Source organism: Medicago sativa, chromosome 2 (assembly GCF_051527215.1).
Source record: "Medicago sativa cultivar Bolivia chromosome 2, Bolivia_mono, whole genome shotgun sequence".
NCBI classification, from domain to species: Eukaryota; Viridiplantae; Streptophyta; class Magnoliopsida; order Fabales; family Fabaceae; genus Medicago; species Medicago sativa.
The window spans coordinates 8595671-8736625 of NC_140750.1; the positions used below are offsets into that span (position 1 = coordinate 8595671).

The 140955-nt window shown below is 34.6% G+C and overlaps 10 protein-coding genes, 2 long non-coding RNA genes and 3 pseudogenes across 15 annotated transcripts; 7 read left to right on the top strand and 8 right to left on the bottom strand.

Annotated features, from left to right (window-relative positions):
- Positions 1-14819: 14819 nt before the first annotated feature.
- Positions 14820-19013, bottom strand: LOC146944231 (eukaryotic translation initiation factor 4E-1-like). The gene is made up of 5 exons (XM_085742636.1): positions 18700-19013; positions 17622-17787; positions 17391-17516; positions 15312-15377; positions 14820-15208 (listed from the first exon to the last, which is right to left on the bottom strand). The coding sequence occupies exons 1-5, from the start codon at positions 18969-18971 to the stop codon at positions 15158-15160; spliced, it is 681 nt and encodes a 226-aa protein (XP_085598762.1). The 5' UTR covers positions 18972-19013; the 3' UTR covers positions 14820-15157.
- Positions 19014-27017: 8004 nt separating this feature from the next.
- Positions 27018-29798, bottom strand: LOC146944232 (uncharacterized; annotated as a pseudogene).
- Positions 29799-34307: 4509 nt separating this feature from the next.
- On the bottom strand, positions 34308-38620 carry SHM3 (serine hydroxymethyltransferase 3). The gene is made up of 11 exons (XM_085742637.1): positions 38287-38620; positions 37195-37390; positions 36914-37088; positions 36709-36826; positions 36495-36607; positions 36257-36379; positions 35985-36089; positions 35753-35839; positions 35558-35665; positions 35262-35334; positions 34308-34904 (listed from the first exon to the last, which is right to left on the bottom strand). Exons 1-11 carry the CDS (start codon positions 38513-38515, stop codon positions 34630-34632), a joined length of 1602 nt encoding a protein of 533 aa, XP_085598763.1. The 5' UTR covers positions 38516-38620; the 3' UTR covers positions 34308-34629.
- A 1916-nt stretch (positions 38621-40536) lies between these two features.
- LOC146944234 (PITH domain protein (DUF1000)) lies at positions 40537-47122 on the bottom strand. Its single transcript, XM_085742638.1, has 9 exons — positions 46980-47122; positions 46827-46907; positions 46685-46734; positions 45394-45471; positions 44622-44679; positions 44483-44532; positions 41584-41692; positions 41446-41507; positions 40537-40855 (listed from the first exon to the last, which is right to left on the bottom strand). Exons 1-9 carry the CDS (start codon positions 47061-47063, stop codon positions 40813-40815), a joined length of 615 nt encoding a protein of 204 aa, XP_085598764.1. The 5' UTR covers positions 47064-47122; the 3' UTR covers positions 40537-40812.
- Positions 47123-51373: 4251 nt separating this feature from the next.
- On the top strand, positions 51374-57589 carry LOC146944235 (ABC transporter B family member 9-like). Its single transcript, XM_085742641.1, has 12 exons — positions 51374-51757; positions 51886-51940; positions 52327-52502; positions 52604-52825; positions 52919-53157; positions 53268-53793; positions 54287-54560; positions 54879-55518; positions 55608-55836; positions 55930-56196; positions 56279-56542; positions 56639-57589. The coding sequence occupies exons 1-12, from the start codon at positions 51521-51523 to the stop codon at positions 57281-57283; spliced, it is 3774 nt and encodes a 1257-aa protein (XP_085598767.1). The 5' UTR covers positions 51374-51520; the 3' UTR covers positions 57284-57589.
- A 6081-nt stretch (positions 57590-63670) lies between these two features.
- LOC146944236 (ABC transporter B family member 11 pseudogene) lies at positions 63671-65352 on the bottom strand (annotated as a pseudogene). Its single transcript, XR_015028032.1, has 4 exons — positions 64931-65352; positions 64597-64825; positions 63896-64508; positions 63671-63820 (listed from the first exon to the last, which is right to left on the bottom strand). The product of XR_015028032.1 is annotated as an ABC transporter B family member 11 pseudogene (transcript).
- Positions 65353-67262: 1910 nt separating this feature from the next.
- LOC146944237 (uncharacterized) lies at positions 67263-67843 on the top strand. The gene is made up of 2 exons (XR_015025883.1): positions 67263-67453; positions 67614-67843. It is a non-coding gene; the product is annotated as an uncharacterized LOC146944237 (long non-coding RNA).
- Positions 67844-68746: 903 nt separating this feature from the next.
- Positions 68747-71189, top strand: LOC146944238 (uncharacterized). The gene is made up of 2 exons (XR_015025884.1): positions 68747-70040; positions 70891-71189. It is a non-coding gene; the product is annotated as an uncharacterized LOC146944238 (long non-coding RNA).
- Positions 71190-71399: 210 nt separating this feature from the next.
- LOC146944239 (ABC transporter B family member 9-like) lies at positions 71400-78924 on the top strand. Of its 2 annotated transcripts, XM_085742643.1 has the most exons (12): positions 71400-71984; positions 72134-72188; positions 72366-72541; positions 72995-73216; positions 73290-73528; positions 73928-74453; positions 74673-74946; positions 75513-76152; positions 76529-76757; positions 77038-77304; positions 77615-77878; positions 78083-78924. In XM_085742643.1, the coding sequence occupies exons 1-12, from the start codon at positions 71748-71750 to the stop codon at positions 78725-78727; spliced, it is 3774 nt and encodes a 1257-aa protein (XP_085598769.1). In that variant the 5' UTR covers positions 71400-71747; the 3' UTR covers positions 78728-78924. The 2 variants fall into 2 exon arrangements, with proteins under 2 accessions (XP_085598769.1, XP_085598770.1); XM_085742644.1 differs by lacking the exon at positions 72134-72188 and having other exon boundaries at positions 71844-71984.
- Positions 78925-81022: 2098 nt separating this feature from the next.
- On the bottom strand, positions 81023-91773 carry LOC146944240 (ABC transporter B family member 9-like). Its single transcript, XM_085742642.1, has 13 exons — positions 91634-91773; positions 86949-87217; positions 85710-85764; positions 85434-85609; positions 85105-85326; positions 84773-85011; positions 84154-84679; positions 83780-84053; positions 83032-83674; positions 82698-82926; positions 82343-82609; positions 81996-82259; positions 81023-81920 (listed from the first exon to the last, which is right to left on the bottom strand). Exons 2-13 carry the CDS (start codon positions 87213-87215, stop codon positions 81276-81278), a joined length of 3807 nt encoding a protein of 1268 aa, XP_085598768.1. The 5' UTR covers positions 87216-87217; positions 91634-91773; the 3' UTR covers positions 81023-81275.
- On the bottom strand, positions 90584-93574 carry LOC146944241 (putative ubiquitin-conjugating enzyme E2 38; annotated as a pseudogene). The gene is made up of 7 exons (XR_015028033.1): positions 93464-93574; positions 93249-93377; positions 92931-93101; positions 92773-92836; positions 92058-92197; positions 91634-91968; positions 90584-91018 (listed from the first exon to the last, which is right to left on the bottom strand). The product of XR_015028033.1 is annotated as a putative ubiquitin-conjugating enzyme E2 38 (transcript).
- Positions 93575-96764: 3190 nt separating this feature from the next.
- On the bottom strand, positions 96765-99549 carry LOC146944242 (Tetratricopeptide repeat (TPR)-like superfamily protein). Its single transcript, XM_085742640.1, has one exon. It carries the CDS (start codon positions 99325-99327, stop codon positions 96952-96954), a length of 2376 nt encoding a protein of 791 aa, XP_085598766.1. The 5' UTR covers positions 99328-99549; the 3' UTR covers positions 96765-96951.
- Positions 99550-103762: 4213 nt separating this feature from the next.
- On the top strand, positions 103763-107688 carry LOC146944243 (serine carboxypeptidase-like 13). The gene is made up of 14 exons (XM_085742646.1): positions 103763-103984; positions 104062-104207; positions 104864-104940; positions 105064-105186; positions 105342-105444; positions 105552-105589; positions 105879-105977; positions 106063-106149; positions 106231-106380; positions 106487-106558; positions 106710-106828; positions 106917-107030; positions 107138-107183; positions 107269-107688. The coding sequence occupies exons 1-14, from the start codon at positions 103836-103838 to the stop codon at positions 107350-107352; spliced, it is 1407 nt and encodes a 468-aa protein (XP_085598772.1). The 5' UTR covers positions 103763-103835; the 3' UTR covers positions 107353-107688.
- A 2771-nt stretch (positions 107689-110459) lies between these two features.
- LOC146944244 (serine carboxypeptidase-like 12) lies at positions 110460-114911 on the top strand. Its single transcript, XM_085742645.1, has 14 exons — positions 110460-110733; positions 110831-110976; positions 112037-112113; positions 112240-112362; positions 112471-112573; positions 112678-112715; positions 112970-113068; positions 113156-113242; positions 113334-113483; positions 113587-113658; positions 113854-113972; positions 114066-114179; positions 114293-114338; positions 114711-114911. The coding sequence occupies exons 1-14, from the start codon at positions 110585-110587 to the stop codon at positions 114792-114794; spliced, it is 1407 nt and encodes a 468-aa protein (XP_085598771.1). The 5' UTR covers positions 110460-110584; the 3' UTR covers positions 114795-114911.
- Positions 114912-118376: 3465 nt separating this feature from the next.
- On the top strand, positions 118377-121702 carry LOC146944245 (serine carboxypeptidase-like 11). The gene is made up of 11 exons (XM_085747926.1): positions 118377-118538; positions 118635-118780; positions 119321-119397; positions 119526-119662; positions 119782-119885; positions 119977-120014; positions 120253-120351; positions 120485-120571; positions 120660-120926; positions 121247-121365; positions 121462-121702. The coding sequence occupies exons 1-11, from the start codon at positions 118390-118392 to the stop codon at positions 121625-121627; spliced, it is 1389 nt and encodes a 462-aa protein (XP_085604052.1). The 5' UTR covers positions 118377-118389; the 3' UTR covers positions 121628-121702.
- Positions 121703-140955: the final 19253 nt, after the last annotated feature.

The window sequence follows — 140955 nt, forward strand, 5'->3', positions numbered from 1 at the left end:
CACAAGTACCAAACCTCTGCTGAAATTGTTCTGCATTCACTTAGAATTTCTGTGTCTCAAAGTCATATCTTAGAAATTCTTAAGTCCATTGAGTCTGTATCTGATTTGTATTGTGAGCACCTCTGATTGTATATCAAGTGTTCAACCTTAAACAATTTTCTGTGTAATTTTGTTTAGTTAGGAAGTCTCTTGCAGTTGTGCTTGAGCAGGAAGTCTCTTGATTGTGTTCTTGAGCAAAGGAAGTCTCTTGCTTGTGTGCTTGAGCATTGGAAGTCTCTTGCTTGTGTGCTTGAGCATTTGTAATCAGATATTACTCATAGTGAAATCTCCTTGGAAGTGCAAGGGGGACTGGACTACTTCCGGATTGTGGAAGGAACCAGTATAATTGCTTTGTGTCGTTCTTCTTCTCTCTCTCTCTGTTTTATTCCGCTGCATTTAGATTCTGATTATCACTTCAGAAGCTGTCTCGCTTAGCTTCTGATCAGTGTGTTCAGTTTTTAGGAGAAACGAAGAATTTTTCTAAAACACAATTCAACCCCCCTTCTTGTGTTTTTCTCACCTTCAATTGGTATCTAGAGCCTTGGTCTGTTGTGTAACACTTAACCGTGCAACAGTCAAAGATCTGAGAAAAACATGTCTACTCCTACTCCTACTGGTCCTGGTGATACTAGCTATAAACATGTCTCACATGATTATAGTGATAGTAAGAAAACCAGTATTGGAAAAGTTCCAAAGTTCAATGGAGATGCTGAAGAGTTCTCTTGGTGGAAGACCAACTTTTACAGTTACATCATGAGCCTAGATGAAGAATTATGGGATATTCTGGAAGATGGTGTTGGTGATTTAGTCCTTGATGAAGAAGGAGCTGCTGTGGATAGAAAGAAACATACTCCAGAACTGAGGAAACTTTACAAGAAGCATCATATTATCAGAGGAGCTCTTGTCACTGCCATACCCAAAGCAGAATACATGAAGATGAGTGACAAATCCACTGCTAAAGCTATGTTTGCTTCTCTATGTTCAAATTATGAAGGGAGCAAGAAGGTCAAAGAAGCAAAGGCTCTCCTGCTTGTACATCAGTATGAGTTATTCAAAATGAAGGATGATGAAACTATTGAGGAGATGTACTCAAGGTTTCAAACCTTAGTTTCTGGTCTACAGATTCTAAAGAAGAGCTATGTTGCTTCTGATCATGTAAGCAAGATACTCAGAAGCTTACCTGCCAGATGGAGACCAAAAGTGACTGCCATTGAGGAAGCTAAAGATTTAAACACTTTAAGTGTCGAAGATCTTGTTAGTTCTCTCAAAGTTCATGAGTTAAGTCTTAATGAACATGAGTCTACTAAGAAGAGTAAATCAATAGCTCTTCCATCCAAAGGCAAGTCATCAAAAGCTCTCAAAGTGGTTGAATCTGAAGAGGAAGAACAGTCAAGTTCAGACTCTGAACCAGATGCTGCAGAAATGGCCATGCTCTCAAACAGACTTCAATATCTGGCCAAGAAGAACAGAAAGTTTCTCTCCAGAAGGGGTAACTCCAGAAGCTCAAGGAAAGAAGATCAGAAGGGATGCTTCAACTGTAAGAAGCCAGGTCACTTCATTGCTGAATGCCCTGATCTTCAAAGAGAAAAGTCAAAGGACAAGTCAAAGAGGTCTACATTCAAACCAAGCAAATTCAAGAAGCAGATTAAGTAGAGTTTAATGGCAACCTGGGATGATTTGGGTAGTGAATCTGGATCTGATAAAGAGGAAGCTGATGAAGATGCAAAGGTAGTTGTTGGGTTGGTAGCAACAGCAACTTCAGAAGCTGGGTCAGATTCAGACTCAGAAGATGAAAACGAGGTATATTCCAAAATTCCCAGAGATGAACTTGTTGAGTCACTTAAAGAACTTCTTACATATTTTGAAGTAAGAACCAATGAGTTGAAGGATTTAAAAGAAAAATATGCTGATTTGGTACAACAGCAAAAATCAACTTTATTGGATCTGAAAGCTTCTGAACAAGGACTTAGGGGCTTTGACTTCATGTGTAAAACATATGAAGATCAGCTCAGGTTCTTATGTCAGAAGCTACAAGAAAAGTGTAATGAAAAACCTTTAAGTAACCATGAAATTGCTCTTGAAGATTTTATTATATCTGGCATTGACAGAAGCAGAGTGGCTTCTATGATTTATAGCATTTACAAGAACAATGGCAGAGGAATTGGTTTTCCAGAAGTGAAACTGGAGAAAACCAATCTAAAGTCTTGTTGTGAATGCATCAAGGAAGGTCTGAAAACATTCTTTGTACCAGAAGGGGCTGAGTTGGAAACTGTTGTTCAATCAGAACCTGAAGCTTCTAGTTCTAAGGCTAAGATTACTTCAAAGCCAAAGAACTCTAAGTCAAAGGCTATGATCAAATCTGATTCCAAAACTTCAAAGGTTAGGATCCTGAAAAGATCAGAACCTATTCCTCAGAGTCTGGTGAAACCAAAATCTGGGGTTCTGAAGTCTAAGTTTCAGAAGAAGACAGTTACTGCTTCTGAAGTACCAAAACCTAAGGTGATGGTTAATCAGAAGCAACCCAACTCATAGCACAAGGTACAAGAAGTGAAGAGTAAAGCCTTAAGTACTAACCTTTCAGGACCCATAGAACAATGGGTACCTAAATCTAAAAATGTCAATGATGCAGGTATGTCTAAGAGCAGTGCCAAAGCAAAGATCATGGTATCTAGACAGTGGTTGCTCAAGACACATGACAGGAGACAAGTCCATGTTCCTCAGCCTAACAATGAAAGAGGGAGGAAATGTGAAATTTGGAGGCAACCAGTCAGGCAAGATCATAGGTACAGGAACTATTGGTAACTCCTCTACCTCAATTAATAATGTATGGTTGGTAGATGGTCTTGAACATAACCTTTTGAGCATTAGTCAATTTTGTGATAATGGTTATGATGTGCTTTTTGAAAAACCCAACTGTACAATAATCAACAAGGAAGACAAATCCATTGTGTTCAAAGGAAAGAGAGTTGACAATGTCTATAAAATCAATTTTTCTGAACTGGCTGATCAGAAGGTGATGTGCCTACTATCAGTGAATGATAAGAAATGGATGTGGCACAGAAGGTTGGGACATGCTAACTGGAGGTTAATCTCTAAGCTTAGTAAGTTACAACTTGTGAAAGGGCTACCAGACATTGACTATTATTCAGATGCACTCTGTGGTGCATGTCAGAGAGGGAAAATTGTGAAATCATCTTTTAAAACAAAAGATATTGTTTCAACCTCAAGACCTTTAGAATTACTCCATATTGATTTATTTGGACCAGTAAGTACTGCATCCTTATATGGAAGTAGATATGGATTAGTCATTGTTGATGATTACAGCAGATGGACTTGGGTGAAATTCATAAAGAGTAAAGATGTTGCGTGTGATGTATTCAGTAGCTTCTGCACTCAAATTCAATCTGAAAAAGAATCAAAAATTTTGAAAGTCAGAAGTGATCATGGTGGAGAATTTGAAAATGAGCCATTTGAAGCTTTTTGTGAAAAACATGGAATTTTCCATGAATTCTCTTCTCCTAGAACACCACAACAAAATGGGGTTGTAGAGAGAAAGAATAGAACTTTACAAGAAATGGCCAGAACCATGATTCATGAAAACAATTTACCAAAACATTTTTGGGCAGAAGCAGTGAATACAGCATGCTATGTTCAAAACAGGATCTATATTAGACCTATTTTGGAGAAAACAGCATATGAACTCTTTAAAGGAAGAAAACCCAATATCTCTTACTTTCATCAATTTGGATGTACATGTTACATTCTGAACAACAAGCTCTACCTAAAGAAATTTGATGCCAAGGCCCAAAGAGGAATCTTTTTAGGTTACTCTGAAAGGTCAAAGGCATACAGGGTGTATAATTCAGAAACACTCTGTGTTGAAGAATCTATGCACGTTAAATTTGATGACAAAGAGCTTGAAGATAAAACTTCAAAGCAAGGTGAAAGTTTTGCAGAGATACAGGTTCCTGAAGCTACTCCAGAACCTGATCAGATAGCTGAGTCTGAAGATAGTCCAGAAGCTGAACCCACATCAGAAGCACAAGATGAAGCTGCTTCTGATGAAGCACAAGATGACTCACATCAAGAAGATCCTCCCAGAAACACATTCAAACACAAGTCTTCACATCCTGAAGAGCTAATCATTGGAAACAAAGATAGTCCAAGAAGAACAAGATCACATTTCAGACAAGAAGAGTCAATGATTGGACTAATCTCAATGATTGAACCTACAACAGTTGATGAAGCACTTTCAGATGATGGATGGATCCTAGCTATGCAAGAAGAGTTGAATCAATTTCAAAGAAATGATGTGTGGGATCTGGTACCCAAACCTCAGCACAAGAACATTATTGGAACAAAATGGGTATTCAGAAACAAGCTGAATGAGCAAGGTGAAGTAACAAGAAACAAAGCCAGACTTGTTGCACAAGGGTATAGTCAACAAGAAGGCATTGATTACACTGAAACGTTTGCTCCAGTTGCAAGATTGGAAGCAATCAGGTTACTTCTTTCCTATGCAGTTAATCATGGCATAATATTATATCAGATGGATGTCAAGAGTGCATTTCTCAATGGTGTCATAGAAGAAGAAGTGTATGTTAAGCAACCTCCTGGATTTGAGGATATTAAATATCCTGACCATGTTTTTAAATTGAAGAAATCACTATATGGCTTGAAACAAGCTCCCAGAGCTTGGTATGATAGACTAAGTAATTTCTTAATCAAAAATGATTTTAAGAGAGGACAGGTTGACACTACACTCTTCAGAAGGACCCTTGGGAAAGATATTCTTGTTGTGCAAATATATGTTGATGATATAATATTTGGTTCTACTAATGCATCTCTTTGCAAGGAATTTTCTGAGTTAATGCAGGATGAATTTGAAATGAGCATGATGGGAGAGCTGAAGTTCTTCCTTGGCATTCAAATCAATCAATGCAAAGATGGAGTCTATGTTCATCAATCAAAGTACACAAAGGAGCTTCTGAAGAAGTTCAAACTTGAAGATTGTAAAGTGATGAACACTCCAATGCATCCTACGTGCAACCTGAGCAAAGAAGATGAAGGAACTAAAGTAGATCAGAAGCTGTATAGAGGTATGATTGGTTCTTTGTTATACCTCACTGCATCTAGGCCAGATATTTTATTCAGTGTATGCTTGTGTGCAAGATTCCAATCAGATCCTAGAGAATCTCATATGACTGCTGTCAAGAGAATCTTCAGGTATTTGAAAGGAACAACCAATCTTGGACTCCTTTATAGGAAATCCTTAGATTATAAGCTAATTGGATTCTGTGATGCTGATTATGCTGGTGATAGGATTGAAAGAAAGTCAACCAGTGGCAATTGTCAATTTCTGGGTGATAATCTTATATCCTGGGCTAGCAAAAGACAAACAACTATTGCTATGTCTACAGCAGAAGCAGAATACATTTCAGCTGCAAGTTGTTGTACACAACTACTTTGGATGAAACATCAGTTGGAAGATTATCAGATAACTGCTAACAGTATTCCCATTTATTGTGATAATACTGCTGCTATTTGTTTGTCTAAAAATCCAATTTTGCATTCAAGAGCGAAGCACATTGAAATCAAACACCATTTTATCAGAGATTATGTTCAAAAAGGAATTTTAGATATACAATTCATTGATACTGAAAATCAATGGGCTGATATATTTACTAAGCCTTTAACTGTTGAAAGATTTGATTTTATAAAGAAAAATTTGAACATGCACTTTGTATCTGATTAAATGCTTGCTTGCTCCTGAATAGGATTTTAGGCTCTGAAGTTAGTTCAGAAGCAGTAGTCCATCAGAAGCTCTTTATTGAGGTTCTGAGGAAAACTCGCTTCTGATGATGACGTCAGCATCTGAAGTCCAGAAGCTGGATTTATTGCTTCTGAATAGTTGAATTAGTGGAAACGTTGGAAGTTACCTTTTAAAAAGTAACTTTTGGCCCACTAACTTGGTAGTTACTCTGTGAACTTCTTACGTGGCCTGTATGTGTTGGTGTATAACTAAAAGGGCAATGATGATTTAAAAGCTTTGAAAGTACTTTTCACGCGCCCCCAATTTTGTCATTAATGTTATGTTTGTTTGTCTCTTTTGAATTGCAATCGTTTTACTTTTAACACTTTGTCAATTCACACACTACTCACTCACAACAAACACATTTGCTCTCAAACCTCTTGCGAAGTAAGCGCATTCTCTCAACCTTAGAACCCTAAAATCTTCATCTTCTTCAAATCTTCGTAAATCATCAAATGGCATCATCAAGCTCAAAAGTTTCAGAATCTACATCAAACAAGCAAAGCGTATCAGAATCTGGGTCCATCTACAAAAAGAAGACTATGGATATTCCATGGGAATCCTTAATAGTTCAAGTAGAGTCACCGGTGGATTTTGCTTCACTCAAGAAGTATGAAGTAAACATGGAAGGTTTGATAGAAACTCAGATGATGTCTGAGTATTTCAAGATGCTAAATGGGCCAACATATGTGAACTTGGTCAAGGACTTTTGGTTAAAAGCTGAAGTGTACAATGAAAAGCCTGCAAAAGTCGTAAACAAACAAGCGGGGTCAAAGAAAGGGAAAATGGTCATGGATATGAATCCTACATCATTTGATAGCTTAGAAATAAGGTCTGAAGTGATGGGCATTCCTATAACCATCACTGAGGACGTTATAGCTAAAGCTTGTAGGATGCATGCAGAGGGAAGATTCCAAGAAATAGTCAGGAAGGAAGATGTCCTGCTAAAAGGTTACTACAACTCTCTTCTAGGTGGGAAGAAAGATGCCAAGCCTTCAGAGATGGAGATTCACAACAGAATGTTGGTGAAATTCAGTAATGATTGCTTCTTTCAAAGAGCAGGAGGGTCTGACCAACCCAACAACCAACAGAAGCTAGCAATTTATTTCATGACCAATCTTGAAAAGATAAACTTCCCCAGATATGTAATGGATCATCTCTGCTGGGCCATAAACGAAAGCACTACAAGAGGAAGAAAACAAGTACCCTATGGAAGATTGCTTTCTGAAATCTTTCATCAAGGAAGGGTGCTGGAGTTCTTAAAAAGGACAAGGAGTGCTTCTGATAAATGTTTCGAAGTTTCTACTGCTGAAAGGACTATCAGTAGCAGGAGCTTATGCTCTATGAAGTTCATCAAAGAAGCCCCTAAAGATGAAAAGTGGTTAGAGATGACAACTGCTGAAACTGAGATAATCAGGGACTTTCCTCCCATCTTTAAGGAAAGTGACTCTGATTTCCTAGTTCAATCAGTAGCTGAGTACGTCTTGGAGGAAGATGCAAGGTCTCAGGAGGAAGCTGCTCTTGCTAAAAGGAAAGGCAAGAAGGCCAAGGCAGTTGCTGTGTCAGAAGCTGCTGTTTCTGAGGCACCTGAAGGGAAAAGGGCCAGAACTAGTTCTGAATCAGAAGCTGCTCCTACTAAAGGAAAGAAGGCCAGAACTAGTACTGAGTCAGAAGCTGCTAAACCTGTTTTTATCAAGGAAAAAGGAAAGATGCAGAAGGTTGGTGCTGCTTCTATTCCACAGAAGAGGAGAAAAGGTAAGGCAGACTTGGTAATCACTTAAGAGCAGCTGGATGAAGCTCTTGAAGAAATAGAGAAAGAGGAGGCTGATCCCAAGCTGAAGAAGAAGAAGGCTCCCCTTCAACTTGTGAGTCCTATGGTTGAGATGACTCGAATAAGGAAAAGGATGGCAGATGAACGTGCTGCTGATCTTATATCAGAAAGAAAGGATCAAAAAGCTCAATACATTCATCAAAGAGATGAAAAGCTCAAGGCTTTGGGATTGGAGGACTGTGATAGGTTCTACAAAGATAAACTGGCTGAAGTAAGAGCCATTGCTGGTAAACCTACTGAAGACAATGAGGAAGACGATATGATGCTCGTCTTTGAAAATGCTCCAGAAGAGGGAACTTCAGAAGCAGTTTCTCAATCTGCTGATCCACAGAAGATCACTTCTGAAGCTGACCCTGCAGATCAGGTAATCCAGATTCCAGTCACCTCTATCCCCACTTCACCCTCTTCACCATCAGCACCTGAACAAATAGAAGACACTTCTGTCTTAGACAATCTTGCTCTCCACTACTCAGGTGAATTACCCATAGACAAAACTTCAGAAAAGGCCTCTGAAGCAACTCCAGAAGCAGCTGCTTCTGAAAATGTTGTTTCAGAAAACCCCCATCAACAAACACCTGAACCACAAAAACCCACAACACCCCCACAATCACCAATAGCCATCATTGACCCCCAACTCAACAATCAAACAACAACTTCACTACAACAACCACCAACTGAAACTGAATTTCAACCTTTACCTGAACACTCTCCAGAACCAACTCCCATGGATGTTGACATCTCTCAAGTCAATGTTCAAGACTCAACCTCCACCACACACATTGATTCTGACCAGCCTTCGTCTTCAAACACACAAACACACCTTACCTTTCCAATTCCTAACCCCATTCAAGATTTAGAAATCAGTGATTCTGATCTTGAAACCCTTGATCATCCACCCACAAACATCCTGGAATCTGGATATATTAATTCTGAGCTTCTCACAATCTTGAGTCAGATGCATAATCTGGTGGATCAAAGAAGGACAATTGATCTCACAGGTGCATATGAAGACTCTTGGGCATCTCTTCAAAACCGGGCAGCTGGGGTTATTGAAGAAATCAAGGCCAAATGCATCAGAGTCAAGCAAGCTTCAGTCAGAAGGCTAATGGAGCAAGTGAATCAGAGTCTTAGAGTAAGAAGTTCTACACTGCTCCTGGCAAACCAGCCTTTCTTCTTTGAAACGGATTACTTGACCAGAGAAGCAAGGCTGTGTAAGCTTCTGAAGAAACAGATGGCACAGCAGCAGCAAGAAGCTAGAGAAAGGGAACAAGCTCTTCTTCAGAGGCAACAACAACTTGAAGAACTGTTGAAGAAGAAGATTGAAGAAATGGAAGAGATGAAGAAACAACAACAAACCAACCCTTAGTTGCACACCCTTGTGTTTTTCTTTGTTTGTTGTCTGTTTTAAAATTTCTTAGTCCTTGCTTCTGAAACCATCTTGTCTTATTTCTCTTGCTTCTGAATGCTTACTGATTCTGACTGTTTAGCTGCTTCTGACAATTGATATACATGTTCATATATTTTGCTCTGACTTATTTAGTTCACTTTCTTTTATACTCTCTCCTGTTTGAGTTTTTCTCATATCTTTTTGTCTTTTATGCTTAAATTTATTTTAATTTTTTTTGATAATGACAAAAGGGGGAGTATATGTGACAAGTATTTAAAGGCTCTGAGCCCCATTAATGGCATTTGAAATTTTTGAAAACCTTCTATCATTTTTTTTACCTTATTGGTATAAGCTATGAACGAACGAAGGAGTATCAAAATTCAAGTAAAATTAATTGAACCATTCTTCTTATCTATAAGTTAATTCTTTCAATGATTCAATTTTGTTTTTAAGCTCTGATAATATTATTGCGCGAAAAATGAATTTAATTAACCTGGATAGAACTTAGGGGGAGCTTACAAACCTCACCTTAAAGACTATCAGACTCAGGGGGAGTTTGAGCTTACAAACCTCAGATTCTGAGCTTACAAACCTCAGAACCCCAAAGTCAACTTGTTAATTAGATTAACAACAATTGATCAATTTTAAATACTTTTGTTTGTCATCATCAAAAAGGGGGAGATTGTTGGAACAAAATGTGTTTAACAATGAACCTTAAAGGGTTTTGATGATAACAAGGTATTAAAAATTGTAAATTGGACTAGCTAATATTTGTTCAAGTGTACAGGACCATAATTATAAAGTTACATCATCATTGGTTCTGAATGAGCAAATAAAGAGCTATGGAAACAACAAAAATTTGAAGCTTGGACGCTCCTGAAGGCAACTTGCTACTGAAGAGAAAAAGCGCTCCTGAAGTCAAGCTGCTCCTGAAGAAATAGCGCTCCTGAAGTAAGCTGCTCCTGAAGAATAGTGCTTCTGAAGACAAGAGGTCCAGAAGCCACATCATCAGAAGCTGCGTCATCAGAAGCTGCATCATCAGAAGCTGCCTCATCAGAAGCCATTTCACCAGAAGCTGAATATCAACTGGATTTGCAAAGAATCAAGAATTGAAGAATTATCAATGCAAAAGCTGTCTATTGGATTCGAAAACACAAACAAAGGATTAGTGGAGTTTGCAACGGTCATTTCAAAGGTGTTTGAAGGCGTGTGTTTGCAATTTGGACGAAAGCGTTGACATTGTACTTTGTACGAATTGTACAACCACGTTCTCCACTACTCTGTTTTGTGTCCGCGCTACAGGACAAGAAAACAGCTCCAGAATACGGTTTCGCCTGCATAGATGTTCCTTTGGATAAGGAATGGATTTCAAATTTGTTCTTCATAGGACAACAGCCAAATCAGGCAAAAGATTATTGGTGAAAGATCAAGCTTCAACAACGACTCTTTGGTGTGCTGGCAATTTCACAACGTCTCTCTCACACCTCTATATAAAGGAGTGAAGACCTAGAGAATTGGTAATGCAAGAACGCTGAACGAAAGACTCACAAGATTTTCACAAGTACCAAACCTCTGCTGAAATTGTTCTGCATTCACTTAGAATTTCTGTGTCTCAAAGTCATATCTTAGAAATTCTTAAGTCCATTGAGTCTGTATCTGATTTGTATTGTGAGCACCTCTGATTGTATATCAAGTGTTCAACCTTAAACAATTTTCTGTGTAATTTTGTTTAGTTAGGAAGTCTCTTGCAGTTGTGCTTGAGCAGGAAGTCTCTTGATTGTGTTCTTGAGCAAAGGAAGTCTCTTGCTTGTGTGCTTGAGCATTGGAAGTCTCTTGCTTGTGTGCTTGAGCATTTGTAATCAGATATTACTCATAGTGAAATCTCCTTGGAAGTGCAAGGGGGACTGGACTACTTCCGGATTGTGGAAGGAACCAGTATAATTGCTTTGTGTCGTTCTTCTTCTCTCTCTCTCTGTTTTATTCCGCTGCATTTAGATTCTGATTATCACTTCAGAAGCTGTCTCGCTTAGCTTCTGATCAGTGTGTTCAGTTTTTAGGAGAAACGAAGAATTTTTCTAAAACACAATTCAACCCCCCTTCTTGTGTTTTTCTCACCTTCAGAATATATTCAAGAATAACAATTCAAGCATGTATTCACAAGCATTCATAACCCTCATATAATTCATTACTATCATTCCAAGCTCAACTCAACAAGTGTATCATACACATATCACAACTTCACCTTGTCAATCAACAATTAACAATTCAATCCACAATTACAATTAGCAAAAATCAACCATCAAACACATCTTAATGCAATTCAATCCACCAACAGTTTATGCAGTCTCTAGACTCATCTAGATGCATGTGGTACCAAAACACCTCAAGGTCTTCACCTTCGATGCAACAAAAACATCGTAATCACCTCCATTGGATATAAAATCCATCACCATCAGTCATGTATGCATGAACATAAAACTCAACTACAAATGCATATGTTCACACAAACAATAATCACCTCACCATCACTAATACTTGTATATATGCAATCAATAACAATTCACCACCACATATCATATATACAATCACCAACAACATTCACAACACAAGCAACATATAGTTGCCACAATTCCACATAGTCCATACAAAGGAACAAATACAACGTATGATCACAAACATCATATTCATCACTCAACAACCATTCATACATCATCTCATAATCATATTAATCTATTCATAACAAATTGATAAGCTATTAACTCTCAAAAATCATTTTCAATCAAATTCGTCTCTCAAAGTCAAAATATTTCAAGTAGTTGAGCATTTAAGTCAAAACCAAGTAAACAAGCTCAATTGCCTATGTCATGTATTCTCACAAGTCACATATATGTGTAGTAAAGGTTACATAAGCATTTCATCGGCCACATATGGAGAATTACCAAAGATTCCTAAGTTCGTCTCACTTGACCATTTTTCACAAAATTCCCATTTTCAAAGAAAAACAAGTAGGTTCCCTACATCACAGTTCAACTGCCTTAGCTGCACTCATAAAAATCAAGTTTCAAGGATTAAAAACATTCCACAAGGATTGGGTCGACTTATAACTAGTTATGAGGGATTTTTCGACAAAACTTTTCAAGAGTATTTTCCCCATAACTTGAAAACTAAATATCATATTCAAGTCAAACCAACGCCTTTGGAAAGCTAAAAATATTATCTACAACTTTCATGTTTACACCAAAAACCAGTTCAAAACAAAACTAGGGATAAAGGCACGAAAACGCAAAAACAGGGAGCCCTGACCTGTGCAGCTCGCAATTGCGAGTAGGTCTACTCGCCGTTGCGAGTAATCAGTTGCTCGCCATCGCGAGTAAGCTTACTCGCCACTGCGAGTTATGACAGTCCAGTCTCGTGAAAAAGAGCCATTTTCACCCCAAAACCCCAATTTTGACTTCCCAAAGCTCAAATTTGATCCCAAAGTTTGTTTAAACATTTCTAAACATGAAAAGACACTCAATTCCATATAAAATTTGCCCCAAAACATTCTCTTGACAAAAATCATCATTTGACCCATTTTCATCACATTCAAAAACAACACAAAGTCATAGCAAACTCCCCAATTATGATTACCCAATGTTTTAATCATCAACAACAACATCTCTCAACAACAACAGCAACTAAACATCATGAATTCATCAACAATTCATCACAACAACACTTCATATCATCATTTTTGGACAAAAATGCAAAGCATACATATAACCACAACTTAAGCATGTAATTTCATCATCAACAACTCAATTAACATTTAATTTACATACTCAAACATTGCATCAAAACATGAACACGAATTTACAATCAATTAGATTCAATTCATCAATTTCATAAAATGGGTAAAAAGAAAAAGATATGAATTATGGTTGAAACCTAACCCTCTTACCTCTAGCACCAAGATTCTCTAACCCAAAGCTTCAATTTAGCTCCTAGATGATGAATCCCTCTTGCCTCTAACCCTTGTTCTTATTCTTCCCTCTAGCCTCTATCTCTTCTCTTCTCAAATGAAAAATGAAATGAAAATGTTTGTAACCTTATCTCTTCACTAACATTAGTTTATAAAGGCTCACTTAATGGGCTTATCTCACAAACCTTAATGGGCCTAACCCATTTCTAATTCAACCTCCAAAAATGTTACTACTCACTTACCGGTAAAATATAACACTAGAGGTCACTTAACGGTAAATAAAATAATTACTACACCCTCTAGTAACTTGGTAAAATAATAACTCTCACTAAACACTAAAAAAATAACTTTCTGCAAAATTACAAAATTACCCCTACTCTCAAAATGACCAAAATGCCCTTAAGTCCAAAATGACTAAAATACCCTTATAACACTTAATTCTACGATTCCCAACCAAAAATACATACAGAGGCAATAATCACATAAGAGCACATATTCCACACATAAATAATAAATGAAATAAATCTAGCGAAAAATCGGGCTGTTACATTAAGCCACGCTACTGTGGCCGGTTCTTCATGCATTTTAATGCATTGTAAATGGTTTTTACACGTTTTTGTTAATTTTTTGCATTTATTTTTTGATTGTGTATTGAATTAGAATAAATTCAGCGTGAATTCGAATAAATATTGCGATAGCGTGAATTCGAATAAAAATTGCGATAGCATGAATTCGAATAAAAATTACATTACATAAACGACATGTATGTCAACAATTACATTACATTACATGCACCTTCCAACTACAACAATTGTCTTGCCCCTGAATGGGGCAAATTCAAACTTGCTAAACAGCAGGACTCCAACATACGATCAGCATCTTGAATGATGGTATTCAAGTGCCAACGAAATGATGGCATCTGGAATGATGGCATCTTGTGTGTTGTTTGAAAATGAGGCAGAATGAGGTTCTGCCTGGGCTAATTACAACATGTAGCGTGACTTAAGTCACGCTGTGTGACTTCAGTTACGTTTCTCTTATAACTAGCGTATGTTAACTCACGCTACGCATGTTAAGTTGCGTATGGGCATTTTGGACTTTTACTTTGGGAATGAGTGAAACCATTTGGGTAAAGAGCAGGATTCTAGTGGTTTTAATGGAAAAATGAAGGTAAAGTTGTATTAATGGGCTTGGGTTATAAGGCCCATGCTACATTCATTACATGTAGAAGATTTTGCAGTTGACACAGTGTTTGGCTGAAAAACACAAGTAAAAGACGAAAAGGTCCGTCGGCAGTTAACTGCCGCTGGTTAAAAATCCATCGGCAGTTAACTGCCAATGAGGTTATATTGGTAAATTACTGGTGTTTTTCAGCCAAACACTATGTGTCAACAACATTTTTCTTACATGTAATCTATCTTTGTTTAGTTAATGAGAACTTTTTTTCCACATCTTTTTCATCTCTCGCGCAATCTTTATTTTGATCATTTCATCTCTTTTGAATTTTATAATCCAAACTTTATTTTGATCATTTCGTCTCTTTTGAATTTTATAATCCGAACTGTATTTGACACAATTTAATGCCGATTCAATTCATTAGTTCAATAGGACTTGCAAAAATGACAAAATACAAAACAAACAACAAAATTTATTAATTGAACACAACTTTATAATATATTTATATTAACGTCACACTCAATAGTACAAACATGTTTGACAACTAAAGCTAAATTTGTAGTAAAAGGAGACAAATGAAGAAGATGTAAACAGCCTCTAATTTTCCTAGACCTTCCAAATGAACTGCTTATTTTATTCAATTCTTCGGAAGGAAAGCAATATTTTCCATCAACATAGATAGAATGCAATATTTTCTGCTCATTTCCAAACATTACTCCCTACATCCGATACAACAGCAAGAAGGAAAGTAAAATAATCAAGAAGCAATTGACTAAGTCACTCTATTATTGATGAAGCATTGTCTACAGTCAAAAAGATGATCCGGACACAAATCTAGAAATACAACTCAAGATGAGAGATTTAAAAGAGGCTAAAATGCATTGAGCTACATGTTGGATGTTGGAGGGCATCTCTCATGCACTTTGCTACCATGTAAGATCGCTATACAGTTCATACAACATATTTGTTTTTAGCAGCTTTCTCGAGCTTCTTTGCATCATCCTACAGAAATAGCACAATTCAAAACAGAAGTTAGGGTGACTTAAGATGAAGTGACAAATATAAAAACACACCGGCATAAAAACACACAGCAAGTTCCACTTACATGAAATATAAAGCCAATGGTTCCATTATAATCAAGAAACCCCTTCCATTGTTTTCCGATGCTCATCTGAAATATAACAAAAAATTAAGTTTATATGTTCCTCATTATCAAAAGTATAATCAGTAGATTCAAACAGACACCAGCACAAGCATAAACAGATACATATGGTAATTTCTGGTCTCACAAGCCATAAGAGTAAATTATGTGTTCTTTTTGTAATCACACATTCATTGTCCATCTGACAAATTACAAGAGTTTAAATTCTCTTCTACCAAAAAATAATAGTGAATCATAAATTAAGTTTTAGAATTGCTGAGAGTTAGGCAATTTGTCTTAAAATCAATAAAATTCACAAGAGAGAGTGATCCCTGAAATATAAATTCTCAATCACATTATGATGATTTCAGACTAAATTGATAGACCAAAAAGGTCTAACTGATTGAGGATTTTCAATATCAGAGGTCATTAAGAAATTTTGTAAATTACAGATACCAAATTGACCAAAGTCTATAAACTTCAGAGACTATATTAGTGGTTCACTCTAACCAATAAGGTATTGATGAAAAACAAGAAACACAGGCATTGAATAACCAAAAAACGTGAAAATTTTCCATTTAAATAGCTGATGAACTGTGAATACATGTTTCTTACATTCATATTTAACAGCAATGATATGAATGAGCCATTCACATAACAACTGCTCATCGTTGGTTAGAAAAATCAATAATCTGTAACATTATCATAGTTGTCAAAGCGGAAACGCGGCGCGACGCGGCCACCCTAAAAATTGACACGGCGCGGTATGCGGGCGCGACGCGGGGGCTATTACATGACGCGGATCCTAAAACTAAAAATTATTTTATTAATAAAGGGCTACTAAAATATGGAAAAAAATGTATTTAGTATTAGTATAAATGAAAAATTAAAGACTATTAATTGTTTTTAGTATTAAATACTATTATACTTAAATACTTTTAATTACTTTTAATTTTAAAATATCATATTATTCAAAAAAAATATTAAAATACCTTAAATAATATACTTAAACAATATACAAATTATATATTTTTTTATAAAGACAAATAATATATCATGCCATAATTTATAAAGACAAATAATATATCATGCCATAATTTAAAACCAATATACTACACTATGTATTATTTATTATTCCTTTAAAACATGTATTATTACTATTAATTTAGTAATACAAATTATTATTATGATTATTATATGAGTGTGACTTTTTTAAATCACATTAATCATTAATTATTAATCATTATTGAAAATAAAAAACAAAAATGAAATTAAATAAAATAAAGAATTGATGAGGGATAAGAAAGCAAAATAACAAATAATAGTAGGTTGTAGTGGAGTGGGTGGGTTCCAGCATAAAGTGCCTCACGTGACTAATAGTACGTGATTCTTTTAAATCAAACAGTGCGGAGCATAAAGTGCCTCACGTGGCTATTACTTTCATCATCTTCAGATCTAGATCTAACAGTACGCGTCTTTTCTCTTTCCTCTTCCTCCCCTCGTCTCTCTCTCTCTCCTTCAGATCTACCGGAAACAACATCCAAGAACCAAAACACAGTCGTTTTGGCTCTCTCACTCTCGTTTTATGCTCTGATCCGAAATAGCGGCCGCTTTGACCCGCTATCGGCCCGCTACGCTACACGGTTTCGCGGCCGCGAAACCCGAGTTCTCCGATAGCGCTGCGCGGTGGCGTTCTGACGCGGCTGTTCATTTTTGGCCGCTCCGCGCCGCGATAGCGCCGGGAGCGGCCGCGATTGACAACAGAGAACATTATAGTAATCATCTAGTTTGAATTGTAAACAACAAGGTATTGGGAGAAAACAAGAAACACAGGCATTGAAGCAACACAAATGTGAAAAATGTCCATTTAAATTGTTCATGAACTGTGATTGAATACATGCCATTATAATAACCATCTAATTCTTTCTTTGGGGTCTCAGTCACATAACAAATGCACATCTTTAGTTTGAAAATCATAATATTACTCTTCAACATCATAACCATCTAGTTTCTATTGAATCAAAAGTAAGAACAAGAAATTACCTGCGCAGCTTCATTAGCAGCATTCTTAGTCCAAATAGAAATTCTTTCCCCCCTACTCCTGACATTCACAACTGCTCCACAAATTTCATCTCCATGATCAAATTGCTCTCCAATCATTGCCAACAACTAAAGTTACCAAGAACAAAAACACACACATGACCAATTAGTACTTTAATTCATCACAAAGAATAATCAAAATAATACCCTCATAAAACAAATTCAATAGCCTACCGTATACAACCAGCTAGTATCAGATTTTCCCCTCAAAAAATTCACAGTCCAGTTTCCACCATTAGCACAAATAGGGTCTTCCCATTTTGGTTCAATCTTATGCTTGAAACAATGGAAATCAACTCCAAGAGCCAACTTGCTAGGATGGTGAATGTTATTGTAAATGCTGAAAAAACCATGAAAATTTCAGTAACACGAATAACTAAGAAACAAAAATATCCAAGAATCAATAAATGAACAATATTTTTGATGACCCAAAAGACCTAAAGTTGAAAAGATTGAATTTTTACCTCAAAATTTCTGCAACATTTTACAAACAAGAAATACCCAAGATACAAAAATAACCAAGAAACAATAAATGAACGATATTTTTATGCAAGCTTATACATAAGCGCTTATCATGATATAAGCTGCAAATAAGCTCTTTGTCCAAACAGGTCCCTAAAGTGAAAAGATCGAAGCTTTACCTTAAAAAAATTCTTCAACATTGTATAAACAAGAAATACCCAATTAACTAAAAATGAATCACAAACCCTAATGTGAAAAATACCCAATTCATAAAAACTGAATCTTTTGAGAGACTGTTTAGGAGAATTTATGAAAATAGCTTATGACAATTTTCATAAGCTTTTTCCAACTTATTTTCATAAGTCCTCAAATATAGCTTATAGAAATAACTTATAGCATATAAAAAAACAATTCAGCGTTATTAATTTTTTGCTATAAAACAGCTTATGCAATCTTATACAAAAGCGGATATCATGATAAGCATATTGATAAACGCTTGTGATATAAGCTGCAAATAAGCTCTTTATCCAAACAAGTCCCTAAAGTGAAAAGATCGAAGCTTTACCTAAAAAATTCTTCAACATTGTACAAACAAGAAATACCCAATTAAAATAAAAATGAATCACAAACCCTAATGTAAAAAAATACCCAATTCACAAAAACTGAATCTTTGGACCCAAAATTAAAAACACGCAAGAAACAAAAAATGAATCTTTTAATCCAAGAAACAACAAATGAACAATTTTTTCAAGACCCAGAAGACCAAAAGTGAAAAGGATAGAATTTTTACCTCCAGAACTCTTCAACAGTAGAAAAAGTGTAGACGGGTCGAATCGAACTACCCCACTCTTGACTTTTGGCTTTAGCTTGAGGGGTATCAAACCAGAAAGTCCAAGAATTCTCAAGAGGGTGAGATTGGTGACCGGCGGTGAGGGGTTTGGAAATGGCGGAGGAATCATCGTCGTTGATCTCTCCTTCTTCAAGATCGTTGTTGATGTCTTCGATTTTAGGGTTTGTGATTTGATCGTCGTTGATGGATTTTGGGGTTTCTTCTACAACCATTTTTGCTAGTTCTCTCTCTCTCTCTTTCCCAAATTGTAAAATAGGAAATGAAGTTAGAAGTTCAATGGAAAAATGAAGGTAAAGTTGTATTAATGGGCTTGGGTTATAAGGCCCATGCTACATTCATTACATGTAGAAGATTTTGCTGTTGACACATAGTGTTTGGCTGAAAAACACAAGTAAAAGACGAAAAGGTCCGTCGGCAGTTAATTGCCGCCGGTTAAAAATTCATCGGCAGTTAACTGCTGATGAGGTTATATTGGTAAATTACTGATGTTTTTCAGCCAAACACTATGTGTCAACAACATTCTTCTTACATGTAATCTATCTTTGTTTAGTTAATGAGAACTTTTTTTCCACATCTTTTTCATCTCTCGCGCACTCTTTATTTTGATCATTTCGTCTCTTTTGAATTTTATAATCCGAACTGTATTTGATACAATTTAGTGCCAATTCAATTCATTAGTTCAATAGGACTTACAAAAATGACATAATACAAAACAGACAACAAAATTTATTAATTGAACACAACTTTATAATATATTTATATTAACGTCACACTCAATAGTACAAACATGTTTGACAACTAAAGCTAAATTTGTAGTACAAGGAGACAAATGAAGAAGATGTGAACACAAGATGATGGAGCAGTGGAAGGTGGAAACTGATCTGAACAACTCTAGATTCAAACTGATCTGATATGAATACAACTTTATAATATATTTATATTAACCATCGTACTACCCTCACGAATACCACAAAGCAACTTTAAGGATAGTATAAATGGACAACAATAAAACAATAACATCTTAACCGCCCACAAAAGAAAAATAAGAAACCAAATGGAGGAAGGAAACACACTGAGTTTTGCAATGAAAATGGAGAAGAAAGAAAGGCTGCTTACAATCAAAGGACCACTAGGTTTGACACATTTCGGATTATCTAATCCAACTCAATCAAATACATAACTTTTTTGTGCTAAATATTGTACCGATAATTTTTATGATCCACGACGTGCAAAATCTTTTATAAATTAGTGTTTGATCTATTTTCAAACTAAACCACAGAATCATGTACATCACTCTCAAAATGTGTGCATTTTAAAAATAGCTTGATTTTGATAAACAGTAAGTATAAAAAAAAAAAAAACATTTCTACAAATTGCAATCAATCATATGTGTGGCTTTAGACATAGTTATGAATAAAACCAAATATTTATGGATTGAAAGTGTACAAAATACTTACATCGATAATGCATATGAAAGAAAATTTCTCTGAAAAACTATTATTTGCGATTTTTTGTTAAAAAAAATTGTTTGGTTTGGATGTATATTGTAGATAATTTATGTAATTTATACATGTCTTCAAGAAATATGGAGTATTTTTTAAGTAAGAGTGGATGAAAACAGTGTCCTTTATCGTATTAACTGTGTTATCACTTGGTCTCTTAAAGCTTTTTTTATCAGCAATTAGATTTTTTTTTAAAGGAATATCAGCCATTAGATTATAACTTTCATGATTCCCAAGATTATTTTTCTGGGTTACTATTAATAATAGAAATATACATTGGTATTGGTTACTAGTTAGTTATAACTCCCTTAAAAAGTTAGTTGGTGGTAGTTAATCCTCCATACACCCATCCTATTTGTGAACATGGTAAAGCCAACATTGTTGACTATTGAATGTCATGGCAATTTGTCAAGTGGTAAAGCTAAAGCCACTTTTGTTGACTTTAGGCATGCAAGCACAGTGAAAATTTGGTTTGTCTTTGAAAAGTAATTTCGGTGCATACATTGTGGAAATTCTTTGCTAGCAGCCATGCCATTTGTTCGGTGCATTCCTCTATAAATAGAGGCCTTGGCAGTGAAGGAAAATGGTGAGTGAGCAAGCAGTATCCCAAATCAGTAACAACACAACAACAAGTAAAGCTTGTTTAGAGTAGTGAGAGGAAAAATATAGAGAGGAAAAATAGTTTCTCCTGTGAGGTTTCTCCTAGTTGTGTTAGTTAGTATTATCCTATTTATAAGTGAGAGTGGTAATTGTACTCTCCTTGTATTTAGAGAGAGGTCTTGTAATTTCTTCCACTTAGTGAAAGTTTTCTACTCTTGCCCCGTGGTTTTTTCCCCTTATTTGTTGAGGGGTTTCCACGTAAAATATTGTGTGTTAAGTTCCTCTTTTCTCGTCTCTTATTTTAGTGCGTGATAATATTTTATAACTCTGGTACCTAACAGTGGTATCAGAGCAGCTGGTTCGTAGCTGTTAGTCCGCTGTGATAAACTAGTGGTGTGGTAAGAAAAATCTTAGTATGCTCTGTGGTTGCAGTTTAAACTGATCTTCCACATCAGAAAAGAATTCTTATTATTCCGGTCTAGTTTGAAGAAAAAATGTTTGGTGTAAAAACCATGGCAACAAAATTTGAGATAGAGAAGTTCAACTGGAGAAATTTTTCCCTGTGGAAATTGAAGATAAGGGCAATTTTAAGAAAAGATAATTGCCTAGACGCAATAGATGGCAGACCTGCAGATATCACTGATGAAAAGTGGAAAAAGATGGATGATAATGCCGTTGCCAATTTGCACCTAGCAATGGCAGACTCGGTATTGTCAAGTATTGTTGAAAAGAAGACAGCAAAGGAGATTTGGGATACTCTAATAAAATTGTACGAGGTCAAATCACTCCACAACAGAATATTCTTAAAGAAAAGGCTCTACACTCTTCGAATGGGTGAATCCACATCCGTAACGGATCACATCAACACCCTGAATACGCTTTTTTCTCAACTCACGGCTTCTGATTTCAGAATAGCAAAAAATGAGCGTGCTTAACTTCTACTTTAGAGTTTACCAGATTCGTATGATCAACTCATCATCAACATTGCAAATAATAACATAACTGACACTCTTCACTTTGATGATGTCACCGGTGCAATCCTTGAAGAAGAATCCAGACGCAAGAACAAGGAAGAAAGGTCAGAGAGTTTAAAGCAAGCAGAGGCTTTAACGATGACGAGAGGCAGATCAACGGAACGTTGCCCCAGTGGGAGTCAAAATCATGGTAGGTCAAAATCTCGAAGAAAGAAGAATATCAAATGCTACGGTTGTGGCATGAGAGGGCACGTAAAGAAGGAGTGTTGGAATATCAAGAAGAATGGAGAGAAAAATTCTGAAGCTTCAACATCTCAAGGATGTGTTGCAAGTACCTCAGATGACGGAGAAATTCTGTATAGCGAAGCAGCAAACAATTCTAAAGGCGGAAGACGACTCAACGATGTCTGGATAATGGATTCAGGTGCAACATGGCACATGACTCCACACCGAGATTGGTTTTACTCTTATGAGCCTATCTCGGAAGGGTCAGTGTACATGGGAAATGACCATGCCTTAGAAATTGCTGGAATCGGTACTATCAGATTAAAGTTGCATGATGGTACTGTTCGAAAAATACAAGGAGTGCGTCATGTAAAGGGGTTGAAGAAGAATTTATTGTCTGTTGGACAATTGGATGATCTCGGGTGTAAGATCCACACTGAAAGTGGAATCTTGAAAGTAGTGAAAGGCAATCTTGTGGTGATGAAAGCAGAAAAGATCATAAGTAATCTATACATGCTTCTAGGAGATACATTGCAAGAGGCGGATTGATGAATTAGTTTTGCATCAAACAAGATAAGTATTTGTGTATCGTCTCCACAGGGAATAGTGCGTTATCAAGGACAGTTTAACATCAATTATCATTCCAAGTATTAAGAGTACTTGTTTGTTTGAAATGTAACTAGCTAAACTAAATTGCAAAAGTAAAAGTTGAGATAAATAAGGATTGAAACTTGTTAGGAATAGAGTTCCTTAACCAAGCGTCACGCGTAACCTAATGATCCATACGAATTCTAGCTTTATAAACAGTATTATCACAATCAAATCTAAACTATCCTTCGTGTCCAAAGCGATATAATTAACTCTAAGGTATCGTTTAAACATTCGTGTCCAAATCCCTTAAACGATAACAAAGTCGATCGGATAACTTAATCGACCGTGTCCAGCCTGATTAAGTATCTGAAAGCATTAAACTCTTGATTATGGTGATTATCAAAGATTAACAAAGATGTCAAGTAAGTTAACCTAAGATATATTGCTACTCTAGGTCTAGATTCAAGAGTTTGTGTCCAAATCATCTTGAATCTCATTGAAAGCATTAACAACAAGAACAACAATAATATTGAATATAAATTGCTAGAACCATATTTTACAAGATCAAAAGATTACATGTTACCAAGAATCAAATACCTCTCATCCCAACAAAGGGTATTTAGCTACACATCATCATGGAAGCCTTGCAAGGATGGATTGAAAAGGAAGGATTCATTACACCTTGTGATGTCTCAACAAAGGAAGAAAGATCCAACTTCCAAAATCACTCTCACTCTATATGATCTACCCTATTTTCTCTCTAAGATATTACAAGTGAAAACTAAGAGAAAAACTAAAAACCCTAGATAATATGATGATCTTCAAAGAATAGCAAGAGGGCAATAAATAGCATTCTGGTCTGCTTGAGCTCGCAGCTGCGAGCAGCATCACTCGCAAATGCGAGTGCTTCTTTTGGTCCAATAAGCTGCTGCCACGTCATCTCTGGAGTGGTCAAACCGCCCTAACTCGCAGTTGTGAGTAAGGGAGCTCGCAGTTGCGAGTTTCTCGCATTGGCACTCGCAGTTGCGAGTTGAGTGCGAGTTGCTATGCCTCCTGGATCAGCTTCTGCCCAATTGCACTTTTTCATGATTTTTGGTCTTTGATCAGTGTCTTGGGGTAAATTCCTGCATAAAAGGATAGAGTAAGATATATAAAGCGTAATAAGGCATTTAACACTTATTTCTCGGCTTTTCCTTCAATAACTTGTAAAACAAGTAACAAAAAGTGCATGAAATATAACATGAAATTAACACTTCTTGGCACTTATCAAACTCTCCCCAACTTAACTCTTTGTTTGTCCTCAAACAAAAGATTGAAAATCAAACAAATTAACAGGACAAGACACAAGTACAAAAGGCTTTTGAAAATTATTTCAGATGAGTGATTTAAAAGTGAATGCGCGGGCAAGTCTATGTTTCCAACTAATCTAAAATTCTACTACCAACATGGGATGAGTCTTAAGTAAAAAGTTCATGTCAAATATTTCAAGACAATAATACATTTATTTACGAACCACACCTAACACACTTCTTTGAAAGTAGATAAACAATTGAAAACATATAAATGAGGGTTATGAACACACATTCGGAAATCAAGTTAACATTCCAATCAAGTTATGTGTCCATCCAAATATCATTTCAAAAGGCATAAAAAACATGGATCAAAAGGTCTTTGAGGGTTATAACTTGGCTTGGCTACAAAATAAATGTCATATGTGGGGCAATTGAAATCAAAAAGCCTATCAAAGAGGAACATTCCTTGTATCAACCATTAAATTCCACAATCTTTCCTACCAATCATTACAACCCTTGGTGTTTACACATGAAGCACTTTGATCTTGACAACTTATTCTATTTTTGGATTTTTCTTTCTTTTTCTTTTCTCTTTTTCTTTTCATGTACACATTGTTTTCTTTTCTTTTTCTTTTTGTATTTACAACAACATGTTGTCTTGATCAAAGATAAAATTACACCATAGTACTTGACATAAAATTTACATCTACCTTCTCTCCCCAACTTGAATCAAAATACCCTATTTGAATGTTCCTCTACTCTAAGGCAAAAGGGACAAATAAACATTGAAGGTTTATGGTTCAACAATTAAAAACATATCAGAGTCTTAAAGTACGTCAAAAATGAACTGGATTTTGAAAAATTTAAAGGCAACTTCATCAAGCATTGTGCTTATGAATTGACAGTTCATAATTGATGACTCCGATTCATTTGGCTCAAGTGGGTTAGCAAGTACTCGCTCTTCTCACAAGGTAGGCTATTTGTGGTCAAGTATGTTTCACTCAATAACAAAAATATGCCTTGATCACTTCCATGCCTTCACACAATTTAAAACAATTATTGGATTTAAAATAACACAATCGAGTTAAACAATGAATTCCGGTCTCCTTGCATATGTACAAACACTTCAGGTTTCCTCACTTTTAGCTAGAACTAAGTGGTTCACAAACAAATATATTATTGCGAAGAACTAAATGAAATGAAATTTGTACAAAGTACTCGTTCCATATTCGAGTAAAAACCTAGAAAAACTGGAAACTTGTACCTTGGCTTTGCGCTTTAATCACAACTACGAATCATTATCAATCATCTGAGATTTGAAATTAAGCAAGAGTGATACAAAAGAAACTTCCACAATAAAATGAAGTACTAATTTAAACCAAAAGTGCTAACACATAACTAAAATACTAATTAAACGATACTAATGAAAATACGAACATCACGATATTAATTAAAAACAAATGTCACCATACATCAATATCCAAAATACTTTAAACAAAGTGCTGATAACAAAAAATAAAATATGAGTCCATGTGCTAAAATGAAACAACAACCGAAGCAAAAGTAGCAAAAGAGAAAGCAAAATAAAAATAAGGAAGACAGCAAGAATTGACTGAAAGCTTGATAATAATATCACTCAAAAAGGACTAGCTTTCAAGTCTTTTCTTCCTCCTCAAGACTGCATATCATCATCATCTGACCCATGATGGGTTGAAGTAGCACTGTGGACCAGCTCTGGATCATCCTGCTCATTACCATCACCACCAACATCCTCCTCCATGTTTGCATCCTCCTGACCTGTAAAGAAACTACCCCCTCCATAGGGACCTGGCATGCCCTCAGGCCAATTCACATAACTCTGAAAAGCGGGAAGGGTCATAAACTGGTCCATGATCTCTGGAGGGTACCCGGACTGCTGCTGCATCAGATACTAAGACTGCTGGAAGTACATATTTGCTCGGTTGGTGGCTTCCAGCATCTTCTAAGTGTGCATGTTGCTTTGATGTTGCCACTGAGCGTAGCTGGCAAAGTCAAAATCAGCAGAGGGCTGCTCGGAGTGTTTGGGAGGTGCCCTAGAAGATGAAGCTTGCTTACCCTTACCCTTATCCTTCTTAGATTCACCCATGATGTAACGGGTAATGAAGACATCATCAATGGGGTTTTTGATTATTTCATGATAATCAGAGGGCATCCGCATGTGGGTGTCTTTGATCAGACCCATGATTAAACCAGGAAAGGAGAGACGGGTTTTTGGCTCACGATGGCCTTGAAGTACCACCAACTTTAGTTGCCAAGCAATGGTTCAGGCTATGTCTACCTTGATGCCTTTGAGAATGTAATAAATTAGTGGGCAAAAATCAACGGTGCAATCGTCCATATGGCTATTGGGCTTGACATTGTGTAGGAGGAACCGAAAGATAAGTTTGGCCGGTGGTTTCATGAGTTTGTATTGGGCAATGTGCTCTCTGCCCGCATCACTTTCGTCATAGCTTTCTCCCTCTAACATTATGAATTTTTTTATCTCATCGTGGTGCTCATCAAGGAGAAAGTGACCTAAGTTTTGCTTCTTATGAAAATCATCAATCCCATCCTCAGCCTCAACATCCAGGTCGAAAGGATTTCCTAGGAATGTGTTTATGCCATCACGATCAAACTTGATTTTCCGACCTCTCACAAAGGTTTCAAAAGTGAATGGGTCGGTTTGAGGATTCTCTGGAATGGCGTTAGCATAAAACTCACGCACCAACTCAGCATTGATTTTTGTTATTGGGTTGAGAAGTCTGATCGACCCTTGCTCAAGGAAAAGTTTGTGAAAGTGGCCATATGGTCCCTCGGGTTTAATTTGAACAACTCTTTCCATCCACAAGGACTGTTTAAGCAATGCATTGTACCTATTCTGGTGGTACCTAGACCTAAATTTCTCCTGATCAAAGGACTGGTTACTTTGTGGGGGTTGGGTTGCGGATGTTTCGCCTTGCTTTCGTTTACCCGTGTTAACTCTCTTTGGTGCCATGCCTGCAAAACAACCAGAAAAATACCATACAAAATAGAATATATAATTAAAGACCAGTATGGAACATTATAAAACAAATGCAGGTTCAAACAGTTGAGAATCACAGAAACATGCAGCAAGTTCTGCTGCTAGTCGCAGTTGCGAGCAGATGCACTCGCAGTTGCGAGTTCAGGTTGGCACTCGCATATGCGAGTTAATTCACTCGCAGTTGCGAGTTGCCCAGAATTTGGCAAAACACAACCTTTTTCAAACTTTGTTCAGTGCCATGGTTCTCTAATCATTAACAAAGCATTTTCGACCCTAGTATTGATAGAGAGATGAGAAAAATCATGGATTATGTTTGAAATTCGAATTGATCCAAAAAGAACCCTAATTTTATTAAAATTTTTTACAAAAGGGTTAACCAAAAACTGTGGATTTAATGGGAAAGGATTACGAATATGCACATGATTTTAATCATCTCAAACAAGTGGGTATCAATTTAGAACAACAATCAGCAGAACAATCTACTATCCTAGGGTTTGAATGAACTTCAGCAATTAAAGGATAGCAAAGAAAGAATCAACAAACCTGATGATGTTAGACAGAATTAAAATGCAAGTGCAGAAAAGATTTGCAATGAACTTGACAGGTTTGACTTGATTTGGACTTTTGTTCAACTCCTAGGGTTTGTGTTTTACGTTTGCTCACCCAAAAATGAGAGAAATTTTTTTTTGATTTGTTTGATGAGAGAGAAAAGCAAAACGAAAATAAAATGATAATTGGTGATAATGGGTGGTTAAAGCAAGTTAATGGGATTGGAATTAGTAACTGTCAGAACTGCTGCTACTCGCAGTTGCGAGCAGCCTTACTCGCAGATGCGAGTGAATTGGCAGTCAACTGGTCAAACTCCACTCTGCTCGCAGTTGCGAGCTGTTTACTCGCAGTTGCGAGTAATTATAGTTCAGACTTTTGCTCTCTGTTTGGCTTCTGTTTTTGGATGTTTTGATGCATGCATATGACTCTAATATCTAATTATGTATTAAAAACACAATAAATAGACTTACAAAGTTGGGTTGCCTCCCAACTAGCGCTTGTTTAACGTCGTTAGCTCGATGCCTTTTCCGTTAGGGTGGCCAAAATGAGACGGATAGCACATCATCTTTCGAAACCCTACGTTTTGGTAGGAATTCCATGAACTTTAGGAACAAATGACTTGGAGTCCATGACCTCCCCAGCTTTGGTTTATTGAACAAGGTGCAAATTTCATCAATTACCCGATCAATTTTTACCTTGTTCACTTTCTTCCCTCTTGCTTCCAGGAAATATTCCTTGATTAGTAACCGTTCCTTTTTCTCTACCACCATTACTTCTTCAATATCAACAATTTTAGCATCTTCACTAAGTGACCTTTCTTGAGGAAGTTCTTCTTTGTGTGGTGCACCACACTCTTCTAATGTTGTAACTTCCTCATTTTGAACAACAACTTCTTCAACAATCTCTCATACTCTCTCAAACATATTTGGATTATTTTCTTGTTCTCTAAGAGTGGATTGATTGTTGGCTTGGTTATCCATGATTTGTGCTTGAATCAACTCAATTTGAAGTGATAAAGTCTTCAATCTTTGGTTGGTATCTTGCATGTTTATCATGGATTGTTGCATGAAGATATTCAAAGTATTTTCTATCACCGAATATCTTTCATCTTCATAAGAATGTTGCTGATACTGTTGATAGGATTCATACTCGGGTGGAGTGTAGAAGTTGCTATAACCATGATCAGCCATGATTGTGGCTAGGTGATGATCCTAAAACGGAAACACTACCAAGAAACTTTTTTTTGTTTATCAACAAGGGGTTAGTACAAACAACTATCAAGAAATGAAAACTATTTACGGATTACGTACGAATGCTTAAAATGATAAATCAATCGTTCTATCTATGATAACTAAACATCATTCCCCGGCAACGGCGCCATTTTGATGATTTAGTTTTGCATCAAACAAGATAAGTATTTGTGTATCGTCTCCATAGGGAATAGTGCGTTATCAAGGACAGTTTAACATCAATTATCATTCCAAGTATTAAGAGTACTTGTTTGTTTGAAATGTAACTAGCTAAACTAAATTGCAAAAGTAAAAGTTGAGATAAATAAGGATTGAAACTTGTTAGGAATAGAGTTCCTTAACCAAGCGTCACGCGTAACCTAATGATCCATACAAATTCTAGCTTTATAAACAATATTATCACAATCAATTCTAAACTATCCTTCGTGTCCAAAGCGATATAATTAACTCTAAGGTATCGTTTAAACATTCGTGTCCAAATCCCTTAAACGATAACAAAGTCGATCAGATAACTTAATCGACCGTGTCCAGCCTGATTAAGTATCCGAAAGCATTAAACTCTTGATTATGGTGATTATCAAAGATTAACAAAGATGTCAAGTAAGTTAACCTAAGATATATTGCTACTCTAGGTCTAGATTCAAGAGTTTGTGTCCAAATCATCTTGAATCTCATTGAAAGCATTAACAACAAGAACAACAACAATATTGAATATAAATTGCTAGAACCATATTTTGCAAGATCAAAAGATTACATGTTAGCAAGAATCAAATACCTCTCATCCCAACAAAGGGTATTTAGCTACACATCATCATGGAAGCCTTGCAAGGATGGATTGAAAAGGAAGGATTCATTACACCTTGTGATGTCTCAACAAAGGAAGAAAGATCCAACTTCCATAATCACTCTCACTCTATATGATCTACCCTATTTTCTCTCTAAGATATTACAAGTGAAAACTAAGAGAAAAACTAAAAACCCTAGATAATATGATGATCTTCAAAGAATAGCAAGAGGGCAATAAATAGCATTCTGGTCTGCTTGAGCTCGCAGCTGGGAGCAACATCACTCACAAATGCGAGTGCTTCTTTTGGTCCAATAAGCTGCTGCCACGTCATCTCTGGAGTGGTCAAACCGCCCTAACTCGCAGTTGCGAGTAAGGGAGCTCGCAGTTGCGAGTTTCTCGCATTGGCACTCGCAGTTGCGAGTTGAGTGCGAGTTGCTATGCCTCCTGGATCAACTTCTGCCCAATTGCACTTTTTCTTGATTTTTGGTCTTTGATCAGTGTCTTGGGGTAAATTCCTGCATAAAAGGATAGAGTAAGATATATAAAGCGTAATAAGGCATTTAACACTTATTTCTCGGCTTTTCCTTCAATAACTCGTAAAACAAGTAACAAAAAGTGCATGAAATATAACATGAAATTAACACTTCTTGGCACTTATCACGGATGCATCAGTTGCAGCAGCAAGCCAAGAAGAAACAACGATGATGTGGCATCAAAGACTAGGCCATATGTCAGAACGTGGCTTGAAAGTTCTTGTGGAACGCAATCTCCTTCACGGGCTCAGGACAGTAAATTTACCATTCTGTGAGCACTGTGTGATAAGCAAGCAACATAGATTGAAGTTTGCTAGAGTAACTACTAGAAGCAAACACATACTAGACTTGATACATTCTGATGTGTGGGAGTCACCAGAAGTATCTCTGGGAGGAGCAAGATATTTCGTGTCATTCATTGATGACTATTCCAGAAGATTATGGGTGTACCCGATCAAGAAGAAGTCAGATGTGTTTCCAGTATTCAAGGCATTCAAAGCACAAATAGAGCTTGAAACTGGGAAGAAGATTAAGTGCTTGAGGACAGATAATGGAGGAGAATATGTAGATGGCGAGTTTCTAACATTTTGTAAACAAGAGGGTATTGTAAGGCAATTCACCGTTGCACATACACCTCAGCAGAATGGTGTGGCAGAGCGGATGAATAGAACTCTCCTAGAAAGAACAAGAGCTATGCTGAAAACAGCGGGAATGGCCAAGTCGTTCTGGGCAGAAGCAGTGAAAACCGCCTGTTATGTAATAAATCGATCACCATCAACGGCGATTGATTTGAAGACACCGATGGAGATGTGGAAAGGAAAACTGGTAGATTATTCTTCTCTACATGTGTTTGGTTGTCCTGTGTACGTAATGTATAACTCCCAAGAAAGAACGAATTTGGACCCAAAGTCCAGGAAATGTATCTTTTTGGGTTATGCTGACAATGTTAAGGGGTACCGCCTGTGGGATCCCACTACCCGCAAGGTTGTTGTTAGCAGAGATGTAGTCTTTGCAGAAAATGAAATGCAAAGTGAGCAGAAAAATGACAGCACTTCTAAAGAGACTGCTATAGTGCAGTTGGAAAAATCTAAAGAAAGTGATTCTTTTGAAGCTGAACCGGTGCACGAAGAACAAGAACCAGATGAGGTCAATGATGGTGTTCGTCGTTCAACGCGTCAGACGCAGAAACCAGTTTGGCAATCAGACTATGTTATGACGAGCCACGATGCATATTGTCTTCTAACTGAAGAAGGTGAACCTTCTACTTTTCAAGAGGCGTTGAAGGGTTCAGATGCTTCTCAATGGATGACAGCAATGCATGAAGAAATGGAGGCCTTACATAGGAACAAGACATGGGAACTTGTCCAACTTCCAAAGGGTCGGAAAGCTATTGGAAACAAATGGGTATACAAGATCAAACGTGATGGCAATGATCAAGTGGAACGGTATCGTGCAAGACTGGTGGTAAAAGGATATGCTCAGAAAGAAGGTATTGACTTCAATGAGATATTTTCTCCAGTTGTAAGACTTACTACTATCAGAGTAGTGTTGGCAATGTGTGCTGCATTGGATTTACATCTTGAACAACTAGATGTAAAGACTGCTTTTCTTCATGGAGAACTTGAAGAAGAAATTTATATGCTCCAACCGGAAGGATTTAAGGAACAAGGAAAAGAAAACTTGGTTTGCAGGTTGACCAAATCTCTGTACGGTCTAAAGCAGGCGCCCAGATGTTGGTACAAGAGATTTGATTCTTTCATAATTAGCCTCAATTACAATAGGCTGAGTTCAGACCATTGTACATACTACAAAAGGTTTGATGATAATGATTATATAATTTTGCTGTTGTATGTGGATGACATGTTGGTGGTAGGCCCCAACAAAGATCAAGTCCAGGAATTGAAGGCACAGTTGGCTAGGGAGTTCGATATGAAAGACTTGGGACCAGCAAACAAGATTTTAGGGATGCAAATTCACCGAGACAGAAAAGACAGGAAGATTTGGCTTTCTCAAAAGAATTATTTAAGGAAAGTCTTGTGCCGCTTCAACATGCAAGACTGTAAGCCAATCTCTACCCCGCTTCCTGTGAATTTTAAATTATCCTCAAGCATGAGTCCTAGCAATGAAGCGAAGAGGATGGAAATGTCTCGAGTACCGTATGCATCGGCGGTGGGAAGCCTTATGTATGCCATGATATGTACAAGACCGGACATTGCACAAGCAGTGGGAGTGGGTAGTCGGTTTATGGCGGATCCGGGTAAAGAGCATTGGAATGCTGTTAAGAGAATCATGAGGTACATTAAAGGAACCTCAGGTGTTGCAATATGTTTCGGAGGATCAGAGTTAACTGTCAGGGGTTATGTTGATTCAGATTTTGCAGGTGATCATGATAAAAGAAAATCTACTACTGGTTATGTGTTCACGCTTGCTGGAGGAGCAGTAAGTTGGTTGTCCAAGTTACAAACTGTTGTAGCTCTGTCAACGACAGAAGCTGAGTACAAGGCAGCTACCCAAGCGTGTAAGGAAGTTATTTGGATGCAAAGGTTAATGGAGGAACTCGGGCACAAGCAGGAACAAATTACTGTGTATTGTGACAGTCAGAGTGCCTTGCACATCGCAAGGAATCCAGCTTTTCATTCAAGGACAAAACACATAGGCGTTCAATATCATTTTGTTCGAGAAGTAGTGGAGGAAGGGAGTGTGGATATGAAAAAGATTCACACCAATGATAACCTAGCAGATGTAATGACAAAGCCGATCAACGCTGACAAGTTTGTATGGTGTCGATCCTCATATGGCCTATTGGAAATGTAGCAACTGAAGTCGGCAAGGTAGAGAGTTTTTGAGAGCTTACAAAAGTGACTTTAAGTGGGAGATTGTGAACATGGTAAAGCCAACATTGTTGACTATTGAATGTCATGACAATTTGTCAAGTGGTAAAGCTAAAGCCACTTTTGTTGACTTTAGGCATGCAAGCAAAGTGAAAATTTGGTTTGTCTTTGAAAAGTAATTTCGGTGCATACATTGAGGAAATTCTTTGCTAGCAGCCATGCCATTTGTTCGGTGCATTCCTCTATAAATAGAGGCCTTGGCAGTGAAGGAAAATGGTGAGTGAGCAAGCAGTATCCCAAATCAGTAACAACACAACAAGTAAAGCTTGTTTAGAGTAGTGAGAGGAAAAATATAGAGAGGAAAAATAGTTTCTCTTGTGAGGTTTCTCCTAGTTGTGTTAGTTAGTATTCTCCTATTTATAAGTGAGAGTGGTAATTGTACTCTCCTTGTATTTAGAGAGAGGTCTTGTAATTTCTTCCACTTAGTGAAAGTTTTCTACTCTTGCCCCGTGGTTTTTTCCCCTTATTTGTTGAGGGGTTTCCACGTAAAATATTGTGTGTTCAGTTCCTCTTTTCTCGTCTCTTATTTTAGCTGCGTGATAATATTTTGTTACTCTGGTACCTAACACTATTTAATCCTCCATAGTTGATCAGATAGACCTGTGAGTATCATCACTACACCCTCTGATTTCTAACACATTCACCGCTCATAAGGGGTACGACCGTACGACTATCTTTTTACTGATGATAAAATGTTAGTCTGTTTAATGATTTTTGGTTTACAAATATTGAATTGAATCGTTTATTTAACCTAAATTCAATATTCTGATATTCATAAGCAGACTCCATCCTACACCACTACTTGTACACTTGGAACCCAAAAATATTTGACATGCATTGTTTGATCCCACATGGTTTGCAGCCATAAAAGCCAAAAGATTAGTTAGATGCATGTATTACAAACTACAAAGAAATAAACTATAAAGTATAAACAAATTTTCTATCAATTAGCCTTATAGAAGAACTATTTGTTGTAATCAATTCAAGCAAAATCATGCAGTGATAGTTACATTGCATAGTCTGACAGTTAAGTAACGAAGTCAGAGTCTCTAATCTCTATATGCATGAGATTGATCATCGTTACTTCAGCTTTTTATACATTTTCACTCCCCTCTCAATACAAGCACACTGTTGAAATTCATATTTATTTTATGGGGAAAGAACTCAATGAAAAACTTAATAGTGAAAAATTATAGAGATTTTTGAAATTAGATTGCCATCCCCACATTTTTTATAAGAAAAAATGAGATACTAATTTACTTATTTGATACATAATGCCATCAGAAAAATAGAGTAGAAGTAACTACTGTAATCTTGAAGAACAATCAAGGGTTTACTAAATCTTTAGTACAACAGAAATAACTGTGACCATCGTTCCATCATTCAATATGCTCATCAGTCATTACCATTGGAGCAAAATACAACAATAACAGCTTGATAGGCTTTGCCTTTAGAAAACCAGGAACTAAGAAGTATTTCAAGGATGTAATTAGAGCATCATCAGCACAAGACACATTTTGTCAGGAAATGTAAAATAACCAATATTAACAGCAACACAAAAGTTAAACATGTACTTATTATCATATCAAAATTTCCAACGGTGTCCTGGTTTTTGGCACTCATTAAGCAAGTAAGATTAGACACCGGGAATAGGATACTGAGTAGCAAGAGCTTCAACTTTCCTCCGCAAATTTGAAACCTTGTCTCCCAAAGGAAATTCAGGAGCTAACACAAAGTTTAGAAAATCTTGAACCTTTGTTCCTGAGACCAAACTTTTGGCTTCAAGACTTATCTGCACACCCTCATGAATTAAGTCTGCAATTAGTTCAAATTCTCTCTCACCAAGTCCTCTTGTTGTCAAAGCTGGTGAACCGATGCGAATGCCTCCGGGAACCAGGGCACTCTTGTCACCTTTTGTAATAATTAGCACATGTCAGTAATAATCACAACAAATAAGCAAAAATGCTAAGCAGGTGTTTGGTAGTGGGATTTTTTTAACTCTCTAAAATTGGAGGTCTTGAACTGTCATGATTCGTATGAATGTTTTAAAAAAAAAAGAAATTGAATGGGAATCTAAAATTCCCATGGAGGTGAAAAACTTGAAACTTGCCAAACACCCCCTTGCATTCCTAGGAAACATGATTCCTGTGAATGAAAAATGACTCCACGCCGGGCATAGGCCCTCATTTCTATCAAAAAGAAAAAGGAAAATGACTCTACACACCAAACACTCCCTAAATTATATGCAACAAACAGCAAGTCACTCACCAGGCACTGAATTCTTGTTGAGGGTTATAGAAGCCATGTCAAGAATTTTCTCCACACGAGCACCATCAATACCCTAAAGGACATGATATGTGAAATACAGTCAGTCAGGTACTAAAAGGAATATACATCAATAAGCAAAATCAAACCTATTTTCACACTAAAAACACGCCAGCAATTTACATAGCACTACAAATTTTTCAGAAAATTTCATAATCCTTATTTCTAAAAAAAATTGGGGATGGGAAGCCAAGACAGAATTATCATTATACTGACAAAGAAAAGAGCAACAAGCTTACTGATGGCCTTAGATCAACAAGAACCAGGTGATTATCACTACCGCCAGAAACCAGTTTATATCCATGCTCAACTAACCGGTTAGCAAGAGCTCTACAGTTAGCAACCACCTGCACGATGATAGGTTTGGGAGTATTATTGTTACAAAGTGCTGTATGTCAAACTCTAACCAATGATGAAAAGGGACATCACTATACCTGGTTTTGGTAATTTTTAAAATCTAGAGACTGAGCATACTTCAAGCAAACTGCTAGTCCTCCAATTGTATGGTTATGAGGACCCCCCTGGAAAATTCTTCACTATATTAAAATCACAAACTAGGAAGGTAAAGAAGATAAATGCATCTGACTCAATAGGTACATAGGATTCATGCACTTTCTCGACCAGAATAGTTAAAAAAGAACTAATTAGAGGATATTCCAAATTTACCTGTAGACCAGGAAAAACAGCATTGTTAATGGCAGACTCCAGATCAACTCCATGCACAGCATCTTTCTTGAAGAATATCATACCACCTCTAGGACCTCTCAAAGACTGGAGGAAGTCATGAGTGTTGTGAGTATTACAAAGAAAAGTACCGACTTCATAACTTCAAGTAAATAGAATTATGTTTTTAAACCAAAAAAAAAAAAAAAACAAACTCTTTCTTTTCAATTTTGAGTGGAAAAATACAAAGAAAACACAAATATCTCAAGGCAAACCTTGTGGGTTGTGGTGGTCACAATATCAACAAACTCAAAGGGATCAGCAAGAACAGAAGCAGCAATAAGCCCACTTACGTGAGCCATATCCATCATCAGAAATGCACCTACTGAATCTGCAATCTTTCATTTGCATATAAAGATGTAATTAGCTATTTGTGAAGGAAAAAACCATACGATGTAGAGAAGCAGATAATGATGATTATAATATCAGAAAATACTCAAGTACAGAACATACTTTTCTAAAGCGGGCATAATCAATGTCTCGAGGATAAGCACTGGCACCAGCAATAATGAGTTTTGGTCGGAATAGAGCAGCAGTTTTCTCCAACATATCATAATCAATAACACCTGTTTTCATTCCAAAGTGGGTGAAAGAAAAAAATAATCCCAAGTTATTCCACAAATAAGCCAATATATCTGAAACGATTTTAATGACAAAATATAAGCACCTGTGGTTTCATCAAGTCGATAAGGCATGGATTCAAAATAAATTGATGTGCCTGATACACGTCTTTTAGCTGTCATGAATCCATGAGATAAATGACCCCCATGAGGCAAATCCAAACCCTGGTAACATATCATTACACATGAACGCTATCAAAATCGACTTCCAATTTGGAAAAGCCAAGCTAACGTGTGAGAAAAATAGTTTACCATTATACGATCATGTGGTTTAAGAATTGCAGTGTATGCTGCAAAATTAGCCGGGGAACCAGATAATGGTTGAACATTTACACCCCACTTGTTACCATCTAGATGAAATGCAGCCAATGCCCTTTGTTGGCATAGGATTTCGAGCTCATCAATGTGCTCATTGCCACCATAATACCTTACATGTAAATGGGATCCAATCAACAAATTTGCAGAAGAGGGAAAAAAGGAAACTTCAAGTAAAACTCCTATTTCTAGAGAAGTAAAAATAGATAAGAATTTACCTTTTACCCGGCAAACCTTCCGAGTACCTGTTTGTGAGGCATGAACCAACTGCTTCCATCACTGCCTTAGATGTAAAATTCTCAGAAGCAATAAGTTCAAGACTTCTGAATTGACGGTCCTTTTCCTTGTTAATTATGGCATGAACATCAGGATCAGCTTCACTCAAGCCATAGTCCAAGAAGCTAGCTCCATCACCTGATATTTGAAATAGCACATTATTCCATGAACAAGAAAGATCACCAAGCATGCATATATATTTAAATTTCGGTATACAAAATACAGAATTCAGATATATATTGACACGATGGCATAAAAAACATGAACTTTATAATGACACTTGACACCAAAGGAGATAAAAAAAATACAGAAACAAATATCCCAGAAGTGCTTTGAGTAAAATATATTGTTTTTCACATTGTCATACTTGGGGCCTGTTTTGATCGACTTATTTGAGCTTATTTGTTGACAGGAGCACTTGCGAGACTGTTTGGGAGAACATACAGAACCAGCTTATGACAAATTTACAAGTCCATAAGTTGATTTCAACTTATTTTTAAAAATTCTTCGATGTAGTGTATGTTTGTTACCAATTATAAAAAAAAAAAGTGATTTTGATACTCACAAACATAGAGATTTTTTCAAAAAAGCAGAAATTGTCTTGTGTTTGTTTATCAGCTTATAAATCAAAAACAACTTATAACTTATCGGAAGGAAGAAAAAAAAAAAAGACTTTTATTTTATCTTTTGTTAAAGATATAGCTTTTACACAAGCACTTATATATATGTTTATGCTATAAGCACTTAATTAAGTTGTTTATCCAAACAGGACAAAAAATTACTAATGAAAATAAAATTAAACCGAATTTAAAGACTGTTATACATAACAAAATGTGTACAATAAATATAGATGGAACCGAGCTAGATAAATTAGTAAAAAAATAAAATAGATTGCATGTTGCAGTAATATTCAATTAAACTCAGACAATTTATATATACTATCTATCCTAATTGTTAGACACTGTAACGAAGGGTGGATAATATTAAAGCAAATAGAATCAAAAAATGAAATGGAAAAAAGAGAGAGAATTTACCTCCAATTTTTTGAGGGAGAGAAGAAGGAGAAGAGGAAGATGATGAAGATTTCCCAAAAGTTGCTTCATGAAGAGATACTTTGCAGGGCTTGAAATGATTACTGTTATTGTTGAAATGAAGTTGAGGAAAAAGGCCTCCATGAGAGAAATTATGAAGCTTGGTCGAAGAAAGAGGTGGTTGTTGTAAAGAACCTATCATTGATGCAACTCCACTACACGCCGCAGGCATCGTTATGGATTAGGGTTTTGCTGACTCAGAACACACACACGCTGAAGAAGAAGAATAAATAAAGAACAGTAGCTGCGGCGCGGAGAGTAGACAACGACACAACGTGGTTTACTGAGCATAGAGAGACATATAAACAGTGGAAATCAATTGTCTAATGTTAGAGTGGGAAAAGTATGGTGTCTTTTGCTTCTTTTCATCTGTTAGATCAATCTAATGTACTATAACATGCCACGTGTACATTCTTTTTAAGCAAATATCTCAAACAAAAATGTTTGGTGTTCATTGTATTTCTTTTTTTTTTTTTTTGTCGAATTCAAGTTGAACATTTAATTGATTATTTAGAAAAAATTGGTAGGTAAACAAAAGCGATAAACACTCATCATATTTCAAGTTTGAATTTGAGTGAAAATGTTCAACTTAACAATTTTAATATTGTCGGTTGAACCGGACATTATACACAATTAATATAGTAACTAAAAAATATATTTGAATGTTATCAATGAATCATCCTTCTATAAAAAAAAAACAATTGATCAATTAAAGGGGTAAAGAACTTGAGCTCGTTAAGCATGATTTATTGCTCATGCATATGAAAAAATCTGATTGGAAGGGGAGAACACATCTTACATGTCATAGAGGTTTTCCAAAGAGATTAATCACCGCTAAACGGCGGTAAAAACTTCGTATTAATATTAGGTAACCCAAAAAAAATAAAATTAAATGTTCCATCAAATTTTTTTTTTTACAAATTGTTGTGAATATAGAAAATCATTTACATTTTGTTTTGTAAAAAAAAAAAATCATTTACACATACTTAGAGTAAATGTTGTTTTATAGAATAGTTAATAAGAGACGAGGGTTTGGATTTTCTCTATTGAAATTTTCTCCATTTTTTTCAATTGAAATCTAAGGCATCAACATGTGAGAGATAAAAAAAATTAAAAGATATATGATATTAAATTTTAGGGTGAATGTTGTTGAACATGAGAAAAAATAAGAGAAATTCATCGAGAGATTTCATTCTTGAGAGAAAGCAACCATCTTATTTTCTAAAAACAATCTCATTCTCACCTTATATAATTGATCACAAAATGTTCAAAGATTCTAAAGCTCGTCGACAAAACATTCTCTAACGTAATTCCACCAACCTTAAGTATAGGTTAAAAAATACTCCCTTCGGTCATATTTATTAGCAAAAAACAACTTTTTAGGTACATTGAATAACTAATGTATCTAAAATATTAATGTGACCGGATACATTACTTATTCAATGAATCTAAAAAGTTGTTTTTTGCTTATAAATGTGACCGGAGGAAGTATGACATATGTACTCTTTTAGCTGTTACATTTAAGACAAAAAATCTCTTATTCATCTTGGCATCCTTGGTATTTCTTCTAACAAAGCCAATATTTGCTACTTCCTGTCTCTTTTTTCTTTCTAGAGTTTTAACTCTATCGCTGACAAGTGACAACCTCTTCATTGGAACAATTTTGAGTCAATAGTTCCGGCCTATGTTTGGTATTATGGTGGATATCTCATGATCAGTGTGACATTTGTATATAAAGATGTGGCATTAGTTTTATGGGCGTCCTTTTTAAATCCTTAAATAAATATAGTTGCAAGTGCGCAAATTCAACAAAATTGATTTTCACTTCAGAAGTTCATCAGTACTTGAAAATATTCTGTCAAAACTATAATTATCTTAAATACTTAAAAATAGATATAACAATAAAATTACATATATAAATGTAATTAGAAATGCATATTTGCTTGTTAATTATAAACCCAATTTTTCTTTTTTTAGCCAACCAAAGAATAGAAAGATATATCGCATTTTTCTTCCTTTCAAACGGGTTAACCTCATTCATACAAGTTTGATCAGCTAGAACAGAATCAGATTCGTTTCTTTAAGAAAAGTCGTAGCATCTCAACCAATGACAATTTGCTGCATTAATCAACTTCATACCAACGAAAATTGAATCTAACCCTTTTGCCAAAAGGACATATTCTTTCAATGACATAGAGAAACGAATTTAATCAATTTATAATGCTTAGTATTTCCATTGTTCTACAAAGATATTTATATTGTCATAACTCATCACATAACATAACATAACATCATTGATATTCATCGTCCAGATCAACAAGTATCTAGCCACAGAATTTCATATGTAACTTACATCGACTCCGGGACCAAATTATTTCATTGCATGATATTTTCAAGCTATCCAACTGTATTCTTTTACGCCCGAGAGATAGTGTTATCCAGTAACAAAATAAAACCATTTATGTATTTTCACCCGACATGTGAAAGACCTCCACCGCTTTCAGCACGTGTCCTGTAAAAGAATGCATTAGTGATTAGGAAAGAAAAACAATCATGGCAAAGTGAAGCTCATGACACCGAATCATCGCAATGTACAAAAACATGGGATTTTGTAGAGACAAAAAAGAGGAAAGAAAACAAGACTAAGTGCAATGCAATAACACAAGAAAGCTATGCTTCTTATGGACATTAAAAGCATCGTGTATGCAATATTTATCAATGAGCATTGTGAATTTGCAACCAAGAAAGCATTTAAATTTTGAATCAGTGACCCTCTAAACTGATCTACCGAACCATGGACCATCTTTTACAGGTCCTAACAATCGGGTTTGGAATTTTTCATATTACTTGAAAAACTAATTGCAGAAGCTATATATAAACTAAGATCAACGAGCCAACATAAGACGATTCTAGTTCTTTAAGACAGTGATTAATGATGTGCTAAAAGAACAAGACATGATGCAAAAAAGAAAAAGCTAAGATTAGGAATGCCTAATGTAGAGAACTCAACAGTGTTGTTTAGTCACCATCATTTAGATGAATGTCATGGAAGGATATAAAAATAAAGTGATATTATGATGATGTCAAGAGCTCAGTACTTACTTGTGATCAGAAGGATTCGGCATAAGCTCGTAAACAATAGTGGCAACGACATCTCTCTTTAACTATACAAAAAACAATGATGTTAATAATCTGACTATAAGCATCCAACAGCCCTGAATTTTACAGTAAAAAGATTACCTGAGTAGCTTCGCCTTTAAGGCCAATATAGTGTACTTTGGTAGTGTCACCTCCAAAATTATCAGGAAAGTGCAATGTAATATTTCCCACACCTTGAAATTTAGAATACCTAATAAAAAGGATTGATGCATTAAAAAACCATGCTGGCATAGACACAAGAAAACTCCAATGAGATGAGGCAATGACACAAAGCACTAGTAGTGCCTCATATCATACTTATATCTAATCTTTGTTAACATTGCTAATGACTTTGCAAACCCTAAACCTAGAATTTTTAGGCGCCAATCAAGCATGTCCGTTGGATCAAATCATCTGGCTAGGCATTCATCTCATCCTTTGATCTAATCTGACTTCAGACTTTCATTTTTACCATGCCACGTTAAATTATTGTATGTTTCCCATGCAGCACTTAACTATACAGGTTCTACATGCTATTTGTGCATTGCTTTGTAAATTACAATCATTTAATGTCACCATTTTCCCACAAGTGGCTGCAAGTTGTGTTGGTAATACCTATCCAAGAATGAAAGCATGTGACCGTTATGAATTAAATTTGACCTCTCTCTTTCTCTTTGTCTTTCATCTAACCTTAATCTTTTTATCGCGATCGGCAAGTTGTGTTGGTAATACCTATCCAAGAATGAAAGCATGTGACCGTTATGAATTAAATTTGACCTCTCTCTTTCTCTTTGTCTTTCATCTAACCTTAATCTTTTTATCGCGATCGAGATTCTCCTGCGTCGACAGAGATAAAGAATTGGAACCTGATTGACGGCGATTGCCGGAAGCAAGTCGCGAGGCCTTTTAGTCAATTTCAAGGCACGTAAGAGTAACAGAGGGAGTGAATCGGAGCGAGATTGGGAGGTGAAGAAGGTGTTGACGGAGGAAATCGATGGTGATATGAGTAGAAAGGCAGCGGTGATGGCTAGGTCAAGGTCAGTGGCTGTGACGGCGGTTTCTGTCGGTGACAGAGATTTTAGAGCGCCGCCGCGTTCAAAGGGAAAGAGACTGGTTCTTTCCGAGTCTGATGAAGGTTTCCGACAATCAAAAGCTTCTAAATTTGTTCAGGAACGTTCTCCTTTGTATAGAGGTTGAAATGAAATTTTGTAGATTATTCATATAATTAAAAATAGTAACAATAACTCTGTTTATTAACACAAATATCAGAGCTGGTATTTGGTTTGTGGATTGATATTGTGCAACAAATGTGTTTCGGTACTGCATTTGTTTCCTCCTCCCCTTGACACCCTCTACCCAAAAAGTATTTAAAAGCGGCATATCCTTCTTCTTCGACACCACCCATGGCGGTATCATTCATCCATGTTTCTTGCTTAATTTCTTTGTTGTCTATAATATTTTGGTGCTTCAAGTTTGTTCACTTCTACATGAAACTTAGAATGATTAATAACATCATAATAAGTTATGTTATCTTAACTGATGTGCCACCATATTGTTGTTTTGTAATTTTGATAATAATTTTGCTCAATGATTCCTTTGTTTATATGATTTAAAATTACCTTACTGGTTTGTGGATTTTTTGTTTTAACTTTTTCTGGTGTGTAATTAACTTTTTTATTTAGTTTGTCATGTGATAAAGTGTAGTCCTTATCAATCTAGGTGCTTACTGTTTAGTCCAGAAAAATGAGTTGAATAGGGTATACACTTTGCTGATACCGTATTGTTAAATTCAAGCAACATTTAGTTGATATTTCTTCACACGTTAACTATATCCTTATTTTTGCTTCCTATGGTGATCTAACCTTTGTTGCTCATATATATATCTTTCTTTCTGGATGCAGATTTGAGATCTCAATAGATTGGGCTTTTGTAATAACTTTAAGATGATGTTCAAATTTGTCAATAATTAGATGTGTTTTATTTTCTACGTATGCCTTGATTGTTTTTTATTTTATAGTTTTGTGGTTGTTGTTCATGCAACGTTTCTTTACCTTTATCTATGATATTTTATATAGCTGGTTTCTAATTTTCATGACATTCACAAGATCAAGTGAGCAAGTAGATTTTTCCATTAGAACTTTGCTTCCAAGATATGTGATGAAGCTATCGTCTTTTAGACTTTTGTACCGGTAAATAACATCATGACAACAATAGTGTGTCTTTGATTTCAATGATAAATGAGGTTTATAAAGTCTACTCCAAACTATGCATTCCCTATTTGACCATGATGAGAAAAATATTCTACTACTTATATTCTATTTTCTGGCATAACTGGAACTTTGTTATAGAGCATTGAAGGGTTGCCTTTGATGTCCAGTGTTAAAGAGGACATATATATGGCATTTTATGAATGTTTTTTTTTTTCTCTTTTCAATGTGTTACTTCTTCTGAATTATTTTGCTGGATAATTTGATTGTTTATACAAGATTTAAACTTCAATAGATTTCTTTTAGGCTTTGCTGCATAAGGTTAAGCATATTCTTATTAATTTATAATTCTTTGTATGTGTTTCTGTTATCCATTCACAACTGCCACTATAACTAACAACAATGCTTATTCATACCTTCTGTTAAACTTTGCTAATCTACTTTAATTGGCTTTTCATTTTGCGGCTAAAAATGACTTTTTTAGCAAGAAGGATTTTTTAAAAATAAAAAACAAACACAACAAAAATAAAAAAAGTAACTTTTTAGTTAAATAAATAGATTTTTTTTAAAAAAAATCCAAAACAAACGGGCGTCATAAAACAACATATTAACTTCTCCATTGTTTATGACCCGGGCGGTAGCACGGGTAAAAGTTCTAGTTAGTGATAGTATGTGAATATACAATATTCATATCACAAAGCAGTTGAATTTCGTACGTGAATTATTGTCTCAATGAATACTTCACAATATGATGGAATAACTAAAATGATAAATTGGTAAATGACAATGATTACCTTGTCTGGTATTCCAATACTCCTTGCAAATTCTCAGCCAAATCCCATTCCTTCATTAAAAATAAATAAATCAGTATTATACAAAGCTGTGGTGTCGATTTGTCAATTAATTCCTTGGAAAATTAGAAAGAAAATATACCTGAATGGCTTGCATGCTTTGTGCATCTGAAAAGTCAATGCCATCTCTATTGATGAACCTGATTCAAGATGAATTTCTCAGCCTTTTGTGTAGAGAATATTTGAAATAAATATAAATTATTGTTGAAATAAGCCTTGTTGATCCAAGCACTAAATGCATTGCCTTTATCCAAAAGTCAGTAATAGAAAAGTGGTTGAAAAAACATTTACTCTTACAATATCTACTCCCAAGGTTAAATCCCGGGTACATTTATAAAAGAACAGGAAAACAAAGGTTTACTTGTAATAAATGCACAAGAAAATTCAATTTGCAGAAGCATCTATCAAGATATTTATATTTATCACCCTGATATCCAACCAAGGATATAAGAACTCAATCATACAAAGGACAGAGAATATCATTCGCATGAGAATGAAACAGCACAGATGATAAGGGATATGATGATAAAGAAGGTATTTATCTAAAAACAATCTGTGCCATATGAATAACTCAAATTGATTTCACAGGTTGGACTCTAGGAAAACATACAGATCACAATTTTGAGCCAATCATGAATGATAAGTGTCATTGAATGGATCTTCAAAATAGAGAATTGATAAAGCAATAACGTCCATTTTAAATTTGGTTGATGTCAATGCCAAGCATAAAAGAAGGTGGTGCTTTCCTCCGATCTTAAAACGGAACTATTTTAAGGAATTAGTAGCATCAAAAGTTGCGCATGAAAAAAGCCCACCAAATACAATAAAGCTTCTTCAAAACCATAACAACTTACGCTCTCATCTTGGAAGGGCTTGTTCCATCAGCTCCACCAACTATGGATATGCTCTTAATCTTTACGTCCGAAGTGAATCTATCGCACAAAGAAGCATAACAAGTCATATAAGAATTAGTAAGACCAATGTTATAAATAAAAATGGAGAATGTGACAATAATTGTAAATTTGGGATTACTGTTTTTAGCAGAATGCTAACCATACAAATATGAAAAGAAGCATTATCCAATGCATATTCAAAAGCAAAGCCACTCACACACATTTATTTCATCCTACTGCTACAGTAGTTCATTAGCTTCAAAGAACAATGACACTGTCAAGGACTACAGTTAATGCCAGTGATCTCTGGCTCATGTAAAAAAAGCTGAAGTTATTTCTTGTCTTACAAAAACATAAAACAGATATTGTTGCTAAGAAAATATATACTTCTTTTAATTATCAAAAGCACATCTTACTACAACCATATTATGTAGTTCAGTCCACAACAACAACCAAGCCTTATCCCACCAAGTGGGGTCGGCTACATGAACCAAACGATGTCATAGTGTTCTATCAAAAACCATGTCTTTCTCCAACTCATTGATCTCTAGATCCTTCTTGGCAGTTTCTCTAATAGTTTTTCTAGGTCTTTCCCTACCTCTAGTGATATGAATCCCCTCCATCTGGTCTACTCTCCATGCCCAAACCACCTAAGCCTAGTTTCTACCATCTTTTCTACTAATGAAGGCCGGTAAATTTTAAAGATAAATTGTTTAATTCACAATAAAGAGCGCAGTAAATCAATATTCCATCAGACAATTTGTATAAAAAAATAAATTTTAAGTTCCGCAGTTCCAAACAGTTCAATATATTAGAGATGGGTAGTATATAATTTACAGCTTACATGAAAATTAATTTATATACATTAGAGGCACATTCACTACTTTATGCTACTATGATAAGTAGTTAAATTACATGTGGGTTGTTTGAGTTTACTTATTTGAGTTTATCTAGTGGTATAAGTACTTGTGAAACTGTTTGGGAGAGCTTATGGAAACAGCTTAGACATGTCCATAAGTTGTGTTTCAGCTTATTTTCACAAACTCTCCAGAATAGCTTATGAAAACAGCTTATAGCATATGTGAAAACATTTAGACTTTATTTCACCTATAGTACTAGAAATGGGTTATATACATAAGCATTTATCTGATGATAAGTTATCAAAACAAGGCATTAGTGTTTTAAAAGTAGGCAATTTCATCATAATCATAATAAAACACAAATTAAAAGATGAATAATAGAAGTAACTTACGGAATGAATACAATTAACTCAGGATCACCCTCATTGCTTTCCAAGTGTTCCTGTTGAATTGAAGCCATGATTAGTGTACAATTCATGATATTAATCATATCTAGCAACATAAAAAAATAAAAAAGAATGATTGATTAATTACCTCAGAAGTATTCAAACGGTGTTCCCAAGGTTTGAAAACTGATTTAACACTACCAGGAGTTGCTTCATTCAAAGCAGATACCTGAAACAGAAATTTCGACAAATTGTGAATTTATTCATAAAATTAAAGAAAAGGGAAAGGGTTTTGGTGAACCTTTTCGAGATCAATGTGTTTGTAGAGAGACCAATCAGAAGAACAATCATGGTCTTCACAGCTATGGTCATGCACACACGCCATTTTCACTGCACCACCGAGCAAGCGATGTTATGTTGTAGATTCTTTCTTCTTCTTCTTCTTCTTCAATTTGGGCTTACCAATTTTATTATTATTTTTTTTCCTAGGGGAGGCTTACCAATTTGTTTAATTTTTTTTTTTCTATTTAACAAAATAAATATTTTAGACGGTTTGATTTGGATGATTTATCTATAGGATTAAAGTTTAATAACGGTGAGTTGATAGTTTGAAATAACTTTGTACATATAATCAATTAAAATATTTGAAACTACCATGTAAATTAAAAACGTTAATTGATGTGACGATTTTAAATGTTTTGATTGATTATGTTTGTAAAATTGTCATAGACCATCAACTCACCACCATTAAACTCTTACCAAAAAGTCTGGTTTGGTTTAGTTTTGATCAATTTTTGTCGTTATTAGAATAGCATCGGTCTCTAACAAACAACTGGCAAAATTGGTGGTGTCTGATTGGAGCTTCCAACCTTGTTTGACAAATGAAGATGATCCTTACTCTAAAGTCGGTTGGCTATCAACGTGCATTTATATTACTTGTGTTTGATACCATGGTCGTTCCTATCATTTTATTGGTCTTAGACCGAGCCTGAGAAAGTGACCCATTAAATAACACTTCATAATTTTTGTTCTATTGACGATGAATGCGACACACATTATTTATGGTGGTTGACTTCTCAACTATGTTGGCACCCCAAGTTGCCATAATAAAAAGTTTTGAAATCTCAACTATGCTGACATCCCAAAACATTGTGTGTCAGATGAACCTCATCCTATGTATTATTAATAAAAAAGAATAACAAAACAAAAAAAAAAAAAAGTTAAGGGGTCAAACCAAACCCAACAAAACTAAGTAAAATAATACGTAGGCATATCAAACGTATCAAAGAAAATCAGCCATAATAAAACTATGATACATCACCATTAAGAATCTACAATTGTTTTAGAAAATATTTTTTTTTAAAAAAAACTTCGCTTTTATCGGCAAGTTATAAGATTGTGGTTTCTTCGAGCATTTTGATAAATATTATGTTAATTTAAATGTATTATCAATTCTTGCCAATTTGCATTATATCTCTTTAAGTTGTCTTTTTTATTTATGTCATTTTAATAGTTTATGGAACTGTTTTGAAAAAACTAGTTAATCATAATTCAGATTAAAAAATCCGAAATAAATAAATTAGCTTCGAATTATAAAATTTGAACGTAAAATGATCATTTTGAAGGTGCTTGAGAAGTGAGTAGGGTGAGAAAAGAAATTCCAAAAAAAAAAAGTTGAAGGTCAGTTGGACTTAAGTCTGTTAGGGTTTGAGAAAAAAAAATAAAGAAAAGCGTCGTTGGCTTAAGTCTGTTGGAGCCTTTTTTTTTTTTATATGTTTTACTATATACACCACCATAAAATAAAGTTTTACTATATACACCCCCTCCCTACATTTTTTTGTTGGGATTTTACAAGGCTGGGCGCTAAGTCGTCGCACCCCTGACCTATGCCTAGGTCCACCATGTTTCTTACTTTTGACTTCTAACACTAGAGACTATCAACCTTTTACATAAAGTTCAAATGATCATTCATAACAATGTTATATCTCTTAGTTCCATGAATGTAGTGTTTATAAAGATTGATTTTGCTATCGAAAAAGACTGAGCGGCATAACTTATTATCTATTTGTCTTCTAGTCATATGTAATTTTCATATATATATATATATATATATATATATATATATATATATATATATATATATAGAGAGAGAGAGAGAGAGAGAGAGAGAGAGAGAGAGAGAGAGAGAGAGAGAGAGAGAGAGAGAGGATCTGTTGACTCCAGGTGTCAACAGATTCGTTGACACCAAATCTTAACCATCTATTTTATTTGATCAAAGGCTCATAATAGTTTCTAAACTAACTCATCATTTTGATGCAATGCGACACACTAATGGTAAAATTAGCAATTTATACATGATATATAATCTTATTTTGACAAACCAATACCATTGTGCAAACCCAATTGGGTTCACATCCAGATAAATTAATCTAAAAACAATGTTGTTTGAGTGTTTGCATTAGTAAAACTTAAAATGGGATGCATTTGAAGCCGATATGAAGTCATTAACATAAATTGTACAAATTTCTTCCGAATATGAAGTCAAACGCATCCCTAATAACTTTTCATTTTGGAGTGAAAATATATATTTTTGATAAAATAATTTTTATAAAAATCCTAAACAAACAATTATAAATGACAAAAGTGATCCAGAAGTCCTATCTCAACTGATAAAATGCCGAAATTGTTAGGCCGGATGCTATGACCGGGGTTCGAACCTCGGTACCTCCACTTATGTGTGTGAGTTTATAATGACTTTGTCATTTCGTTTATCTACCAAAAAAAACAAAAATGACAAAAGTGATTTTTTTAATAAAAAAATAGATTTTTTTCAAAAATAATATATATATATATATATATATATATATATATTTATATTTATATAATTGATTATCTTATATCTATGTACAAGTAAACATTGAACAAAAAAGTAAACATTGAATATTAATAATCATTCGAGTAAATATCAATGGAAAGATTAGTCAGACTCATTAGTTTGAATTTAAACCATTCATCAAATAATATACGATATGGATACGGGTGCGGGTACGATAAGATACGGGTACGCAGATACGCGAATTTTTCAAAATTTAAGATACGATACAACTAAGATACGTTAACAAAAAATTTATACTAAAACTTATATGTATGTAAAATAATAAAAAAAATAAACATTGATTAAAAGAACTAAACACAAATTTTATCTAATGTTGATTAACCGAATCACCTCTCTCTTGTTACCTTCATCCCCAAGAAGTATAATTTTAAGCGGTTCATCGAGAAACAATTATAGTGATGCATATCTAAAATTGAATTATATACATCTCTACTGAATGTTTACAACATTGTCTCACTTTTTTACTCTTCATCTTTTTCTAGGATACGTATCTGTGAAGTATCTTATAAGTATTCTTGTGTACATGCGGAGTATCATATAAGTATCCGTTAAAATATTTTTTAAAAATTTAAATAATTAACTTCAATACTTTGTGGGTGCATATCCGCGAGTATCCGTAGAGTATTATATCCAATACATATCCGATACAGGTACGTTTCCGTTTTGGATTATCCGGACTTCATAGATATTGAAATAGTTTCTCACTTTTCCAATTTTTATCCACTACCTCACATTAATCTCAATCAAAATTAAAATGGTATACACTTCTATAAAAGCTTTCCTACAATGGTACCAATGCCAATACTATATGACATAGATTAGACATGATAAATAAATAGCTGTCAGTTTCAATTTAAAGTAAGAGAGGTGATACATGAACATCCCCATGAATATATGCTTTCCAATTTGAACTTGCTGCAGTTGATTAGAAATTTAAAATTTGCTATACATAACAAAGTACTAAATACATAAGCAAGCAATACAATTGTCTTTATTATTATAGTTGAGAGTTTTTGAATTTATTCATCCTTAATCTTTACAATTTGAACTTGCTGCAGTTGATTAGAAATTTAAAATTTGCTATATATAACAAAGTACTAAATACATAAACAGTTCTCAAACCGTGCACGCAATACAATTGTCTTTATTATTATAGTTGAGAGTTTTTGAATTTATTCATCCTTAATCTTTAGCTCCACTACGAGTAATAATAGGCGCACTTAGATTTGTAACTTTTTTTTTTGTTGCCTTTTTTTAACGGAAGGGGCTTAGATGTGATCATGTGAGTACAATTAATGATAATGTGCGATTTGGTAACATTCCTTAATTATTATGGTTAAAAGGTACGAAGATACCTCCACTTTATGTGTGTGAGTTTATGATGCCTTTGCCATCTCGTCTATCTACCAAAAAAACAAAATCTACATTTGTTTGTTCCCGAAAAATAAAATTCTACATTTTTAGGATGGAGTCCCCAAAACAAACTCTTCTAGATTGAATATGTTTGGAAAAATTATAATGTTATAGACTTTATAGTTTTTCATTTATTTTGCATTTAATTTTCATAAATTGAATACCTTTCAATTTTTTTTGTTCATAAATTGAATATATGGTAAATTAATAAATTCATAGTGTAAATTTTTAGGCTGTCAATCAATTACAATCGTCTGATCATTAATTTTTTTTGACCATCTTTGTTTTGCTAATTAAAATTGTCAAAAGAAGAATGCCACTTTGTTATGCTAATTTTTAAAATATCTATGCAAGGGTGATTTCTTTTTTTTTTTTTACATTCGTGTATCAAATTAAACTTTACGTGTATAAATGAATCTTGATTCTTGATATGAAAATGATTGAGTCAATATTTGAATAAATACTCTTGTTCATTGCATTCAACTTCCCACTTTACATTAACTCGCAACATTTCACATTGGTTAGACAGTGATATGGCACATAACACTGAGGTTGATGAACATGAAAGAGATAACAAAGCCAACCAGAAAGTTTCATTCTACAAACTTTTCACTTTTGCTGATAGCCTTGATGTGACATTGATGATCATTGGTACCATCTCTGCCGTCGCTAATGGTATGACACAGCCTATCATGACTCTCATTCTTGGCAAAATCATCAACACCTTTGGCTCAACAGATCCTCACCACATAGTCAAAGAAGTTTCTAAGGTGTTTTTTTGTTCCCTTTTAACTATTTGTATTATAGATATTGATATATTTTTATAATGATTTCTTACAAGTTCATTCATTGTTAATACAAATTGTGATTGCATAAACTAATGCCCTCCAAATTTCAGGTTTCATTATTGTTCATTTACCTGGCTGCTGGATCTGGAATAGTATCATTCCTACGTAAGGCACATCATTCTCCTCTCTTCTCTTGCTTCTTTATTTTATTTTTTTACTCCATGGTTCTATATTGCGGTCGTCATGCTTAATTTTAATCATAAAGGTTTGAGATTTTTTTACAATCACATCGCAACCGCAACTGTGGTCATATCGAACACATTTGCTAGCAATATTAAGGTTTACAGTAAAACCACAGTACAACGATCACAATTTAATAAATGCAACATTGTCGCGATATTTTATTTTGGTCAAGTAGCTTAGTGACTAGAAATTTACCCCTTAAGGCGAAGCAGTGGGGAATCTAGGGTTAGAACCGAACTGAGCTATGCTCACGGTGACAACATTCTCAAAATATTAATAATTAAGGGTAATTTTGTTCCATGCTGCAGAGGTATCATGTTGGATGGTGACAGGAGAAAGACAGTCTGCAAGGATTCGTAGTTTGTACTTGAAAACCATATTAAAGCAGGATATTGCATTCTTTGACACTGAAACAAATACAGGAGAAGTAATTGGTAGAATGTCTGGTGACACAATTCTCATTCAAGATGCCATGGGAGAAAAGGTATATATATTCCTATGTTAGTATACAATTACCGCCATTAATTCATATATAATGTGTAATGATTTTGCTAATAAATGAAAACATATTATAATGATATGTAGGTTGGGAAGTTTATTCAACTTGCTGCAACATTTTTTGGTGGCTTTGCGGTTGCCTTCGTAAAAGGATGGAGACTAGCTGTAGTTTTGCTTGCATGTATACCTTGTGTTGTCATTGTTGGTGGATTCATGTCTATGTTGATGGCCAAAATGTCGTCTCGTGGACAAGCTGCTTATGCAGAAGCAGGAAATGTTGCTGATCAAACAGTAGGAGCCATCAGAACAGTAAGACACAGACACCCAATGATTAATTAATTTGTATTTAAGTTTTAATCACTGTCTCTGACTTCAGTTTTTTTACTTCTGAAAATTGACAAGGTTGCATCTTTTACCGGTGAGAAAAAAGCAATTGAAAATTACAATAGAAAGTTAAAAGTTGCTTATACTACAACAGTTCAACAAGGAATTGCCTCAGGGTTAGGAATGGGGACACTGTCTTTGATTGTCTTTAGCACTTATGGACTGGCCATGTGGTATGGTTCCAAATTAGTCCTTGAGAAAGGATATACTGGTGGAACTGTCATGGTTGTTATCATAGCTCTCATGACTGGTGGAATGTAAGTGTGACATTGGTATTTGATTGAACAAATTGTATTGACATATCATTTTTTAGGCATAACAATTTTGTGTACCTTTGATGAGAATATATAATTTCATTCTTTTATAGGTCATTGGGTCAGACATCACCATGCTTAGATGCATTTGCTGCAGGCCAAGCAGCAGCATATAAAATGTTTGAGACGATTAAAAGAAAGCCTAAAATTGATGCATATGACACAAGTGGTGTTGTCTTGAAAGACATAAAGGGAGATATTGAACTTAAAGATGTTTATTTCAGTTACCCTGCAAGGCCAGATGTGCAGATCTTTGCTGGATTCTCACTGTTTGTTCCAAATGGAACAACTACTGCTTTGGTGGGTCAGAGTGGAAGTGGAAAGTCCACTGTAATCAGTTTATTGGAAAGATTCTATGACCCTGATGCTGGAGAAGTACTTATAGATGGTGTGAATTTGAAGAACTTGCAACTTAAATGGATAAGAGAACAAATTGGTCTGGTTAGTCAAGAACCTATATTGTTTACCACTACCATCAGAGAGAACATAGCATATGGGAAAGAAGGTGCAACTGATGAAGAGATAACAACAGCCATAAAACTAGCAAATGCCAAGAAATTCATTGACAAACTGCCTCAGGTGTGTATTAATACTGCAATATGTTATTCAAGTGAATCTTATTTTACGCTTGTAATTTTGATTAAGTTTAATTGAAGTTAGGAGGATTGTACAGTGGATCACCTTGATCGGTGGTCCTCAGTAGACCAGTAACTGAAAATATCCTAAAACTAATGACGACTGACGCCACTCTCTAAAAGTAGAATCTCGCGGTCCTTTTTGTCCTCACGGTTAAGACAACGACCTGATCAATGACAATTTGATAAAAACAAGGGAAAACAAATGTGTTGTGCACTCATGTTTTCTCTTGTATTTTTTAAATTGACATCAATTGGATTATTGTCTCAGATGTTACAAAAAGATGGACTATATTCTTCTACTTTTGGGGATCGACGTCGGTCATGTTTGGAGTTTTAGACAATTTTAAAGTATCAGTCCATCGCAGACCACCTATAAAAGTGGCCTGCTGTAGAACTTTTCTTGAAGTTAAGAATACTGTGGTTCTTTTTTTCAGGGTCTTGACACTATGGCAGGGCAAAATGGGACTCAACTTTCTGGTGGACAAAAGCAAAGAATTGCAATTGCTAGGGCAATATTGAAGAACCCAAGAATCCTTCTTCTTGATGAAGCAACAAGTGCATTGGATGCTGAGTCTGAACGTGTTGTTCAAGAAGCATTGGAAAAAGTTATGACACAAAGAACTACCGTAGTTGTTGCACATCGTTTAACAACTATAAGAAATGCTGACCTAATTGCAGTGGTTCATCAGGGAAAAATCGTGGAAAAAGGTTATATATGAACTTACATTTTCTCTTTACGTTATGATTAACGGGGATACATTGTCGATGTTAATTAGTTTTACATTGACATAAATGAAAACTTATCATATTGCCATCTAAGCCTAAATTTCTATCACATTTTAAAAATACCTTTAAAAAACTGGATTCTCATTGAACGTCAATGTAAAATTAGTTTACACCGAAAAAACATATAGTTTTTGATATATTGACTAAATGTTATTATTAAGTCATTTCAAAATTCTGCACAAATTGATTTTTGTAACAACACCTTGGAAAGTGTATTCACTTTTGCATGCTTCCATTTAGGAGCACATGATGAGTTAATCAAGGATGTCGATGGTGCATATTCTCAGCTCATTCGTCTACAAGAAGGAGAAAAAGAAAACCAAAAGTCTGAAGCAGATAATTCAAGTCACATTTTAAATAGCCAGATGTCTAGATCTTCTAACCGGAGAATTTCCTTTGTGAAATCAATGAGCCAAAGATCATCGGGGAGACACTCCCAATCAAATATATTTCCCCTTCCTCATGAAAGTGGTGTACAAACAGAAGAACCAAATATTGAAGAAGGTCAACTTGATAATAAAAAGAAACACAAAAACGTTTCAATAAGACGTTTGGCCTACCTGAACAAACCTGAGGTTCCTGTCTTACTTCTTGGATCTATTGCTGCAATAGTGAACGGTGCAGTGTTCCCTGTATTTGGCCTAGTGTTTTCATCAGCCATTACTATGTTTTATGAACCTCCAAAACAACAAAGGAAAGATGCTAGGCTCTGGTCACTTCTATATGTGGGTCTAGGTTTGGTAACTCTAGTGATTTTACCACTGCAGAATTACTTCTTCGGGATTGCAGGTGGAAAACTTGTAGAAAGAATCCGTTCATTGACATTTGCAAAAGTTGTGCACCAAGAAATAAGTTGGTTTGACGACCCTGCAAATTCAAGGTATGTTTAAAATGTTTTTTTGCTTCAAGATAAAATAAAGATATAATACTTTTGAGTAATCAAACTGAAAGAAATGAATCATCTTACAGTGGTGCAGTAGGTGCAAGGTTATCCACCGACGCTTCAACTGTGAAAAGTCTTGTTGGTGACACATTGGCCCTCATAGTGCAAAACATATCAACAATCACAGCTGGTCTAATTCTGGCATTCACTTCTAATTGGATTCTGGCTTTTATAGTTTTGGCTGTTTCACCAGTGGTACTTATACAAGGAATTATTCAGATGCAATTTCTTAAAGGATTCAGTGGAGACGCCAAGGTTTGCATTACTTTTTGTTTTGTTCATTAAATTAGGGGATTATAAATAGTGGAAATCATGAGATTAATTTCTTTCTTTCTTTTATCTATGTAGGTGATGTATGAAGAGGCAAGTCAGGTGGCAAATGATGCTGTTGGTAGCATAAGAACTGTTGCATCATTTAATGCAGAATCAAAGGTGATGGATATGTACCAGAAGAAATGTTCAGGGCCAGAAAAACAAGGTGTTCGTTCAGGGCTTGTGAGTGGTGCAGGATTTGGTTTCTCTTTTGTCGCTCTATATTGCATGAGTGCTTTTTGTTTCTACATAGGATCTGTCCTAGTGCAACACGGGAAAGCAACTTTTCAAGAGGTTTTCAAGGTACAACAGTTACTCAATCAACTTAAGATTCTCAAGATTTACTTGATTCCTTTTTGTCATTCTCATGAGAGATTTTATGCAGGTTTTCTTTAGTTTAACTATAACAGCAGTAGGCATTTCACAGTCTAGTACCTTGGCACCAGACACTAATAAGGCCAAAGATTCCGCAGCTTCAATATTTGAAATTCTAGACAGTAACCCTACTATTGACTCAAGTAGCAATGAAGGTGTCACATTGGAAACAGTCACAGGCGATATTGAACTTCAACATGTCAGCTTCAATTACCCAACAAGGCCTCACATTCAAATTTTCAAAGATTTATGTCTATACATCCCTGCCGGAAAGGTAATCATTACTTTAGCGATGTCATAATCAATGAGTTGAGAAAAATATTTCTCATTTGAGAACATGTGAGATAATTGTTGATAAATTTTTATGTAGACTGTTGCTTTGGTTGGAGAAAGTGGTAGTGGAAAATCAACAGTTATAAGTCTCTTAGAGAGATTTTATAATCCTGATTCTGGACATGTATTTCTAGATGGAGTGGATATAAAAACTTTCAGACTAAGCTGGTTGAGACAACAAATGGGTTTGGTTGGTCAAGAGCCTATTCTTTTCAACGAAAGCATTCGTGCCAACATAGCTTATGGCAAAGAAGGAGGTGCTACAGAGGATGAGATTATTGCAGCAGCTAAAGCAGCCAATGCACACAACTTCATAAGTTCTCTTCCAAATGGTTATGACACCTCTGTCGGGGAAAGAGGCACACAGCTATCAGGAGGACAGAAGCAGCGTATTGCTATTGCAAGAGCCATGCTGAAAAACCCCAAAATACTTTTGCTTGATGAGGCGACAAGTGCACTTGATGCTGAGTCAGAGCGTATAGTTCAAGAGGCTCTAGATAGAGTGAGTGTGAACAGAACTACTGTGGTGGTAGCTCACCGTCTTACAACAATTCGAGGGGCTGATACTATAGCAGTGATTAAAAATGGGGTGGTGGCTGAAAAGGGAAGACATGAAGTGTTGATGAAGATTACTGATGGTGTTTATGCTTCGTTAGTAGCTCTTCATTCAAGTGCATCATAATGAAGATTACTGATGGTGTTTATGCTTATTAATAGCTCTTCATTCAAGTGCATCATAAGAAATTTCATATCATCTTGCCTACTCCTCTAACATCTTCAAAGTTCTTCTAGATCACAAGAATAAGATCTAAAGTCTCAGCATCAATATCATATGTTATTTCAAAATCCTCCCTATCATTTTTGTTGTTTATTACTATGACCATTTATTTGTATTACTATGTTCAAGAAAATTCTGCTGTGTGTGAATTACATTTTATTAAGCCATGTTTAATTTAGGATGTGTTCAATATATTATCCTTTCTGTCAACATTTCTTCCTACTTAATAAAATTCTTGAATCAATCTGATATAACCTAAAATGCATCTTTATGCTAGGACTACATTTAGTGGCCTAGCTAGCAGTAAATATCAATGTCACAGAACGGCGCCTTGTGTCCCAAGATATTTCTCACAATATAGATTTAATGAATATTGAATCTGCTCTAGCTTTAAGCAATGCAAGTCAAGATTTCTTACCTCATCAGCAACCACTGCAGCATAGAAATAGTTCTTAAAAAAAATTTATTCTTAAATTTGCATAAATTAGAACAATTTTCCAGAATTACTGGTTTACATAATCACAAGGCATGAATGAGTTAAATTCATTTTGGTTGCATAAATTGATTCATTTAGTGGCGACCCCATTTGATTGGGGGAAATGGAATTTGGGATGAGACAATGGTGTTCTACGTTTGACAGTGATTTGGATCCACCATGAAGATGATCCATTTTGGACACAAAATTGATACATTGCATATTTGGTTTAGCGGACACAAAAATTGATTTTAAATGAATTAATTTTATCTAAAAAACGAAAGTAAATTTTTATAAAAATTTGTTTATTCAATTTATTAGATATTGAGGTATTTATCTTTTTTATGAATAAATTTGAAAATCTTAAGAATGCACCGAAACACTCGTTTGTTAACATTTTCCTTAACTAAGTACCCATGCACATTTGTTAATAGTTTCCTTATTTAAAAGTCAATGATAAATCAGAGGTTCAAAAATAAAAACTCGTGACTCTTCTTATATTTACAACTCATGACATGATTGATACTTTTGTTATAATATTTTTAATTGAGAACTATTTAAGTAGATGAGGAATTGATTTAAACCGATCATATATATTACAAAGTCATTTCAAATATTTGATCCTTATGCTATAATATTTTTAACAATGTTCAATTTTTTTTTTTTTTAAATAAGAATAGCTATTTCAAATATTTTCTCATAACAATTATTTTTTAGAGATATTTTTTATTTTATTTTTTAAAAAATATGTAATTTTTAATTATTTAAACCTTTAACCATGAGTATTTGTTAGTGGATGCCTAAATTTCTCATTTAACTTATAACAAATGAAACAAAATGTGAGATATTTTTCAATTCATACCAACACTAATTCTAAGAAACACGTGTTTATTCTTTACAACTTTCATCCAAATTCACTAATATTTCAACAATTAGAAATTACTAGCATGTGTTGTTAGCTTCTAAAGCATTAAGTTCAACCTTCATTGCAATGAATATGAAATAGACATTACGAGTTAAGGAAATTACAATGTGTGTTAATATTTAGGATTTTTTTTTTCTTTGAAGCAAAATGTGGTAATTTTATGAAGTAATGTATTTTAGAGGATAACTCAAATTCTTTAATGTAGAATTTTAGATAATAAATTTGGAGAACTTTTATAAAGTATTTCTTGTATGCATACATTGTTGTTATACTTCTATCTTAAGTAACACTAAAAATAAAAATTATTAATATGTGCTTACATGTTTGGTTACTTTCATAGAAAAAAGTATTGAAAAGAATGGACTTCATTAACTAGGTACTAACAAAGTGTGACTAACAAAGTATTAAAAAGAAAACCAGTGATGGTGAGTCGATGACATTGCAACCCCTAACAAAGTGTGACTTATTATAAAAGAATGTACTATATATCTTTATATCTTTAAATGTACAAAGCAATAAGCAATATACACTTGCTTTGTCATCTCTAGTAATTATTATTCCTTTTTAATTATCATGTTCCTTCTCTAACTCTGCTTCCACATTTTTTTTTAAACAACATATTATTAAAAGCTATACCACATAATTTTGTTGAAAACAATACATTGTTAGCATAATTCAAAAGACTTTGGTGTACTAAAAAAGTCATACTTATTTTTAAATTTTAAATACGACATGACAAAATTACCTTGTAATAAAATCATACTTATTTTTAAAAATTAATTATTAAAATTAATTTGTATTTTTTAATTCAATATCATACTATCTCTCTCTTAATTAATAAGTAATGGAGTATTGTACTATATTGTTTCGTTTTTAGTCAAATAGTACATCTGATTTATTTGGAACCACATTTAGTGGTGATAATGCCACACTTTATTGCTTCAGCATGAGTCATCACTATGGACTTTCCACCCATTTACTTTAGTCATGAACTTTAGTATTCATCATATTCTTCTCAAACACATTTGATGACAATGATGGTTACGTACTACATAATCTTCTAATTTCAAAATAAATAAAAAATCTATGATTCAGGGACTATATAAACGATTCTGCCATTGCATTTCAAAGTAGATTCCTCAAACATTTTATCTATCATTTTATCTTCCAAGTTCCAACAACATCATCATGTTCCAAATAGTTCTCATCGTTACCATCATCTTATCATCACCATCATCATTATCATCCATCAACATATCATCCCCAATAACATCATCATCATCATCATCATCGCCACCATCATCATTCCTCAACCTAACCAAAATTCTCTACTCCTCTCACACTTTCTTTAAAGCGGCCTCGGAGTTTCATTCTCACGTCATTGACCGTGAGATTGATACTCGTGAGCGAATTACTATATTTGTTCCTGATGACAAAGCATTCGCAGATGCATCTGTTTCCAAAAGATACAACTCACTTAGTGACGATAACAAGTATTTTGTTCTCAAGTGTCATATGTTGAGCGGATATTTGCCTCCCGCTGTCCTTCGCAAAATTGCCAATGATACGCATTTGCAAGATACGGTGGCAACCGAAATCATGGGCCAGGCTACATATAGGATAAACATCACTGTGATGGTTAACGGCTCCGTGGCCATCAGCAACAACATTGTCCGAGCTCTTGTTACTCGGACTTTGTATGACCACTCTCCAGTTGCTATCTACGCCGTCTCCAAGGTGTTGATGCCGAAAGAGCTTCCTGCGCCCATCACTTCTAATGTCACTCCCCCCCGAAAGAGCTCCGTTTACTGCTTTAAATTTTCTGTTGTTTTACTTCTTCTTGTACTTTGGATGTAGTTGTAGTAGTTCAAGTAATTATTCCGTAGGAAGGAAAGAAACATATGTAACCAAGAACCGTTGAATATAAATATAAAATTAGTTTTCAATGTCTGAATATTTTTATAGTGTTTGTATTTTGCTTTCAACTACTAGCATTAATGTTACTTAAGATAAGACTGGAAATATTAGTCTGACATGCTGATAAAGTTTTATTTTTAATGAAGAGTTTGCTAAATTAGCCGGGTCACTGATTGGAAAATCGAGTCACAACGATCTTGGTTTTCTGATGCTAGTGGTAATACTAATGGGGTTGTATAACTCTGGATTGTCGATTGGTGTTGACTAACCAGTCACTAGGTTAACGGATGATTTCCAAAAGCAACAACTTGTTGCCCTCAGTTAGCAATCACAGGCTTATACTGATCTGATCTGGTTAATGAGGATGGAACTGGAAAGATTTTACAATTGATGATGATCTTATTACAACTCCTTAATTGCCTTGAACTTGGAAGGATTTTGATCTTATCCGAATCTAGTTGTTGAGATCTTATAAAGGAAGGTTAACTAATCAATTGGTTTAACAGTTTCAAAATTCAAGTACATGGAAAATCTAAGTGTTTTACTGAAATTGGAACTGTGTTAGGTTATTGGTTCTAGGACACGGTCTGACGATGTGGGTTAGCAAATTAACAGGACGAGCGAGAACTTAAACAGAAATTACTCATAACCCTTGACGAGTAATTGAACTTATACTGGTCTGAGTTGGTCATCAACCATGTAACTCAAAGGCTAAAGACATTTGGTATAAATCCTTAAGAATAACCATGTAACTCTATAATATCAGTTTGACTTCCTGATATCGAGGAATTAGGAAGGTTTGCATCTCAAGGAATTCTTACATTAACGAACATAACTGATGGGTCTCAAGGCACTGGAAAAATTTCTGTCCTTATCAAAATTAGACAGGCTCGGGAGAGCGTATTGTTCATAACATTTCTAAGACTTGCTGATTACGAATCAAGCATCGCTCAATTTGATGAATTTGGCTGAGTGAGGGTTCATATGGATGGATAGGTAATGGAACTTGGAAGATTCAGCTTCTACCAAGTCCAAACTCATACTTCGTAATCTTTTTTCTGTTGGCAATTCTCTCGAGTTGGGACAAACTTGGTTCTCATTCGGAATGTAATTGACAACTCTCACTGGAATGCTTAACTGACTCGGATGGGTTATTGGCTGTGAGGTCTGTCTATATGAAATGTTTGGTGACATACTGAGACTAGTGCCAAACTGGGTTACTTATTTCTGAACAAAATGATGACAACACTTAATAGATCGATCTAGGTGACTGATATCATTTAGAAGTGGGTTCTAATCGTTACTCTAAACAAGGCTTGGCTTCTACTGATCTGGTATGAGTATTTGTTACGAATTGAGAGGCTAAAATTATTTCGATGAGGGCATTTAGTAATGACATCCTAACTGAATAATACAACAGGTTGACATCAGAAAAATACTGGAATATGTGGTCTAGTTCGACTTCCCTGTTAGGGTAGTTGCTTGGTCAAACGACGATGAATTTCTTAGTTGTAATGAAGATCAGACAAATTAGGAAGAGTTTTGGTTTACTAGCTACTGTTTGGTCTTACTCGGTCCAACATGTTTTTGATAAAGGTTCGTAAGAGTAGGGGGTTACTTTTAGGTTCTGGAAAGTTCACACGACACATACGTGCTAATTGGTTACTATTTGTGTATTACATGAACAAGGGGAAGATTGATGGTGGAGTTTTAAGAAGTAATTTATTTTTGAGGATAACTCAAATTCTTTAATGTAAAATTTTGGATAATAAATTTGGAGAATTTTTATAAAGTATTTCTTGTATGAATAGATTGTTGTTATACTTCTATCTTTAATTACACTGTCACGTTCATAGAAGAAAGTATTGAAAAGAATGTATCTTCATTAACGAGGTACTTATGAATTGTTTTCTGAAACTCCTTGAAAATATTTGTTATCTAATCATTTTATAAGCATCATTTTCATGAACTTTTATATATGAACTTTGTATGTAATGGTTGCATTGGTCTAGCACAGCTAATACTAATAATGATTGAATTTTGATTAACAGGCAATAATAATTACTTTCAACCTTTTGCTATTAGGATTTAGGAGTTGCTTGTAGCTATGATCAATGACAAGCTCTGTAAAGATTAAAATGCTATCCAATTCCAAATTTGATGTCATATTTGCCAATTGAATTTGAATGTCTCCTATAAATGAATAAAGGACTATCAATTAATGATTCAAATTTTCTAAATATTAATTAAAATGCTGAAATCAATATCTTTCTGACAATTAAATTTGAATAACCAATATCTCTAAGAAGCTATGAGTGATAGACTAATCAACAAAACCAATAAACCAGTTTACCACTTCCCAAAACTTCTTAGCATGCAATCTGCCTCAAACAATAAATGCTCACCCTTAGAATGCACTTTCTCGGATGTAGAAGATCAGAGGAACCGAGTTACTGGAAGTAGAAAATAAAAATATCTTATGATGCACTTGAATGAAGAGCTACTAATGAAGCATAAACACCATCAGTAATCCACATCAACTCATCATGTCTTCCCTTTTCAGCCACCGCCCCATTTTTAATTACCGCTATAGTATCAGCCCCTCGAATTGTTGTAAGACGGTGAGCCACCACCACAGTAGTTCTGTTCACACTCACTCTATCTAGAGCCTCTTGAACTATACGCTCCGACTCAGCATCAATTGCACTTGTTGCCTCATCAAGCAAAAGTATTTTGGGGTTTTTTAGCATGGCTCTTGCAATAGCAATGCGCTGCTTCTGTCCTCCGGACAGCTGTGTGCCTCTTTCTCCAACAGAGGTGTCATATCCATCTGGAAGAGAACTCATGAAGCTGTGTGCATTTGTTGCGTTAGCTGCTGCAATGATCCCATCCTCCGTAGCACCTCCTTCTTTGCCATAAGCTATGTTGGAACGAATGCTTTCGTTGAAAAGAATAAGCTCTTGACCAACCAAACCCATCTGTTGTCTCAACCAGCTTAGTCTGAAAGTTTTGATATCCAAACTCCATCTAATAATATACGTCCAGAATTAGGGTCATAAAATCTCTCTAAGAGGCTGATAACTGTTGATATTCCACTACCACAGTTTCCAACCAAGGCAATAGTCTGCAAATACACATATCATCAATTTAAATACATTACATGTTTTCAATAAACTGATTTGGTCAACCGAAAGATTACCTTTGCAGATGGGATGCTTAGGCTTAAATCTGTGAAAATTTGGATGTTGGGCCTTGTTGGGTAATTAAAGTTGACACGTTGAAGTTCAATATCATCAACTGCTGTTTCATGTGTTACACCCACATTTCTGCTGGAATCTATATCAGGTTTGCTATCAATAATTTCAAATATTGAAGCTGCAGAATCTTTGGCCTTGTTAGTGTCTGGTGCCAACGTAGTCGTCTGGGAAACACCGATTGCCGTCATTGTTAGAGCAAAGAAAACCTGCATAAATTATCTTGTAAGAACCAGATCAAAAGAAAAATAAATAAAATATAAAGCATGCTAAGTTGATTGAGTGATTGTACCCTGAAAACTTCTGTAAAAGTTGCTTTGCCGTGTTGCACTAGAACAGATCCTATGTAGAAAGTGAAAGCATTTGTGCAATATAGAGCTAAAAAGAGTAGCCAAATCCTATACTACTAACAAGCCCCAAGCGAACACCTTGTTTCGCTGGACCTAAACAGTTTTTACTATACATGTCCATCACCTTTGATTCTGCACAGAATGATGCAACAGTTCTGATGCTATTGACGGCATCATTTGCCACCTGACTTGCCTCTTCATACATAACCTACATAGACAAAAGGAAAAAGATTCTCCTGATTCCCACAATGTATAATTTCCACAATGTACTTGATAAAACTGCAAGTAATACTAACCTTGGCATCGGCACTGAATCCTTTAAGAAACTTCATCTGAACGATTCCTTGCATAAGAATCATAGGTGACACAACCAAAACTATAAAAGCAAGAATCTAGTTAGCAGTGAATGCTGTAACTAGACCAGCTGTGACCATTGATATGTTCTGAACGATTAGGGCCATTGTGTCACCAACAAGACTTTTCACAGTTGAAGCGTCGATTGATAATGTTGCACCAACTGCACCACTGTAAGATGATTCATTTCTTTCAGTTTCATGAGTAGAAGGAAATAATACATCATAATTCTTTCATTATTTTGTCTTGAAGTAAAATACATTTTGAATAACATACCTTGAATGTGAAGGATCATCAAACCATCTAATTTCTTGGTGGACAATCTTTTCAAATGTCAATGTACGAATTCTTTCAATAAGTTTGCCACCAGCAATTCCAAAGAAGAAATTTTGCAATGGTAAAATCACTATAGTAACCAAACCCAAACCGACGAATAGAAGTGACCAGAACCTGGACTCTTTCCTCTGCTGTTCTGGAGGTTTATAAAACATACTAATGACTGCTGAAAACAAGAAGTCAAATATAGGGAACACAACACCATTTACTATTGCAGCCATGGTTCCAAGCAGTATGACAGGAATCTCCGGCTTGTTCAACTTGGCCAAACGCCAGATAGATACTTCGGGTTTTTTCTTGTTATCGAGTTGACCTTGTTCAATATCTGCTTCTACTATTTCTCCAGACAAGCCTCGAAGCATCCACAATGGTAGTTCCCTAACAAGGACTCCCTAAATGGACCCCACGTGACACATCATTTATTTATAATTTTTAATAAAAGTACCTATTAAGGACTCAATGACTCCAATAGCAATACATTAATAAGGACTCCAATGAAAAGTACTTAAATATGTCCCACTATCTTTACATATTAAACAACAATAATTTATCTATTACTCATTTTTACAAGTGGGACCAAGTAGTACACATTTTATTACTTCTTTATGCAAGTGGGACCAAGTAGTACACATTTTATTACTTTTTTAAACGTGGAACCCGTTAGTTACCCAGGAGAGAGAGAGTCCTTATATAGTTGCCCGTTCCTTAACGGGGACTCAATTTTTCTTCCTCCAATGGAGGGTCCTTAACGGGGAGTGGTCCTTGTTAAGTAAGGACCCCCCATTGGAGATGCTCTAAGAGTCTGTTTGTTTGAAGAGAAAGAAGGAAGAGAAGAGAGAAATTGAGAAGAAATTGTAGTTTTCTCTTGTTTGGTATGGAGAGAAATAGGGAAGAGAGATTACAAAATGATGGGACCCACTACTTTTTGCTTTCTCTTCATAGCAGCGATGAAAGGGGAGAGAAGTGTGTTATTATTTGTTGTTCCAATTCACTCTTGTTTCCAAATATTATATTTCATTATGGTTGATGAATGGTTCTAATAAAATTGAACATTGTCTGACGAGCTGAAGGCATCCATGGACGGTGACGAAAAATAGATGTTAAACGCAAAGGCAACCATGCTTGCTATTTTGAATCATCATAGGAGAAAAATAAGACATGGGATGTAGATAATTAGGTTTTTATTAATCAAATCAAATTCTGTAAAAAAACAAGGCTTTTTAATCAAATAAAACATATATACATGTGGAGATGGGAACATAAATGAATGATTAGTGCCCCCTAAAAAAATGAATGATTAGGTAATTAGATGATGAATTGGTGTAGACGGTGGGAGTGTGATAATTCACTCCTGGTGCATGATTTTATATATATATATATATATATATATATATATATATATATATATATATATATATATATTATGTAAAATTAATTGTTTAAATTAAAATTGAAAATTAAAATAACTAATTTCAATATCATTTTAAATAAAATAAAAGCATACATTACAAATAGTTTAGATTAATCAAACTAATTATTAAATTACTCTTAATAGAATTTTACCAAAATTCAAGGGTATTTTGGTACTTTTGTAAATAATCAATACTTCTCTCTTCTCTATTTCTCTTATCTATCTCTTATACCAAACAACACATCAAATCTACTCTATTTCTCACATCTTTCTCTCTTTTCACACTTTCTTACCTATTTCTCTCTTCACAACTTCTCTTCTAAACCAAACACACCCTAAGTGACTGGGTCTTAAATCAATGTCAACCATACATTGAGGTTTTGACATTGTAAAAATAATTAAAATAATCAAGTAACCTAATGGGTAGAAATTTCACCTTAAGGTGGATAAGTGAGATGATCAGGGTTCGAACCCCGGTCCCTATCAACTCAACTAAGCTCACAAGACAAAAATATTCTTTTTTTAATTATATATTTTCATTTTACCATTATAATTTATTTATTTTGGTTAAAAGTAAATAACGTATTTTTTTTTTGGATGACTAATAAATAATTAAAATATATACTACCTATTATTAGTTTTTTTTTTGAGAGAATACTACCTATTATTAGTTATTACCATGTCATTATTTTTTATACATTTTTTTAGTTAATGCATTACGTTTTTATTATAGGGATTATGTATTAAATATAAACGTTAATTTTGTTGACCTTAAATAAATGTTATTGACCCAAAAGTTAATACTTTTATTGACTGTATTAAGTATAAACGTTAATTTTGTTGACCTTAAATAAATGTTATTGACCCAAATTTAATACTTTTACTATTTTCCATAATTTAAAACATAATGCATTTACGTGGCTTGACTATAAATATCCTATTGTAAGAATTTAATTGTCAGCCTATCAAAAAAAAAAAAAAAATGGCAACCCACATCAATCTTCTCTTTATTACCATTGCAATGGTATGTCTTGCTTCAGGGACGTTTACCGGTAACAAATTGGTTTCTTAACTAAATTTTGTTTTGTTTTCAAATAAATTAAATGTCTTGCAATTGTAGATTTTGTTAGTGGTGTTTTAAATATCTATTTTATTTTTTATTTTTTGAGTTTTAGAAACATTTATATAATAGGCTTGAAATGATAATTTCAGATCCAGGAGTCCTAGTATGCTTCAACGCGAAGTATTGTCCAAGTCAATCATATCAATGCGCCCTTCAGTGTATTAAACGGGGCAACCAACATGGTGGCGATTGTTATAATGGCATGCAATTATGCTGTTGTAAAGAGAACGTTTGAGAGATTTATATTTTCATAAAAATAAGTTGAAAACTCAACATTGTAACTTCAATTAAAAATAATACTATTATGTTTATAATGAAATATTATATTATTATTATTATTATTATTATTATTATTATTATTAGTGTCCAGACGAAGATTGTCCGTTCTTTTTGTTTTGTTGTTGCACTTACGTGTTTTCGTCACTCCCGTTTCCATCTGTCCGCCTTTTCTATTCTGCTTACGTGTGTAAACAATTATTTTCGACTTCTCATACATCTCTTTTTTAAGAATAGTTGGTTTTTGGAAAATAACAAATTATCTCACATGGAGACGTTGAACACAATGTGAAAATCACTTAACTGACAAAATGAGGATCATAACTTCTAATAGGGATATGGCTGGATGGCCATTAACGTCTCAAAAGATTAATTTGTTTTGAGTTCATAATAGCATCAGAAATAGAGAAAAGTTGGAAGTAATTTACTAAGCAATTTTTATAATCTACATCTTACTTTTAGTGTTTGTATTTTGCTTTCAACTATTAGCATTAATGACTAATGCTGGGAAGGGTTCCTCTAATTGGCTTAATATATATGCAGGGAGAAAACCAGAGGAGATTTGATGTAACGAATAAGTTGTAGTCTTTTAAAACCATCGTATGTCGGTTAATAATGACCCGACTTAATGCGTTTTTCTTAACTTGGCTCAAAATCTGACTTAACGTATGATCCGTGAGAGGAACTCCGATTAACTTTTCACTCCACCGACCTCTTGCTATGATTAAATCTCCTTTTATTGCTTCCGGCGATAACTTTATTACTCATCTAACTTCATTAGGTCAGTATTTGGCCTGGTTTCCCAAAGGATCTAGTACTGTCAGAGGCTATCATTTTGTGCTGAACAAAAGGTGATGGATATTATCTCTGTAGTGAAAAATGGAGTGATTGCTGAGAAGGGTAGACATGCATGATTTATTGATGCTTCATTGGTTGCACTTCACATTAGTGCATCATAGATTTATATTTATTAGAGAAAAATAACACACAGGATTGCAGATCAAATCAGGATTAGGAGGCATATAAGTAAGATGTCAAGTGTTGTTAGCTTATAAAGCATTAAGTTCAACCTTCATTGCAATGAATTTGACATAGACGGATTAACCCTAAAATAGTGAAATGTGCTTTCGCATACTAAAATCACCCTATTGCAATTAAAGACACCAGGAAGTTCACCAAATTGGAATATAAGCACAGAAGATATAATTAAAAATAAATAAATATAATTGCAAGTAATATAATATTTTTCAAACCAATTGCATGTATCAAATATCCCTATAGGGAAGTTCATCTACTTCACCTAACTAAGAAAATTAGTTACTCATAAGCATAATTATGACAAAAGAGTTAGAGAATTACACATACGAAATAACCTCTTAAAGCGCTAAGAAAACTACTTCCAATGGTGGGAGATTGCCTTCCCTGAGAGCTCCTTGCTCCCTCCTTCTTCCGGATTTGCTCCTTCTTGAATTGATGTGAATTATGGTGGTGAAGGGCTCTATTTATAGATTTTTTGGGCTTTGGATCTCTCATGCCACCGTGCCACGATGGTGAAACGATGCTTCACAATTTTCCATCATGGGACGATATGTCCCATCGTGGCATGATGCAAGCTATAAGATTTGCTTCAAATTAATTCTTCTAACATGGCACGATGCAGTTGAGCTAATTTTCTTCAATTTTTGCTCCTATTGTGTAATTTCTTCAACTCTTGCTTCTTCATCAAGTGACTTAATTACCTTAGGCCTTAAATGACTAAGTTGTGGATTTAAGCTGCTGTATAAGTGATTGACAGGGCTGATTATACATGTTGGAACTGTTGTGTTAAAGTTTGGATCGAAATTGATATGACAAAAGTTCTAAGTTGTTAGTTAAGTCGTTTGCATAAGAGCTTAAGTTGGAATTTAAGTTGTTTCAGGTATTATTTTGTGAAGACCAGCTTAGGAGAGATATGTTGAATGGGTATATGAGTAATGGAAAAATGATAAGCTGTTTTACTAATGGTAAAAGTGCTTAAATAGTCAAACGGTGAACTTCCTGTGCAGGGACTAAAATGGAACTTTTTGTGTATGTTGGTTGATGAAGTAAGAGTATGTCACAAGTGATTTGAGTCGTTTCGGAAAGGGTGAGACCTATAAGCCAAGACATAAGCTTTTTTGGAAAGTGATTATGGAGTTTTGTAGAAAGCAGAAGCTGCAAATTGTGGATAAGCTGCTTGCAATTTCTAGGACTGATGCACAGTGAGTTACTTTAGATAGAAGCCCCACCTTGGGTAGTTTAATTTTCCATAAAACTACATTAATTTATTTATTTTAGCTTATTAAATTATGTTAGTTTCTTGTGACAATATAAGTTTATCAGGTATGGGAAATTATTTACGACCTTTTAAGAATGACATATGACAACGATATGCCTAGAACATGAATAGGTTAGCATCAGAATTAATTTCAGGATAAAAACGAAATTATTACGTCTTTATTATCAAATTCAGAAATATTATCATCATAAGAAATCAGTTAAATTATGACTCTCTAACTCCCCGTTAGTAGTGGAGTTGAGATTATTTCATATTTATAAGAATCGGTTCAGTTTATAATTTTTAAAACATATTTAAGTCGTCGCTTTCGCTATCCCCCCAGTTGGATACGAAAGGTTCCCACCAGTTGGAACGGGCACTATCTGCAAGGATGACCCCATGACGACAAGACGAGTCCGGTATCCCCGTCAGTTGGGTTCTCGCCAGTTGGAATTATTACCGGTTAGCAGTGGAATAAATTCCGGGGTTACTCCACCTGGGTTTATTCCGTAAAATCAACTCAGATAATATTGTTTGTTCAACGCTAACATTCTAATATAATATGACAAACATTACGATTATAATTATGATTATGATTTCAACATTAGTATTAGGATTATATCAGTATTTCAGACATTGATCCTAGTTATCCCCCGATCGCTCAGTTATGCATCAAAATATTGTATAAACCCGAAATTGGTTGAGTTTAGAAACAGATTGCGATCCTAGGTTCCCCGAGATTGCCTACAGTCTAGGACATCCTATCTCACCCCAATCCCTTTTATTTATTTCAGATCAACAGATTGTACGTGACAAAGGAGGCAATGCAGGAGGCTGGATGATATATCTTCATATGCTCGTGCCGTACTAGTCTGGGTTATTCCTATGATGCCATAAATGTATTTAGCAGATGTACGATTCCTGCAATGATGTATATATTTATTCAGTTGAAAATTTTTATTATTGTAATTTTAATGTATCCACTACCAAGTTTAACGCACATGCTAAATATCCATGGTACGTTTAGTATGGGTGTTACAAATTTGTTAGCGGACTAAGCGCTAAATTTGCAGCGATAACAACCATTTAGATATTTGGCATATTTAAATGATGAAATTTGATTGAAAGTGTAAATAAAATTCAATAGGGCAATGTAAAAATTAAATAAAAATTCAATAGGGCAAAGGATGAAGAAAATAAACCAAAAGTTGATGAAAAAGTTCCTTTCTACAAACTGTTCAATTTTGCTGACAAACTTGACGTGATTTTGATGATCATTGGTTTCATATGTGCCGTGGCGAAGAATCATAAAAGTGAGTTAAATACTCATAGCTGGACTCACGCATTTAAATGTAGAGAAGCGAAGAATCATAGTTTTAACGGGGTCGTTTCATATTATTGTCCTTGGCGACTACCAACTTAGCAAAACAAAAGGATGGCAATGAAATATTGTTAATATTCTAGAAAGTCAAACAAATATTCATTTTCTAGAAAAAGGAGCATTTCGTTGCTAAAATTAGATGTTGCATGTAAGCAAGCATGCATTAATATCGCATCTCTATTTCATCACACCAAACTCTTGTTAATTTTCTCTTTCTTTCTTTTCTACGTAAAGAGGGTTACGTACCCTCCTAAACCTAAATCATTAGCCATGGAACAAAAACCAGAGGCAAAGGATGAAGAAAATAAACCAAAAGTTGATGAAAAAGTTCCTTTCTACAAACTGTTCAATTTTGCTGACAAACTTGACGTGATTTTGATGATCATTGGTTTCATATGTGCCGTGGCTAATGGATTATCTCAGCCTCTTATGACACTTATTTTTGGAAAACTCATCAACACCTTTGGCTCCACCGATCCATCACACATTGTCAAAGAAGTTTCTAAGGTATTCATAATTATTATATACTTATTATATAACTTCAAATACACACATAAATATCCTTGTTCTTGTTTCTTTAATTTTCTAGCTTTGCATGCCACGTCATATCATGTTTGCATGCAAACTAACTAACTTATATATACTTTGCATTTCAGATTGCGTTATTATTTATTTACCTTGGTGCTGGATCTGGAATAGCATCATTTCTACGTAAGATGGCAATTTTTTCTCTGAGAAATTGATATAAATTAGAGTGATACTAACGACTATTTCACAACTTTTCAGACGAGATTTGAATTTTGTTATTTTGTCTGCTTAATTATTTGTTAGAAAGCAATATAATTGTAGAATCCTAATATGAGGGTAATTTTTTGTTTGATGCTGCAGAGGTAGCATGTTGGATGGTGACAGGAGAAAGACAAGCTGCAAGGATTCGTAGCTTGTACTTGAAAACTATATTAAAGCAAGACATTTCCTACTTTGACACTGAAGCAACTAGTGGAGAGGTTATTGGAAGAATGTCTGGTGATACCATTCTCATTCAAGATGCCATGGGAGAAAAGGCAAGTTTCTTTCTTGTATGACAATTTAACACCATATGCATGTATTATGTTCTTCCAAGGATTATACCTGTGATATTTTATTATTCCTATGTTACTATCAACCAATGTTTTTAAAAACCGAACCTAACTAGACGGTTCATATCTACAGTTCAGTTATTTGAGCGGTTCAATTACAATGTGATCCTTGTTCGAACGGTTTAAAGTAGTTGAACTTAGAACATCTCTGTTTCAATTTTTTGAAACAATGGTATCAAGTATCAACTACTAAAAAGATGAATCACAATATTAAAGAGAGAACAAATTGTCACTTATTTTGTCACCAAGTGTTAGAAATTTACCTAAATTAGAAAACAATGTCATTTTTTTCACATATAATTTAACATTTTCTACGTGGCTCTCTTATTCAAACAAGAAGAAAAGAAAAGGGACTGACATGAAGTTAATTGATGACAGGTTGGGAAGTTTATACAACTTATTTCATCTTTTCTTGGTGGATTTGTGATCGCCTTTACAAAAGGATGGGAACTCACTCTTGTTTTGCTTGCATGCATTCCATGTATTGTCATTGTTGGTGGATTTATGTCAATGATGATGGCGAAAATGTCAAGTCGTGGACAAATTGCTTATTCAGAAGCTGGAGTAGTTGTGGAACAAACAGTTGGAGCCATTAGAACAGTAAGTTTTTTTTTATTAACTTGTAGAAAACTTAATCAGCATAGTCCTTGATATAAATCCTTTTCTTAATCAGGTTGCCTCTTTTACTGGTGAGGAAAAAGCAACTGAAAAGTACAATAATAAGTTAAGAATTGCTTATAAAAGTACAGTTCAACAAGGGTTGGCCTCAGGGACAGGAATGGGATTACTTTTGCTTATTATCTTTGGCACATATGCACTTGCTATGTGGTATGGTTCCAAACTCATCACTGAGAAAGGATATGATGGTGGAAGTGTCTTCAATATAATCATATCAATTAATACTGGTGGAATGTAAGTAATCACTATTTCACGACTGATTTAGTGAAAAACTTATTTATAAATCAGTTGCTAAATGAGGTTATGATCCATTTGATTAGATACCGATTTGAAGAATGTCGCAAAACCACTATTTGTTAATGTTAGTGAACTATTTAGTGACATAAATATTTCAGTGTGTTTAGCAACAATTTTTTCAAATCCATCGCTAAACCAGTCTCTAAATTGGATACTAAATGATTAAAAGACCGATTTGAAAAATGTCGCTAAACTACTAGTTGCTAATGCTAGCGACTGGTTTGACATTTTCGGTCTTTAAATCGGTTTATATCATACTTTTTGTTGTTGTTGCGATTGATATTTGAAGCTTATCATGCTTTAATTGCATTGACAATTTCATTATTATTAACTTAGGTCCCTTGGTCAAACTACACCATGCATAAATGCATTTACAACAGGCCAAGTAGCAGCATATAAGATGTTTGAGACCATTAAAAGAAAACCAAACATTGATGCTTATGACACAAGTGGTGTTATACTGGAGAATATAAAGGGAGACATTGAACTCAAAGATGTTTACTTTAGATACCCTGCAAGACCAGATGTGCAGATCTTTGCCGGATTCTCATTCTATATTCCAAGTGGCACAACTGCTGCTTTAGTGGGTCAAAGTGGTAGTGGAAAGTCAACTATAATTAGTTTATTAGAAAGATTTTATGATCCTGAAGCTGGAGAAGTGCTTATAGATGGTGTCAACTTGAAGAGTTTTCAAGTTAAATGGATAAGAGAACAGATTGGACTTGTTGGTCAAGAACCTGTGTTGTTTACTGCTAGTATCAAGGAGAACATTGCTTATGGGAAAGAAGGTGCAACAGATGAGGAAATAATAACAGCAATAACACTTGCTAATGCTAAAAATTTCATTGATAAACTCCCTCAGGTATAACAAATTCTTTTACTCAGGATATACTTATAGACACTCTTATCCGGTGAAGCACTTACACCAAACTTGACATTGAGAAAATAGAAGTGATTGAATGTAAGCACATGCAACAGTATCATGTTGGTGTCGAATACCAAACAAACATTCAAGATGAAGTGTCGATGCCACATGGCTCAGATTGTTTGAATCTAATGAATTGTACATTTCTGTTTGCAGGGTCTTGATACAATGGTAGGTGGTCATGGAACTCAACTTTCTGGTGGACAAAAACAAAGAATTGCAATTGCAAGGGCAATATTGAAGAATCCAAGAATCCTTCTTCTTGATGAAGCCACAAGTGCATTGGATGCTGAGTCTGAACGTGTTGTTCAAGAAGCATTGGAAAAAGTTATGACACAAAGGACTACCGTAGTTGTTGCACATCGTTTAACAACTATCAGAAATGCTGACACCATAGCAGTGGTTCATCAGGGCAAAATTGTGGAAAAAGGTTATAAAATTTAACTGTTTCAGTTTCTTTTATCTATAGTTTACACCCCAATACAATATTAAATGATTTTAGATTTACTTAAAAATTTGCATATATAATTTATATGATATAAAATTTAATCCAACAGTCAATTTTGTAAAAGATGTAGGGATGTTCCAAAACAACTAAAAAACAGTTGTAATATTGGATTTGGTTTGATTTTTAGTTTTTTCAGCATTCCTAATTATAGAAATTTGGTATATTTTGGTTCACAAATAATTAGCTCTACTCAAAAAAGTACAATTCGGTTTTTCGTAAAGGTGGTTCTGGTAAGATTTGATACGACAGAACCAGTGCGCCGAACTTTTACACCAATTCGGTTCATGGCAAACCATTAATGTTTCGTTTCATTTTTAACAAGATTTTTATAACAGAGTTTGGTTCAATTACGGTCAATCCTAAAAAGATGTGTTGAATAAAAAGTTAACGAATGGTGCAGGTTTAACACTACTCAAGTGCTACACCGATGTAATTTGGTCCCTCCTTAATATTAGTATTCAATTTTGTATTTTTCCTTTTATATGTAGGTACTCATGATGAGTTAGTCAAGGATCCTTGTGGTGCTTACTCTCAGCTTATTAGTCTACAAAAAGGAGCAAAGGAAGCAGAAAGAAGCAACAGTTCAGAAGAAGATAAGTCAAGGAACAGTTTCAATTTAGATACTCAAAGAACATCCTTTGCAAGATCAATAAGCCAAGGTTCATCAGGAAGTAGACACTCTTTTTCACTTGGCCTAACTCTTCCATATCAAATTGCTGGATATGTAGAAGGAACCAATGGTAATGATGAAAGTAGTGAACTTGATAATGTGAAACGCCAAAAAGTTTCGGTTAAACGTTTGGCAAAGTTGAACAAGCCTGAGGTTCCTGTAGTACTACTTGGATCCATAGCTGCAGCAGTACATGGTGTTACTCTTCCTATATTTGGCCTATTGCTTTCATCATGTATTAATACTTTCTATAAACCCGCTGAGCAACTTAGAAAAGACTCTGAGTTTTGGTCACTTTTATTTCTTGGTTTGGGTTTTATTACCCTTGTGGCTCTACCAGTACAGAACTACTTATTTGGGATTGCTGGTGGGAAACTTGTTGAAAGAATTCGTTCATTGACATTTAAAAAAGTTGTGCACCAAGAAATCAGTTGGTTTGATCATCCTTCAAATTCAAGGTATGTTATGATCATATTTACTTCCAATTATGAAGTAGTGAATTCTCAAGTTAATCCATGAAATTTCAAGGTTCTAACAAGTAGGTCCTTGAAATTGAGGGTATGTTTGGATTAAGGGTATGATTTTTTAGGGTTTTGGATTGTGTGCAGTGTGACTACATGCACTCAACCACATCGTGGCCGTTGGATCAAGATCGGATGATCCAGATGTGGTTGACTACGTCCAATCATGGGATTGTACCTGCACACAAGCCATATCCATTTTGAAGGAGAGGAATTTGGGAACTGAGTCTATATTTTGCTAAACACATTCATTATCATATATTATTTCTATGAAATTATCTAACTTACTACAAGAAATGAATGTTCCTTGCAGTGGTGCCGTTAGTGCAAGGTTAGCTACTGATGCTTCAACTGTGAGAACTCTTGTTGGTGACACATTGGCCCTCATTGTGCAAAACATAGCAACAGTAGCAGCAGGACTAGTTATAGCATTCAGTGCCAATTGGATTCTATCTTTTGTGGTTCTCGCTGTGTCACCATTGATGCTCATACAAGGATACATTCAAATGAAGTTTCTAAAAGGATTCAGTGCAGATGCAAAGGTTTGGTCTAATCAACAATTTTTTGTCGATTCCATCAATAGAAATGTATACTTGTATACTATGAACTATCCATCACAGTTCGGTTCTTTTTGGCTCAAAAAAGTACTGTTCCATATCCTGTAATGGCAATTCTGGTTCGGATACACAGAACCGGTGCACCAAACCCTTATATCAGTTTAACCAAACTGTTGTACGGTTCGGTTTGATTTAGTTTCATTCCTCAATCGAACCATGAACAATCCTAATTGTGTATTAACAAGAGCCTTTTGTTTTTTTATAGGTGATGTATGAAGAGGCAAGTCAAGTTGCAAATGATGCTGTTGGTAGCATCAGAACTGTTGCATCATTTTGTGCTGAACAAAAGGTGATGGATATGTACCAGAAAAAATGTTCAGCACCAGAAAAACAAGGTGTTAGGTTGGGACTTGTTAGTGGTATAGGATTCGGTTTCTCATTTTTTGCTCTATACTGCACAAATGCTTTCTGTTTCTACATAGGATCAGTTCTTATGCAACACGGCAAAGCAACTTTTGGAGAGGTTTTCAAGGTACAATACAACACTTTATGTTCCACTTTTAGGCTCTAGTTGGATAAACAACTTAATTAAGAGCTTATAGACTTATCATAGATGTGTTAACATATAAGCTATTTCCATAATAAAATAATATAAAATAAATTCAAACAGTTCTAGAGAGCTTATAGAAATAAGCTGAAAACAGTTTATGCACATGTCATAAGCTCTCGCAAACAGTGTCACCAGTGCTTAAACCAGTGTAAAGTTCAAATAAGTCAATCGAAAAAGACCCTAATTATTTGGTTTTTCTTGTGAACTGGTTCTTACTATAAGTTTTGTGCAGGTTTTCTTTTGTTTAACAATGACAGCAATAGGCGTTTCGCAGACTAGTGCTTTAGCACCAGATACTAACAAGGCTAAAGATTCTACAGCTTCAATATTTGAAATTCTAGACAGCAAACCAACCATTGACTCAAGTAGTAATGAGGGTGTGACACTAGAAACTGTGAAAGGTGATATTGAACTTCAACATGTCAGCTTTAGATACCCAACAAGGCCTAATATTCAAATTTTCAAAGATTTGTGTCTTAGCATCCCAGCTGGAAAGGTAATCAATTAAGAATTACTTTAGTCAATCTAATAATTGTGCAAAGAGAAATTATTTTTTTAACAACCAAATTTAGACAACTTTTTAAGTGGTTAACGAAAGTTGACAAATTTAAGCTGTTCAAATAACACGACTGTTGTACAAATGTACTCATTTGATAATATGTGAGATAATTAATTACATTGTTGATATATTTATATGTAGACTGTAGCCTTGGTTGGAGAAAGTGGCAGTGGAAAATCAACCGTTATCAGCCTCTTAGAGAGATTTTATGACCCTAATTTTGGACGTATATTACTAGATGGATTGGATCTCAAAACTTTCAGATTAAGCTGGTTGAGACAACAAATGGGGTTGGTTGGTCAAGAGCCTATTCTTTTCAACGAAAGCATTCGTGCTAACATAGGTTATGGAAAAGAAGGAGGTGCTACGGAGGATGAGATCATTGCAGCAGCTAACGCAGCCAATGCACACAACTTCATAAGCTCTCTTCCAGGTGGTTACAATACATCGGTAGGCGAAAGAGGCACACAATTATCAGGTGGACAAAAACAACGTATAGCAATTGCAAGAGCTATATTGAAAGACCCTAGAATACTTTTACTTGATGAGGCAACCAGTGCACTTGATGCTGAGTCAGAACGTGTAGTTCAAGAGGCTTTAGATAGAGTCAGTGTTAACAGAACTACTGTTGTTGTGGCTCATCGTCTTGCTACGATTAAAGGTGCTGATATTATCGCTGTAGTGAAAAATGGAGTGATTGCTGAGAAAGGTAGACATGATTTGTTGATGAAGATTGATGGCGGAGTTTATGCTTCATTGGTTGCTCTTCACATTAGTGCATCATAGATTTATATTTATTTGATTTTTTTTTTTCTATTTGCAAATGTTTTGCATATAAATGGATAGTCGTACCAGATTGTATCCTATAAAATTTTGTTGATGAGGATCATTAGTAATCTTTATAAGTTCTAAGTCGGACTTTTCATCCAGTTTATTAGAGAAAAATAAGCATGAGGCTGCTGTTTGTAGGTAGCAGGTTTTTATTTGGTTCTGTTACTAGGAGTGTTGTGCAGTTTGTGTATTAGGGGCGGCATTTATATAGTTTTTGTGCCTAGCTTTTTCTTTTGTCTCCATTTCCATAATCATGAGGCAGGGGTATGCATTTTGGGTTGTGGTTAGAGTCCTGTTGTTGTTTTCGTTCACAGGTGGCCTTTGGAATGTATACCTTTTAGCCTCATTTTTAAGTGGATAGTGGCATCTTTAGAGGGTCGCATTTTTATGGTGTTTAGAGGCTTTGGGTGCCTGGTTTATTGGTTATGTGTTGTTCGGTAATCCGCATATATACGGTGCCGTGTTTGTAACCGTTGGTTATTGTTTTTACCGCGGGTTTGTGTGCCTTACACAACCTGACGAGAATAAATTTGCTGATTCAAAAAAAAAATTAGAGAAAAATAACATATAGGATTGCAGATGAAATCAGGATAGGATACTGTTGTTGTTAGCTTATAAAGCATTAAGTTCAACCTTCATTCCAATGAATATGAAATAGACATTACGAGTTAAGGAAATTACAATGTGTGTTAATATTTAGGATATTTTTCTTTGAAGCAAAATGTGGTAATTTTATGAAATAATGTATTTTAGAGGATAACTCAAATTTTTTAATGTAGAATTTTAGATAATAAATTTGGAGAATTTTTATAAAGTATTTCTTGTATGCATACGTTGTTGTTATACTTCTATCTTTAGTTACACTAAAAATAGAAATTACTATCATGTGCTTACATGGAATAAAGTATTGAAAAGAATGGACTTCATTAACGAGGTACTTACAAAGTGTGACTAACAAAGTATTAAAAGAAATTTAGTGAACGATGACATTGCAACTCACTAACAAAGTGTGACTTATTATGAAAGAATCATGACCGGCCCTAGGCATAGGTCGGGGGTGCGACAGCCTAAGGCCCATGCCGGTAGGGGGTCCAAAAAAAACTTTTAAGGAGGAGGGTTCATATAGAAATATTTGGTTTATGGGGGGTATATATATAGCAAAGTTCACTCAAAGGCACAAACATTGACATAATTAAGGTCTGGGCTGAACTCTATTCATTTTTGTGGCCTTTTTGGCATGATTTGCTAGCACAAAAATTTATTTATACACCTTCCCTATAAATTTTTTTTTTGTTGTTCCTAATAATGTGCCAAAAATTTTTGGGTCTTGTTAACTTGTGCCCAAGTTCCAAGAAAAACCTTCTACATTTGATTTCTTAACTTATGCCCCAAGGGCACAAGTTAACATTTCCCAAAAATTTATTATAGAATAAATTGAGATATTTTTTGGGACCTTTGTTCCTAATAATTTGTCTCACTAATATTAAAAATATTAGTGATATTTATTATACAAGAAATTGAGGTAATTTTTATAACAAAACAAATTATATTTTAGTTGAAAATGGATTTAGAGAAGGGTTTAGAGAAATTAACATGAAATAGACATTATGAGTTAAGGAAATTACAATGTGTGTTAATATTTAGAATTTTTTTTCTTCGAAGCAAATGTGGTAATTTTATGAAGTTATGTATTTTACAGGATAACTCAAATTCTTTAATGTAGAATTTTAGATTATAAATTTGGAGAATTTTTATATAGTATTTCTTGTATGCATACATTGCTGTTATGCTTCTATCTTTAGTTACACTAAAAATAGAAATTACTAACATGTGCTTATGCATAGAAAGTATTGAAAAGAATGAACTTCATTAACATGAATACATTGTTGTTATACTTCTAATTCATTGCTTTTATTTTCTGCAACTCCTTGAAAATATTTGTGATCTTGTTCTATTACTGTTATATAATAGGAAGATATGGATTTTTGCAAAATCTAATCATTTTATAAGCATCATTTTCATGAATTTTTATTTATCAACTTTGTATGTAATGGTTGCATTGGTCTAGCACAGGCTAATACTAATAATGATTGAATTTTGATTAACAGGCAATACTAATTACTTTCAAACTTTTGCTATGATCAATGACAAGCTCTGTAAAGATTAAAATGCTATCCAATTCCAAATTTGATGTCATATTTGCCAATTGAATTTGAATGTCTCCGATAAATGAATAAAGGACTCTATCAATTAATGATTCAAATTTTCTTAATATTAATTAAAATGCTGAAATCAATATCTTTCTGACAATTAAATTTGAATAACCAATATCTCTAAGAAGCTATGAGTGATAGACTAATCAACAAAACCAATAAACCAGTTTATCACTTCCCAAAACTTAGCTTGCAATGCCTCAAACAATAAATGCTCACCCTTAGAATGCACTTTCTCGGAGTAGAAGATCAGAGGAACCGAGTTACTGGAAGTAAAAAATAGAAATATCTTATGATGCACTTGAATGAAGAGCTACTAATGAAGCATAAACACCATCAGTAATCCTCATCAACTCATCATGGCTTCCCTTTTCAGCCACTGCCCCATTTTTAATTACCGCGATAGTATCAGCCCCTCGAATTGTTGTAAGACGGTGAGCTACCACCACAGTAGTTCTGTTCACACTCACTCTATCTAGAGCCTCTTGAACTATACGCTCCGACTCAGCATCAAGTGCACTTGTCGCCTCATCAAGCAAAAGTATTTTGGGGTTTTTCAGCATGGCTCTTGCAATAGCAATACGCTGCTTCTGTCCTCCTGATAGCTGTGTGCCTCTTTCCCCGACAGAGGTGTCATAACCATTTGGAAGAGAACTTATGAAGTTGTGTGCATTGGCTGCTCTAGCTGCTGCAATTATCTCATCCTCCGTAGCACCTCCTTCTTTGCCATAAGCTATGTTGGCACGAATGCTTTCGTTGAAAAGAATAGGCTCTTGACCAACCAAACCCATTTGTTGTCTCAACCAGCTTAGTTTGAAAGTTTTGATATCCACTCCATCTAGTAATATACGTCCAGAATTAGGGTCATAAAATCTCTCTAAGAGGCTGATAACTGTTGATTTTCCACTTCCGCTTTCTCCAACCAAGGCAATAGTCTGCAAATACATATATCATCAATTTATATATGTTACATGTTCTCAATAAACTGATTTGTACAACCAAAATATTACCTTTGCAGATGGGATGCTTAGGCTTAAATCTTTGAAAATTTGAATGTCGGGCCTTGTTGGGTAATTAAAGTCGACATGTTGAAGTTCAATATCACCAACTACTTTTTCTCGTGTTACACCCGCATTGCTGCTGGAATCAATATCAGGTTTGCTGTCAAGAATTTCAAATATTGAAGCTGTGGAATCTTTGGCCTTGTTAGCGTCTGGTGCCAATGTAGTTGTCTGAGAAACGGCGATTGCTGTCATTGTTAAAGCAAAGAAAACCTGCATAAATTATCTTGTAAGAACCAGATGAAAAGAAATATAAAGTAAATATAAAGCATACTAAGTTGATTGAGTGATCATACCCTGAAAACTTCTGTAAAAGTTGCTTTGCCGTGTTGCACTAGAACAGATCCTATGTAGAAAATGAAAGCATTTGTGCAATATAGAGCTAAAAAAGAGCAGCCAAATCCTATACCACTAACAAGCCCCAAGCGAACACCTTGTTTCGCTGGACCTAAACATTTTTTACTATACATGTCCATCACCTTTGATTCTGCACAAAATGATGCAACAGTTCTGATGCTACTAACAGCGTCATTTGCCACCTGACTTGCCTCTTCATACATAACCTACATAGATAAAAGGAAAAAGATTCTCATGATTCCCCCAATATATAATTTCCACAGTGTAATTGACAAAACTGCAAGTAATACTAACCTTGGCGTCGGCACTGAATCCTTTAAGAAACTTCATCTGAACGATTCCTTGCATAAGAATCGTAGGTGACACAGCCAAAACTATAAAAGCGAGAATCCAGTTAGCAGTGAATGCTATAACTAGACCAGCTATAACTGTTGATATGTTCTGCACAATAAGGGCCATTGTGTCACCAACAAGACTTTTCACAGTTGAAGCGTCGATTGATAACCTTGCACCAACTGCACCACTGCAAGGTGATTCATTTCTTTCAGTTTCATAAGTAGGAGGAAATAATACATCATAATTCTTTCATTTTTTTGTCTTGAAGCAAAATACATTTTGAACAATATACCTTGAATGTGAAGGATCATCAAACCATCTAATTTCTTGGTGGACAATCTTTTCAAATGTCAATGAACGGATTCTTTCAATAAGTTTGCCACCAGCAATTCCAAAGAAGAAATTTTGCAATGGTAAAATCACTATAGTAACCAAACCCAAACCGACGAATAGAAGTGACCAGAACCTGGACTCTTTCCTCTGCTGTTCTGGAGGTTTATAAAACATACTAATGACTGCTGAAAACAAGAAGCCAAATATAGGGAACACAACACCATTTACTATTGCAGCCATGGTTCCAAGCAGTATGACAGGAATCTCCGGCTTGTTCAACTTAGCCAAACGCCAGATAGATACTTCAGGTTTTTTCTTGTTATCGAGTTGACCTTGTTCAATATCTGATTCTACTATTTCTGCAGACAAGCCTCTAAGTGACTGGGAATGTCGATGACTCACTGATGAAGTTTGACTTATTGATCTCACAAAGGAAGTTCTCTGAGTCGAAGTTCCAGCCATGTGACTATCTATATTTAAATTTTCACCTAACTTATCTGCTTCTGACTTTCTGCTACCTTCAACTTCATTGTCTCCTTCTTGTAGACGAATAAGTTGAGAATAAGCACTGTCAGGATCCATGGTTAACTCGCTATGTGTTCCTACAAAAACGGAAGCATGCAAAAGTGAATACAGTATTACAAGATGTTATAAAATTGGATAATCATACTAAAAATGTTTGTTCATATGTATATATAATGTATAACCTCTCTCCACAATTTTCCCCTGTTGAACCACTGCTATTGTGTCAGCATTTCTGATAGTTGTCAAACGATGCGCAACGACAACAGTAGTCCTTTTCAATATAATTTTTTCTAATGCTTCTTGAACAATACGTTCAGACTCCGCATCCAATGCACTTGTTGCTTCATCAAGAAGAAGGATTTTTGGATTCTTCAATATTGCTCTTGCAATTGCAATTCTTTGCTTTTGTCCACCAGAAAGTTGAGTCCCATTTTGCCCTGCCATGGTGTCAAGGCCCTGCAAACACAATACCACATTATTATAACCTACAATCCAAGTTAATAAGAAATACAATATTTATACAAAAACAAGAATCACCATGTATATTTATACACACCTGAGGCAGCTTGTCAATGAAATTTTTGGCATTGGCAAGTGTTATGGCTGTTGTTATCTCTTCATCAGATGCACCTTCTTTCCCATATGCTATGTTCTCTCTGATAGTAGTGGTAAACAAGATAGGTTCCTGACTAACCAGCCCAATCTGTTCCCTTATCCATCTAAGTTGCAAGTTCTTCAAATTCACACCATCTATAAGTACTTCTCCAGCTTCAGGATCATAAAATCTTTCCAATAAACTGATTACAGTAGACTTTCCGCTTCCACTTTGACCTACCAAAGCAGTAGTTGTTCCACTTGGAACAAACAATGAGAATCCAGCAAAGATCTGCACATCAGGCCTTGCAGGGTATCTGAAATAAACATCTCTGAGTTCAATATCTCCCTTTATGTCTTCCAAGACAGCACCACTGATATCACTTGCATCAATGATAGGCTTTCTTCTAATTGTCTCAAACATTTTATATGCTGCTGCTCGGCCTGCAGCAAATGCTTGTAAGCTTGGGGATGTCTGACCTAATGCTCTGTCAAATCAAGGAAAATTCATCAAACAAAAATCCTATGCCTAAACAGTGTTATATCAATGCAATTGAATCAGGTAGCAATGTTCCACTTACATCCCACCAGTCATAAGAGCTATGATCACAGTCATGACCGTTCCGCCATTATATCCTTTCTCGATGACTAGTTTGGAACCATACCACATGGCCAGTCCATAAGTGCAGAAGGCAATAAAAGTAAGCATTCCGATTCCTAAACCTGAGACTATGCCTTGTTTTACCATTGTAGTATAAGCAATTTTTATCTTGCTATTATACTTCTCTATGGCTTTTTTCTCACCGGTAAAAGCTGCAACCTGATCATAATTCAAATTAAAGGTCAAAGACAATGAATAAATACAAACTCAAATTAATCATTCAGTATTTCTGAATTGATGCAAGTCTCTTACTGTTCTGATGGCTCCAACTATTTGATCAACAACATTTCCGGCTTCTGCATAAGCAATTTGTCCGCGACTTGACATCTTAGCCATCACCATAGACATGAAAGCACCAGCAACAACAACACAAGGTACACATGCAAGTAAAACTATAGCAAGGCGCCATCCTTTTATAAATGCCATCACAAAGCCACCACAAAAACTTGAAGCATGTTGAAGAAACTTCCCAACCTGTCATAATTATTAACAAGTTCTCATTTATTAGCAAAATCATGACACAATTATATATTCATCTGATTAATGAATGTGATTGTATGCTAAAAGAGAAACATAAATACCTTTTCTCCCATAGCCTCTTGAATGAGAATTGTGTCACCAGACATTCTACCAATTACCTCTCCTGTGTTTGTTTCAGTGTCAAAGAATGCAATATCCTGCTTTAATATGGTTTTCAAATACAAGCTACGAATCCTTGCAGCTTGTCTTTCTCCTGTCACCATCCAACATGTTACCTCTGCAGCATGCAACAAAGTCACCCTCATTATCAGAATGAATGCAAGAATTAGGCTCCAACAAAGTAAGTAAGAAAGCAAAGTAAAAAAGTGTGGTCTTACGTAAAAGTGATGCTATTCCAGACCCAATAGCCAAGTAAACAAATAGCAATGATACCTGAAATTTGAAGTGTGTTAAAGAATGCTATATACTATTGTAATCAGTGCATGCTATGCCATATCCATTTTGGTAACAAGTGCATGCTATAAGTCTGGTTAAGGATTGTTTCAATTGAGATTGAAACTCGAGCTTTTTCGAACTATTCATAATTAACTGAAGTTCATTATCACTAGTTCAACCTATTGTTATAACAAGGATCAATCCTAGTGTATGTAATCTCAATTTGTATTGATGGAGTATAATAAATGTTAAGTACCATGTGGTAAATGATGCCATGCAAAGGTACAGAAGAAGGATACAGTGGAAATAAAGAAAACTTCTAGAATTATATTGAACTGAATACATAATTAATCATGTGCAGCAGAAAATAGTACAGTTAAATTTTGGTGAAGAAATGACATAGAAGTCCTCAGAAAAATAAACCCTATATTGGTGAATTAGATAATTTCATAGAGTGAAAATGTTATACAGTAAAAGAAAGTGTTAATAGCTACTGATTATGTATTTACTAGGTATATCTATGCATTTAAAATAGACCTATGGATTTTTTTGAACAAGTAAACTATAATTTTATTAGCATTTAATTCTACATATTATTTTTTGACAATTCTAACTTTACATATATTTTATTAGTTTTTTTATCTTGGCTAAGAAAAAAAAATTTACCCAAAGTTTAATTAAATAAATTATAACCATAAACATTTAGTAACACTAGTTTTTTTTTTTTTAAGAAAATTAGTAAAAAAGATGGCTAAAAAAATAAAAAAGATGAATGTCAAAATAAAAATTAGTAAAGATGAATTCGACCAACTTAATAATTTAAAATACATTAACTTAAGTTTCAAAGAAAAGTGGCTAAAAAAAATGGAAAAAAACAAGCCTTATCATGCATGCCCCTATACTGTAGAACTTATCATGTAAATCAGTTGCTACATTGGCTATCATATTCCTACTTATTTGGAATTTTTGTTTTTTCCCGATCACATCCTCCTATAATTTTCATATTCCTACTTATCAAAGGAACTTAATAATTTTCATAATTCCAAAGAATTTGGCTTCGTTTTCTTGATACATTAATGCATATTAATTTGCACCAAAGAGTTTAATTGAGAGAGAGAGAGAGAGAGAGAGAGAAATAAATAGAAAGCAAGAATAATGTAATATTAAAACTTAATTCATACCTTAGAAACTTGTTTGATAGTGTCTGCTGAATTAGAAGAGCCAAAAGCATTGATGACATTCCCAAGAAAGAGAGTCATGAGAGGGTTTGCCAATCCATTAGCCACAGCAGAGATAGTGCCAATGATCATCAATGTAACATCAAGATGATCAGCGAAATTGAAAAGCATGTAGAATGGAACTTTTTGGTTGGTTTTGTTATCTCTAATTCCATGTTGTTGTGTAGGTGATGATGAAGAGTTATCATGTACATTAGGGTTTTCTGCCATCACTGATGATGATGATGATGATGAAAAATTAAAGTGTGAGTGATATGTGAATACTGAACCTGAACTCTATATATAGGTCACGGAGAATAGAGAGATATATAGTCAATAAGTACTTCTAAACTTTAGGAGCAAGTACTTTTCTTTTTTCTTTCTTTTTTCCTACGTTCCTATTTTCATGTTGGTGATGTGGTGTGGTATTGTTCTATTTTGATTTTCTAGAAACTATTACTCTCTCAGTGTAGGGTAAATTTTTCGTTCCTATTTAATTATCGTTTTGGTATTTTAAGGATATGATTTGTCAGTTATATCCTTTGTCAATTACTCATATTTTTCAATAAAAACTAATAAATGTTATTTATTTGGAAAACTAAAGTTTGTTTGTCCTTGTGAGCTTTGCTCATTTGGTATGGACAATGCATAAAAATATGCAAGGTCCGGGGTTCAAACCCCGGCCACCACCAAAATAAACTATATGCAAGGTCCGGGGTTCAAACTCCGGCCACCACATAGGGGTTCAAACTCCGGCCACCACATAAACTATATGCAAGGTCCGGGGTTCAAACCCCGGCCACGGGGTTCAAACCCCGGCCACCTCCGGGGTTCAAACTCCGGCCACCACATAAACTATATGCAAGGTCCGGGGTTCAAACCCCGGCCACGGGGTTCAAACCCCGGCCACCACCAAAATAAACTAAAGTTTGTTTTTTTAAACAAAGTTTGTTTGTTTTGTTTTAAAACAAAATTTGTTTCTTGTTATCTTCAAATTTAAACTAAATTTTGTTACCTATGATAATGGTTCCATGAATTTAAACAAAGTTTGTTTGTTTTGTTTTAAAACAAAATTTGTTTCTTGTTATCTTCAAATTTAAACTAAATTTTGTTACATATGATAATGGTTCCATGAATTTAAACAAAGTTTGTTTGTTTTGTTTTAAAACAAAATTTGTTTCTTGTTATCTTCAAATTTAAACTAAATTTTGTTACCTATGATAATGGTTCCATGAAGAGTTAAAATTCTATAAATAAGATGAGTAGTACTTATTAAAAATTTCAAATGCAAAGTAAAAGAACAGATCCGAGAGAAAAAAATAAAAGATTCCATGAATGTTCAAAAGGAAAAAAGAGTGGAAGACTCATTGGAACTGCTGATTGGAGGTGAAGAGGGAGAAAGAGTTGAAGCCTTAATTTTGATTAAAAGAGTTGGAGGAAAGTTAATTTTTTCTTAACGTTTTGATTGATGTGAAGTTGAAATAATTTTGATATAGACTTAAAATAATTAAAGAGATATGCACAATATTTAGAAAATTGAAAATTTTTTGTTATGAGAGAAAGATAAAGCACTTAAAAAAATAGGAATTTGTTGGAGAAAGAGAGTAGTAACTAACAATTATTTGTTACATATTAAATTTATTGGAAATATGAAGTATGTGCAAAAAATAGGAAATTATTAGTGGATTAAAATGAGGGTATAATAGGAAAAAAATGTACAAAACTACACTTTGCTATTTTAGTGTTATAATTGTAAAACGACACTTAAAAAAGAACAGATGGAGTAATATACTGTTGTAGTGAATAAATTGAGTTTTTTTTTTTGGTAGAAGGAGAAAAAGAAAAAGGAAAAAAAAAAAGACTAAGCTACAGCCTTAAGAACTGTACTCTAGAAGCATCAACAAGAAGTAAATCTTCCAAGCCCGGGATAGGGTTCTCCAAGCTGCACCAAGAAGAATCGTGAATGGCACCATGTTTAGCTAGAAAATCCGCACACACATTAGCCTCTCGAAGGGTGTGAGTTAACTGCACAATCCAAGGGAGATTAAGGAGATCCTTAACATTTCTGATGATAGTGGCATAAACATGCCAAGCATTGAGGGGAGCTTGAATTAAGTTTATAGCGTGGAGGGAATCAGAATAAATTGAGTTTTCATACACTCGTGAGTTTAACTCAGTTGGTATATGGACAATGCACGATATACGTAAGGTTAGGTGTTCAAACCCCGACCACCACCAAAAAACTGAATTTTCCTATTTGTTGCTTCTGTTTTATATTCTTCTAGAAACTATCATTATTTACCAAATAAATTATTTAAACTAATTTTAATTCTGCTGACCTGAGTTCCAAAAAGGGAAATAGAAGAAAAATAAATATTCTAAAGTTTGGTATTTGCTTTATAGATCGAGATAGGTATATTGATATTTTAAAAATTATTTTATTTTATTGGTAAAGAATAAAATAATTTAAATGAATGGTGAAATTGAAATAAAAATTGTCACGCCAATATTTAGCCTTTTTTTTTTTTTGTCAAGACTCCAATATTTTGCCTTTATGTATAAAAATGGTAATGAATGGCCACACCAATATTTTTTATGAACAAAACTGATAGCTCTTAAATTGAAGAGTTATCTAGCTTAATTAAACTTGAATTAATGTCTCTTTAGGGTTGATATTATTTTGTTTTTAGATTTAGTTTGATAAATTAGGATAATTCATAATCTAATGAGTTACTTTAGAATTTAAATATTTTTTGAAAAGAGTTATGTTAAGTGTGCAATATTAATTCGAAGAAAACTGGGAAGATGCTGTAGGAATTTGTTGCGGCATCTCTAGAACAATATCATCACGCCATGACAAACATGGAGAACACACATAAATAATATAGCAATTAGGCTCTGTAAAGTCCGGATACTCCAAATATGAAGATGTATATGTATCAAATACTGATAAACTTTCGATATTCACGGTTATTCGTATCCACAAAGTATCGGAATCAATTTAAAAAAATTTAAAAAATTATTTATCGGTACTTGTGGGATACTCTACAGATACATAAGGATACTTAAAAGATGTTTTTCAAATACATATCCTAAAAAATATGAAGTTAAAGAAGTAAAAAAAAATTAATGGAGGTGCGTATAAAATACTTGAAAAAAAAAAATGTATTGATCATGATGTTTTATGAACTAAAGGACAAACGTGGCCCTAAAGTGGAAGAAAGAAAATGTCTAAAAAATGTGTTATAAAAGGATAATCTTAGCAAACTCTGAAAAAAGACATGGAGTTGTTGTTTTTAGCCTAGTTTTCAAAGTTTTAGCCTTCATCATATTTTCACTCTCCACCGTTGAAGACAATTGGAGCTCATTCTTAAAGATGAAGCAATTTAGATTGACGCACCATTACTAAGATGGAATCTGTAATCTTTATGTTTTCAGCTTTGTACTTATCTTCCCATTCGTGTGCAACACGAATCTATGTATTTCATATCTGTTAGTTATTTTGTTTGAAGCTCACCATAAGCTAAACAATTTTCATTACGAATGAAATGATTTCTTAAGTATTTTCTTGGTTCTATGTTGTGCTTTGTGAGAACTAATTTTAAATCAAATTATTTTACTATTTACTTGAGCCTGTAGTTTGATCACCTACATTATTTTCAAACTTGCTTGATATTGGAAGAGTTATTAAGTGGATCTAGAGAATATTGTGACACTACTTGTAGTTGTAGTAGTTGTAACAAGACTTTTGAATCAAAGTCTCAAATTCAGGGTTTTCATAGAGAATATTTTTTTGCATCAAGGAAATTTCAGTCCATAGCTCCAATTCTTGCAGACTCACTGGCAAGCTTTTCCATTGGATCACGTAAAGAAATCTTAAAGTGCTCCGTGTAACTTTTGAAGTGCCGATCAACATCATGAACCTCGTGTTTGACCCAATAACCCACTTGAGCACCTTCCATGTATGCCTTGCATGCCTCTAGAATATCATGAGCTCGGACGAAGAAATGTCCCACTATAAAATCCTCAAAATTCTGAAACCAAAAATAACACTTAAATAGTCAAATTTTAAACCCCATAAAATTAATGGAATAAACACAAGTATCACTCATAGGAAAAAGAGAACTTCATTATGCTCTTCTGTTTTCTGAGAAATGGTTTTGGCTTATTAATGATGGCATGCCTAATTTATTTGATGAACTTTAAAAGGATATAACTTGCATTCTGCAACATACCTTTGATATTGCAAATTGTCTTTGAATTTTAAAAGGGTGTGTCTTATGTAGGATTTATGAGTTTTTTTTTGGCACTTTAGTTGATTTGTGATTTACTCACATGTTACTTCAACTTTATCTGGAACAATTCTTTCATGTTGCAGATTTTTCAATAACTTTGTATCATGATGCAAATGCAAGCAATTTGGAGTGCTTCAATTATTGTTTCCTCGGAAAGTGTAATATCTAACAGATGTCAAGCCCTTGTTCATTGCCATTTGTAATCATTTCTAATTTCTAATACGCGATGTACACTATGAGGTGTGCAGTATACTAACGATTTCTAAAACACCCAAGCACTACGAATGATCATGAACATGGCAAAACAAAATTGCTAGAGATATAAAAAAATTCGAACCAAGAATAGAATCAAACCTGTAGAGGCCTTCTAATCACATGTATCATTGTCCACAGTGAATCAATGAATGCCTGCTCGTTATAACACCGGGACATACTTGTGCCTGTTCTATACCACTAACATAGCCAGAAGGTAAATTAAAGAAAGGCTCTGCGGTCAAGACTAGACCTTGTATGGAGACTAGAACCTGTAGACTTGTTGAAACATGTGGACGCCAACGCTCATTCTTTTTGCCATCCCAAGTGTTAAGTAGACTAAGGCATAAAGAGCCGTAAGCTCCAAAAATTGGATTCAACTTAGAAGAAGCATGCCGATTGTGGAAGTAGACCTCCCGCCATGAAAAATATACCTTCTGTCAGATTTGAAATAAAAAGAGTAAGACTTGAAATAAGAGTTACAGCAACATATTGTCAGTTCGATAGAGTATCGCCAGCCACATACCGGCGGTACATTGGGAAAGCCACCAGGTAAGTAAAGATCGAAAAAGAAAAGACCATCATGGTAAGGAGTCCCTTCTGCTCCAATAATTACAGCCCTCATGAGATCCATTCTTGATTCATAAACTCGAACAAATATTGAATCTGATGAGGATAAAAAGAAAGAGTCAAAGAAACGAGATTGAGAAAAATGTCATAAGCAGGTTGCACTCTTTGGTATTCAGACGACAATTTTTACGGTTATTTATTTACAGTAGGTTTGAAATTCCAATTTCAGAAACATATATCAGGAAAGCCCTGAGAGAAAAAAAAAATTGACTAGCTTTGAATAAGGATATATCATGAAAATAAGCCGAGGTCCTTCTGATATGACAGGAACCAAACCTACTACTCCCTCCGTCCCTTAATGTAACCACCAATTTGATTTTATTTTTGTCCCTAAATGTAACCCCTTTTTCAAATTACTAGATGCATTTATTACTTTTTTCCTAAACATACCCTAATTAATACTACTAACTTGTCTTCAAATATGAATAGTCAAATTTAATACACATACAAACAAAGGACAATTTGGTAATATTAATACACAAAACAGACACATTAATTACACTGACAAATTTTCTTAAGAAATGTGAAAAATGCAAAGGGGGGTTACATTAAGGGACGGAGGGAGTATTTCAATAGCAATGATTGGATAAAGGAATAGTGAACAAACTCGCCTGGCAAATTGTTCTCCAAAATCTTCCACTCTTTCTGGATTCTTTTAGCCCAATTCCTTTGATGCTGTTAAGGAAATAGGTTCATTGTAAACTCGTATACTTACAATTATAACTGAAACAAAGCATGGCTTTAAAGGTATCAAAAATTAAAATGTTACCTCCTTCAAGGACGAATTTTTACTAACAAAGTAATGGTGTTTAGTGTCACTGGCAATATCGAATTTCTTAAAACTTCCAAATTTCCTCAGAATTTCATCTTTGAAATTTGCATGTTCTGATGAACTGCTACTTCCACCTTCCTTCTTTGCACTTCCATATTCAACGCGGTGCTGAAAAACATAGAACATGTAACCAGACACATCATGAAAAGGATTTGGAGCGAAATATTAGATATTTACAAGTTAGAAAAGATAACATGAATGTAGTAGGAGAAATGACAAATAACATCTTAATCTGAATCTGAATCTTATACAAACCACAATTTGATTAATGGCTTCAATTGTCTTCCCTTTGTTACTTTTTTTACTGACTTTTTCACCAATTATCACTAAATCATCAGAGTCATTTATGTCGTCGTCAATGTCAATCACATCGCGGAAAATGGCCTACAAAAGAACTACAATACAATCATTATTATATTATGTGTGAGAAAAGAAAAGTACAAACTATTAAAAAACAAAAGTGGCACAACTTGATTAATGGCTTCAAATGTCTTCCCCTTGTTACTCTTTTTACCGACTTTTTCATCAATTATCACCAAATCATCAGCGTCATCATCATCGGCAATGTCAATCACAATCATAAATTGAAAAAGACACAATAAAAGTGAGTGGTGGGAGAATTATGCAATTCATACCCGTTTCCGCTTTTTGACCAACTGAATTGGGGGTGGAGGATAAACTTGTATGTTGCCACTGACAGCAGTCACCACCATTTCAAAAGGTGCTTATGAATTGCAGTTCAAAAGGGAAATATTAGCAATTTATGTTGCCATACTCTTCATCTGTTACTTACTTTCACCAAAAAAATCAAAAACCTAATGTATTTCACCAATCACTCTAAATTTTGTTGGTATTTTATTCGCAACAAAAAATTAAGAGAAATTATTTTCTCATCCTCGGTACTTTTCACTCTCTTCTAAAATTCTCATTTTCCCTCCATTCCAATTATATTATCCGAAATGGTTTTTGATTATTTCATATTGGGTTTTTCAATCATTGCAAATCTGAACATGCAAGAAGTTCAAAAAAGTAAGTTTGCATTGAAGCTTGTGTTCAAGCCCTATAATTTAAGGGGGTGTATTGTATTATGATTCTAGAGATTTTAAGCATTTTTATCATGAAAAAGTTTTGTAATATTCAATCAAAAAAAAAATTAACTTAAAACAAGTCTTGTGGTATTCAATCAAGATCTTTTGTCATTTAAAAAAGTTTTGTGGTATTCAATCAAGATTCTTCATCACTTAAAAAAGGTTTTGTCGTATCCAAAATCATTCAAATTTAGAATGATTGTTTAATAAATTGGATTTTCATGGATTTTGTGGGATTTTATAGTGAAATTTTAGCATGAAAAAAAAAAATCTTTCATGAAAACATGAGATTTCTTAGGATTGTTTGTTATTTTACTATCTCTTCTCTCTCTCTTTTGTCCCTCTCGCTCCCTCCCCCCGCTCTATCTCTCCCATAAAAAAAAAGTAAAATAAATAAAATAGTATGTATTGAAAATATTGTGAAAGAGAGTGTGTTTTGATCATTTTTTTTTAATGAGTCCTTAAAATTAATAAAATCTTTTGAAATATCTTAAAATCCATAAAATCATTTCAAATCCTTTAAAATCTTATAAGTTAAATCCATTGAAATCCAAATTGTAAATCTGGATAGACTTTTAAAATCATCAAAGTCATTAAAATCATGCAAAGTCTTTTAAAATCCTCAAGAATTTTTTAAACAAAAATTGTCCGTTAAAATCATAATCCAATACACTCTCTTATGTGTTCAAAACATAAAAAAGGAGCAAAAATATGTCATTAAATCTCGTTCTACCTCAACCCTCAACAACAACGCAATTCAACCACAACAATTTCAACCCATTAATACAACAATATTAATATTTGCAACAACATAATTAAATACAACATCAGAACTAAATTTTTCATCGAATCTATTCATGCATGCTCTGATTCTTTTGTGTGCCCCGAACCAAATCAATTATTTTTGAATAGCATGAGCTAATCTCACCAAGGTAGTGTCTAATTCGATGAGTCCCTTCAAACTATAATGACCAAATATATTGTCACGAGTTAGCCTTTATAGTTCCCTTGTACTCATTATCAATATTTGTACTCTCAATCAATTGTTCCCTTGTACTCATAGTTTGCTAATGATAATGGTTTGAGATTCATTATTTTACTTGTGCTAAATTTGAGATCATTACAACAAGGTGTCAACCTAGAGACAAAAGTTTGATAGTATAATCTCCAAAAATATAGTTTTCATATTCCTTCGAGTATACTACTACTTTAAGAACATTTAGATGTGAATATGATTAATTTTTTGCACTCATTTAATACTTAATTTTCTTTTTTTATCTCTCTCTCTCTTTTTATTACATTATCAAGATATTACATCTATCACATCATATTTCTCGCTCTAGTGGTAGATTGGGCTTGGATGTCTAAATTTTAATTGATAATAATTTTCATCTCCCCAAATCGTGGCAATTGGCAAAATTGTGATCGTGTGACCGTATCCACCTCAAGCAACATAGGCGTTCGTAACCCGACTGCAACTCTGAAACGGTTGCTGATATAAATTTGGTTTTTTTTCTAAAATGTTATTCAATGTTAATTTCATTATTCATTTGTTCTCGTGAGCTTAGCTCAGTTGTTAAGAGACAATGCATAACATATGCAAGGTCTGGGGTTTGAAGAAGCAATCATTATTCATTTGTAACTTGTAAGTATTACTGAAAAATTGGGTTTAGATCCTTTTTATTATTTTTTTCTCTAATTTCTCAATCATTGAATTCTGAATTTCTGAAGCAGGAAGAGCCGTAACTGGTTTTGCTGATGAGGATCCGCATCCAGAGATCTATGAATTGATTTTCATTGTTGTCAATGTAATGATACTAATTTCTTCATAAGATTTCAGAAGAAAGAAAGGCAAGGGAAAGTGCTTTAAAAAATGAATTAGATATTAAAGGAAAATGGCCCTAGAAAAAATGTCCCAAAACCAAAAAACGTGTGATTTTTAAATGTTAACTTGTAAACTCGAACGACTTTACCCGAGTTTACCACGTGTTAACTCACTTAAACTCGTCAAACATTTTGATTTCAACAAAAAACGATTAAACCTCCAAGTTAACACGATTTGTATGCCTATAAACATAAACTCAGTAACACTCGATTTGTGGAACATTGATTCCAATCACAGGGTCAAATAATTTTGCACAACTTCATTTCACATTCTTAGGGAGGACAGATGATAAGAATTTTGTCCTACAAACAAATGACATTTTCGACACAACAAATATCCTCAACAACATATAAAGCAGAACTCCCAATAACTGCATAACACGGTTACAAGTAGAGTTCTTTCTCCATTAAATACTCCCTCCGTCCCTTAATGTAACCACCTATTTGATTTTATTTTTGTCCCTAAATGTAACCCCCTTTTCAAATTACTAGATGCATTTATTACTTTTTTCCTAAACATACCCCTAATTAATACTACTAATTTGTCTTGAAATATGAATAGTCAAATTTATTACACATACAAACAAAGGACAATTTGGTAATATTAATACACAAAACAGACACATTAATTACACTGACAACTTTTCTTAAGAAATGTGAAAAATACAAAGGGGGGTTACATTAAGGGATGGAGGGAGTACAAACTTTTGGAGAGCTCGATTTTTTAGGATGGGAAACAATTATTAGCTTTGCATGGTACAAATAATTCCCACTGACATTATTGAATTCATATGATTAATGTGAATGAAATTTATAATCACAACAAAAATAACTGTTCTCCAAAAAAAGGAAAGAAAAAAAATAAAAAGGCCTCAACACCACACCAGGATGGAATACCAACCAAGGAAAATGATGAATAGAATTGAAAAAAGAGCCATTGCTATAACATTTAAGCTTGGAATAACATCTAACTTCACACATGCATCTCATTCTGTTTGTATTCCACGCTCAACAAATCTTAGCATGAGGTCATCAGCCTCCGCCGACATACCATCTAACACCAGTTTCTTGGTCACTTTCTCACACAATTTTAAATCAGGAATCAAATTTCGTCTAAACATTTGACAAGCCACTTTATATGCTGATAGAGCATTCCCATTAGTCAAATAGCTTTCTATCAGAACATGGCATGTTTTAGCATCAAGTTTTGATGCTGTTCTCAAAACCTTCCCTAGTAGTTTCTCGGCCTCCTCACGGTTCCCAAAATAACAAAGCTTCTCAATAACTTGATTGTATACAGTTTTAAATGGCTGCCTAGCAATCATCTTTTCTAATAATTTCATCATATCGTCCACTCTTCCCCATTGACAAAAACGGTGAATAACAGCCCTGTAAGTTACCGGAGTAGGATCGATTCCCTTGCCAAGCATCCTTGCTATTAACTCAGAAGCCTCATCCAACCTACCTTTCTTCCCCAATGCATCAAACAATGTTGTATATGTGATTGCATCAGGATGTTTATTGCTTAAATACATGTCCTCTAGCATTGATAGAGCTGCGTCCAAGTCACCGATCTGACAGAAACCATAAATTACAGAAGTAAAGTTTACAACATTAACGGCACAGCCCTTATGCAGACATTCTTCTAAGTATTTTTTAGCCTCTACTACATTCTGATTTCGACAAAGCGACTGTATTAGCAGGTTAATGTCAACCGGACTTGGGAGAAAACCTTTTTCAATCATTTCCCTAGTCAAATCACAGGCCTTGGACAATTTTCCCTCCCTACGAAGCCCGTGCATTACAGCACTATAAGTGATGGCATTTGGAGTCCACCAATGTTCCTCACTTACATTTATCATCTCCCTAGCCTCTAATGATTTTCCATTGTGACAGAGCCCATTCAACAGGACTGTATATGTAATAGTATTTGGCTTGCATCCGTGTTTGTACATCTGCTGCAGCATCTTTTTCGCTTCATCTATCTTCCCCACGCGACAAAACCCATCGATAATAGCAGTATATGTTACTACATCAGGATTACAACCTTTTGAGTACATATCGATCACTAAACTCTTCGCCTTATCTATGTTTTTATTTTTACAGAACGAGTCAACTACTGCACTATACCCAACCTTATCAATGTGGAAACCCTTCTCTTCTGCTTCCCTTAGGAAAACAAGAGCATCATCCGCGTGTCCATGCTTTGAAAGTGCGTAAATTAGTGTATTATATGTAACCTGATCCGGTATTAAGTTACTATTTTGAACCATATTCTCCATTAAACGCTTCACTTCTTCAATTTTTCTATCCTTACAGAGGAAAGCCATCACAGTATAATAACTTACTTTATCTGGAGGGCATCCCTTAAATGGCATTTCTGCAATAAGCTCCAATGCATCATCAATCCGATTTAAGTCGCAGTAACCTTTGATCAAACAGTTATAACTGACAATATCAGGTTCAATTCCAGCAACCTTCATTCGTTCAAAGAATCTCAACGCCTTTTCCAATTTATTTCCCTTCACTAAAACATAGATAGCAGTGTTACATATAGACAAATCAGGCTCGACTCCAGCTTTCTGCATCAAGGTCAGAATTCGCAATGCATTCCTCAACATGCCCGCACGGCTATAAGACACCATCACATAACTAAAAGCCTCGGGCGAACATTCAATTCCTCGGCGAGTCATAAGCCGAAGAATCCGCCTAGCACCTTGACACAACCTGGTCTTGCTAAGTATATCCAACATCGTATAGTACACAATAGCATCATGCCTATACCGCCATTGCCTATCAGCCCAGTAAAAAAATTCCAAAGCAATCCTTTCATCATCCTGAGACCGCAAAACAGCACAAACAAGTCGAGGTTTAAGACTCCTTAATGAATGCCTCAAATTTTCTTCAAATTTAGGATTCCAATTTGACCTAAGTGAAATCAACCTACAAACCTCCCTAACAATTGGGTGTCTAAATTCACTCTCATCAATCTCAAATCTTGCAATATTTTCTCTCTGTTTGTTATTACCATTCCCATCAAATGAACTAATAAACTCAAAACTCTCATCAATGTCACTACTACTACCATTTTCTTCAACTTCATCTTCTTCATCTAAATCATCATCAACACTTGCAACAAAACGTGATTCCTCAGAAAACCCATGACCCATTTTCCCAAAACCATCATTGAAACTCTCAGTATTAAATTTACCCTTACATTGAGCTTCAAAACTAGCGGTTGAATCATAACCCAAAACAGAATAATGACTCAAATTCAAATCAATACATGACAAAGGGTTACCGCAAAAACAGGAAGCTAAAGCTTTTCTCAATAGATAACGATTCAACCTCAAAATTGCCATCAACAACAAAAAGATTATATCTTTGTGTTGCTTACAGGTTCAGTAACAATACCCAGATCTCAATATTATCAACAATGGTTACGAATTAATTGAAAATTTCGAAAATTACCTTGAAGATTGAAGTGGGACACTGAGAAAGAGTGAAACCATCTTCAAAGGTTAAACATTTCGTTCCAATGTCTTTCTTGTACTTGGTATGGGTTTATGTGTTTCTTCACGAAAAATATGAGAAAAAAAAAACAATATTTTAATGGGTTTATTATTTTTTAGAAAGACAGGCACGATATCGTTCCGTCCGTTTTTTTTACTGCACTAACGCATGTGATTATTATGTTTGTTCTGAATTCTGAATTGAGTAAAACTTACAGGTTATTCTGAATTCTAATGGAGAGGGCTGATAGAGGTTGAGAAAAACTAAACAATATGGGAACGAACTATGAACTTTGAGAATCCTATTTATTAATATTTAATATAGTGCTAACAAATCTTTTTCTAAAATATTTTGAGTCCTAATCTTTTTTTTTAGAAGATTTAAAGTCCAATATTTAACATTATTTTTTGCTCACGTTTGTTATTAATATTTTTTTAGAGGATTTAAAGTCCAATCTTTAATAATATTTTTTGCTCATGTTTGTTACTAATATTTTTTTAGAGGATTTAAAATCTAATCTTTAACATTATTTTTTGCTCACTTTTGTTACATTTGTTTTAATATTTAAATTAAATTTATTCTTATATATTTGTTACATGTGTTTATTTATATTTAAAATTAAGGGTATTTTAAGAAAGAAAAGTCCAACCCAAAAAGTGCTGAAATGGGTAGTTTTCTTTATATATACTATAGAAGTATAAATATTAACTTTTCGTCTTAATCTCCCTGAAAAATTTCTTCGACTTTTAGTCTCATATGTTTTTTGTCCCTATACATATATTAACTTTTCGTCTTAATTTCTCTGAAAAATTTCTTCGACTTTTAGTCCCTCAATTTCCATCTTTATTTTTTGTCTTCCTTTTAAGTAAACTCATATGTAGAATTCATATTTTTGATAAAATTTTGCTAAAAAAATTAGAATTTATAATATTATAAGAATCTCTTCAAAAAAAATTAGAATTTATTAACAAAAATGAATTTTTATATTTTTTGGGGTTAAAAATTCATATTTAATTCATGTTTTGTTAAAAAGAATCAATTTTTTTAGGGATTTTTACAATATTCTACACAATTTCATTAAAAAATACATTAGTTGACTTAAAAATATGAATCAAAAGTTGTGATTGAAAATTTTATAGGAACTAAAAGTCGAAGAAAAACTTTAGAAGGACTAAAACGAAAAAAATTAATATATTTATAGGGACCAAAATCATGTTTACCTTTATTTTTTTATGTTCAATATTTTTCACTATAAACTCACAATTTATAGTAAAAAATTGCGATATGGGGGTATAGAATTTTGGGTGAATTTTTTGTCATTCGCTCGAAAAACTTTTACTATAACCTTTACAATAAGAAAAACCTTTTGTCATTCACCCGAAAAAGTTATTTTTACAAAAAGAAAACGATGTGACAACATCCGAATTTATAGCATAGAATGACAAAATATGGATAAATAATATGATAAAATTAAAGTCATCGGAGTACTCATGTTTTCAGATCTACAACATTGACGCACAAATCATTGATTGAATAATCAATTCTAATATGAACCAAATGAACAACGCAACAAGATGAAAAATCAGACAACATTGTACTAGATGATGAAGAACACAACGATGCACTCAGACGACGAAATCATGAAAAAGAAAAATCTAAATCTATGTAAAATCATTTGTTTAGATTGAAATATAGAGAAATGAATCCCCTAAAAAACAAAAAGAGAGTTGTTGCATGCATAAATTTACCTAACAATTTGGCTAAATTGTAATGGTGATCATTATCACCATGTTCATCGCAACCTAACCTCTTCAATCTCTCGTGCATTATTTTTTTTTTCTTTTATGCTATATAGAGTGATAGTGATGCAGGATCCAAATTGCATTGAGAAAACCAAGAAATATAATTGATTTACAAATATAAAAAAAAAAAAAAAAAAGATTTACGTGTTGTACCAAATTACGTCTCTTTAAGGTGGACACTACGATATACAAAAAATGAAGGGGACTATGTGGCCGGTTTTGTCTCTTTAGTTTCGTACATGCACAACTGTATACCAAATCATTATATATTTTTTATCCTCAAGTTATCATCCAAAATAAGACCAACTTATTTTGGGATTTTTTTTCTTTTTCAAATGACCAACTTGTTATAGGACGGAGGGAGTGATTTCTTTGCAAAATATATGTATTTAGTGCATTGAAAATTAAAGTTTTTAACTTGTTAAATGAATAATTTTTAATTGAAATCCTTAAAAAATGTACTTAAAACATTCGTCACCAATATTCACATATTATATGCCGCTATATGTTTGTATGTCATCATTTGAAATGAAGGTAATTATTTCGTAACAAGTGTGTGATTATTCAAGAAAGAGACAACCACTACTGAGCACGAGATATTGACAAAGTTTCTATGAAAATGTCCTACGTTGTTTGGTTGTTTGTTTTTGTTGTTCGCTTTTAACTCTTTTCAGTGTTTCGTACCAAACCATGGCTCTGTCTCCGGTGGGAGACTTGAATAGGTCACCTACCGTAGGAGACATGACTGTTTTTTTTTTTTTTGCAAAATAAATATGAACCATTGGATAAAAGTAAACTAATTTTAGATCAAAATTCTTACTATACACCTTCAACACTCAATTATTTTCTTCTCTTTCCTCTCTCGTCCCATCTTCCATCTTCCTTCTTTTTCTTTTCTGCAACATCACATACAACTTTAATGGAGTAAAATCAATCAAATAACCCTTCAATCCTTGATTTTAAAGCAAATTTCGGTGGTATTAGGCTTGAAAATTTCAATTTTATATTTGTAGGAAGAAAAAGATAGTCCAGTCTTTCAAGATTTAACACAAATCAACAAAACTTCATCCCGTCACCACCGCGTCAGAGAACCCAATCAGCTCTCAGCCACACCTTCACGGTTGCAACCGGGTCACATCCACCACCAGAAAATCCCAACCAAAGCAAACCTGAGTGAGTCTAACAATGGCCCCTATTGCACTGTTTGAATACTATTGATTCGGGGGAATCTAGCAATTGAGATTTGAGAGTTGCACCTCCAACATAACAGTGTTAGAAAAAACAAAGGGAAAGAATGAAGCGGCAACAACAACAAGATCTTACTGGTGAGAGAGGAAAGAGAAAGTAATTTGGAATAGAAGAAAATAATTGAGTATTGAAGGTGTATAGTAGGCATTTTGATCTAAAGTTGGTTTACTCTTATCCAATGGTTCATATTTATTTTGCAAAAAAAAAAAAAAAACAGTCATGTCTCCTACGGTAGGTGACCTATTCAGGTCTCCCACCGGAGACAGAGCCACCAAACCATATATATTCTTTCTTTTCCATCACAATTGTTGTTAAGACAAAGGATTTTTTTTTTAAGTAATGATATATGTACATCATTCATTTAGTACAACTTTGTTGACAACTTTAATTTGTTCTTTCTTCAAAAAAACTTTAATTTGTTCTCTTTTTATTAGTCCAAAACAATAGAGAGAAAAAGGAATAAAGATAATAAGAATATAATGTGAGTATGAGAGAGAAAGTTGTCAAAAAGTTGTAATAAAGTGGTTGTACAAATATTATTTCTCTTTTTTTTAATGGGTTGCTAAAAATAAAGGTAACTATTATTACTTGATTTTTGGTCTCTCGGGATATTATTTAAGGTCGTACAAAATCGTGGTAAGATTTAAAAATATTGTAGCGCGGTTTTGTTCAACCCTGTGGAGGTTTTTGTTGGTCAAAAATTGTGGCACGATTTGGAAAATTGCACACGTGTATCTTAACATTTTTAAAAAGGAAGAAATTGCATAGGAAATAGTACATTTTCCTTCAAATTCGATCGGATGATGCATTAATTTTGATAAATTTCAAAAACACATTAAATGATCTTAAATTTTTATAAACTTTTTTATGGATAATGTATATATAAACTTTCACTCCAACGGTGAAATTTTTTAAATTGGTATGACTTAAAACATTACTATTAGACATATTAACAATGTTTCGATTCTCACTTCAATTGTTTTAGTAAAGTTGATTTAAGATTTTGAAGTGTGTTACTTTCAAAGTCTCAAGTGTAATTTTCATCGACATTAATTTCAATGGACTTGTTTAACTTCTTTAAAAAAAAGTTAAAACATTATTTTAAATATATTACACCGATGTAATTTTATCAAAATGCTAATTATGTGTGTCAAGAACTGTATTGAGTGGACTAATCAACGTCGTGTTTCCAAATTTTGATATTTAGTAGTAGTAATTTATTTGTTGACAATAGACACAATTTTGATAACATCAAGAACTAGCTAGAGTACTCATAAAGAAAAAGAGGGTGGAAGTGAACATTAAAAATGACAAAGTTTAGTTCAACTTATGGGAAGGTTCTTCTTTCTGTTTTTCTTTTATCATCACATATTTGCTTTCAAGTTGCAACATGTGGCTCTATAGTGAAGTTTCTTCCTGGATTCGAAGGACCCCTTCCTTTTGTGCTTGAAACCGGGTTAGTTCATGGCTTTACAAGTTTTTTTTAATCTATTATGGTATTTAAATATTTTCATATTCATATTTGTTGTTAAGGTATGTGGGAGTTGGTGAGAAAGAGGATGTGCAAGTGTTTTACTATTTCATTGAATCAGAGAAGAATCCAAAGGATGATCCTCTCATACTATGGCTCACTGGTGGACCTGGTTGCTCTGCTTTGTCTGGTCTTTTGCTTGAAATTGGTAATTGCAACTTGCTTTTCAAATTGTTCACTTTTGGATAGTCTTACAATAACCAATTGAAATTTTTGTTAATAAAGAAAAATGAATGGGTAAATGTTAGTGAGAATTTTTCCATCCATGTGTCAATTCGATATGCACCGATATATTTGGCAAAAGTTAATTTTTGAAAAAAAAAATTTATTTTCTATCATATAAAAAGTTATATTAATTAAATTATATTTATCAAAGTGTATGCGAAATAAATTTAATTTTTTTCAATTTGTTTTCTCGTAATAGTTAATATTGAATTATTTTACGATAAAATGTCAAAAAAATAGTATAATAATTGGAAATAATGAAATGATTTTTTTCTAATGAAATATGTGACAACTCTATGATTTTTTACTAAAAATTTATAGAGTTGTCACATATTCTTTTGGTTTATATTTAATATTTCGCATTCTCTCAACTTCCTCCCTCATGTAGGCTAGCCTTGTTAACCCCTTATGGTTGGTGAAGATTTCTAGATATAATTCATCTCTGTTGGAAAGACATTCAAATTAAAATTAGGAAGATCAATAGACACTGCAATGATACTAATTGAAGTGTCAATGTAAAGAAATTTACTGATGTGGTAAAATGATACTCATTGAATAATTGAACTGTAAATGTTACAGGTCCACTTGAGTTTAAAAAGGAGGAATACAATGGGAGCCTACCTAATTTGATCTTGAAGCCACATTCATGGACAAAGGTTCGGGTCATAGTCCACATTTTTTGTCACCTGATTTAGAACTTTTGCATTCAATGTATTTATCAAATTCTTTTAAATTATATATTTATTTACTAGTATTTATAAGATTTTTTCCCTTGGTAGGTGAGTAACATTATATTTGTAGATTCGCCGGTTTCCACAGGCTTCTCTTATGCCACTACAGAATCTGGTGCTAAGCGAAGCGACTCGATTCTAGTTCACCAAACATATGATTTTTTAAGGAAGGTATACATTTCACAATAATCACTTTTTTTATGTTTTAAAACTTTGTTTTTTTTTATTTTATTTTAAAAAGAAGTGTGTTTTTTTTAATTTTGTTAGTACTTATGTCAATCGGTCAACCAAATAACGAAAATTATGCTATAAATAAATCTTTGTAGTGGTTGGTTGATCATCCAAAGTTTCAATCAAATGAAATTTACATTGCTGGTGATTCATACTCTGGTATTGCTGTTCCGGTAATTGTTCACAAAATTATACAAGGTACCATGGCTCAATTATGTATTGCAGAACGAATGTGTTACAATTGATTTACTAGTATGTTGTAATTTTAATAAAGTTTAATTATTCACAAATTCACTTGTTTGTAGGAAATGAAAAAGGGATCGAACCATTGATAAATCTCCAGGTTAGCATTTAAAGTATCACACTCTCATGTTAGGAATGCATTTTTTCAACTAGTTCTGTAAATTACAAATGTATATTGTATGTTTCAAGAATGTGAAATTTGCATTTCAACTATTGAAAACCTAGAAAGCACCGACACAAGCACCGATTTTTTGATCAACTTAATGTTTCGATCAAATAGATTATGCATGACGTGTAATAAAACAATCGACTACATACAATAGCTTCAAGATTGATTATTTCGTTATATAACAGCTTTCAGATCAATTATGAAATGTTATTTTCTTCAGGGATACTTGTTGGGCAATGGTGTAACAACTAGAAAGGAAAAAAACTATGCAATCCCATTTGCTCATGGAATGGGACTCATATCTGATGAACTATACGAGGTAAATGAATTATACTTTCACAGTATCTAATTGAGTTATAAATCCTCCATACATAGCTAACTAATTGATATCTGCGATTTTCTAGTCGCTGCAAAAAAATTGTAATGGAGACTATGTAAATGCAGAGACCAGAAATGTTTTATGCTCCAAAGATATCAATTCATTCAATGAGGTATATGTTAATTTTATTTTTGTCAAATTTCGCGAGAATTACTAGTCACAAAAATGAACATCATTCTTCTATTTTTCACAGCTCACATCAGGACTTAATACAGCACATATTTTAGACCCGCTATGTGAGTGGCGTGACGATACTGAAAATTCTCCGAGGAGATCTCTAATTAAGAATCATTTCTCCAAGTTCCTCAATACAAATCTCAAATTGCCACCCTTAAGTTGTCGAGTAACGCTTCTTACTATATATATACCATTTGCTGCATTATAATTATAAACATATATAAAGCTCAATTTTTTTGTTAACTTGATGTTTGATTCCTTTCCACTTTTAGAGTTATTCATATTTCCTTATGGGTTTCTGGGCTAATGATGATAATGTTCGCAAAGCACTACACATACGTAAGGTATATTATTGATACATATATGCGAAGTTGTAATTTCTTCATGCTATCTGTATATTCATATTTCACACCTTTGTTTTCCATAAATTTTTATCCACATTCACGCGACATCGCACATAGTCCTTACATAAGAACTTGATTGCATGTGTTGCAGGGAAGTATTGGAAAATGGCATCGTTGCACCTACAATATACGTCATAATGCTGATATCCCTAACAGCTATGATTATCATGTAAATCTCAGTAAAAGAGGAATTCGTTCACTAATTTACAAGTCAGTAATCTTTCTCTCCATAAGAAAACACTGATGAACTAGTCTTATAATTTCTTATGGAAAATTGGTTTTATATTTACAATAACAGTGGCGATCATGACATGACAATTCCATTCTTGGCAACACAAGCATGGATAAGATCTTTGAACTATTCCATTGTTGATGATTGGAGACAGTGGCATACAAATGACCAAGTTGCAGGGTATTCAAAATTTCTAATTATTATAGTCATTATATATAATAACCATGATAAATTTATGACCAAGTTGAATTAATATTTCTCTTTGTTTTAACTGTGTGCAAGTATAGATACACAAGGACTTACTCGAATCAGATGACATTTGCAACTGTGAAGGTACCTTAAACAATGAGGGCCATAATCATGTGTTAAAAATAATGACTAGTTTATTTACTCTATGAATGATTGATCAAAATTTCAGGGTGGAGGACACACAGCTCCAGAGTTCAAGCCTAAAGAATGTTTCGACATGTTTAGTAGGTGGTTATCTAAAAAAGCTTTGTAAAAATAACCAAAAATAAACTAATCTTCTAAGTTTCAAAGAAATATATATCACTTGGCTTGGCACATTCCATAGGAACATTGCCAGGTTGGTCCATGCGTGTCTTTTTTACTACCAACAACAACAATAATTGTTGATTTTCTATAGATAACAACATACAGATAATAACAGGGAGACCAATGTTTGAAATGTAAAGGTGGACCGTGAATTAAACCATGGAATTGTACATGTTCTTCTTCTTCTTCTTCTTCTTTTAAAGTTCAATTAGACTTGGCAATTAGGAAATATTGTACTTTTGGCCCTTTTATTAATTAATTTAGTTTTTCCCTTAGTCCTCTATACCTTTTTGTGTTAAGTTAATAATGTTTACACCAACGGAATTCATATTTTCTTTTATCAAATTGGTATATTAACTCTTTTATTGAAATGTAATAATATAATGTTATTTGTAGGATCCATTTTGTCAAAAAAAATTAAGTCTTAGGTTTAAGAGATTGAATACTTGTTAAAAAAATAACTTTAACAAACTTTTTTTTTGTGGTGGCCGGGGTTTGAACCTCAGACCTTGCATATTTTATGCGTTGTCCATATCAACCGAGTTAAGCTCACGATGACTAACTTTAACAAACTACAAAATGAATGAGGTGCACATGCGAGATTCACTTCAACATAAAAAATGGAAAGATTTATTGTGGATGCTCGTATATTATAACATAATTATTGCTCATTTAGGAAGAAAAAAAAAAGGTTAAATATGTTTTTGGTCTTTATAAATATATCAACTTTTCGTTCTTTAAATTTTTCCTTCAACTTTTAGTCCCTAAAAAATTTTCAATCACCACTTTTGATCCTTATTTTTAAGACAATTCACGTGCAGCCTTTGTATTTTTCAATGAAACTGTGCAAAAATGTGTAAAATATTGTAAAAATTTCTAAAAAAAATAGATTTTTTTAACAAAACATGAATTAAATGAGTATTTAACCGCTAAAAAATATAAAAATTTATATTTAATTCATGTTATCCAAAAAAAAGAATCTCTCAAAAAAAAATTTGTTTAACAAAATTTAATTCATGTTATCCAAAAAAAAGAATCTCTCAAAAAAAAAAATTGTTTAACAAAACATGGATTAAGATTAAATTGGTGGGCGGGGTTTGAACCCCGGACCTTGCATATATTATATTATGCATCATTATCCCTACCAACTGAGTTAAGTTCACAAGGACTTTTGGAGAGATTCTTATAACATTATAAACTTTTCTGCAAAATTTTATTCAAAAATATAAATTATACTTATGAGTTTACTTAAAAGGAGAGACCAAAAATGAAGATGAAAAACTTTTAAAGGACTAAAAGTCGAAGATTTTTTTTAAAGAAACTAAAACAAAAAGTTGATATATATAAAGAGACTAAAAACATATTTAACGTAATCTAACTTGAGTTTATTTTCATAAACAAAAAATAATATAATTAATTGGATTCATTTGTACCCATCTAACTATAGGTTCATGCTAAAAATGGATCATGCAAAAATCCTTTCTTTTTAAGGTTACTTTTGTGAATTGTATTTAATTAATTAAAAAAATTCTAAATTTGTACTCCCTCCGTCCCGGAATATCTGACCCATTTACTAAAAAAGGGTGTCCCAAAATAACTGAGTCATTTCAATTTTCAATACAACTTTCATCATTCCCAATACAATATAACTCTAATTAATACTACTTTCATCATTCCCAATTCAATATATTCTATTTTTCCCTTTATTTATACATTTTTCTTAATCTGTGTGAAAAACCAAACTGACTCAGATATTTCGGGACGGAGGGAGTATCACACGAAAACACAAACTCCGACAATAAAGAAGTACTGATAATTAAGCGGTACTTTTTGTCATGTACTCCCTCCGGTCACATTTATAAGCAAAAAACCACTTTTTAGGTTCATTCAACACCTAATGTATTTGGTCTATAATATATACCAAATACATTAGGTGTTGAATGAACCTAAAAAGTGGTTTTTTGCTTATAAATGTGACCGGAGGGAGTACGTGATGGAATAGACTAATCAACGTTGCGTTTCCAACTTTTCATGTCCATTAACTATTTTACAAAAATCACATGTAATAAAAATGTTGTCAAATACTACCTCCGTCCCATTTTATCTGAGCCAATTTGGTTTTTCACACAGATTAAGAAAAATGTATAAATAAAGGGGAAAATGGAATATATTGTATTGGGAATGATGAAAGTAGTATTAATTAGAGTTACATATTGTATTGGGAATGATGAAAGTTGTCTTGAAAATTGAAATGACTCAGTTATTTTGGGACACTTTTTTTTAGAAAATGGGTCAGATATTCCGGGACGGAGGGAGTAATAAATTTGTCATAAATATAAATGACTATTATCAAATTGTTTTTTTTTTATAGATATATTTAACGTTAATTTTTTATATTCCAAAATATGTCGATGGTATCAATAAGAAGTACTATACTTATAAAAAGAATATTAAATGTATCTAAAAATTTGTATTAATCTTATATTTAGGGACAATTGTTTTTTTATATGATCATGTAGTCAGGGGCGAATCCTTGTGTAGCTGAGGGGTAGCTTTGGCTACCCCAAAATTTTTATGTATGTTGAGTAACTAGATATATTATTGTAGTTGGCAACCCCAATAATATATTTTTAGCTACCCCAAACAAATTCATTTGCAAAAACTTAGCATAAATTAAAAGATTAAAAAATAATTACTTGATTAATAAACTTATTTGTCTTATTTTTACATTGTGGTTTCTACAACAACTATAGTGAAAACATTTTTAGCAATAAAAATTATCAATTGTCAAACAAAATGAACGATAGTTTAATACAAATAGCTTATTTGTTGACGTTGAAAAACAAATTGTTAGTCTATTTAGCAAATATTCAATTAAGAATACATTTGTCTCCTTAAAGCCTAATTTTATAGAGATTAAACATATTTAACCTTTAAAATTAATATATAAAATTTTTTTAAAAAAATTTCTTTGCCTCAATTTTATTTTTTTTATATTTAGCCCCCTCGTAAAAATTGTCCTAGCTTCGCCGCTGCATGTAGTTAAGGACAAATGGAATAATTAATAGTAGTTTGTTTGTTGACTAGACAGTATTATGATAACAAGAACTAGCTAGAGTACTCTATTAAAAACTGTGGAAATTCTCATAAACAAAAAGAGAGTGGAAGTGAACATTAAAATGACAAAGTTTAGTTCAACTTATGGGAAGGTTCTTCTTTCTGTTTTTCTTTTATTATCAAATATTTGCTTTCAAGTTGCAACATGTGGCTCTATAGTGAAGTTTCTTTCTGGATTCCAAGGACCCCTTCCTTTTGTGCTTGAAACCGGGTTAGTTTTACTTTAGCTATATAATTCATGGCTTTACAAGTTTTTTTTTAATCTATTATGGTATTTAAATAATTTCATATTCATATTTGTTGTTAAGGTATGTGGGAGTGGGTGAGAAAGAAGATGTGCAAGTGTTCTACTATTTCATTGAATCAGAGAAGAATCCAAAGGATGATCCTCTCATGCTTTGGCTCACCGGTGGACCTGGTTGCTCTGCTTTGTCTGGTCTTATGCTTGAAATTGGTAATTGCAGCATTACTTTTGGATAGTCTTACATTAAGCATTGAGCAAACAATCATTTGGTCTCAATTGGTAATTGCAACTTTGCTTTCCAAAATTTTCACTTTTGTTTAATCTTACGATAAGCATTTGAAATTTTGTGGCTATTACATTTTTTTTAGATTAATAATTAAATGAGTTTTTTTTTTTTTTTTATAAAGAACTATTTCCTATCATATAATAACTAAATATTCTTTACAAATTTTTCTGAATTTTTATTACTTATAATAGTGAATGTTGAATATTTTTTACTATAGAATGTAGAAAAATTGTACAATGCTTATAAACAATGAAATGATGTTTTTTTCGTATGAAATGATCTTTCCTAAAACACAGAAGTCTACAAATAGCTCATTGATTCATAAAATAAATGTTAATTTATGGGTTTAAAAAGCAAATATATCAAACTCTTTAATTTGTGAATTTACAAGCTCCCAATGTTAGTGGATTATGTTAGTTTCTAGGGTTTGAACTCTTACATTCTTGTTATTATGCTCCCATTGATCCTCAGCAACAGAGCTACAAGGTATAATAACTAAGAAACAATTTGAAAATAATTTGATAGTTTCATAATTAACATTTATTGTAGAAAATGAAAACAGAAACATTTTCTCAAAGGCTAATTCTTGATATTTTCTCTATATTGTTCATAGACCTTTTTCTTTGTTACTAAATGTTCATGGACTTATCCCAACTTCTTTCTTCATGTAGCCTAGCCTAATTAAGCCCTATGTAGTTGGTGAAGATTTCTAGTTATAATTCTTCTTTGTAGGAAAGACATTCAAATTAAAATTAGGAAGATCAATAGACACTGCAATGATACTAATTGAAGTGTCAATGTAAGGAAATTTATTGATGTGGTCAAATGATACTTTTTTGGTGGTGGCCGGGGTTTGAACCCCGAACCTTGCATATATTATGCATTGTCCCTACCAACTGAGTTAAGCTCACGAGGAAAATGATACTAATTGACTAAGTTTCAATGCTAGACACTCATTGAATGATTAAATTGTAAATGTTACAGGTCCACTTGAGTTAAAAAAGGAGGAATACAATGGAAGTCTACCTAATCTGATCTTGAGGCAACATTCATGGACAAAGGTGGGGGTAATAGCCCATATTTTTTGTTATCCGAGTTAGATTTTTCGGTTTTAATGTATTTATTTATCAAATCCTTTTAAATCATGTATTTATATACTGGTATTTATAAGATTTTTGTCTTGGTAGGTGAGTAGTATTATATTTGTAGATTTGCCGGTTTCCACAGGCTTCACTTATGCCACAACAGAATCTGGCGCTAAACGAAGCGACTCGATACTAGTTCATCAAACTTATCAGTTTCTAAGGAAGGTATAGATTTCACAATAATCACTTTTTTTCTGTTTTTAAACTTTGTTAGTACGTATGTCAATCGGTCAACCAAATAATGAAAATTATGCTATAAATAAATCTTTGTAGTGGTTGGTTGATCATCCAAAGTTTCAATCAAATGAAGTTTACATTGGTGGTGATTCATACTCTGGCATTCCTGTTCCGGTAATTGTTCAAGAAATTGCACAAGGTACAAAACTAATGTGTACTGCAATTCCATTATGTTACTACTGGTTTACTGTATGTTGAAGTTTTTAATCAAGTTTAATTGCTCACAAATTCCCTTGTTTGCAGGAAATGAAAAAGGGGTGCAACCATGGATAAATCTTCAGGTCAGCATCTTAAAGTATCACTCTCTCATGTCATGTTAGGAGTGTATTCTTTCAACTAGTTCTATATTGTGAACAATGCAAATCAAGTATTGAAAACCTATAGACTGTAAAGCATTGACACATACCGAACTGTTTGATCAAACAGAATGTACATGATATGTAATAAAACAATTGACTATATATAATAGCTTCAAGATTGATTATTTCATTATATAACAGCTTCCAGATTAACTATGAAATATTACTTTGTTCAGGGATACTTGTTGGGGAATGCTGCAACAACTAGAAAGGAAAAAAACTACGTGATCCCTTTTGCTCATGGAATGGGACTCATATCCGATGAACTATACGACGTAATTGATTTATAATTTCTCTGTGGCTAATAGAATTATAATTCTTCCGTATATATGTAGCACTAACTGATATCTGCTACTTTGTAGTCACTGCAAAAAAATTGTAATGGAGACTACATAAATGTAGAGACAAGAAATGTTTTATGTTCTAGATATATCAGTTCATTCGATGAGGTATATATTTTCCTCTGTTTATTTTTGTCAAATTTCGCGAGTAGAATTTCTAGTCACAAAACCGAACAACATTCTTTTCTTTTTTCCACAGGTCACATCAGGAATTAATGAAGCACATATTTTAGACCCGAGTTGTGAGTGGCTTGATGATACTGAAAATTCTCCAAGGAGATCTCTCATCAATAAAGATCCCACCAATTTCCTCAACACAAATCTCAAATTGCCACTTTTAAGCTGTCGAGTAATGCTTCTTTTCCATATGTTTATGCAATGCAATCATAATCTCACTAATATACCTTCAAATATTTTGTTAACTTGATATTTTGTTTCCTTTCCACCCTTAGAGTTATACATATTTCCTTATGGGTTATTGGGCCAATGATGATAATGTTCGCAAAGCGCTACATATTCAGAAGGTATATAATCGATACACGTATATATCAAAATTATAATTTCTAAATGTTGTTTATGAAAGTATACTTCTATTAACACATGACAAAATTTCACACCTCTATTTTCGATTAAAAAATTCTTCACATTCGTGCGAGATTACAAGGAGTCTTTACTAGTTATACAGTTATGACATAAGAACTTGGTTACATGTGTTGCAGGGAAGTGTTGCGAAATGGCATCGTTGTACCTTTAATATACCTCATAAGAAAGATATCCCTAACAGCTATGATTATCTAGTAAATCTCAGTAGAAAAGGCATTCGTTCACTAATTTACAGGTCAATAATCTTTCTCTTTATTCCAAAAGATAGCACTGCTGAACTAGTTTTGAAATTTCTTATGGAAAATTGATTTTATATTTACAATAACAGTGGCGATCATGACATGACAATTCCATTCTTGGCAACACAAGCATGGATAAGATCTTTAAACTATTCCATCGTTGATGATTGGAGACAGTGGCATACAGATGACCAAGTTGCAGGGTAATCAAAATTTCCGATAGTTATAGTCGTTAACTCGATATTAAATATAACCATTATGGATTTATATATGACCAAGTTGAATTAATATTTTTTATACTTTTGTGCAAGTGTAGATACGCAAGGACTTACTCCAATCAGATGACTTTTGCAACTGTGAAGGTAATTTAAACAAGATAATATGAATGGTTCATTGAGTTCACCCGGTTTTCCTTAAAAATTAACAATAAGCACTCTTTGATTATGGTTCAACAAATGTGGTTCATTCTCTAAGATACAGGGCCGTTTCTGAAATTTTGGTGACTTGATACAAAAAACTAAGCAATTTTTTTTAGGCCTAATAGACCCCTAAAAAAAGAATTTGGGGCCCGTACTTATTTTTTGGAGCTTAGGGCGGTCACCCTATTCGCCTGCTTCAGATACTGCCTTGCTAAGATAGCTTATGAAAACATTTTGCTTTTTTTTTTGTTTTGTTATAGAAATATCTTAGATGACTAGTTTATTTACTCTTTCAATGATTGATCAAATTTTCAGGGTGGAGGACACACAGCTCCAGAGTACCGGCCTAAAGAATGTTTTGACATGTTTAGTAGGTGGTTATCTAAGAAAGCTTTGTAAAAATAACCAAAAATAAACATTTTTTTTTTCGGTTACCAAAAATAAACTTATCTTCGTACTTTCAAACAAATATGGATCACTTGGTTTTGCATATTCCATAGCAACTTTGCCAGGTTAGTATATGTGTCTTTTATTTCAACGAAAAGATTTGTGGAGCTTCCAAAGATAATAGGCCAAATACCTCCCTGGGTCCTTTAAGTTTCACGTTTGTAACATATAGGTCCTTTAAGTTTCAAAGGTTACAGATAGGTCCTTTAAGTTTCTAAGGTTTCAGATAGGTCCTTAACGGAGGTTGATAGAAAGGACCTATCTGAAACAAACTCGAAACTTAAAGGACCTATCTGAAACCTTAGAAACTTAAAGGACCTATCTGTAACCTTTGAAACTTAAAGGACCTATCTGTTACAAACGTGAAACTTAAAGGACCCAGGGAGGTATTTGACCAAGATAATAACATAAACAGAACAGCAGGGAGACCAACGTTTCAAGTGTAAAGTGAAACTTGAGATTTGTCTCAAAATTAATGATGGAAAGTTCGTCAAAAATCGCGTCCCGATTTGGAAAAATTATGGCACGATTTTGGTTCAATTTTTTGGAGTTAGTCTCGGTAAAAATTGTGGCAAGAAGAGGAGAAATTGTGGTAAGATTTTGTGGATAACGTTAGTATCGTACATTGTACTAATGTGAAATCGTGACACGAAGGGTTGAAATTGAGGCACGATTTTCTCGGGTTTTGTGCATTATATAAGGCTTCATTCTCTAAACTTAGGTAACTTTAGGGTTATGTATCTTTAGTGAAGTTCTCTTGAAAGGTTCTCTTGGTTTACACCAATGAATAAAATTCAGGTTTTATTTTATCAGACAGGCATATCAACTCTTTGATGTGTTTACAAAGTGGTTAATTTTTTTTTCTTTGGGCTTGGTTTACCCCATATACTTTTTTTTTATAAGGCAAGAGTAAAATGACATAAAAAAGAGAGGCTCTCAACTAAGATGGTACCCTACTCTAATCTTTTGTCAAATGCTCATAAATATTATTAAAAAAGGGGAAAACATACATAAAAAAAATGGGGGGCTTAAACCTAACCCAGTAAGATCACACAAGAGTGTAAGTCAACTCCAAACGGGTGATACAAAAATTAAAACAACACGCAGGTGTATCAACCTCTAATTAATCCTAAAACTAACTAAAGGTCTTTGATGCAGTGATTGAACCATTTGTCAACACGAAGGCGATTCATGTATTATTAACTCCTTGCAACAATGGTCCTCATGAGCTTAGCTCAGTTGGTATGGACAATGCATAATATATGCAAGGTCTGGGGTTCGAATCCCGGCCACCACCAAAAAAACTCCTTGCAACAATGGCAACAAGTTAAATGACCCTTTCGAGCTTCACAGTCCAAATCAAACAAAGTGAATGACGAATATTAAATTGGCTTATGAATTGTTTGCAAACAAAAAACAATTCAAGATCCATCAACTCCCTGCACGGCAGCAATCATTAACTACTATTTCGAGTCCACGCCGTCCCATGTCAAACAAAAAGATGACGGGGATACAAAACCACAGTACACACGATCATGATCGAAATTCTGTCGAAATTGAACCTTCTCTTCCGACTTTTGACCATCTTCTCTTGCACAACTGACGCAATCCCGAAACTTTGAAACCCTGCAGATCTCAACAAATCTTTAATGGAATAAAGAAAACAAAGCCAAAAATGAACCGAAGCCATCTTGCAAGTGAAACACGGAACCACCGCCACCTCCAGGAAGATAACGCAGCTTTAAACATTAACCAAAGAAACCGAATGTTGCAGATCTAACATCACCGAATTTTCAACCATCTAGGGCCAAAAAACACCAGAGCAGCGTGTGTTGATAGCACCTAGGACCAAAAATCCATGTCGGTTTTCTAATGGACGACGAAACAGAAGATCATCGACGAACAATCCAATCCATAAGGACTGGATCGGTGATGCGGAGTAGAAAACTCGTCGCACCACCAGGAACCACTGTATGAGGACGATAAGAGGTTTGGAGAAGAAGGGAAGGGGTGTGGTGGCGGCGGTTCCAACCCCATATACTCCCTTTAATATAATTTACTCAAAAAATTATGTTTACACCAATGATGAGGGCAGTTTCTACTATCTCACAATACATGCACTACTCAAGATGTAATACATAGTCACAGTGGCGGAGCCAGGATTTTTATAAAGTTCGGGCGAAAAAAAATTTGCAATACATTTATAAGGGTTTACATAAGAAATTGCAAGCAAATAATAAAAAATTTAAAGAAATTGTCCAATTTATAGGGGTTTATATAAGAAATTCAAGGGGATTTACATAAGAAATTGCAAAAAATTTGGGCCGCTCGCCCGGGCTCGCCGGGCCTTAGAACCGCCCTGCATAGTCATGCACACAACCAATACGGCATATACAAATACAACTTCCAAATTTATGCAAAAACCTTGTTCATATGTCCTTTGCGTTTTTACGGTAGTGGTGGATTTCAGGGAAGGGTTGCATATAGAGGACATGAAATAATCAATATTGCTCATTTTGCAAAAAAGAAACTCTAACTTAAAGTTAATTTGAGTTTATTTACATAAAAAAAAGTTTGTAAACTTGTGCCAAAAAAGGAATTAAAAGATAAAATATGTATTGTAAAAATATTCAAACTTTTTCTAGAGCCCCTTTTTCTAGAAAAATTAGACAACCCTTCCTAAAGCACCAGCAAAGGCTTGAATCCGAAACTATTGACTTTAGAGATATGATATTTGTACAACGTTGGCAAATTTTCGTATAACTCTTCATATGTTTACATTATATTTTTATTTTCTCTTTCTTTTTCCTTCTTTACTATTTTTGACAAAGAAAAAAAAAGTTATCACAAAAATTGTCATTAAATAGTTGTACAAAAATATCATTATTCTTGAATCTATTATCCTCTTTTTACCATTAAACTACAATTTTGGAGTTGAAGGAGTAGTTACTTTAGTCTTTGTCTAATTAGAAATTGTGATGAAAAGAATATACGATGCCACAAACCATGCGGAAAGAGTTTAAAGTAACAACAAACAATGTTGTCATTTTCATAGTACTTCTCATTTTTTAATGAAGTTTTTGAGTAAAGATCCAAATTTCTCCTTCACAAATTTTCTTTTGGCTCAATATAGTCCCCGTAAAAAAAAAAATCAAAATAGTCTACGACATTTTTATATTATTGAGAAATTAATCTCTTCTTTATAATGGATCATGTATTAAGTTGTCTTCCACATAAAAATATCCAAAAACAATTTGTATTAAGAAACGGAGGGAATATTTGTCACGATATCAAGCCTAATAATAGTGGTTGTCTTCACTGTTTCTCACCACATCTCAAATGTTCAGATTTTAAAGAACACGAATCACACACTTGTCACGAAATAGTTACCTTCATTTAACTTTGACAATGATCACATGCAAGCATTTTGTTATTTGGAATTAAATTTGGCAGTGAGCATGACAAATTTATGATAACATATAGTCTTGTCATAAAGAAACTGTGGAAATTCTCATAAAGAAAAAAAGAGTGGAAGTGAACATTAAAAATGGCTAAGTTTAGTTCATGTTATGGAAAGGAACTTCTTTTTGTTCTTCTTTTATTATCACATTTTTCATTTCAACTTGCAAAATGTGGTTCCATAGTACACTCTCTTCCTGGATTCCAAGGATCACTTCCTTTTGTGCTTGAAACTGGGTCAGTTATACATTTAGCATATAGTTTATGATTTTTAAGTTTCTTTAATCTATGGTATTAGTGCTAAAATATTTCATATTCATATTTCTTGATTAGGTATGTTGGAGTGGGTGAGAAAGAGGATGTGCAAGTGTTCTACTACTTCATTGAATCAGAGAGGAATCCAAAGGATGATCCTCTCATACTATGGCTCACTGGTGGACCTGGTTGCTCTGCTTTGTCTGGTCTTTTGCTTGAAATTGGTAATTGCAACTTTACTTTTGGATATTCTTACATTAAGCATTGAGCAAACAATCATTTGGTCTCAATTGGTAATTGCAACTTTAATTTATAGGCTAAATTGACCAATGAAAAAAATATTTGAGGACTAAATTGACTATCTAAAAACATATTCAATGACAAAATGACTAATAAAAAATATCTTTGTGGATGTATTTGCAATTTTTATACACTTGGTGACTATAGTCACAACAACTCACATTCAGGGACCAAAATGATTGTTGGTTTACTGAATAAGTGTGTGAAGCTCGGTTGATCCCTCAAAACATAAGCAAAGTTTAACTAAATAAATAAGTCTTTGAACACTTATAACATGTAAGTTGTGTAAAAAAAATAAAAAATGACATGTATACAAATTTGTTGACTTGATACTCTTTGAAAAATTAAGTGTCAATATTACAGCCTACAGTTCAGATTGATATCTAAGATTTGAGTGTTCTTTTGTGATTTAGTCTACATGGCAAGTAACAAGATACCTAGGACTGAAACTTGAAATGTTGCAGGTCCACTTGAATTTAAAAAGGAGGAATACAATGGGAGCTTGCCTAATCTGATCCTGAGGCCACATTCATGGACAAAGGTTAGGGTTCTAGTCCACATATTATTGTTGTCCGAGTAAAAAATTTCGGCTTTATATTGTATATATTTATCAAATCCTTGTAAAGTATGTTCTTATTTACTGATATTTGTAATGATTTTTCTTGGTAGGTGAGTAACATTATATTTGCAGATTTGCCTGCTTCCACAGGCTTTACTTATGCTACAACAGAGTCTGGTGCTCAACGAAGCGACTCAATACTAGTTCACCGAGCTCTTCAATTTCTCAGGAAGGTATATTCACCCTAGTTTCTATTGCTTTCATTTCATAATAATCACTTTTTTCTTTGTTTTTAAATTTTGTTGCAGTTATATCAATCGGTCAATAAAATATAATGAAAACTAAGTTGTGAATAAATCTTTGTAGTGGTTGGTTTGATCATCCAAAATTTCAATCAAATGAAGTTTACATTGGTGGTGATTCATACTCTGGCATTCCTGTTCCAGTAATTGTTCAAGAAATTATACAAGGTACAAAACTCATGGCTTGATTATGTATTTAAGAACGATTATGTTGCAATCTTAATTAAGTTTAATTATTCACAAATTAAATTGGTGGCAGGAAATGAAAAAGGTGTCAAACCATGGATAAATCTCCAGGTAAGCATCTTAAAGGATCATTCTCTCATGTTAGGAACGTTCGTTGAACTAGCTCTTTAAATTACAAATATACATTGTACGTTTTTATAATTTGAAAAATGCAAATTAAGTATTGAAAACCAGACATGAACTGTTTGATCAACTTGATGTCTTGATCATACAGACTTGCATGATATGAAACAAAAAAATTACTATAATAGTACTGCTTTGATTAATCATGAAATGTTGTTTTCTTAAGGGGTACCTGTTGGGGAATGCTGCAACAACTGGAAAGGAAAAAAACTATGTAATCCCTTTTGCTCATGGAATGGGACTCATATCCGATGAACTATACGACGTAATTGAAATATAATTTCTCAGTTGCTAATTGAATTATAATTCTTCTGTATATATGTAGCTATTCTTATATTGATAACCTATGAAGCATCAATAAAATATATGCTAGCAAACTAATCTCTAATATTTTGCAGTCCCTGCAAAAAAATTGTAATGGAGACTATGTAAATGTAGATAAGAGAAATGTTTTATGTTCAAGAGATATGAGTTCATTTGATGAGGTATATATATGCATCCATTTATTTTTATCGAATTTTTTGAGAAGAATTTATATTCACAAAAGTGAACTCCAATCTTCTATTTTCACAGGCTACATCTGGACTTAATCCATTCCATATTTTAGACCCGGACTGTATGTGGCTTGTTGAAACTGAAAAATTTCCAAGGAGATCTCTCATTAAGAAATATCCCTCCATATTCCTCAATTCAAATCTGAAATTTCCCCCTTTAAGCTGTCGAGTAATGCTTCTTTTCCGTATATTTATGCAATGCAATGATAATCTTACTATATATACCATTTGCTGCATCATTGTATATATGCATAAATCTCGAAACATTTCTGTTAAATTGATGTCTGTATCCTTTCCACTTTTAGAGTTATCCCAATTTCCTTATGGGATTTTGGGCCAATGACGTTAATGTTCGCAAAGCACTGCACATACGTAAGGTACATAGTTTTATATGTAAGGTATATAGTTTTATATATGTGAAATTTATAATGTTCTTATGTTGTCTATCCATTTATTCTTAGAAACGTCTACTTCTAATTACAAGTGTAAGAATTTCACACTTCTGCTTTCGTAATTATTTCCCTCACATCCGTGCACTCTTGCACGAGGTCTTTACTATTTAGTCATACAACTATTTATGTAAGAGCTTGGTTGCATGTGTTGCAGGGAAGTGTTGCGAAATTGCATCGTTGTAGCTTTAATATACCTCATAAGAGGGATATCCCTAACATCTATGATTATCATGTAAATCTCAGTAGAAAAGGCATTCGTTCACTAATTTACAGGTGAAAAATCTTTCTCTATATTGCATAAGATAGCAATAATGAGAACTAGTTTCATAATTTCTTACAGAAAATAGATTTATGAATTTCTAATAACAGTGGCGATCACAACATGGCAATGCCATTCTTGGGGACACAAGCATGGATAAGATCTTTGAACTATTCCATTGTTGATGATTGGAGACAGTGGCATACAAATGACCAAGTTGCAGGGTATTCACATACCATAAATTTAGTTATTGTAATTATATTATGTATAATATAATAATAATAATTATTGTGAAAGTGACTCAAAATTGGAATTTGGAGGCCAAAATTGATGTTTGCTGGAAGTGCAAAATCGGGGCCCGAATTGGCAAAATCGGGGCCCGATTTTGGCTGTCTTTTGGAGCATTTTGCTTCGTGAAAAATCGGCGCCCGAATGGAGGAATTCGGGGCCCGAACTGTCGTAACAGTATTTTTTAGAAACGTATTTTTGGGCCAGATTTGTTCCAATTTTATGGGAGTTACTTTTACTATAAATATAGACATTGTATCAGTGTAAACCTTGGAGATAGAGGGGACTGAAACAAGGGTTTAGAAAGGCAACAACAAAACTAGGGTTTGTATAGAGTTTGTCTCTTTGGAACAAACATTAGGGTTTGAGGGTTGATTCACCTTGGGAAACACTATTAGGATTGAGTCTCTTGGTTACGGGAAGAGGCTGAGACTTTGGGTAGAATTAGGCGGGAGACTTATTCTTGTAACCCATTGATATCTCTTTTGTAACGTTACTTATCATATAGTGGAACGGATGGCTGCTCCCTCCCCCAGACTAGGTCAATTTGGACCGAACTGGGTCAACAAATTCTTTTGTGTTCTCTCTTCTTTTCTCTCGTTGTTTTCTACTTTTGGCTTGTGTTTATAATTGTTCCATACACTTTGATTTTGGTTGCTTAATTATCTCTTGCTCCACACATCAAGTTTGTTATTGGTGTGTTTTCTCATCGAATTCGCAACAATTGGCGCCCACCGTGGGGCAAAGATCAAAGGATAATCAAGTATCATGGGTTTGAAGTGGGATATTGAGAAGTTTACCGGCGATAACGATTTTGGGTTATGGAAGGTAAAGATGGAAGCGGTGTTAATACAATAGAAGTGTGAGAAAGCTTTGAAGGGTGAAGGTGGTTTACCGGTCACCATGTCACGAGCGGAGAAGACCGAGATGGTGGACAAGGCCAGGAGTGCCATTGTCTTGTGCCTCGGAGATAAAGTTTTGAGAGAAGTAGCAAAGGAACCAACCGCGGCATCGATGTGGGCAAAGTTGGAATCTTTGTATATGACAAAGTCTTTGGCTCATCGGCAATTCCTGAAGCAACAACTCTACTCATTCTAGATGGTGGAGTCAAAGGCCATCATAGAGCAACTTGCGGAGTTCAACAAAATTCTTGATGACTTGGAGAATATTGAGGTGAATCTTGAGGATGAAGATAAAGTTATACTCTTGTTGTGTGCTCTACCTAGATCTTTTGAATCGTTTAAAGATACCATGCTTTATGGAAAAGAAGGCACTGTTACCTTGGAAGAAGTTCAAGCGACTTTGAGAACCAAGGAGTTGACTAAGTCGAAGGACTTGAGAGTTGATGAAAACGGGGAAGGCCTAAGTGTTTCAAGAGGGAATGGTGGAGGTAGAGGTAACCGGGGAAAGAGTAGTAACAAGCCAACATTTAAGTGCTTTAAGTGTAACAAGATGGACTTCAAGAAGGATTGTCCGGAGATTAATGGTAATTCCGCACAAATTGTCTCTGAGGGTTATGAGGATGCAGGTGCTTTGATGGTGTGTTGTTTGGAGGATGAAGAAGGTGATGTGTCTCACCTTGAGAGTGATGCCTAGTGGAGCGGTGGTCGTCTGGAGAGACGTTAAACACTTAAAATCAGCCTGGAGAGGCGGTGGTAAGAATACTCATGATCAGCCTGGAGAGGCGGTGGTAAGAATACTCATGATCTACCTGTTGAGGTGGAGTTTCAAGGTGGAAGACATAGTGGGATGTACTCATTTGCAAGTTGAGAGGTTGGAAGCTCAGCTTTAGGTGGAGTTGAACACACCGGGAGTGGTACGACTATGGAGGACCTTGGGTGCTATGCTCTAGTGGTGAGCAAGGGATTTCTTCATGAAGACGGAAGGCATTCCGGAGGTTGAAGAATGTATAGCATGGCTTGTGGAATTACCCTAAAAGTCCAAGGGTGATTGGATGCAAGGTGATCTTCAAGGAAGCGGGAGATGTCTCGTATTGAAGAGGTATGGTGTAGTCTTGTAGAACTACCTAAAATTCCTAGTGTAGTTTGGATACAAGGATCTTCGAGAAGGCGGAAGATATTCTGATGGCTGAAGAGGTTAAGGTGTGTACTTGTGGAACTACCTAAAATTCCTTGAGAAGTTTGGACACAAGGATCTTCAAAGGGGCGGAAGGCATTCCTATGGATGAAGAGGTTAGGGTGTAAACTTGTGGAGCTACTTGGTGTAGTGGGAAGCAAGGGAAAGAGCAGCAAGGTGGTTGATGTTAAATGGGCATCATCACTAATTTGGAGTCAAGGTGGAGATTGTTGTGAAAGTGACTCAAAATTGGAGTTTGGAGGCCAAGATTGATGTTTGCTGGAAGTGCAAAATCGGGGCCCGATTTTGGCTGTCTTTTGGAGAATTTTGCTGCGTGAAAAATCGGCGCCCGAATGGAGGAATTCGGGGCCCGAACTGTCGTAACAGTATTTTTCAGAAACGTATTTTTGGGCCAGATTTGTTCCAATTTTATGGGAGTTACTTTTACTATAAATATAAGCATTGTATCAGTGTAAACCTGGAGAGAGTGGGGGCTGAAACAAGGGTTTAGAAAGGCAACAACAAAACTAGGGTTTGTATAGAGTTTGTCTCTTTGGAACAAACACTAGGGTTTGAGGGTTGATTCACCTTGGGAAACACTATTAGGATTGAGTCTCTTGGTTACGGGAAGAGGCTGGGACTTTGGGTAGAATTAGGCGGGAGACTTATTCTTGTAACCCATTGATATCTCTTTTGTGACGTTACTTATCATATAGTGGAACGGAGGGCTTCTCTCTCCCCCAGACTAGGTCAATTTGGACCGAACTGGGTCAACAAATTCTTTTGTGTTCTCTCTTCTTTTCTCTCGCTGTTTTCTACTTTTGGCTTGTGTTTATAATTGTTCCATACACTTTGATTTTGGTTGCTTAATTATCCCTTGCTCCACACATCAAGTTTGTTATTGGTGTGTTTTCTCATCGAATTCGCAACAATAATCATGTTGTATTTACGACCAAGTTGAATTAATATTTGTTTTAATATTTTTCAAGTATAGGTACACAAGGACTGTAACATCCCAGACTGCTTTTAGGATTGCCGACTAACCCCACAAATCAACACGAGTCTTTTCAGCATGCTTTGTCCTCACTCACATGCTTACCGGGAAACTTCCCGGTAGGTCACCCATCCTAGTACTACTCCAAGCCAAGCACGCTTAACTATGGAGTTCCTATGGATTGAGCTACCGAAAAGAAGATGCATCTTGTTGATATGGGTAGTACCTGTTTTATCTTGGTTTTCGGGTGTCAAACATTGATTACGTTTGAACCTTTGGAACCTTTGATATCTCATTTTTTCTTGGGAAAGGAAAAAATAAGCAAAACCCTTGAGAGTCGAGGTCCGGGAGTTGTTTTCGCTACGGGAAGGTGTTAGGCACCCATAACGACTATAGTAACCTATAGGAACCGTCTTTACTTTCTACGCGCGCGCTTTATTTTTAAATGCTATTTAAAAAGTGATATTTACACCTAAGGGTTTACTAAGTCAAGAATTGGAGGGAGAAGAAGATGTTTGATTTTTTATTTTATTTGAATTGAAGGAATTTTGATTCCTTGCCTACGTACCCGTTTAAGGGATCAAATCCACCGTAGTTCTCTTCCAAAAAATGTTTTTGTTTTTGTTGGTTGATTTTAAGTTTGAAAATTGGAATTTTGAAGAATGGGAAAAGAGGCCTCAAGGGCATAAGATTGGAAAAAATGAGGTGGAATTAGTTATTTTGCAAAATGAAGGTCAAAGTATGATTAAAATTCATTGAAATTTGATTAAGAAAATAAAAGGAAAATACAATGGGATTTTGATCCCAAGGTTTATTATGAAAAAAGAATTTGAGTGATGTTGTTCATATTTTTTTTGAAAAGAGGTTTTTCTAAGTGTAAAGCCTAGGCATTCATCTAAACATACAATCGTAAACATACATCTAAACATGCATATCCTAGCCATACATCTAAAGTGAGGTGTGTGCATGTGTCGGTGCTTGTGTCGGTGTACATTATTAGAGTCCATTGTCCATATTACATCATTGGCCTAGATACATTCTATGGTCTTGCAAGAAATAAAAAAATTTGTATGAAGTAAAATACACCACCGTAAGTTTTTTTACATGCTACATCTTGGCAAGAATTAAATTGCAAGAAAATGAAGGTGAATATGAGATGAGATGGGGATGTTTATGAAGCGCTTATAGAACAAGAAATGAAAGGTTAGAAACACAATATAGAGAAATATCATGATGATTATAAGCAATCAAGAGGCTATCAAACGCATAACTAGGATTGACAAAGAAAAGATGTTAAATACACCTAAAAGTCCATTACAAGATAGTGGCAAGTGTAGGACTTATAATTCCCACATTATGGCAATTTTATAGAGCATTCTTCCTTCAGCCATAACATGGAAATCAAATGGAACCAACAAGCCAAGAAATCATAGCAAGATTTTAGGTGTATTTATCACTTTATTTCTAACAAAAATCAAGTTATTTAAAGCACAAGACACCAAGAATTCACCACATAAATCAAGGTAATTGCATACATTTCAGAGGTAAAAGATTCAACATATTTGATATCAAGAAACATCATCAAGATATAAAAACACACGAGCAATTTTTGGAGGTTTTCTTTTAGTTTTTAACAAAAGGAAACAAAATACTACACTAACAAGAGACGAATCAAAGCCCTATATTCTCTAATCAAAATTAACGTGTAAAAACGACCCAAAACAACTAAAAAATATCAAGAAACATGTTCAGAATTTTTTGGAGTTTTTGCATAAGAAATAATATATACAGGGGGTGCAGATAGCAAAGCTAACAAAAGCAATACAGGGAATGGGGGTGTAAACAGTAAGCAGCATAACACAAGCAGAAGAGGAATGGGCTTGGGTCGAGATTTGCTAGCTGGAGCGGGTTTGACCATGGGTTATGGGTCAAAGAAAACCCAGGTTGGTTGGGTGAGGCATAAAAGGGATTGTTGTTCACGTTTTCTTCATTTTACAAAGTAGAACCTCTCACTAAAACAGTTTTGCTCCCTTCTCTCTCTAAACAAACCGCCCACATACCTTTCTTCTCTGGCGAGACCACAAATTCCGGCACGGTGGCCGGTGGCGCACCACCGTGCCGGAGTTCTAAAACTCCACTATTTTCAAAACTCTTTACACCAAAACATCCCTCTCCTCATTCTAAAACCGAATCTCTAGTCAAAAATTTCGAAAAAACAAACATTCAGAGCTAGATCTACACCTGAGGATCCATCTTTAAACATCTATTTTCAAACGTTTTCGAACAGCAAGAAGCACACAATCAAACAAGTTCAAAATGCAGCAAAATGGAAGAATAATGAAAAGTCGGTTACCTCTGTTCTGCGATTCGCTGAATTCGGTTGCACTTCTTCCTCCTCGTCGTTCTTGCTTCGGATTAAGCCTCCTTTATACGCTCCTGTCACGAATTGAAAAAACAGTGTTGTTGTTGTTTCTTGCGATTTCGAATCCTCTCTTTCCCTCCTCTGTTTCGCAGGTAGCAATTGTGTTTACGGTGAGTCACGAATCCGCGTCGGAATCCATTCTTTCTCCCTCTGATTCGTAGCTTCGATCTGGTGTTCTTGCAATTCACAATTCAGGATATGTTTTGAAGTTAGTGGTGATGTTGAGAGTTGAATGATGATGATGATGACGGTTATTGTGGTGGTTTTGTGGTGGTTTAGTGGTGGTTTTGATGGAGGTTGAAAGTTGTTAGGGTGGAGGAGAGTTAGTTAGGGTGGTTTGAGTGGTGGTTGAAAGTTGGTTGTGGTGGTGGAAGGTTATGGTGCGGTTAGAGAGAGGAGAAAAAAAGGAAAAAATGATTTTGTGATTTTGTGTATTTTGTGGAAAAATGATTGAAAATAAAATTGGTAAAGAAAAAAAATGATTAGTGTGTGAATCTTGACCATGACTTTGACTTATTTATAGGTGATGTGGTAAGCTTGGACCAATGAAACAATGCCATGTGGCACTTGGACTTAACAAACCTTGACTTTGACTCTAACAAACTTGAAAAAGGATTAAAATGCAAATAACAAAAGTACAAGGACCAAAATGAAAATTAAAACTAAAATTGATTTGAAAAAGTAAATTGAAAATTAACGTAAAGCGAGACGATTAAAAGCAACAAAGCAGATTAAAATGAATCAGAAATTTTATGTGAAATGACCAAAATACCCCTAGGGACTAAAACGACTCAAAATGACTTCGATGCAATTTTAAAATGGTTTTCTTGACAGGGAACTAAAGTAAGAATTTATGCAAGCAATTTAAAAGACTCAGAGACAAATTTTTAGAATTTAAACAGAGTTTTAACACATGAAAAGACTAAAATGCCCCTAGGGGCTAAACTGACTCAAAATGACTTCAAATGCAATTTTTGAAATGGATTTTTGACATAGAATTGAAATAAGGACTTATTCAAACCAGTTGAAAAGACTCAAACAATTTTTCAAAGATTGAAAGAAATTTTAACATAGGAAATGACTAAAATACCCTTTTATGTGAATTTTGCAAGTAATATTGAAATAAAGTGCAGAGAAAGATGTAATTGATCAGAGACAGTTCAAATGACTTGAAATGCAAGGAAAGAAGAATGGAACTAGTATTTTTAGGTCCAAAATTAGGGTATAACAGTACCTAACAATTCTTATAAGCCTTCCTTCAACCATGTAGTCCCATACCTACACGGCCTCCGGATCCCTCTCATTCCGATGTGATTCGGTTCCTCTTATTAACGATAGTACCTGTAACAGTCCGGTGGTCCGACTCATCCCGCTTAAGTCCGGGGCCGGCCTGGCTCCGCCACTGTTACTGTACCACATTGTGGGTGTTACATGCCCATCAGCTTCCGCCTGGTTCGTCCTCGAACCACACCGTACTGGGAGAGGTCTGCTCTGATACCAAATGTAACACCCATACTAGACGTATCTAGAAAGTCTAGCACGTGCATTGAAATTTAGTACTGGATACATTAAAATATACAACATAAATTACTCACGAATGAATATTCATACAACAAATCGCGTTCGTACATAAATCACATAAACATCTCAACTATACATATAATTTCATCCTTCAAAATCCAAAGCATCCTGCAGCGACACGAACGCATAGTTGCTGAAACATCCATCCGACTTCAAGCTTGCATAACGTCCTGCTTATCTGAAACAAATAAGGATTGGGATGAGACATAATGTCTCAGTGAGTTCCCCTAAATCCTAGGCTATGGGCAACCTCCAGGGGAAACCTACGGTCACCACGTGTCTACATTACAACCTGACGGTTGATTATACGTGTGTGGGGACTTGCATACTTAGACGGTAGTGCATACTAGAGTCGTCTTAATCTTATCTTACTTGTTATAGGTTTCACTTCCTACACATGTCATGGCGGTCAAGGGGTATCTAAAACCGCATTGCCAAGTACACGATCTACGTATCAAGGCCTAAGCTTAACATATCATAACATGATTATAAACCGAACAATTAGGGGAAACCTAAGATCGTCATCGGTGTAACATTCTTATCTTGCTCTATTCCATGCCTTATACTTGTCATATAGCATCTAATGCTCTTGTCCTTAACATGGTCTTGCATGAATCATACTACATGCCATAACATAATCATAAGGAACATAATCGTATTCATATCATGCATAAACGTATCTAAGTTCATTCATTAGGTTAGCGTTGAACAAACATTTATTATCTTGATTCATTTTACGGATAGTCCCGGGTGGAGTAACCCCGAGATCAATCCCATATATGACCGATGTACGTACATCGGACTCCCTCGGTGTCGTGCGGGTCCCTTGCGGCTTGAACCGTTCCCCTTAGGTAGAGAACCTCCTGTATCCCCCTGGCGTGGATAACAAGAGACACGAGCACCTACGTCTTGTTAATTTCAGTGACATGCGGGTCCCTTACGGCTTGAATCGTTCCCCTTAGATCGAGAACCTCTTGTATCCCCATGATGTGGATAGCAAGAGACATGCCACCTACTTAATAATCATAGTCTTGTCGTGCGTATAGGTTAAACCTAATCATGCATACATGTTTACCTCGGAACCTTAATCGATCCGATTAGCGGTAAATGTTCATACTTGTACATACTTAGTCTTAGTGGAGAGATTAACTAATCAATCCATGGCTTAACATACTTGCAATCTTATTCTTAATCATGTGCGAAGATATATACTTCGCGTATGAACATTCTAGGGATTCTTGCTAACTTGCTAGTTCTTGACAACTAAGTCAAGGCTCTAGTTTTTCCCTTGCTTAATTTATAACTTGCTACCCCAACTCATATCATATCATACATGCCAATTTTTCATGTACCATGCATTGCTAAACCTATTAAATACTTGCCTCATTTCGTAAGAAAACTCTTTTAAAAATCATCATATAAAACCTTGGTTTGAGGGGTTTGTTTTTATAAAAGATTGAATGGGTAACACCAGCTCAAAGGATAACAACAGTGCCAGAGGCAAGCAAGCTGTGCTCTTGTGCCCAGACTTACTCGCGAGGCGAGTAGTATCACTCACCGTGGCGAGTTGTTTTGCTCGGGAGGCGAGCTTGGGGTGAGCAGCACCCCCCAATCGACATTCATACTCGCCGTGGCGAGTAGCTTACTCGCGAGGCGAGTTATGACAGTCCAGCACCTGCATAATTGGTGTTTTTGACCCAAAAACCTCAAAACCAAACATCCATATGCATAACATGACACTAGAGGCCATAGAAAACTTGTAAAACATTCATATGACAAGTATAAAACATATTTAGCATGCATGGCATAAAAAGGGGTAATCAATTCATTCATAAACCCTAGAATTTTCATATTATCTTACAAGACATAAACATAAACCCAAAGGGTAGGATAGCTATCTATGGAACTCACCTAGCAAAGTTCTTGCAACATCTCCAAGTCCCAAGCTCAACAAGCCCAACACCCTAGCTTAATCCACTTGCTTCTTTAGCTCAAACCATTCAAACTTGTTGTCCTTTCTTGTCATCTAAGCATCATGATCCTTGACCATGAAGAAACCATACCTTGATTCATCCTCCAACTTACCATGAACCAACCCTAACCCTTGATTTCAAAAGGACCTCAACTCAAGGTTGTTCCTTGCTTAACCCTCTCCACTTCCATGAAATATAATCAACATAAGCTCCAAATCAACAACCAAAAGCCATAGCTTCTTGCTTAAATCCAAACCCTAACTTCTTGGATCCATTCTTGAGAGAAGAAATATAGTAACCAAGCAAAACCCAAGCTTCCTCAAGCTTAAGAAATTAAGAGAGAGCAATATTAGTTTACTTGCTAGTGGAAAGAAGAAGATTTGGTGGAGAAGAAGAGAGAAAAGGGCGTGGGAGGTAGAGAGAAGGAGGAGAGAAGTCTTTCCCAAAAACCTAGAGTGAGAAAGGAAAGGAGAAAGTGAGATATTTTGGGCCAATTCCAAATAAATATCCTTTCCTCGTGAACTTACCATTTTGCCCTTGCCTTGAACGTGTTTAAAACGACTCTGATACTTTCCCTGTAAAAGCTGACATCTCATAAAATATTTCCAATAACTTACTTTCCATGAATTAAATTCATCTGACACGGTCAACGGGTAATATACCGATACTGTCAGGCGGGATATTACATTCTACCCCCCTAAAAAAAATTTTGTCCTCGAAATTTAGAGACCGTCTACCAAACATCATGACATAAACTTACCATCTTTGGTCTGTGCCATACATTTCTATTCATACATATTCAAAGGGGTCGTCGTATCATGTCCTCATCTTGTTTCTTAACCCACATGCAACTGAACATAACCTTCTTGATCTTGATATCACTTAAACTTTAGAGCTAACTTGTTACATCATGATTTAGAATATTCCTTGCTACACAAAGACTTGTCGTCTCGGACTCGTACTTTAACCGCTTAACATAAACCATTCATAAAGATATCTTATCATAAACATGAACACCCAGGATTTGCCTTTTAACTGGGATCCTACGGAAACCAGGTTTGCCCTGCAGTGCTTACTTGCAACATAAGACATATTTCATACATACACCTTACTGTACCTTGAGACACATGCTTCTTACTTGTATTACTCATATAAACGATTCCATGAATCTCTTATCTCTTTTCAGAGCCTTAGGAAATATTCTGATTTCATTGCAATTTCATTGCATCTTATCACACCCTTACTAAGGGGTAACTCATATTACTTGACATGAGGATGTGAAATTAACAATACCGTTCGTCTGACAATTAATCACCACCGTCGTGGTTCGCATGCTCTTGAAACTTTCTAGCAAATCTACTTGCACATACATCAAACATTCTTAAAACATTTCCGTGTATCCTGTAGGATATTGGCTTCATACGAACAATGTCGTTCCCATAACATGTGCATACTTTCAAGTGCCGCCTCTTGTTAAATGATAACGATACGTGTTCTAAAATCTTTCTTTGAAGAATTCTCTTAAACTCTGGTATTCGGGTTCTTGGAACGTATAGTTTCATGATTAAAAAGATTTTATCATTTCCAAAACTGATTGTGTAATGGCACCCCAGAACCACCAGGCGAGTTTCGATATTTTTAGAAAAAGATTTTTACAACTCGCCCAAAACTTGTCCACGACAAGTTGGTCCTGAAGTTTGTACGTCTTAAGTGAGTCCACTTACGACGTATCTCATCAGTTTCGAAAATGTATAATTCCATGAGTTAAATAAAAACATCATTCCTAAGTTCCTTGATACCAATCTTAACTTTAAAAGTTATAAATCATGACTTGACATATTTTAACAAGTATCGTTTCCACTCAACAAGTATTGCATACGAAAGTATGATTCTCATTGAACAAAACTTAAGAGTCGCATCTCCCTACATGTTAACATGCTTACATATCCATAGGAAAATCCTTGGTCCACCTAACATGACTTGTTCCTCTTCTTCAGGAACACTAAACTTGAATCTCAAGAGGAAACCTTCTGAACCTCACATGTTTTCCAATATCATCATCATTCATGCATCCATTCTTACCTTTCACATCGAGAACTCCTCACTTGTCTTATAATGCATTCTTGTTAACTTGTATTACCAACCGAAAATTCTTTCATACTAAAATTCCATGTTTCATGATTAACGATCAGCTTCCATGGCGCTACTCTGATTCCCACCGGTTTGCTTAAACCATTACTCTAATCCGTTAGAGCAATTAAGACTTCACATTTCTGATCCTCACTTAAATACTCCTTTCTCGAACTGTTCTCAAAATTTCCCATATTGCAACCAATGTCACATCCTTACACTTGTCTTGTAACTTCAAATCTCATGATAACTTATCTTATGTTCATAATACTTGACTTGGGGATAAACCTTACGTTCTTGCTGGTTGCACTTACCATACATATCATACTTGAATTTGTTTTCGAGTAAACTCAAAATCCGTTAACAAACCCATCTAGCACTTGAACATGACTTTCTTGAATATCTAATCCTTGTACCTTCGCATTCACGCATACTATATTTTGCTTAATCATATCAATGCTTGCTCATTGATTTTTCTTTTAAGGAAAACTTCGTAAACTAGCGCACAGGTCATTGACGTTGATGATTTTCTACTATATACAACTATCGAGTTTAAGCCCCGGTTATTACTCTAAAATCATAGAACGAGTTGATAACACATACGCGCCATCAAACCTAGACTCTAATAAGTCTAGCCCGCTCTACGAGTGTAGTAGCAAACCGGTCTCTAGAAAATCTCTTGTGAATTTTCAAAATACCAACTTCAATCACCCATACGTGTAAATCTTTCTAAATTTATTTAAACTTGTGATTCAACATCATATCGAGCCTTAGCAAATCTATTAAGCAAAACATAGGTTCGAGAGATACGTCATAATTCCATATAATCTGTGAACCTTGTGAATTCCCATAACTTTGCACCGCTTAAACTTCTTCTTCATACCTCGTACATAAACATCCGCGACTTTCCTTCTAAATACCGGAACTTCTATATTCTTGATCTTGGCTCGTTCTTGACTCTTAACACATTATCTTCCAAAGCTTCCTTGAACCGTATCGATTTCGTTGATGGTTGCCCATGTCTTTTCCCTTGGAAATCTTAGGATATGATATGCATTCGTTACTTGATGTCATAAAAGATTTTTGTCACATAAAATATTATTGTGAAGACATCTCCCCAATAGTCATTGCAAACCATAGGAACAAACTAGTAGATTTCACAAAACGGGAAGTTTCGTCCCAGGCTTGCTATTGGGGAGCTTCTCCAACTCTATTTTTCAGAAAACATTTATTGCATAAAATTTTTATTCTCAAGTATACAATGCACATCAGTCATTCCTATCATCGTAAAATATTCTATAACATATGCATGGCAACATCAACATTTTTCGATACAATTCTTGGCATGTCGGAAATCAATGCCTTACTCCTGATAACATAAAACTTTCTCTTGAATCCTTAACTTCCTCCACTACGAATAACTTACCTCGTTACATTTCCACTTACGCAACTTTCCGAGCATACATGTCCTTAACTTCATTCACATATTGCTATTCCTGAGAGCCTGCTGACTCCGTCAACATATGTCGACTTCTCGCTATCTTGTAGCCTTGTTCTGACATTCCAGAATATCATAAACCCATTCCAACAACAACTCTTACCGAATCTTTCGGTCATGATTAGATATATATATCCAACTTCTTTGCTTACGGGTACATTAAGTATCACTATCATCTTACCCGACGTTGTCGGAACGTTCCTTCCTAACATGCCTTACATTCCCGGAGGATTCACACTTCTACTTGATTAGTTCACCGGCCACCTTTTGGCACGATCAAACTTCTTCATCACATACTTCGTTCCTCCTGGGTCCTATTCAGCTCTCAGGCATCCATTCTAATCGTCGAATGTTAAATTGAGTTGATCAGGCTCAACTAACAACAACAACTAGAACATTTACCCGGAACCCAATGGTCCCACTACCTTAGTTGTAATTTAATGACCCAAGGCACGGTCTGAATCGACCTGCTCTGATACCAAATGTAACATCCCAGACTGCTTTTAGGATTGTCGACTAACCCCACAAATCAACACGAGTCTTTTCAGCATGCTTTGTCCTCACTCGCACGCTTACCGGGAAACTTCCTGGTAGGTCACCCATCCTAGTACTACTCCAAGCCAAGCACGCTTAACTATGGAGTTCCTATGGATTGAGCTACCGAAAAGAAGATGCATCTTGTTGATATGGGTAGTACCTAACAATTCTTATAAGCCTTCCTTCAACCATGTAGTCCCATACCTACACGGCCTCCGGATCCCTCTCATTCCGATGTGATTCGGTTCCTCTTATTAACGATAGTACCTGTAACAGTCCGGTGGTCCGACTCATCCCGCTTAAGTCCGGGGCCGGCCTGGCTCCGCCACTGTTACTGTACCACGTTGTGTGTGTTACATGCCCACCAGCTTCCGCCTGGTTCGTCCCCGAACCACACCGTACTGGGAGAGGTCTGCTCTGATACCAAATGTAACACCCATACTAGACGTATCTAGAAAGTCTAGCACGTGCGTTGAAATTTAGTACTGGATACATTAAAATATACAACATAAATTACACATGAATGAATATTCATACAACAAACCGCGTTCGTACATAAATCACATAAACATCTCAACTATACATATAATTTCATCCTTCAAAATCCAAAGCATCCTGCAGCGACACGAACGCATAGTTGCTGAAACATCCATCCGACTTCAAGCTTGCATAACGTCTTGCTTATCTGAAACAAATAAGGATTGGGATGAGACATAATGTCTCAGTGAGTTCCCCTAAATCCTAGGCTATGGGCAACCTCGAGGGGAAACCTACGGTCACCACGTGTCTACATTACAACCTGACGGTTGATTATACGTGTGTGGGGACTTGCATACTTAGACGGTAATGCATACTAGAGCCGTCTTAATCTTATCTTACTTGTTATAGGTTTCACTTCCTACACATGTCATGGCGGTCAAGGGGTATCTAAAACCGCATTGCCAAGTATACGATCTACGTATCAAGGCCTAAGCTTAACATATCATAACATGATTCTAAACCGGACGATTAGGGGAAACCTAAGATCGTCATCGGTGTAACATTCTTATCTTGCTCTTTTCCATGCCTTATACTTGTCATATAGCATCTAATGCTCTTGTCCTTAACATGGTCTTGCATGAATCATACTACATGCCATACCATAATCATAAGGAACATAATCGTATTCATATCATGCATAAACGTATCTAAGTTCATTCATTAGGTTAGCGTTGAACAAACATTTATTATCTTGATTCATTTTACGGATAGTCCCGGGTGGAGTAATCACGAGATCAATCCCATACATGACCGATGTACGTACATCGGACTCCCTCGGTGTCGTGCGGGTCCCTTGCGGCTTGAACCGTTCCCCTTAGGTCGAGAACCTCCCGTATGCCCCTGGCGTGGATAACAAGAGACACGAGCACCTACGTCTTGTTAATTTCAGTGACATGCGGGTCCCTTACGGCTTGAATCGTTCCCCTTAGATCGAGAACCTCTTGTATCCCCCTGATGTGGATAGCAAGAGACATGCCACCTACTTAATAATCATAGTCTTGTCGTGCGTATAGGTTAAACCTAATGATGCATACATGTTTACCTCGGAACCTTAATCGATCCGATTAGCGGTAAATGTTCATACTTGTACATACTTAGTCTTAGTGGAGAGATTAACTAATCAATCCATGGCTTAACATACTTGCAATCTTATTCTTAATCATGTGCGAAGATATATACTTCGCGTATGAACATTCTAGGGATTCTTGCTAACTTGCTAGTTCTTGACAACTATGTCAAAGCTCTAGTTTTTCCCTTGCTTAATTTATAACTTGCTACCCCAACTCATATCATATCATACATGCCAATTTTTCATGTACCATGCATTGCTAAGCCTATTAAATACTTGCCTCATTTCGTAAGAAAACTCTTTTAAAAATCATCATATAAAACCTTGGTTTGAGGGGTTTGTTTTTATAAAAGATTGAATGGGTAACACCAGCTCAAAGGATAACAACAGGGCCTGAGGCAAGCAAGCTGTGCTCTTGTGCCCAGACTTACTCGCGAGGCGAGTAGTATCACTCGCCGTGGCGAGTTGTTTTGCTCGCGAGGCGAGCTTGGGGCGAGCAGCACCCCCAATCGACATTCATACTCGCCGTGGCGAGTAGCTTACTCGCGAGGCGAGTTATGACAGTCCAGCACCTGCATAATTGGTGTTTTTGACCCAAAAACCTCAAAACCAAACATCCATATGCATAACATGACACTAGAGGCCATAGAAAACTTGTAAAACATTCATATGACAAGTATAAAACATATTTAGCATGCATGACATAAAAAGGGGTAATCAATTCATTCATAAACCCTAGAATTTTCATATTATCTTACAAGACATAAACATAAACCCAAAGGGTAGGATAGCTATCTATGGAACTCACCTAGCAAAGTTCTTGCAACATCTCCAAGTCCCAAGCTCAACAAGCCCAAAACCCTAGCTTAATCCACTTGCTTCTTTGGCTCAAACCATTCAAACTTGTTGTCCTTTCTTGTCATCTAAGCATCATGATCCTTGACCATGAAGAAACCATACCTTGATTCATCCTCCAACTTACCATGAACCAACCCTAACCCTTGATTTCAAGAGGACCTCAACTCAAGGTTGTTCCTTGCTTAACCCTCTCCACTTCCATGAAATATAATCAACATAAGCTCCAAATCAACAACCAAAAGCCATAGCTTCTTGCTTAAATCCAAACCCTAACTTCTTGGATCCATTCTTGAGAGAAGAAATATAGTAACCAAGCAAAACCCAAGCTTCCTCAAGCTTAAGAAATTAAGAGAGAGCAATATTAGTTCACTTGCTAGTGGAAAGAAGAAGATTTGGTGGAGAAGAAGAGAGAAAAGGGCGTGGGAGGTAGAGAGAAGGAGGAGAGAAGTCTTTCCCAAAAACCTAGAGTGAGAAAGGAAAGGAGAAAGTGAGATATTTTGGGCCAATTCCAAATAAATATCCTTTCCTCGTGAACTTACCATTTTGCCCTTGCCTTGAACTTGTTTAAAACGACTCTGATACTTTCCCTGTAAAAGCTGACATCTCATAAAATATTTCCAATAACTTACTTTCCATGAATTAAATTCATCTGACACGGTCAACGGGTAATATACCGATACTGTCAGGCGGGATATTACAAGGACTTACTCCAATGGAATGACATTTGCAACTGTGAAGGCAAGCATCATGTTCCTCAATAGAAATAGATCATACATAATGCCCTTATGTTATAGGAATGTGTAATATAGTCCTTTAGATATAGAATCATTACTAGTTTCTTTACTCTATTATTGATTGATCAAATTTTCAGGGTGGAGGACACACAGCTCCGGAGTACCGGCCTAAGGAATGTTTTGACATGTTTAGTAGGTGGATATCTAAGAGAGCTTTGTAGAAATAACCAAAAATAAACTCATCTATTATGTTGCAAATGCATATGTATCACTTGACACATTCAATAGCAACATTGCCAGGTTGGTTTCTGTGAGTTTCAAATGTAAGGATGGACCTTGAATTAATCAATGGGATACACCAATACATAGATGTAATACATAGGCGATGGAGCTCTGGCTGCCACTGGGGTGCCCTTTTTTTCCTTCAGTTTTTAAATATTTAATTATAATTTCTTTAATAAGCTACAAGTATATTCAAATTTCTGCTAAAAAAGTAGATTAAAATGAAAGGGAAAATGACAAAGTCTGGGGAATATAAACTAAAGAATATAAAAGTAACAATAAAAGACTCAATATGTGTGTAACTCAAAATCATGTTAGAATCATTTTTTTTTTAAAAAAGAAAGTTAAAATACAAGGCGGTTTTCTTGCTTGGCGCGACATATGAGTCGTAAGACTGTTTCTTGAAGTACAAGACAAGTAAGGAAGTTCTTCAACTGATCACTTTCTTGTTCGGTAAGTATTGTAGGCTGCAATGTTGTTTCTTGAAGTGGAAGATAAGCAGAGTGAAGTCTATACAAGGCCGGCCCAAGCTAGGGATTTAGGTCTCAAAATTTTAGGCCAAAAGGCCTCCAAAAAAGTTTAATTTGGTTATATATAAATATCTAATACTCCCTCCGTTTCAAAATGAGTGTCGCTTTAGCCAAAAAAAATTGTTTCAAAATGAATGTCACTTTCAGTTTCCAATGCAATAATAACATTTTCTTTTCAATTGTACCCTCCAATTAATACTCTGCACACTACTTCCAAATTATTATTTTTAAAACTAACCAATAGTTAATAAGGATAATTTGGTAAAATAATCATTCTCTTTCTTTTAATCATTGCATTTCTTAATATGTGTGTAAACACCTAAAACGACACTTATTTTGAAACGGAGGGAGTATTACAATTGCATAATGAATATTACATTAGTTAGTTGAGTTGGTAAAGTTGAAGACCCTTATCCTCTTGGATCTAGGTTCAACTCCTAGCTTCAATTTGTTTCCCATAGTCTTTCTTGTCTTACGTAATTTTTTTTTTATTGTAAAGGACCACACAAAAGAAGTTACTTTAGACCTTTAGGTTCAACTCCTAGCTTCAATTTGTTTCCCATAGTCTTTCTTGTCTTACGTAATTTTTTTTTTTATTGTAAAGGACCACACAAAAGAAGTTACTTTAGACCTCTAAACTTGTTGGGTCAGCCTTGTGCCTATATTTATACAAGGCGCTTGTTTTTTGAGTTCTTACATGATGTGAAAGTGCTGCAAACTAAGGTTTAATAAAAGAGAGAATTCTTATGAACTAAAAGGCTAATAATTGAGTGCTTTTGTGGTAGAACCTTGAGTTATGAAACATTCTAACACTTTGGTGAGTGAAAATCACTGAGTCTCTTGTTCAAAAGAAGAGACCGAGAAACAGGTAGAAATAAGGGATTATTCTTTAAGGTTAATCTTTAGTAACCATTGTATCTCTTTGTAAAAAAATCATGGATAGTGGATGGAAAAACTACTCTATTTCTCATATGTAGATCAATTTGGGCTGAACTAGATAAACAAATATCATGGTATTCGGTTTTTCTTAAAGAATACTCGGTTAGCTCTTGAAGAGAGCATGTTGTTGAGTTTCGCATGTTATAAGGTGTTGAAAGGCATAGTGGATGTACAAGTTTGGAAATTGAGGTAAATGAACTCAATGTGAGGTATAGTCTTCCACTATTGGAACTAGGAAAAAGAAAATCCATAGTGGCTCTTAGCTATCTGGTAAGATTGTTATAATATTCTAATCATCGTTGTAAAAGTTCATTCAAAAATATGAAGGACACACACGCGTTAACTTAAAACAAGAGTCAAAAGTCATGACCAAAAATATTTGTGGAATCAAAACATGGTGAAATTTTTCAGAGAGAGTAAACAAACCAAGAATTTGAGAGGAGGAGTCGAGGACCCCATCTCTTAGAATTCCTCCTAGTAAGGAAACGCACGACCATCATGTTTCCCACAAAAATAAGACAAGAGGTTAGAACCATGTAAGTAAGCAGAATGAAGAACATTGAGTCATAACAAAAGAATAAATAAAAAAGCACGAACCAAAGAGGGCATTGGCCTCTTCTAGGCTGTTGCAACCAAGGGGCCTTTTGTTGTCAACCTCCCACTTATTAGGCTTTGGCTTCTCGATTCTCTTGTCAATAACTAAGCCGGACTCAAAGGTATCAACGTAGGCAATAAGATTTTCCATATACGCCTGATAGGGGGAAGAAAGTATCCCCACATAGCCAGAATGGTTCCTTGGTTGCTCTTGAACGGCTCATCGGACCAGTTAAACAGGAATTCAAAATCACGCGGGTATAAATACATTATAAAATAAAGGGTTAAATATGTTTTTGGTCCCTATAAAATTGCGACCTTCTAAGTTTAGTCCTTACTTAATTTTAATAGCCTTTTTAATCCCTACAAAAAAAAATTTACTGATAATTTTAGTCCCTGCTAAAATAAATTTTGTTTAATTATCCTTAAACTTTAAAATTTTTTAACGATTCTTTTTATACAAGTTTAGAACACTATGAAAGGTTTATTTACTAAAATCTATAATTTTTTAACATGAAATAAATTAAATATGAATTTTTTAAAACGACAAAAGTTTAAG

What these genes read in the sequence shown, in the direction of transcription:
- LOC146944231 (XM_085742636.1), bottom strand. Translation starts at nt 18,971, where the DNA reads ATGGTTGTAGAAGAAACCCCAAAATCCATCAACGACGATCAAATCACA. An exon ending in CTGCTAATGAAGCTGCGCAG is followed by an intron (nt 15,378 to 17,390) that starts GTAATTTCTTGT and finishes GTTATATTTCAG; the next exon opens with ATGAGCATCGGAAAACAATG. An exon ending in CCATTGGCTTTATATTTCAT is followed by an intron (nt 15,209 to 15,311) that starts GTAAGTGGAACT and finishes CTATTTCTGTAG; the next exon opens with GATGATGCAAAGAAGCTCGA.
- SHM3 (XM_085742637.1), bottom strand. Translation starts at nt 38,515, where the DNA reads ATGCCTGCGGCGTGTAGTGGAGTTGCATCAATGATAGGTTCTTTACAA. An exon ending in TTAAAAATTACCAAAACCAG is followed by an intron (nt 35,666 to 35,752) that starts GTATAGTGATGT and finishes ATCATCGTGCAG; the next exon opens with GTGGTTGCTAACTGTAGAGC. An exon ending in CAACAAGAATTCAGTGCCTG is followed by an intron (nt 34,905 to 35,261) that starts GTGAGTGACTTG and finishes TTATTACAAAAG; the next exon opens with GTGACAAGAGTGCCCTGGTT.
- LOC146944234 (XM_085742638.1), bottom strand. Translation starts at nt 47,063, where the DNA reads ATGGCGTGTGTGCATGACCATAGCTGTGAAGACCATGATTGTTCTTCT. An exon ending in AACACATTGATCTCGAAAAG is followed by an intron (nt 46,908 to 46,979) that starts GTTCACCAAAAC and finishes TTTCTGTTTCAG; the next exon opens with GTATCTGCTTTGAATGAAGC. An exon ending in GTATTGGAATACCAGACAAG is followed by an intron (nt 41,693 to 44,482) that starts GTAATCATTGTC and finishes CCTTTTTATTAG; the next exon opens with GTATTCTAAATTTCAAGGTG.
- LOC146944235 (XM_085742641.1), top strand. Translation starts at nt 51,521, where the DNA reads ATGGCACATAACACTGAGGTTGATGAACATGAAAGAGATAACAAAGCC. An exon ending in GACGACCCTGCAAATTCAAG is followed by an intron (nt 55,519 to 55,607) that starts GTATGTTTAAAA and finishes ATCATCTTACAG; the next exon opens with TGGTGCAGTAGGTGCAAGGT. An exon ending in CTTTTCAAGAGGTTTTCAAG is followed by an intron (nt 56,197 to 56,278) that starts GTACAACAGTTA and finishes GATTTTATGCAG; the next exon opens with GTTTTCTTTAGTTTAACTAT.
- LOC146944239 (XM_085742643.1), top strand. Translation starts at nt 71,748, where the DNA reads ATGGAACAAAAACCAGAGGCAAAGGATGAAGAAAATAAACCAAAAGTT. An exon ending in TCAATTAATACTGGTGGAAT is followed by an intron (nt 73,529 to 73,927) that starts GTAAGTAATCAC and finishes TTATTAACTTAG; the next exon opens with GTCCCTTGGTCAAACTACAC. An exon ending in GATTCAGTGCAGATGCAAAG is followed by an intron (nt 76,758 to 77,037) that starts GTTTGGTCTAAT and finishes GTTTTTTTATAG; the next exon opens with GTGATGTATGAAGAGGCAAG.
- LOC146944240 (XM_085742642.1), bottom strand. Translation starts at nt 87,215, where the DNA reads ATGGCAGAAAACCCTAATGTACATGATAACTCTTCATCATCACCTACA. An exon ending in CTATCAAACAAGTTTCTAAG is followed by an intron (nt 85,765 to 86,948) that starts GTATGAATTAAG and finishes TTCAAATTTCAG; the next exon opens with GTATCATTGCTATTTGTTTA. An exon ending in TAGTTGGAGCCATCAGAACA is followed by an intron (nt 85,012 to 85,104) that starts GTAAGAGACTTG and finishes AATTATGATCAG; the next exon opens with GTTGCAGCTTTTACCGGTGA.
- LOC146944242 (XM_085742640.1), bottom strand. Translation starts at nt 99,327, where the DNA reads ATGGCAATTTTGAGGTTGAATCGTTATCTATTGAGAAAAGCTTTAGCT.
- LOC146944243 (XM_085742646.1), top strand. Translation starts at nt 103,836, where the DNA reads ATGACAAAGTTTAGTTCAACTTATGGGAAGGTTCTTCTTTCTGTTTTT. An exon ending in TATCTGATGAACTATACGAG is followed by an intron (nt 105,978 to 106,062) that starts GTAAATGAATTA and finishes GCGATTTTCTAG; the next exon opens with TCGCTGCAAAAAAATTGTAA. An exon ending in ACAAATGACCAAGTTGCAGG is followed by an intron (nt 107,031 to 107,137) that starts GTATTCAAAATT and finishes GTGCAAGTATAG; the next exon opens with ATACACAAGGACTTACTCGA.
- LOC146944244 (XM_085742645.1), top strand. Translation starts at nt 110,585, where the DNA reads ATGACAAAGTTTAGTTCAACTTATGGGAAGGTTCTTCTTTCTGTTTTT. An exon ending in AAGCGCTACATATTCAGAAG is followed by an intron (nt 113,659 to 113,853) that starts GTATATAATCGA and finishes CATGTGTTGCAG; the next exon opens with GGAAGTGTTGCGAAATGGCA. An exon ending in ATTCGTTCACTAATTTACAG is followed by an intron (nt 113,973 to 114,065) that starts GTCAATAATCTT and finishes TTACAATAACAG; the next exon opens with TGGCGATCATGACATGACAA.
- LOC146944245 (XM_085747926.1), top strand. Translation starts at nt 118,390, where the DNA reads ATGGCTAAGTTTAGTTCATGTTATGGAAAGGAACTTCTTTTTGTTCTT. An exon ending in GGCCACATTCATGGACAAAG is followed by an intron (nt 119,398 to 119,525) that starts GTTAGGGTTCTA and finishes TTTTCTTGGTAG; the next exon opens with GTGAGTAACATTATATTTGC. An exon ending in ATTCGTTCACTAATTTACAG is followed by an intron (nt 121,366 to 121,461) that starts GTGAAAAATCTT and finishes TTCTAATAACAG; the next exon opens with TGGCGATCACAACATGGCAA.